Genomic DNA, 144,179 nt, shown 5'->3' on the forward strand with positions numbered 1-144,179 from the left:
TGCCCAAGTGGGCAGCCCTGCTGTGCAGCAGTACATAAGATGTGCCCTCCCATGTCTCTCCCCTCAGCAACAAAGACAGGTCTGGCCCTGACCACGTATATTGGTGTCCATGAGGGCCCAGGAGAGCATTTCCCAGCCTGTGAACTATGTCAGGTAATACAAGCTATGGAAGGAGGTATGTCCTGCAGGTGTTGACCAGAGGACTGGTGAGGCCAACTTGATAAAGCAAGCAGCACTTGTGGAATGGGAACAGGCACTGGGAAGCAGAAGGACTGATCGACCCATCTCCAGCCTCTCCTGTGACAGTTACACATGGATCAAACTGTCCTGATCCGTACCACATCACTCCTGCCTAGGGGTTTTAACCAAGCAGACAAGCATAGACTACCACAAAGCATTATCACTGTTGTCAGATGATGATGAATTTTCTGAACTGCTGTTACTGGAAGCAAATTCACCACCAGCAGGCTATTACATTTCTTCTCTTTATTTCTAATAGTGCCCTAAAACAGGAGCAGAGCACCATATGCTTGGTTCTAGGCTGATATTCAAAAATAAGTTAATGCTACACAGGTGTATAAATACACAGCATGTCTGATGCTAACCAGCGAAAGCAGAAAATGAACAGAACAAATGACATGTAACAGTTTAGGCTGAAGCACACCTCCTGTAGTGTACAACAGCAGTGCTAACACATTTGGTACATAACAGCAGCAGAATAGCATGTGATATTTCATATAAGATAATGTATTGCAGGTTGACTTTTTGAGTGACTGTTTCTTAAAACTTCTGTCAATTTGTATCAAGCATGTCTTTAGTGTTTATACAGTAGACTCACACGCATTGATTCCCTAAATATTTCAGTGCTGATCAGGAGCTGAGAACTTGAGTTATGACAAGAGTGGGCTCATGAGGAATACAAGACCAGCATCACAGTTGCAGGTGAGTACTTTAAACATCAGTAGTCACACGTGAAGCTCCATTTATGATCACACATACCCTATTCCACCATAGAACACAATCAGGTAGTTACACACTGCAATTCCAGACCAGAAAGGTTTTTTTGCATGGGTCTCCTCAACTGTACTAAGCAGTAGAAATAGAGCTAAGCAGAATTTGTGAGAAGAAGCCAAGTGAAAAACCACAACAGAAAACTGAAAGGCCACAAAAATTAACTCAACTGAAATTTCATACATGTTGGCCACCTTCAGAGAAATTTATGTTTCAGTCCCATTCCAAAGTACTACTAACTGTGGCACCACACAGTAGAGCTTCAAGCTCACACCCTGAACAAAGCAATGGAGGACACATCTCCCTCTCATAGCTGTGAAACAGGTGCTTGAGGATTGAAGGACAAAGGAAGCCAAAGTAAAATGGAATCCTCAGTACCATAGGTACGGACAATTGAAGGTCTACATAATATCAGCAAAAGCAAGAGAAAAGCATGGTGAAAGAGAATGAATGGAAACATTTTAACTCAATATGACACCATTTGCCTCAAGGATGAGCTGATGTGCAATGCCTACTACAAATCCAACTCTTTTCTCAGTTCTAATTTTAAACGCGTTACCTAGATTACCTATTGCTGTCATTGGGAGATATATGTATACTGAAAAGTGTAGTTTATTGAACTGGGATTACTGAGGAAGAAAGTACTGATAATGAAAAAAAAAGAAGCATCTGGATCATCAGTTGCTTGACACACTAAAATCTGACGCCTATGCAATCAGCTGACTACAAATGACTGTCTTTTCTGGGGAAGGAAAATATTCAAATACCTTCTCTCTCTTCAAACTGCTAAAATGAGTTATTTTGTCAAGCTATGTATAGTTGGAGAGATCTTTCTAAATCATTTAAAGATATTAAGAAGTGAAATATTATCTAAGACCGCATTTTCAATATTCAAAGTTCATTTTAAAAAGTTAAAATGTCTTACCAATTCAGTTAGTATAAAGGTAAATTAGTCAGATGAAAACAAACTGTGCCACGCTTTAAACTAACCAGTTGCAAATTCATTTACTATTCTTGTCACGTAAGACTTCAGAGTTAACATCCCAGCATTGTGGCATGATAAAAATTCACCCACTTTAATGTACAGAAATATCTATGATCCTCAAATTATTGTACTATAATGCTGTCAAATAAACAGACTACTGGAATTCAATATTCAGAAAGCCAAGGCAAAATCTACCGGCCTTAATCTGAAATACCAGTGTCATTTTCAAGCCCTGTATTTAATTAATACTATTTACTGTCAAGAGCTGAGCTGGGTAAATATTTCATTCTTCCCAATTCAGGGGTTAAACTCAGGCCCAGAGGAAAATTTGCCCGAATAAATGCATCTCATCTTCTTTGATGATGCAAGTGCTCAGTTGTCCTGTTCTTGACCCCTCTAGAATTCCCAGGCTCCAATACTGGTGGTAGAATGCCATCAATCCATATTTAAACTATATATTGATTTTCCACAGACAATAATGACAGCTATTTCTTCTGAAAATGCATATATACTATACCTTTGGCAACATAAAAAGGTTCCTATCAAGGTAAGAAATGAAAAAAAATCTTACCAAAGCCCATTACTAAGTTAAGACCAATATTTAAGAAGTGAATGAAATCAAGTTAACTATCTCATCTCCTAAATATCTTTTGATATATCTCACTGAACCTGAAGTGTTAGAAATAATCTCCTGGATATAGCTACAAAAGGCAAATTTCAATCAATTAAACAATAGTGTTTTCAACAGGACTTGATAAATGAGGTTTGATTCTATCAGTTCAGTAAGAATCTCATTGATGGAGCACTCCATTTAAATCCATTCAAGATAATGATAATTCATATATATAATTGTAATAAGTTAAACTGTAGTAAGTTTTATGTAGGAAAGTTTACCTCAGACTTAAAATGAAATCAAATGTTGTGGCCTCAAAATACTGAAGTACTTGAAATCTGCTTTCATTGTTAACAAATCCAGTTCTACTAGTAGTAAGGATGATGAGATTTCTACATACTCCCAATTTTCATTAATTTTAAAGGGAAAGCAATATATTGCATTTGCGTAAATCTTACCTCTTCCATACAATAAAAATGAAAGGTTTCCATAATCACTTATTCCCAACTTGCAAAAGAAAAAAGATTCCATAAATCTTAATAAATGCTGATTTCTCTATTTCTGTTGAGCATTGTGCCATCCACACAGACTGTTTGTTCTCAGATTAGAATCACAGAATTATCAAGGTTGGAAAAGACCTATAAGATCATCTAGTCCAACCATCACCAATACTTCCTGGCTAAATCATATTCATCAACACAACATCCAAACGTTTCTTGAACACTCCATAGTCAGTGACTCCACCACCTCCCTGGGCAGTGCATTCCAATGCCTGACTACCCTTTCTAAGAAGTAATACTTCCTAATGTCCAGAAGTAGGGAGTAGGAGTACCGTTTTGACCCTGATTGGATTAAACTCGCTATAATCAAGAATCTACTTTAATAGGCACCTTCATAGCCAATCCACATCAACTAATACCACTACAAAACACAAGTGACTGAAAACAGAAAAATCCAATCATATTTCTAGCACAACAGGACCACTCGGTATTGAGGTCTCAGAACGTGACCGCATTCTCTTTATTTAGCACAAACCAATTCAAACTAGGCTAAGAATCGTTCACAAATTCTGCTTCAAATGAGAAGATCTGAGTCAGTAAAGATTACCCATTCCCATGATCAATAACTATTTTATTTCAGGTATTTACCGCTCCTCTGGGAGTCAAGGTGCTGTAAACTTCACACCTGAGCTCCTGGTGGGTTGCACCCCAGCATGGCTTTGAATTTTGATAGAAGTGAGCTCTCTTCCTCCCTCCTTTATATTTTATACTTGGAACCTATTGTAATATTTTCCTCATCGCACCTTCAAACTAATAGAAAAGATTCACAAAACTTGTTTCAATGTAAGCTACTCCTATATTTTCAGTATCATGCTTCACATTCTGACAGTGCTCCTTTTACACATACAAGTACTTGGAGGACTCCATCTTAAGTGAGACATCTGTCAGGATTTTCTTTATCTACAACTGCTGTGAGCAACAATAAGGAGTGCTATAACTCATAACAAACAGACAAGTATTTTCTATGTATCACACTTGACACTAACTACAACACAAATACCAACGAAGCCACTACAAAGTTGGATTGAAACAGAGTGTCATTGAAAGTGACAGAAAACTGAGATTTCTGTAATCTACATTCTCTTCTTTTCCCTGAGAAACATTCCCTGCCAAAGAAACCATTTAATGCAAAAAGAAAATGAGAAAGAGAGAAGGTATTTTCTGACTGAAAACTTTAAGACTGGAAAAGTCAAGTTCACCATTTGATCTGATTGGTTGATTTGCAAGTCTCTCCTTCTTGCTATCTCTATCTGCGTATCTTCTCAGTAGCACACAGCATCTATCCTGCATTACCTTAGCCACCACACACAATGGAGTATGGTCACAAATTCTAGCATTCACATAACTTCTGTGTGTTTCTTTACATATGCTCTAAAGCCATTTAACATGTCCAACATTCAAACTTCTATACACTACGCCACATTCAAAATAGAGCCAATCAGTACTAAGCAGGAATTTCACCTGCTGAAAAGCCCACAGCAGTGGTAGAGGCTGTATGAACAAGTCCAGCCACACTCATGGTACAGTATCACAATGCCCAGTGAAACCCAGCATCTATTCCACAGGCAGCTCCCATTAAAAAGACAAGGCCAGGAACTAGGAGATTCCAGCTGATATATCCTTCCTAACTTCACATACTAGTATAATTGGTATACTAGTTAACAAATTCATTTCTAACTGATACTGTTCCATAGAGAACATCTGAGTAAGACAAACAACATGACTCCTGAATTCAATGATATCAATTCCAAGGGTTCAAAGGAACCAAAATCTGATACTCCATGTCTCACACAGCCCTCCTTCACTGAACTACTGTGAGAACACATGGAGAACTATTCCATTTAGAGCATAATTTAGAGCATCGGGATATTCTTTTGGGAAAATGGCCTCTCTGCTTCCAGGCAAAGGTAGATTCCTTGTCTTTCAAATCATTTCACAACTTCCATTTGTAAGACAGGTTTTTTCCCTGTTATCACTCTACACATTATATACCAATTTTTACCATCTAGCTGCTTGTATTAAAACTTGTGAACTTTCCAAGAACAGCAGCCATGTTTTAGTCAGTACCTATAGAGGTACCACTTTACTTTTTGGCTCTACAACAACTAAAATTTGGAAGTTTGGTGCAGAATTTAGCAGAACTAAGCAAAAGGATTTTTTTTTTCTTCCACTCAGATTAATTAGGAAAAGAAGGTAATTATATGCAAATCACTTTTTATTCGTATATTTACCTTTTTCAGTTTCTTTCTAACATATTCCTTGTTTAAAAGAAAATTACAATCAAGATGTCTGAAATGAAAACAAACATGCTATCAATTTGACAACAAAATTTCATGTTCTCTTTGGGGAATTTTGGCTACGGCGTTTTTCTTTCTTCATTAGTCACTCAACTCATTTTATTATGAGTCTTTTTATTCACTCGAAGAAAAAGCAGTTATTTCACTGGAAGGGACCTTGAGGATCATGAATCTCCAACCCCCCTCTGCCAGGCAGGGCCACCAACCTCCCCATTTACTAGAGATTAATATTTTGAGATTCATATTTTCTTCTTAAATAGTTAATTTAAATGATCGCAAATATAGCTTATTACTGAGAGAACCTGCATGCATACACTGTGATCACGATGCAGCTCAGAGAAGTACTTTAAACAAATAATAGAGTGTAAGCAATAAGTGTACATAAGCAAGCAATAAACAACATCTACGAGGCACAGCACTTTCAAGTTAATATATTGTACAAACAAACTATTCAACCAATATTACAAAGTTTATTGAATGCAATGAACTGCAAATTTTTTGCTATCAGAACAGTCACGGAAAAAGGCAGAAAAACAGAAGCTCAGAAAAGCTTCTTATACTTGTTTTCATTCACTGATGATAGAAAATTGAATAAATTTAAAGAAAAGTGCTGTTAGCTTGTAAAAAAAACAAAAACAAACATTCCTCAATGTAATTAACAAAGGAGGAAATTATACTTGATGTAGACATACATAATTTTACCCATAAATGGCCAGCATTGTACAAACAGCTATGCCCAAAACAACTAAAGCCCTTCTTAGCTGGCTCATCCCCCACCTCTATATTTAGCGTGCGAGCCTCAAAAAATACATATTTCCGACCTTAATAAGTCACTCTATGTGTTAGACAACATTTACTCATGAGTATCCTGAAAAGGTTCTCACATAAAATCTCAAATGCGTATTTGTCAAAGGTTTATACCAAGCAAGTGTATTGATATATTAAGCATGCCTAAAGTAAAAATACAGCAGTTATATTCTACTTTCTTTCACTATTATACGAAACTATTATTAGATTGCATTTAAACAATCCACAGGGGTCCCTTCTCCTAATTCTCAGCAGTATTATCCCTTCTTCTGAGCAGTGTTAAACAGGAACAGCACTGCCTGATGTAGCCATCAGACAGTAATTTTTGAGCAACAAGCAGTTTAAGCCATCAAGTGTCATTATACTTATTTCAGCCCTCAATTTAAGTAATTTATTAGTGCAGATAGTTGGATGGAAAATCCTGTATTACTTCATACTCAGCCTTCACCATAAGACAGACCATAATCAGCACATTTGAAAAACATCAGTTCCTTGGTTAAAGGATCAAGTATCAAACAAACTTTAAGGGAAGGAACATCACATTGACCTCCTTCAGCCCTTCTCAGCACAGAGTCCCATTTCCGGTCTTGGCACAAAAGTAAGGTCCCTGCTTCCATAACCAATTCAGGTGCTACCATTCAAAGTCTCTAAAGCATACATATTTCTACTGACTGCAACACCACACATTACTTAAAACCAGGTTTGTTCCACTGTATCCACAGAATCAGTTTGAGACACCTCACATCAAATTTCTTGGTGAAAACCTGGTAAAACTAAAGCAATCCAAGAAAACACAATAACAATCAACTCACCAAGACTCAGCAAGGCAGGCAAGGAGTTCTAGAGTCTTTGTGTATGGGGGGCCCCAGCACTCAGATACATCTCAAGTGTGCTGTGAATAAAATTGAGAAGAAAAAAAAAAAAGGATTAGCCTTTTTCTGGAGGTAAGCATAGAAGAAATGAAAATATAATAGTCAGTAGATCACAGTTTTAAGTGTAACATAACGACGGAAACACTATACACTTTGCAGAGTATTAACCGTTTTTCCAGACATAACAATAATCTCCTTCCAGTTGCATAATCACTGTAGGCAGGCACACAACTTCCTTTTTACCTGCTGCCTCCTGCAGATTAGCAAAGATAGCAACTATGATGTTTAAACTAATTTACACTGTATGTAGTCCTCATTTTCAGAAAAGAATCTGTGGTAACTCTCTGTGAAAATGGTTGGTTCCTTTTTTGGTTGACTGCTTGGTTGGTTGACTTTATTATCAAATCTCTAACAAAAAGGAGAAAATGGTGTTTTTATAAAATGTCATTAAAAAATGTATGTATAGAACCACATTCCTTCTCTGAATCTTCGCTTAGAGGGCAACTGACCTCAGCAATGAGTATCAATGGAGAAATTAATAATAATAAAGTAATAGTATTATAATGACTTTAAAACAAGCAAACACCTAATCTGTCCCTTAGTATGAAACTTGGGATTTCAGAATAGCAGAGGGCACGCATCAGTAAGCAGTGCATACCAACTTGGGGAAGAGGAGCAGGAGGGTAACGTTAACATGGCACTATCCACAAAAAATACTGTATTAGGACTTTTCTTTTTTGGTAGTACTTTATGTCAAACGTATCTGAGCAGGCTACCAATGAGTTTTCCATTTTGTCATTCTGACTAACAGAAGAGTAGGACATGAAGAGCCATAAGTTATCAACAACTTAAAGCACTAATTACACCTCAAGAAAAAATGGCATTTTAAAATGATGTTATTTCTGCCAATTCTTCCACCTCACATAAACCTTCTTCAAATAAACTCGGCTTGAATTCTTCCAGTTCGACACGATACCACTACAGCAACAGGCTGCCAGAGGGCCCACTAACAAAAAAGTATTCTTACATAAAATATATAAACAGTAGATCTGAAAACAAACACTATCCCTTCAGGAATGCCTAAGTATATGAGGCCCACAAATCACAAATATTGGGCTTTGGTGTTTGCCCATATTCATGTAAAACATGATCTTGTCTTAGAATCACATTTTCAGTAGAACACCAGATTATGTGGCAATTACAGAAGAATTATAATTTCTGTCAGACACCTGTAGCACAGAAAGAGGCAGAAAGGGGAAGCCACTGCCCAACTAGCAGAAGAGACAGCTGGGTGCCGATTGCCCTTCATGCTAAAGGCAGAGGATGAGGGCTGCAGCCCCAGCCATGGTGATAACAAGAGCTTGTGTACACAAAAGTGAAGTCCACTCATCTCCCAAGTCCTAGGGCCAAATCCTCATGCTCATGCCTGCCTTTCTGTCAGTCAGCAAAGGAGAACGGGCACTACTCTAAGCATCAGTTCATTTTTAACAACTAGCATGGCTGGTGTTTTGTTATTGCTAACATAATTTAAGTCCTTGCCTCCTGATCTATGTGGCCTTCTACTGCTCAAGAAGCCTGCACTGAGCTAATACGATTCTCAATGACTGCTCAATAGCACACAGGGCAGCAACAACAAAAACTCTCCAGACCTTGTCATTTCCATTTGCTCTATAAGTAAAACTTTTTTAAAGAATAGTAATAACCAGGCTGTCTGAAAGCCAAGACACTACACGACAGTATTTCTGTATGAAACTATCTTCAAAACACCATTAATGAGATTTTTCTTCCTAAGCCTCAAATTGTACTGCAACTAGTGACAAGCTCCATGTACCCAAACACATATCATTCAGTGTACTCCAGATTTATACTTTTCACTAAACTACACCACCACTGAAGAAACAGACAAATACTGGGCGTTGACATTACCTACTAGTCCTTGCTTTCCTTCTTAGGTCCTTTCCTGAAGCACAAAGGAAAAGCAACACTGTAGGAAACTGCACCGCTAGTACCTATTCCCATGCTAATCACTCCTACAAGAATCACAAGGTCCTTAGGGTGCCTCTGGAAACTCAACAGAAAGCACCCTTGCATAAAGCCAGCTTTCACAGTGATATAATACTGTTAACGGTGGTGTTCAAAGGCCTGTATGCAGGCCTCAAACAATGAGGAGATGGTCTCTTCATGGCTTTAGCTATGATACAAAAATGGAATATATCATAGTTACTATTCTTCACACTTGTCACTTTCCAGTACCACCGTTCAAGCAATTTTTCATCTTCCAAGGTGAGAAAAAAAACCCACAACTTCTTAAAGGCAAGGTTAAAGGCTGGGTGCAACTGATAAGGCCCAAAACAATGCAACATCCTCTGACTACAGGCCACTTCACATTTTCATTTTCTGTTCCTTCACAGTAATTTCTTTCTTTCACAATGCAAAGAGATATCTGTATTCCAGCTACCTATGTCAGTGCTGAAGCTGTGTTACCTCCTTGCCTCATAAAGACAAGTTGCAAACAAAATGAACAATGCTGGCCTGACAAACTACAATATACCTAAGAAGAGGAGAGTGAAGGACAACTTTCAGACATATGTAGGAAAGATATTTACTTAATGCATATAAGCTTTGTGGAGGTATTTTCTGACCATCTACACACAGTACAAGAGAGGGAATCTGAAAACTGTGAAGAAATGGTCCTCCAAATCACCTTATAACTATGCAGTTAAAATTAATCTCACACACTGCAGTAAGAAAACAACTGGAGGTCTCATTTGAAACAGTACCAAAGTAAGCCATGATTCACACACACAAAACAAAACCATCAGAAATATCTTTGTAACACAACTGCCAACACAAGCTGGTTTAAAAAAAAAAAAAAAAAAAAGTAAAAAAAAAAGTAGTAGTAGTTAAAAAGTAGTTAAAAAAAAAAAAAAGGAAAGCTTTAATGATGCAGTTTAAAGCTACACTTGAGTTATCAACAGGTTGGCTTAAAAGAAACCAAAACAATAAAAGATCAAGGCAACAAGTATCCTAGTTCACTAAAACAAAACAGCATACTTTCAGTTGTAAATATCAACTATAGGGGGGAAAAAAAAGACCAAAAAACCCTCAAAACGTGTAGACTTGGATTTGCAGAGTTCTTCTTGAAGCAGCAGTTGAAATCTGCTAAAATAAATAATGTATTGAACTGTATATCCTCAGTCTTCCTCCTCAAAGAAACTATTTTAGGAAATTGATAGGAATGGAGGATGACGCAGCTTGTATCTCTCAAGACCAAGGCACAAACCTGTGTAAGAGCACCGTGTGAAATTAGTCAAAATAATCACATCTATTTTTGATAATAACAAACATGGCTGGTCCACAAGCCCTGACATTACTTTAGCAACAGAAAAGCTGGCAAACTCAAAGTCTGGTGGAAGAAATCTGAAGGAAAGTCATCTCCACTGTAGATCAGGTAATACCTGAACTCTCACATGCATACGTATGAAAAGCATATGACCCTGATTTACTTAGCTAAATCTGATTCTGTCACGGAGGCACGTGATGTATTTGTGAGTCCATAAAAATAGCAGTAATAAGTGTCAGTATATACTACCAAATTTATTCAGGCAGAATTTCCTCATTCCTCACAAAGCTTCCTTTTGAAATACACTTTAGTGCTTCCTACATAATCTGCGAGGTACAAATAAGTGACACACTGCATTGTTTTTAATTCGAGCAATTTTCTTCAAAATCCCTGTGCCGGGTTCATTAGAGATCAATACTAGTGGCAATGAAAAACTGTATTTGTTCACATACAGATGAATTACTGCACAGACAGTGAAAGATTCCATAGTAATTCTGACCTAGCAAGTAAAATGTTACTTCTCTTTCCATGCCCATTCTTCAATCCCAGTCTTTTCCACTGAGGCAGCCAATAAAGCAGCCAATTGTGATATGCCCACTATAAATCCTACCAAAGAGCAACAATACGTCTTACGTAGCTCACTAAAAAAGCATCAAAACAGCAACACTCAGCCATCGCTACATCAGATATATGATCTCACTATACCCCAGGATTCCCTCACATCACCTCATGTGATCTGCATTCCCCAAGAATTAAAATCAACACGTTCAGTATGTATCTTTGTCACCTATGTGCCTTGCCATTTTATTAAAGCATGAACAGTTTCCCTAACATTTACTACTTCAGCAAAATACATTATCCTTTCCAAGTAGCAAGTAACTCCTTCAACAAACAATGAAATGAACACAAAAACCATGATTGGGATTTGCAGAGAACCCTGCATCTTACCTGCAAAAATCAAATATATTTTACAAAAAGGCTCCTGAAAATCTCAGAGCACAATCATGGAAAATGTGAGATTTGCTATCAGTTATAACTGCTAAAATGAGAGCAAAGAAAGAATAGTATCTGCCAGTAACTGTATTAATGGGAGATTGTTATGGAAGCCATTTAAGGAAATGCAAGGCTTGGAATGGTATAATGATGCAGCTGCAGAAGGGGAAAAAAAAGTGTGTAATGTTAATGTGTTGTTGTATAGCTTTAGACATTTAAATTAATGAACTAACTTCAAAAAGCCAGCCGGCCCACTGACCGTACACTTTCCATAGGAACTGAGCCTACATGACTTCCCTAAAACTAAGCAAAAGTTCTATTCCACTTAACTTGAATAACATCTTATTTCCATGGAACAAGATTGAAAAATCAGAAACATTAACAAAATGCGACGCAGTGAATCCACCACATTCAAGATCTATTTTTTCTTTAACTATTCATCAATTCGAAGTAATCTTATAAAGCAGCAGAAATATTCCAAAAGTTCAGGAAAGGAAACATTGTTCCAGGTAATAAGTAAATGCAGGACTGAGCAGAAGAAAACTAATTTCCTCCACTCAGCTTTTTTCCTATCAGGTAAATTCATGCTAATGCTATTTCTAAGTACTTACATCACACTACTGACAAAACAGTTTGGGCTTCTTGTTGGTTTGGTTTAAGTCCTGATTTAAAAATACATCATGATGATTTTGTCTTTTGTTTTTGTTTGAAAAGCTGCACCCCACATTGATTCAACCATACAAGCTGTCACTTCCCACGTCACATTCCTACCCAATATCTTGAGAAGGCTGAAGCTACTGAATCATTAAAACAGGGAGTGTTTGCATAATGCAAATACTGCTGACAAACTACTAACCTCAAAGTGGTAAGCTGCTTTAGTAGCACGTAACCACTGATGTCATCATAGAAATTACTCTTACTACTCCAAGTTACCATTTCAGCAACACGCACTGCTGTTTGAAATGTTATTCCAACACACAGCAGGAGTCCCTGCAACTGCATATTCTGCCTGAAACCTTAAAATATTATCAGAATACTATCTTTATCAAAATACCATCTATAATAAATAAGTGAAGTGTGCGTTATCTAAGCTCGATTAACCTGACGGGTAGAAGTCGAAGAACACTTCTGTGAGGCTTCAATTCCCCAGAGAAGAGAGGCTCAGATCCTGTCTGCCAGCACACAATGGAATCACAGCTGACGATGCACATCTTTTTCTGGATGTCTCCATATGCTCAGGAGGGTTCCCCCCCCCCCTCCCTCCCTCCATCCCTCCCTGTTTCCCTCTCCACCCCCCTTACTCCCAGCATTGCATTGAGAGATTTGTCATTATCTGCCACCAGGAGCATGAGAATGTTTTAACAACTAACACAAATAAAGTGGTGCACTGAACTTCACCTTATTTAAAAATAAAAACAGGGGCTCCTGCCAGAGTAGCCATCTGTAACTAAACGATCTGAGAGCAGCAAACGAGCGCTGACTAGATGCTGCCATATACCCTTCTACAAAGTAAATATCAGCATTCAAGTTCCTAGCTCAAAAAGCTAAGTCGCACAGAAGGGCACATACCCTGTTAACAGCACACCCAACCTTTGACCTCAGCAGCCAAACGCAGAAATAAATGTAAACTGAGCGTTTTGACGTGGCTAAGAATACTACAGAAAAGCATGGGATTTGTTAAATGCTTCATATGCACTCAGATATTAATTGCATTGTTTACAGAAGCCAACCATGGCAAGTGTGCAAAAATGAGGGTGGCAGAGACAGCCCTGGCTCAGCACTGCCTTCCTTCAGCACGCAGCCTATTAGTGCTGAGCAGACAAAGAGAGTTACATTTGTACTTGAATTTGGCACCAGCCTTTCGTTCAGCCTTTTCTCCTAAGCAGACAACATCCTCAAGGCTTACATCTCACAAGCCTCAGCAGTTTCCAGAATACTCAATCAGGGTGGTGCTACCAAAACTTAGCACTGAACCCCAGATTTTGCCCGTGAGACAGTGACATCAGCAACAAAGGAAAGGACCAGAAGACAGTGGGCATTGTCAGAGCAGCTGTCTTTCCAGAGGACTTTATTCTTCCTGCCGAAAGCCCTCGCACTGCAGATGGACTGGATAGGAGCTGCCTTCAGCCACAGAGCAGTACTGCACAGCATACGTCCATGCTGGGAGAGAACCCTGCACTGAACAAGCTGCACCTTCAGGATTACAAAAACAGAAATATCCTCAAATAACAGCTAGCCTTTATGGCTTCCATATAATACAATACATTACATTATATACAAACACACCCTTAGTGCATTCGTTACCCCCCCCCCCACACCCCCCACAGGGAAACATAGTTGCATTTAAGTTTTTAAAGCACAGCTGTCTTACTGCAACAGTATCATTCTTGATAGAAATAAAGTATTCCTCGCTCAGATGCATTGGGTTTCACAGAGCACTGACACCACCAGGACACACAAAGAAGAACAGGGCAGACGCTCACACCCTACTTTGCAGCACAGAGCACCTTCAGAAGCTGCAGTATGAAGTATATGTGCCTATGAAGTAACAGTGAAACGTGTGGGCCCTTTCGCCAGTAAAGGCCTTGAGCCTGAGAAAATATGAAGTTGAGAAAACTCCAGGTTTTTATGCAAAACAGAAGAACCTGCTGACTGGAAAACTGACACGGTGACAGCACCTTTGTCAGGCCCTTATTGCGCAATGCTCACCAAAAGGGGATACAACACACAAAACATAGCGTGGTCCTCCATATGTTTGCATGGCATTTAGGATCAACCTTTCCTTCTAAAGCTGTTCCGAGTATTTGTGAGGGCTGATGCCATGACAGCATTGCTCGGGGTGCTGGATCCCATGGCTGGCTTCTAACACCGAGCTCATCGTGGCACTTGCCTTGGACTTAGAGAGTAACCAGGGGTGTACAGTTACACATCGCTTTATCTCCGTGACACAGCGCAGCTGACTGCCGTGCTCAGTTCCAGCACAGCCCTCAAGTAGCTGTATTCCAAGTGACAAAACAAGGAACACAAGCACGAGTGTCCGTGCATGCCTGCAGACGTATACATGTGCACATATGCATGGGCCTTATGTACCCCATGCATGACGCCACTGATATAAGTCCTGAAACTCTATAAAAGTTTGGTATTGACATAGTTCCTATTCACAGGGGTCCTTAAGCTGTCGGTAGGCAAAGCAGAGCACTGCCCTGTGGATAATGGTTTGGGGTGAGCTCTCTCTGTGGTGCTGCAGTGCCTCAGCAGCTCCCTGGGACCCACAGCCCCCAGAAGCGGGGCCCAGTGCTACTGCAGGGCTGTGCAGAGCTGGGAAGTGAACTGGGGAGGAGTAGCTTCATAATTTGGTCCACTCAAACCCAAAAGGCTGAAAAAGTCGATGAGCTCTATCAGCCACTGTAGCAGCAAAGGAGAACAAGACGAATAAATCAGCAAATTCTGGAAGTAAGAAGATGAGCAGCATTAAACTGCTCACTTATCTTTAGTGGCAACAGAGCTGTGCTGGAACTGCCATAGCCAGACACGATGCGTTAAGCCCGCACCCCTTCTAAAACACCACAGAAATATTACCGGCTCAGTTACACAGCCCCATTCACCTGCTTCCTAAAAGCCAGGCACGCAGCAGCACTCACTGCCGGAGCAAAGCCGTCCTCCTCCCACCAGGGCACCGCTTCCTGGCTCAACCACCGCCGCGGGACAGCGAGCCCCGGCCCGCAGGACGCAGCACCGCCCCTCCCGCAGCTCCCTCTCCACGCCGTACAGTGCCGTGCCGTGCCGGCCTCCCACCCGCAGCGCCCAGGCCCGGCAGCGCCGCGCCCCGGAGCCTGGGACGCGGCCGGCGGCGGGGTCCCCGCGGCGCGCACACGGCGGGGCGGGGGGGAGGGGGGGAAGCGGCGGGCACCTCCCCTCCCCCGCCCCTCGCTCGCCTTCACCCCCTCCCCCCCTCCCGCTCCGCAGCGACACCGGAGCGAGCGGCACCCACCCAGGGACCCCGGCCCCGCGCCCACCGCCGGCTGCCACAACCCCTTCCTCCTCCTTTTCCTCCTCCCCCCGCCCCGCGCACACCCGCAGCCACACGGCACTGCGGCGGCCGGGCCCCCACCCCTCCTTTCCCCTCCCCTCCCCTCCTCGGGCGGATCGCGGGGAGGCGGCGGCGGGGCGCCCCGGGCTGCGCAGCGCCGTGCGGCCTCGGCCTGAACGCGGGGCCCCATCGCCCCACCGCCCGCCCCCGCGGTTCGGCCCGGCCCGGAGCGGCACACGCAGGCGCAGCCCCCGCGCACAAAGTTACAGAAGTTGCCCGCTGTGCCCCCGCCTTCCCCGCGGAACGGAGCGGGGCGGCCGCGGCGTCGCACCGGTGTCACACGGGGAAGGGGCGAGCACCGCCCTGCTCCCGGATCGCCCCTTTTGTCGGCGGACGCGGAGCCTCCCGCAAGTTTCCCAACCATCCCCTCCCCGCAGCTGTGCCCCGTCCTCCCCCGGCGGCCCCGACCGGTCCCCCCCCACCTCAACCCCGGCCGGGCGGCGGGGCCGTCCCGGGGAAGTCCACCCGCAGCCTGAGCGCGGTGCCCGGCGAGGGGCGGCCCCGCGGTGCCCGGCTTCGCTTCAACCCCCACCTCCACCCCCAGGAGCGGGGGAAGCCGCCCCGGCGCGGCCGCGCTGCCGCCCGCCAACGCCGCCGCTCTCCGCTCCCGGCGGGCAGGGGCCGGGGCCGGGCACACCCCCCGCCGTGGCGGGGCCGAGGGGGCGCGCGGGAGCCGTTACCGGGGTCAGTGTCGCCTCCCGCCGCGGCCGCCGCCGGCGCTGACCTTCGCTTTGTAAGATGAAGCTGAAGCTGGGGCTGCGGCCGCCATGTTCCCGTTTTAATAACTGCCTGCTTGTTTATTTCAATGGAGACCCTCCCACCGCTCGCCCTCCTCCTCCTCCTCCTCCTCCCCTTCTGCCCGGAGGAGGGCCGGGCGGGGGGAGGCACAAGGCACAAGGCACACGGCACACCCTCTGCCCCCGGGCACGGCGGTGGCGGCTGTGGCCGGGCTCAGCTCTAGGGGCCGGGCCGGTGCTCCCGCGGCGCTGCCCAGCTCGGCGCCCGCGGACAATGGCAGCCGCCCGCGCTCCGGAGGGTGAAGGAGGGGAGAGGAAAAAAAGTCCTTCGTCCTCAGCGGGAGAGACTTTAAGTGCGGCCCCTTCTCTGCCCCAGGGTGAGTGTCAGTGGCCCAGGTTCAGCCAAGCGCGAGGGCAGCCTTACCGCATCCCTCTGCCCCTGGAAAAGAGAAAAGAGAAAAGAAAACGCCGCGTGACACCGCTGCACAGATGCACGGCATCAGCTGTGCCTCGCACGACTGCGAGATGAAGATGCAGCCTATTCCGTGTGTAGGGCCTGAATAGGAGAGTTAAAGATTGTTAAGGGCTGAAGGGTGACTGTTGACCATTGCCCTTCAAGTCTGCGTGAATGCCGTGGTGCAGAAATCCCACCTTGGCAGAAGGGCTTTGTGTTTTTACAAGCTGCACTCACAGTGGTAACAATTGTTATTGCTGAGGGATGTGCAGCCCGAAGTGCTTGGTGGTCATCCAGGGGTTACACATTGTCACTGCTGGTGTGGTGAGCGCTGTTTGTCTGGTACTGCCTGACAATAACCTTTGCACTTCAGATGGTTACTTCTCTCCATGCTGTGGCTCTGGTTTCTCATACGCTTGTGTGACTCAAGACTGTTTTACTGTTTTCTTTTTCTTTCATTGAGCAGTAATAGCTCAGGTGTTCCTCAGAACAAATCGAACTTAAACCTTCTACACCACTCTTTCCTCACTACCACATTCAAGAAAGTCTTTCCAACCAAATCATTAAAAACTTCTTCTATTCTGGAGAAAGAACTTGGGGAGGGTGGCCATGGGCAGCAGCCAGGAGTCAGAAAGGCCACTCAGAAGTGCGGAGAAATCCTAATGTTACCTTGAAATAACATGGCAAAGGAGAGCAGCTTGTATGTGGAAAAAACCCCGGGGCAAAGGGACGGAGCTTTTCCTCTGGTCTCATTAGTTATATCTGTGCGAATTTCTGTAGCAAATAAACTAACAGCTATACAGGCAATAATCTTATTTACCTCGCGGTCATGATCCGTTCATTTTCCCATGCTAAATGAGACAGTGGTCTGCTGGAAAAAATAAGGCAACGTCTTTGATATTATAACCATAAGCAGACCAATTTAGAATTGCACAAGTAATTCTAGTTCCAGTCTTTCTTACACATGAATGCTTGATTTTTTTCCCAACCCCACACATCCTTTAATGTAACCGAAAGCATTCATTAAATGATTACCTGCACCCACCAGAGCAGCCCTTCACCTTGCTGGGTGCAAACACAAAGACAGCCCATGTGTCACAAAGTTCAGGGCTTGGCACTGGCAGAGCCCCCACCCCGATGCAGCAGCGTCCTTGTCACACTGTGTGAGAGAAGGGATCTAACTGCACACATATGTTCAAGTCCTCTGAAATTTGTTCCAAGCTGCTAATTCATCTGCAAATTCATGTTGTCATCAAAGGCCGATGAAGCCTGGTTGGAAGTATCGTTGTGTGCACAGGCCAGGAATTATGTCATTCCCGACTGCTACCCTTTAAAGCAAAAACATCATCTTCCAGAGGAAAACGGACCTGCTGAACACACTTCAGTGCTGGATTTTGTTCAAGGTTCCAGCTTTTCTCTGAGCCTCCTCTAATGTTTTGCCACCAGTGCAGTATTAAATTGAGTCGATATTGGTTTTGCATCCCAATAGAAGCTCTTCCAGTTATAACCAAGAGCACTATATACTTTCTACCATCTTCTAACATCCATCCTTCTCCATCTTCAAGGCCAGGTTGGCTGGGGTCCTTGGCACCCTGATCTCATGCCTGATCTAGTGGGTAGCAACTCTGCCTGCAGCAGGGATTTGGAGCTGGATGACCCTTGGCGTCCCTTCCAAGCTAAGCCGTTCTACGATTCCACTATTGGTGATCATCCTCCCATTTATACTTTTACCCTCTCTGCCTGTTTTGTTCACTGCATCACATTCTCTTGATTATTCACTGTGAACTGCAAACATTTCCTGGTGTGAAATTTAACACAGAGAAGCTTTTAATTCCCCAGAATTTTCAGTGAAGCTTGGTTAAATTTCTTCACCATAACCTTACTTTTCCCCAAGTCGACACAATGAAAAGGGGAATCTGAATGTAATAGTGTTACCTTGATCAGTTTAACTGTGTATTTTCAATGAGTTTTGTTGCTGTTATTTAAAATCATTTCTCTTGTCTACATGACATATGTCTACAAAATCTGGCACATGGGGTACTGTGAGCACACCTAACATACACAGCAGCATTCTTGCCTGATTTTCACGTAAGTCATAAAGCTGCTCTTCCATAAGTTGAAAGGTAATGAATAATTTGTTCAATGTTCTCGAACTCGGTATGCCCCTTAGGTACGGCTGCTGTCTCACGAAGCTTCATCTGCAGCTTTAGTGTGTGACAAAAAAAAGTTTATGTGCACCTGCTGACACCTGGACTATAAGTAAAACAGATGTTGGTATAGCGAATTACATCCCTACTTGCTCATTAACATTCCCAATTTGATTTAAATATAGCCTTTATGAAATGGGTTGAATTTCTGTTGATCCAGCACATACTAACTTAAATCCACAAAGAAAACAAAATGACTTTTAAAATCAAGTAAATCTACAGCATGATCTTCACCCTCTCCAGGGTTAGGAGACGTGTCAAAGCCTTCTGATTGAACCTCCAGCTCCAAGTAGGATCAATTGTGGAGTTACCCACAGACTTGCTGAGAGTGCCCTTCAACTCGTCACTGAGGTCACTGACAGAGGTGTTACTCAATACCATCAAGGGAATCCTGGCCACCAACTGGATCAGCTCATTCTGATCACAACCTTTGGGCCCAGTGGTCCAGCTGATTCTCCCCAACTTACCTTCTGCTTACCTAGTTCATACCCTAGCAATGTGCTTAATAGAGGCCTAGAGGTGATTGTCTCAAAAGCGTTGGAAAAGTCAAAGTAATTTATATGCAGTGCTCTCCTCATCACCCTTCCCACTGCATGAAGTTGTTGGGTTGGCAGGCAGAATTTACATTTTGTAAGCTGTTACTTCCTGTCCCCTGACACCTTCTTAATCCTCCCACAGACTAAGGTCGGACTGGCTGGCCCCTTCTTTTGCAAATCTAGCCCCTTGAAAACAGAGGCAACTTCTACCTTCTTCCAGTCACCATGACCTTCCAAAAGTATGCTGTGCTCCCCTGTTCTGCTATGTATGCCTTGTGGTTCCTACAGCTCCCCTTTGACCTCATATCCCATCTCCAAACACTGTGATTATCGTCCTTCCATTTACCCCTTCACCAACATCTCCTCTCTCCAAGTAACGCTAACTTAAGTGGCACTAAATGCTTTTAAAGAATCCAGGATCCAGCTCAACTTCTCCAATGGGACTTTGGCTTCACTTGCATTTCATGCATTGATAGATTGGCTTAATTAAGATGTTGCAGTGAAAAACATATCCTAGGCAAGTAGTGTGTATGAATTAGAACTAAAAGTAAGATTGATTGTTCTCTTAGAAAAATTGAAGACATCAACAATTTTTTTCACCTCAAATAATAAACTTGTAAATCCAGTAAGTGGGGAATCAAACGTTTGATTGCATTTTGATGTGTCGTTAACACAGTTGTTTTCTTCATGTTCTTCCTTTTTTTCTAATAGGGCAACCTTGAAAAACTTCCAACATTTTTAAGACAAGAAATGAGTCAAGAACAATCCCATATTACAAAATGCTTTGAATTTGCTAAACCAGCACCCCTTACAGAAAGGTACTATTAGGAATTCTGGGTTCACTTGACTACCTGTGTAGGAAATTTCTAAATGTGTAGGGAAAACATTAGAATTTTAATATTTATGCAAGTATTTTTAGTAGTAAATTACTCGCCTCATTCATGCTACTTTGTCAGTAGTTCAGGCTGAGACAAAATGATGTTCAGCTGAGGTAAATATACACGTATAACTCAAACACAACTGCTATACTGGTGAATGTTCATCCTTGCATCACACTTAAAGTCTCACACATTTTTTACTCAGCCCACTTGTTTGTGCTCCTTTCCTTCAGCTGTGTGTATCAACCGTGACCACAGTAAATGCTAGATCAAACAAAATCTGCCCCTAAATTTCTTCTTGTGCACTGCAACAGGACTGCTCAGCTGTCTTCTTCCATTGTTTTCCTGTGCTTGAATTGAATTTTCAACCTTCCCAATACCTTGACAATAAAATGCTTTGCTAAGCAAAGGAAGAGCTGACACTTCTTAAATGACACCCAATTATTAGCAAGTTGACATGTACACCTTAGCAACCCCTGTAGACACTCCCTTCTTTTGCTCCCCTGGATGTCCTCAGAAAAATTACTCTAATATTTAACAATTACTTCTCATCACTGACCAAACACATCAGAATGTTTTCCTTTGAAACCATAATGATTGTGCAACTTTCAGTCTAAGGGGCCCTTCATCTTTGAATGTTGAATGCACTTTCTAAATCCTCTAAGATCACACACGGAGGATGATCTATCCGTGTTCTCCATTTGCCATTTACCACATAAACCAGGATATATGTACATATGTATATATATTAGCTCATGTAATTAGAGTGCAAAAGACATTAAAAAAAAAACAACAATCAACAGAGAGGAGGTGAAGCATGTTTTTAACTGGCAAAAAACTCAGCATGTCTGTACAAGCAACATATTTCATACGGCAGACTTAAGATCTGCCTCTCTGTATTGCAGTTCTTAATGCTATTATGAAAGAGACGAAATGAAGATGGGGAGATGACAGTGATTTAGTCACAGAACCAGTTAAATGGCTTTCCAAACTTGAGGCCACAGGTAACATTTTGGTTTAGAGGCAACACAAGGTTGATCTTACAAACGTTTAACCAAAGTAAATAAAGTCCAGAAAGTGTAAAGAATGAAATATAAAGAGCCTGGTACAACACAGCTCCACATTTGATTTCCAGTCCTAAAACACAGAATAACCAATGTGGTTTTCTGTGTTGTTGTTGTGCTTTTGTTTTGTTTTGTTTTTGTTTTTGTTTTTTTTTTTAGGTTTGTTTTTTAATGGCTTTATTTTAATCTAATATATACTAGAAGAAAAAGTTGTCATCCCTGAGTTTGTCAGACTACATGGCAGGGCAGGAGTTTTCAGCTTCCTGAGACTACCTCCATTCCAGCCTAATGGCCTGCCCCCTGAAAGCTGGTTAGCATCAGCCCCATCTGACTCACCAGATGAAGGCATTAGGGATGGGGAACATTCATTCCTAAAGAGTGAGCCAGAGAGCACAGACCAACAGGTTGAAGATTTCCCTGGCAGGTGTTGGACGTTTATCCTCTCCATCCCTAGGCAGCTTTTGGGGCCCACTGATATCTGTGTGGACCAGGGCTCTGCAGTCTTTCCACTTATGGATTTTAGCTGCTACTACCACATGATTCCTCTAGGTGCAGGTTGGGAAGACACATTGCTCACCATATAGCAAACACTTCTAAAGGTTTTCTCCTTTCTTGTAACAGGGAGTAAAGCTAACAGAGTTCACTTTTAAATTATCAGAAATAACAACATCTCATCAAAATGAGTCTCAGGGCTATTGCTCCAGCCTTCCTAGGCATTCAAATAGACAGCTCTTGATCGGTATGAGATAGCTCACATTTCTGAAGTTGTTACAATACCGTAGTACATGCTCACGTCTCCTCCTTTTTATTTCTTTCTTTTTGTTAGAAATACTGATTTATTTTTATGACACGTGGTTGTTAAGTTAAATATCATCCATCAGGGAATGGTAAGGTTAGCAAAGGCAAAACTGAAGCAGGAAATCTTTTCACTTTTAAGTTCTCAAATGCATTTGTAGTAATTATCACAGTATTTGCAAAAACAAATACTGAATGTTAAACTCCCATAAAAACTGAAAACTGAATAGGAGAAAGGAACCAAGAAATGGATTAATTGTTTGTACTTGCAGTAAGATAAAATGTGCTTGATTAGGTTCTTGAAAGATGATGCAAATGCACTGAATGGAAAAGCACAACGTGTAACCATGCGCATACTTACACATACCTTAACCAACTCAATCTTACTATTGTCTGGCGACTCCAGTCTGACAGCTGAGGTAATGGGCTCTACCAATATTTCAGCCTGCTCTGTTTAAATCAACAACTGTGTTGCAAGAGCCTCTATAGTCTTTAACATTTAGAAGATGAGTGGCATAAAGCTCTCTCTTATCTCTTGCTGTCCTTTTCAGAAGACTAGTTACATCCTAAGGTTGCCATTTTGCATTTTGACTCTCATAATTAATAAAGGTCCTGAATTACAGAATTAAAGCACATTTGAAGAGGTGGTTATGTTTGCTGTATCTGCTGGGATGTGGGCTTCTAAAAACAATCACCCTCTGTATGCTCCTCTGCCCAAAGCCTCAGCCTTAAACTCACTGAAGGAAAAAGGTTCTGTGAGAGACACAGACTGAGCTGAACCAGTGCTGATCATTTTTTGCATTAAAGAGTGCCAAAGTGTGAGGAGGAATTTCATCCCTATACAGAAAACGATCACATTCCCTCTTAGTTTAAATGCAGCCAGGTGGGTTAAATATATACTCCCTTTCCAGAAAAAAAGAAACAACAAGATCATGAGGCTGAAAGAGGTCAGGAGGTCATCTGTGTCCTCCCCCTCCTTGAAAGCAGGACACTCAATGCCTATCTCACTGCTAAGACGTCGGTCTAACCTGTTCTTAATGACCTGTGATGAAGACATCACAGCCTCCCAGGTATTGCATTGCCCTTCTCTCCCCACCATTAGTTTTACTGAAGTTTCTTTTGCTGCACTTTAAGCTTGACCCTCAAATCTATCATAGGTATGGAGATCTGATTTTTTAGGGTCTCTTTATTTACTGTTTCTCACCCATATGCAGAAATACTGTCATGTTTGTAAGATATATATATATATAGTCTGAGCAACCTCAGTTCCTTTCAGCACTCCTTTTATATCTTGTTCTGCAGGTCCCTGGGCCTGTGGGCTTTCTCCACGTGGTGAAGGAGAAAGCGTTTTTGACATGGAACATCCTGCTTTGTCTGAGTCCTCATACTACTCCATTTGCCATGCATATAGTGCGCGTCTGTGCATCCCAGTATACCCATCCCCAACAAGATGACATTGCTCACTCTTGTTCAGATGTCAGATCTGCCACTCTAAGGTATAGAATCACAGAATCAGTAAGTTTGGAAAAGCTTCGAAGGTCATGTAGTCCAGCTGTCCATCTACCACCAGTATTGTAAACCATGTCACTGAGTACTCCAACTAAGTCCCCAAACACAAAAATGTCTCTCAGTACATATTTATATATATTATAGTACAGATAATATTGGCACATAGCACTTCAACTGAAGAGCTCACCCAGTTATTGCTTCATAAAATATTTAAATTAAAAAAAACTAAAAAATATTATTAAAAAATCTGATGGTCTTTTAAATACCAGTGTCTGTACATTTCATTAAACTCCAAGCATAAAATGAAAGCATAGTAAGCCACACTGGGTAAGTTTGTGTGTAGATCTGCCTGAATTTTCCAAAGATAAGAGCTCTTGCCTTAGTTTCTCCTTTGTCAGTATTTTGACAAGTCAATATAATGACATCACTCTTTCTCAACAGAAAAGTCTCAGTATTATCTCACTGGTAGCTTTATGCCAAACAATGTGATATGTAAGAAACAAGCAAACATCACAATAAAACAACCAAACAAACAAACAAAAAAAAAAAACCACCCAAAGCTGGAGAAAGATACTGTTTTTTTCTAAGATACTGAGATGGTTTTATATATACATCTATATATTTTTAAGCATGTCACACACAGCTAACTATAGGTTCAAACTGGGAACTGCATTTTCCTCCTTCAAGGATTAGGTTCAGCTGTTGAACAGGATCCCATTTTGCTCAGGACTACAAGTTTATTGTGAACAGTTTTTATCTGACCAAATGTAACAAGCTATAAACAAGACAGAGATTGGGTGGATAAAAGAAATAAAGAATAAAGATACAAATAAATAAAAAGAACAACCAAGGAACCCCATCCCCACTCGGCACCCAGAAACTCAAGCTAAAAAAGGACAATGAGAAATTGACCAACTATGGGGTTTAGTATGAGAGAGAGGTGTCCTACTCGACCAGCTGCTTAGCTGTTGTTGAGTCACTCTGGGCAGAAACTAGAGCAGGGTAAACAATGCAACAATTCAAAAAATTCAGGAGACACCCTAAGGTAAGTGATTTGGCAAATATATTGAGCTTTGCTGGGGATACTCATTGGGACTGCTTGCATGCCTAAGAGCCTTGCTAATCAGGAGTCTATTTAAGATATTTGGAGATAGAAATTGAAATGTGTCCGTGTAAAGCTGTTGAGCCTGGTTCTAGCTAGTTTTTGCAGGAGAGAGTCATGCATAAAACAACATGCCTTGCAAACATACCTTCACTTGAACTTATTTGCTACCTATATATTTTAAAAGACAAGTTTTTCATACTTACATCTGTAGATACTTATCGTCCTTTTCCCTGTTTAAATGAAAGCTATCAATGAAAGAAATGAATAAATTCAACACTTCAGTGCTTGTAAAATGCTTCTAGTTTTGAGGAAAATATGTTTGCAAATAGAAAAGGCTTTTTTGTTGTTGTTGTTAATTCAGAAATTACTTCTCCCTTAGTATTTTAATAAAATCTTTCATTATAAAACTTAGTTTTGTAGCATGAATCATGTGTACCATCCAGAGAAAACTCTGTATAATTGTGCACAGTACATATGATTTTGATTGTGTCAGTATTCATAAAGATAATACATTTAGTTATGTAGCATACTTGCTGATAGAGAACACACAGTTTGGTTTGCCATACTGTCTCATGTGCAAACCCTTTTATGACACAATGCATTTCAGTTCATAAGCCCCTTAGAAGAACTGAGTATAATACTCATATACTATCATTATATGAGAATAATAGAAACACTCTATTAAATGTTTTGTATCCCTTTTCTATTTCATTCCTTACTTTAAATTATGTTAAATTCCCTGGTGCCTGTTTCTTAGCTAACACTGATACCTTACTCATGAATGCTTGTCAGTTTTGGTAGAATGATTTTGGTTAGAAAAGTCCTGTATTTGTATTTCTATTAAAATCAGGTGGCAAATACAACCATTTAGAAACAAACTGCAGTTTAGCTGTCATACAAGAACAGACAAATGTAAACATTCCTTGATACAGCCAATAGTTGTTAATTCTTATGAGCCAAACTGAGCTTACTTCCAAAGCACTTCTCACTACTCTGTCAAAAGGTAGAAAAAGTAAATGACAACCAAAGATATCAAGGACAGAATGAGAAAGGAGCAGTACACTTGCCTACTTTGAGTAAGCATTCCTGATTCACATGACTCAAACAAGAAAATCAAGTAAGCCAGCAAACCCGAAACAGTGGAATGAAGAAGTAATGCAAGAATGATTCCTAATTAGTGCTGTTTATTTTTCAGAAGCAGAGTATTTAAACATTTGGAGTTTTACCTGACTCTATTAATCACTTGTGATATCCTGCAACGTATGTAGAGATGTGTCTATATGCACATTATAGGCATGAAATGTGATTTATAAAATCAACAGCTGTAATTACTTGTACTCATTGGATTTAAACGTGCTGAAGTCAAAGTGATAGCAACGATGGGAGGAAAAGTTAAAGCTGTGCATATTTCTGAGAAGATCAAATTCTAATAAACAAGAATAACTTCAAGAGATAATTTCTCCTCTTTACATACAAAATGCTTGTTCGGTGCATGGAGTAAGAAATTCTGGAAACCAAATGCAAATAGAGGTGAAACTGAAAACCAAGTTGTTTCTTAAACACAGAAATGCGCATACTAGATATCCTTTAATATATAACCAAATCATGATTAAATTGCTACTTCAGAGCAAGCAAAAAGGTATCTTGCTAAAAATAAATGAACTTCCTGAATAGTTAAGCTACATAAATATATCTTCACCTGAAGCAATGACATCCCATTCTTTCTGCATTCCCTCAAGACCTACCATAATGATATATCTCATTCACACAGCTCAAATAATACGAATATGGAAAACATTACAAAATACCGTGCAGATTGCAATAAGGATAGTATCTGCATTGGAATAGTGCATGCTTTTAATGGGGGGGGAAAAAAGAAAGAAAGATTCCACCAGGAAAATCATGAAGAGTCAACCCTGCACTGTGTTTTGTAGTTGCAAGTATTATTCTAAATGCAGGTAGAAAGAGACCTCACCCTATCTCAGATCACAATGTCTGCAGCTACCACCTAGGAAAAAAAAAAAAAAAAAAAGTCGAAGAAAAGGAAACTTTGTAGTTCTGGTGTAACTGGTTCACTCGCAGGTGCATCAAAACACTGCGTCAGCTCCTTTTTATACGGATGGCGGGTGCTATTCTTACCTTTCCTCATTAATTGGGACGGAACTGCAGCACTGACATCAATTACATGAAGCAAAACAATTCGTGAAGTGTTAAAACAAGACCATGAAAACCTCTCCCTGGCTGTACTCTATGCTTTTTTTTTTTCCCCAGCCAATATCATTCTTCTCTCTGCACTGCAAGATGTTCCTATTGATACTGCTGCTCATTGCCTGTTTTAAGTATAAATAATACACTAGGGAAAATGTTCTTCCAAGCAGAGTAATGGAAACCAAGCAGCTTGCAGTACAGGAGCTCCAAACTTAAGGCTTAAAATGTTGTAAATAGACTAAGATTTTAACTTTATTTAAAAGCCTGTTACATCTGTGATATTTGACAAGCAGCTGCATGATGTGCTTTCTACACCTAAATCTGCCCTCACATTTAAAGTGCCCATATTCTGAGGGGTTACAAATGTAGAGGGTTCCAAGTTGGGCATGTTCTTAGCCACTGAAAAGAAAAACATTGTGTAAAACAAACTTTCCCAGCTCTCATAAACTGACAATTCCAGTGTAATTGTAATGGTGAGTAAAAGCAATACAGACATTTGACTTTCAGAAAGCAAATTGATTGCTTTGGACTGCTCAACCAGAACAGTGAGATCTCATTTGCCTCTGGGGTGAAGGGTCAGCTCAGGCATAAACTGACACCGTTCAGGTTTGCAGCAGGAGATCTGCCTGGTTTCCAGCAGCTTGCACCTTCTGCCCACAGCCCTTTGCCCCAGCTGTTCCCCTGGCCCCCATCAGATCCTCTCTTGCTCTTTGCTTCCTCTTTCACAGAACATTAAAAAAAATAAAATAAAATCCAGCCTCCCTTTTTCATGGAGAAATCACTTTCTCTACCATCTTGGGCAAGAGTGGCTGGAGGGAGCATTAGCTTCCCAGTGCAGGTGGTGAGAATATGGGGCAGGGCCTGGCCTGTGCTGCACAGCCTTCCGCCATCCCCACCACCACAAGAAAAACATGATAATAGAAATCATTGTGTTACTGGCACCTGGAAGCAGCAGTTCAGTGCAGATAATCATAATAATAAAATACATACCTAGTAAGAACTCTCTGTTGCTCTTTCACTGCCATTCTCTTGAACCTTGGGCATCTGAGAGATGTGAGGGAAAAAGGAATAAAAAGCCCCACATGATGGCAACATATGAACAAAAAACCTGCTTCCAATGGGCAGTGCAGCTTATCAGGAGCCAAATGGCTTCAGATAGCAGGCAGCACGCCCAGGAGGAGTCAGCACTGACGGGCTCCATTTGGGCACTTTGTAGAAGACAACAGGCCCAAACCAAGAGCTGTGGGACTGCTGCTCCAGGGCCCAGACATGGAGCTGGACCTGCAGCCCAATTTGTACTTTCCTACTATCTTCGTAGAACAGCTTCCATAAGCAATTAACTCACTTACAAACTAATTAGAAGAGGTTCAGCACCTTTAAAAACTGGGCCCTCGTTGTTCTACAAAAATAAATAAATAAAGGGAAAATGAACAAAATACTAATTCTATTTCTAGGAATGAATTTTCCACAGAGTAATAGCTGTTTTCTCTGAACTAAAAATCCTTAATTAATTTGCTTGCATAGATTAAGACATTGAAGCTTCACAAAAAGCAGTTAGAGAAGTCTTTTCAGCTTTATTAAGGGATACAAAAAATCATGTTTATGTAGGTTTGTTTGGGAGCCCGACATTTACTAAGATAAATGGTGAGGTAATTGTATTCAATGCCACTGAAAGAAAATGACAGAGAACCTTACGTAATCATTCTATTTCTTCATATCCACTTCTTTTTTTTTTTCCTATGCTAGGCTGCAATCTGTATTTTACCCAGTCATATTCCAATTTCCTCCCTAAGACAAGCTGCAAATTGAGTTTATAGTTTATTTTATAGTTTATTTTAATATTTCCTGCCATCAAATTATATGGATAAGAAAACCTGTATACTCATGATATAGTCCCATTGCTGATGAAGAAAAGAGTATACAGGCCTGTAGTATAGCATTTCATGCCAGTGGAATTGTATCTCTCTATCTTAGCTTGCCCAGACTTTGAGATCTTTAAAAGTAAGTATTATCTTTTTCTTAGGCTAGCTGGGAAAGGAACATTCAGACTACACATGGAAAGCTGAGATATCTTTCAAGATGGACAAAATAACAGTGGAAAAATTAAAAGAAAAGAAGAGAAAAAAATAAACAAATACCAAAACAAACATGTAGCTTGGATTCGCTTACAGTTCCATTAAGAAATGAAGAACAGTTCTCCAAGCAATTCATCTGGAGACGCTGAGCAGACATTTGTTTTCTTCTGAGCACAGGTTTTCTGACGTGTATGTTTGATTTCATTAGAAACTGAACCAGAAGCCACATCTCCAAGGATGACATTGAAAGAAAGAATCGTGTCTATATTAAATACTTTGCATAGACATGACAAAAATAAATGCCACCACCAGCAGCAAGAGAAAAACAAATAAATAAATAATCACTGTGCAGAAAGCAGAGTGCAGTACAGGAGAGCGTGTTCTCTTCATGAGATCAGTGAAAGAATTTTGATTTCCTATGTAAAAGACTTGGTAGGAGTAAATGAATGTGAGTAGAAATGTAGCAGGATCATAACTCCAGTTTCACCACAGGAATACCAAGGTAACCATAAAAACAAAGTGAAAAACATTTGATTATGATAAACAGGCAAGAAAATCATTTGAGGGAGGAATTTAAAACTGGTGTCTACATATTTTCAATTAAGTAGAAATTGTTATGAAATCGGTAAACCACAAGAATTACACAGCAGCTGAAATTCCTTAAATTAAATGCTTTCTACTGCAAATGCATAACAAGAAAAAAATAAGCTTATTATTTTTATGCTAGATTATATGCAAAGTACACAGTATTATCTAGGGAAATGAATCTAGTAACGGCCAAGATTTAGCTGTTGGTAATTTCAGGGTAATTGAAATTTTAATGTGGTCTGTTCTCCTGTCCTCAGTGCTTTCTAAAATCAGGTCCCCTCCAATGTTTCCACAAAATCTGGGGCACATAGAGTAGCTGGCAATTTGTCCAAAATGTGGCCTGAAAGTACCTTCAGGAAATAGATAACCTCACAAAGCTTGGTGCATATTCTAGCTGACTTCAGTGCAAATTTTGAGCAAATACAGAATACTCTGAAATATCAAAAGATGAGTATTAGAGTGGGAGATAAAAGTCACCTCCCATCAAAATAAAAACAAAAAGTACAGCATCACATCTGATAAGGTTCTGAAGAAAAAATCCGAACCATATATGAAAAGGAGAAACAATCTCCCCAGCGCGTCCCTTGGCAGAATAATCACTAACAAATCAGTGTCAGATATATTAACTAACTGCTCTCAGAAAGTACCAAAATAATACCAGAAATGCCCGATGACTCTAAATTTAACCATCTAACTGTATCACTGTGCAACAATGAGGAAGTTCTCTCTTCTCACTTCACCACAATAACATGTTACTATCTGTACTAGCACCACAGTGCATTGAGGTGCTCTAAAACTAGAAAATGATAACAGTTATAGTTTTATTACTACCATTACAAAGCTTTTTATATTTTATCTAGATACGCGTATTAAAGTCTTTGAGAGGTATGACTGTACCTGAGTGTATTAGGTAGCCACTACAGAAAAAAGAAAAACAAACAAAAAACTAATTCATTTTGAGGTTATTTTCCAGAAAAACTTAAGAATGCTCAGAGATACTGAAATATAGAGTGGAGAAAGTTAAGATCAGACCTAAAAAACAAACCAAACACCACAACAAACCCATATATACAAGGCTCTATGATTAAGTCTACTTAAAAGCTTCCTTTTCCCTCATCCTTGTATCAAGCAGATTTTGTAGTCTTCTGTCAGGCCTTGTAGGCACATGGATGCCTATTTTCTAGAACTGAAAGTGCATTCTGGAGAATAATTACCCCTTACTTACCCTTGTGATACATGTTACGAATAACCTGACACAGGAAATGCCAAGGTGCTTTGACTTTTGTTGCAAAACATTAGGCCAGAAGAGAAAACAATTGCTCTGAGTAAGATACAGCATCAGGTCTAACGCACTTCAAAGAAATCCCAGTGACTTACATGAAATTGATGGTACAATCTCATTTAAAATGCTTAAAAAAAAATTGAAGGAACACCTGTAGTACGCAACCAGGTTGCCCTCCTGCAATAGCAGGGCCTGTTTCACAGGTTTTTGTGGGGGTTTGTAATGTGTCTTCTTCATCTTCCCTAAAGGGTGACTACAAGCTGTTTTTCAGGTCTTGAAAGCCATCTATAGCCATCTTTAAAGATCAGAAAGTTAGAACAGTGATTATTATTTAAGTTTATTTAACTGTGTTTAAGCTTAAGGAGGTCTGTGAAACTGGTTTCACCTCTTTCAGCATCTTCATTAACAAAACTGGGTGCTAATCACATCAGGTAATACTAAAATAAGAGGCGCTGGAAAAAAAAGGTAACAGAAAAAAAGAAGTCAAACCAAACGAAACCAAACCAAACAACAACATGAAAAGACAATCAGTGAGGATGAAAATGCTTAAATAAAATACAATCAGTCTTCTAAAAATTATTGCAGGGAGAACGTTTCAATCACCCTGATATTTACTGAAAAAGAAACACTGCCAGGCACACACAGTCCAGAATGTTTCTGCAGTGCGTGGGAGATTACTGATGTAGGTGTGAAAGGAGCCAATGAGGAGAGGTGTGCTGCTGGACCTTGTTCTTACAAACAAGGAAGGACTGGTTGGGAATGTGAAGGTTGGGGGCAGCCTTGGATGCAGTGACCATGAGATAGTGGAGTTCAGGATCTTACATGGAAGAAACAAGGCAATAAGTAGGACTGCAACCCTGAACTTCAGGAAAGCCAACTTTGACCTCTTCAAGGACCTACTTGGAGATATCCCTTGGGTAACTGCATTGAAAGTAAGGGGGCCCAAGAGAGCTGGCTGACATTTAAGCACCACTTTCAAGTTCAAGATAGATGCATCCCTATGAGTAAAAAAGTCAGGTAAAGTTGGCAGTAAGTCTACGGAATGTGGAAAATGGGTCTGGACACTTTGGGGGAGACATAGGAACATTGTCAGGCATACAGAGATGCAGTGAAGAAAGCTAAGGCCCACCTGGAATTAAATCTGGTGAGGGAAGTCAAGGACAACAAGAAAGGCTTCTTTAAGTATATCAATAGCAAAAGGAAGACTAGGGAAAATGTGGGCCCACTGCTGAATGAGGTGGGTGCCCTAATAATGAAGGACACCAAAGAGGCAGTTAGTGAATGCCTTCCTTTCTTCAGTCTTTCTACCAAGACTCACTCTCTGGAATCCCAGACCCTGGAAATAAAGGAGAGTCTGGGCAAAAGAAGACTACTTCTTGGTCAAGGAAGATCTGGTCAGAGATCATCTAGGCAAGCTTGACACTGAATTGAGATGCAACAGCTTATTTTGGATGTCATCTCCAAGCAAGGAAAGAGAAAGAAGATATCAGAAGTAGTCAACACAGGCACACCAAGAGGAAATAATACTTGACCAGTTTGGTAGACTTCTGTGATGCCATGGCTGGCTGGGTAGATGAGGGGAGAATAGTGGATGTTGTTTATCTTGATTTCAGCAATGCTTTTGGCATTGTCTCCTATAACATCCTCGTAGATAAGCCTAGGAAATGTGGGATAGATGAGTGATCAGTGAGGCAGATTGAGAACTGGTGGACTGTCAGAGGTCAGAGGATTGCGATCAGTGGTGCAGAGTCTAGTTTGAGGCTTGTAGCTAAGCTGTATTCCCCAGGGGTGGGTACTGAGTATGATTTTATTCAACATCTTCATCAATGGCCTGGATGAAGAGATAGAATGCACCTTCAGCAACTTTGCTGATGATACAAAGCTGGGAGGAGTGGCTGACACACCAGAAGACTGTGTTGTCATTCAGCAAGATCTGGACAGGCTGTAGAGGTGTGCAGAAAGGAACCTTAGAAGGCTCAACAAGATCGAGTATGGAGCTACATCTGAGTACAAATAGCCACACGAATCAGAACAGATTAAGGGCTGACCTGCTGGAAAGGAGCTCTGCTGGGAAGGACATGGGTGTTTTGGTGGAAAACAGGATGGCCGGGAGCCAGAAGTGTGGCCTCGTGTCCAAGAAGGCCAATGGTACCCGGTGGGGTATTAATGAGTGTGGTCAATAGGTTGAGTGAGGTTCTCCTTCCCCTCTACTCTGCCCTAGTGAGGCCACATTTGAAGTGCTGTGTTCAGTTCTGGGGTCCTCAGTTAAAGAAAGACAGGCAGCTTGTAGAAAGAGTCCAGCAGAGGGCCACAAAGATAGCATCTCCATTGTGAGGAAAGGCTGAGGTTGTGGAGTCTCCTTCTGTGGAGATATTCTCTCAATAATCCTCAATTTATTTCAGGAACCAAATTCATCACAGGGACAGAGTAGTTCATTATCTGCATATTTCATGAGAATTCTGACCAAAATTTAAAGAAATATGTCATTCTGAAAGCTGGCACTCAAATCAGGTTAAATTGTCTGAAGAGAGCCACAAACAGCCATTTAACAGAGCACAACTACCAGAGGACCTGGTAGTTCCTCATGCCACAAAAGCTTCCTTTAGATCGTGCTGTTCCTATCTCTATTTCAAGGTTTTCCAGCCCTTCTCTTAGAACCAGTGCTTAATGTAATGGATGTAACTGACAGCTTCCTTGATCACTGACAATTTCAGGCCTAGTGTGTGATAAATATTAGTGTAGTTGGTAAGGCTTCAGTAGGATTTGTATGCCACCTTTTCCCGTTAAAGTGATCACTGATGCTGTTATTCTCTGAAACTTTATAGTCACGATGTAAAATGAAACCATCTTCTTTATGAAGAAGGAGAATGTATATTTTAATTAGTAACTATCTGAAGAGCTAAAAACAGAACAACATGCACCTAATGCAACAAGAGCACCTCATTCTTAATTTTATGCACTCAGATTAGAAAACCATGAATCATAAGATTAATCAAAGGGCAGTGCAGCTCTGCCTTTTGATCCAAGACAGAAAGTCTTGCATGCCCTGTGAATCTTGGGCTCCAACTACATGAAAAAGAAAAACGCTGACTGGATCTAATCAACCCAGCCAGCATGCAAAGCAGAACTGGAGAAGATTCAGTATTATATATCCAGTATCCCTCACCCCTTATAGCTTCTTCCTTTTGGCCATTCCCCATGATAATCAAAATAAGCATATTTACTCAGCTTACTCCTGAAGTGCACCTTCAGCTGTGGGATCTCCAGGACTCCCACTCCTCTCAAAATACAACCATTTTGTGCAGTTATCAGCAGCAATAAAATCAGTGGCAAACTCTATTGCTTTGCGTACACTTACATCGTTTTGTTCTTTAAACTGTTATTACAACCAGGGCACATATTTAGGAGTGACAACTTTACCATGCACTCTTTAGTGACATAGAAAGTGGTCACATATCTCTGCAGCAGTATTGATCTGTGCAATAAAAAAGGCCTTCTTCTTTTTTTTTTTTTTTTTTTTCCCCCATCAGAACTCTGTACATGGGAAATTTCAGCACACCACAGGAAGCAACAGCATGTTGTCTCTGAAATTATATATTAATAACCAGGAAAAAGGAAAGGAAAGGAAAGGAAAGGAAAGGAAAGGAAAGGAAAGGAAAGGAAAGGAAAGGAATTGAAAGGATAAGGAAAGAAATTAAGGAATTGGGAAAGGAAAGGAAACGGAAAGGAAAGGAAAGAAAGAATTAGGAAAGGAAAGGAATTAGGTATATAAGGAAATAGATTAAGGAAAGTGAAAGAGAGATAGAGAAAGGAAAAGAAAGGAAAGGAAAGGAAAGAGGAAAAAGAGAAGAGAGATTAGATGAGAAGATTAAGATTTAGAGAAGAGTAAAAGAGAAGAAGAGAGTGAATAAGAAAAGAAAGAAAAGTGAAAGTATAAAAGAAATAGAAAGAAATGATAAAGAAAGAAAAGAAACAGAAAAGAAAGAAAGAAAGAAAAGAAAGGAAAAGAAAAGAAAAGAAAGCAGAAAATTAAATGAAATCTGATTTTAATTCACGATCTTGACTTCTCTTCTAAGCCTTCCTGACACTGGTTCAGCCTCCCCCACTCTGCATCTCGCTGCACTGAATGCTGCCTGATCACATGGCCACAATTCAAAACGAGACCAAATGACGCAGAAAACTAAAATTGAACTTTAACCCCACCTCCTCCCCTCAGCTATTTCCCCCCTGCACTGACAGCAAAAACATATATTTATATAATAATGAGGAGAAAAAATATCCCAAGCAAGTAATTCCCCGCAAGTACTGAAAACAAACAGCAACAAAAAACCTCATACATTTAATCTAACACAAAGACTTTTCTTCTTGCACAGTTCTGTCAGGCATATTATCTGCAACTGGAAATAGAGCATTTAGAATGAAGAGCAGAAATAGAAATGTAGGGGTGGGGACTGTGAGCTCAGAAGAGCCTTTTGTCTGGCGATACTGTGACTAAAGATAATCTTTGTTTATCTTGTATGTTTAACTTGCGCCTTGTATATCCAAAGTGTTGGAAAAAAATGTGGAATTGCAAGTGAGTAAGTGAGCAAACCCATAATGCAGGGTATAATTTCTAGGCATGGCAGAGGCAGGAAAAACAAACTCTGCAGTTATTACGCTGTATTTTTTCTTCACAATAATCTCTCCCAGACTTGAGACGCAAGAGCGTTGCAGTTACAGCGTACCTGAAGTGAGGATTTTATAGCAGAAAGAAACAAAACGATGGTCACATTTATTCATGTGCTAACGCAGAAAAACGTAGCTGCAGCGCACCCCAACTATGCAGGTACAGTTTAAAGATAAAACTTTACGGAGAAGAATGAGTAAGCTCAAGGCTGTGGAAAACTGAATAGGATTTAAGTATTTAGTGTCATCCAATCAGTGAAATATGATTAATGAATCTGGAGGAGTACACTGCTTTTTAGTCTGCAGAGTAAAACGAGCATGGGGGGAAACATATTTGAGCTCTTCAGTGATAAAAGAGGCAGCAAAATTCTGCACAGCTAAACTCCACGTTATATCACAGTTGCTTATTTCTCCTCTGTGTGATTAGAGCCTCCCTTTCCCCTCATTACAGGCTTGATATTATTGAAGCAAAGCCAACAGCAAGTTAGCAAGCCAGCAGGGGAGCAAATTGATTATACAGTTAGCTGTGGAAAAACTGAAATTCTTTATTAAGGGGAAATGAAATACAGTTAATTTATGCTCCAGCTCAACCCCTCCCACACTACACTTACTCTGCTGGTACTCTGAATTTTCTCTGAAGCTACGAGACAGCCAAGAAATTACAGAAGCTTTATTGATATAAAAATAAGTCAGGCCTTCAGGATTCTTTTAAAGGGCTTTTCTATTGCTAATTACCATAACTCACTCACTATATAGGACAACATGGCATTAAAACTAGAAAGAAAGGTGGAAGCGTTTGGTTTAATGTACACTAAAAGACTTTGCTATCTGTCTTCAAGCGGTCTTACAAAGGCGGTTCACAAATAAATGTAAACACCAACTCATCCATAGAAAAACAACTTAACTTCTGTGGTTATCTCAATTACAGATCTTCTTCCCCAAATGCAGGAAGTAATCCTTTGGGACCATAAGTCCTTTTCTGAAAGATACATTAGGCCATTTACTTTATGTCTGAGAAGAATGGCATGTTAAGCAGACCACAAGATAGAATTCACTTCTGAAATGAGATCTCGCAGGAGACATCACATGGTGTCACCCTTACCGTGGCAGTGATGGTATTGGAGAAGCTCAGTATTCCTTATAAAGCAGAAAAGGACCAAAACCTCCTGTGCAGATTGCACCTGAGGACACCTCCTCCTGTATTTGCAGCCCTTTGTTCTCCCACCCCAAATGCTTGCCCTTGGCAAAGCCCTGAGAAATGGGGCTCTCAATGGGACCCCACTGAGAAATGCCTCCTCCCAAGTCCCTGTCACATCCCACTGTTTTCATCTGGGCTCTGGCCACCGGCTTCCATTCCCAAAGGCAGCCACTGCTCTTTCTAATCTATTTTTCATCATCCCTTTCCATCCCCTGATGGGATGAGGGATACATCATCTTCAGAGGGCACCTTTCTTCCTGTCCCATGGGGCGTGATGGGTGGGGGAACTTCTCAAAGATGAGCAGTTTACTAAGAGACAGCCCACACGAGAAACCCACAGGGGGAAATGTTTAACCAGAACACTCCCAAGGAAGGAAAGAAAAACAAACCATCCAACATGCTTTTAATAAATAGTGTGAATCAGTCAGGATTCACATGCACCAACACAGCCTTCATCAGAGCGGTGAGAAGAGGCAGCACTAATTGCTGGCCTGCTGCAGGTACACCCCTCAGTACTTCAGCCTGTTTGCATCAGCTTTCCTTCTGCTTTCTGTGTTCTTCTTGCCACAGCACTTGTACATGCAGTGCACCAGATGCTGATTAAGGGCTTTGAGATTTTCCCCTCATTTTCAGACAAAACTTTAACCAACACTCTGCACCTGTCAACATCTTTTGGCTGAAAACATTCAATAAATGCATTAGTATAAAAGCAACAAAGCCTTGTTTGCACTACGTGCTACATGAATAATAATAGCACTGCAGGAGAAGTAAAAATACATGTTATGCTTTTATTTCCTGTTGCCTCTCCCTTCCCCCAAGTACTGCAGAAAACAAATGCCTCATTTCTTATTTGCTGTTATAATACCCAGTGACTAAACCAGGGAAGTGATAATAAATGCAAGTGAAAGTTTGCATACAACTTGAAGTGCAAAATGGCTTATTTCACTGAAAACTGGATGTTCACCAGGAAACAAGGAGGGATCCAACTGCCCCTGCAATTGCTTGAGATATATTATTTTTAAAGATGGTATTGAAGTAATATGCAGGAGGAAAGAAACTGTTTAAAGGATAGTGCCAAGACTGGCAAATCTAAAATTTCCTACACACAGTCACACTGCAGCTATTTTGGGAGCCACAATCACCTCTTGGAAAAATAAATACATTTCCACAGAACAGCAATTCTGCATGTTGCACTTGGCCAACCTGTCTGAAACCAATGGGGTAATGACTTTTACAAGCGGCAAAACCCAGTCCTTCCACAAAAGCAGCCCCTTATCTCAAGAAATACAGAGCTAAAAGAAAAGAAGGCGGCATTGGAATGTGATTTTACTTAAATGTACATCTTAACAGAATTACAGACATTTATTGTTTGTTAAAATTTCTCCAAATTGCAAATCTGCAGTACACAAACTAATATAAACAATCATTGACAGAAAAAGATGATGCTCTTGTTCTGAGAGGTGTTTTTAAAAAGAAAAAAAACCTAATGGCTTCACCAGTATACATACATATATATATATATGTATATAAATATCAATGAGACAGATTTCAGTTAAAATCTTTGTGCCCCTCTGAACCATCTTTCCTGATCTATGGCTGCTATGCATTTTAAGTAGTACTATTCACATACGATGCAAAAGAACTATAAGGAAACCAACAAACCAGAAAAAGCTAACCCAAAACCAAACAGTCTACCATAGCTCTTACTGGGATGCATCCAAAAAGCACCCAGAAAGAAGTGGGTTTATATATGTACGTATATATGGAAGTATATCTGTGTGTCTATATAAAAATAGATTAAATGTATGTTGTAAAAATATCTAAAAGAAGTCACAAAACACATGAAAACTAAAATAAGACACTGAAAAAATGTAGGAGGAAAGCCTATGCAAAATAGAATATTGAATGGGAGGGTGGCAAAAGACTGTGGGAGAGCTGTAGCTCTTCTCTTTTTGCAAGGTAATGGAGGCAAGGGCTGGAGATAAGTCCATTGTGAAAAGCAGCCCTAACATGGCCCAGTTATGGGGCCTAGCACTCCTTAGCGAAGCAGGGACATCTTAAGGAGAGGGTTTGGTGAAACCTACAGCATAGGCTCCAATTTGATTAGCCCCATCATCTGCAACACGCTTTCCAGACATAGTCAGTATTACATGATTTCATAGTGCATGACCAAAAAAGCTATGATACATGAAAAGCAGAAGGGACAGATGCTTTCTGTATTAGCAAGAAGTTGTTTTTCTAGGGAAGGGGCTGTATGTATTTAAGTGAATTAGATTACTAAACATATCTGTCCATGTGCAACAGATCTGGAGTCTGCAAACGGTGTGAACCTTCATCTTTGTCATGATGTATCCAACCCACTTCAGTCCACGTGGTTGGCCTTTTAACCATCCAGGGTCATAGATATCCCCAGATTGCTGTCAAGTATTTTGTTGCACAAGATCTCCTTTGGGTGACCCTGATACTGGTCTTCAATATGAAATAAAATACGATTTCTTATACCTTGAAGGAGTGGAAAAAAACTCACTTCTGTACAGTAGGCAACTAAAAGAAAGGTGGCTGAGAGCACAAACCAAGTGAATGGCACAGCTAGTGTCTCTATCCTAGCTTTGCATTTTGTACAATACAGTTTTCTAATGCTTTCACAGTTGTTTCTAGTGCTTTTCCATTAATAAGCTCCAAATGCTTTGCAAGGATTCAGGCATTTCGAAAAATCATTACTGATTTTGAGGGCATTTTTCTGTGAACCAAAGTTGAAGTCCTAAAAGAAAAGATGAAGAAGCTGACCTGATATTTAGTACAACAGACAGGCATCTCAGAGGCAGCTGGTATCAAGAAGTGACAGGACTGAAGGCACTCAGAAGTTCTCAGCAAGTTTCAGAAAACTGTCACTTGTGAGTGCCATTTCCTGCATCTTTAAGACACAATAAGTCACACTTCAGCATCAGAAAATACCTGACTGCAGCTAGAGCAACAAGCATTGCTGATATCAACTACAGCTTTGTCAGACGTAGGACCCTGTACTTAAATGATTGTTACCTGTAGGTGATTCCTCGAATCAGGTGCAGCGCAGAGGACAAGTGCTTTTCCATCACCTTACTGACAGCTGGATCCTGAAGAGGTGCAAAGTCCTCATCTACCTCACTACCAGAAGCGAAAACTAAGAGTGAAATTTCCTTACTGAGAAAACACTGGACCATTTTTTTCCTTCCCAGTTTTATACTGTTTGATAGGTCATATCAGTCTAATTTCACGAATATTCCTAACAATCCGGAAAGAAAGTTGATCAACACAAATTAAAAGAACCCTAAAATGAAAAAAGAGATGGAGAGTAACATTTTACTGCGGTAGAACTCTTCTATTAACATCATCTATTGAGTAAGGCTGATGCACAGCAACCTCGGCTGTTTTGCTGTAAGTGGAGAGTTACCCAAGCAGAATGTCTCTGCAGAAATGAAGGAATGCAGCAGAAAGGTGAAGATTTGAAAAGGAGGATCTGGTTCTCTGAAAGAGTAGAGCAATGTAAGAACAAGTATAAGAATTTGGAGAAATGTTTCTTATCATTCTTGAGATGCTAAGAATAATGTTGTAGATTTATAGTCTGTATAGAGTCAGCTCTGCATCGTTTAGACTACTGGAAGATTTTAGAAACCCCAGACAACTGGAAAGCTCCAGAAGAATATCTGGAGCAGTAGAGCTTGGCTGATTCCCTATGGAATACTAGGTAATAAATCCCATCAAATGTAAGGTTATATGGGGATTCAAACTGAGACTCAACAGGAAAGAAAATGAAAGTAAAAGGAAAGAGAGGGGCAAGAATGATGATTGATGTAGTTACAAAACAAAGGTTTTTCTTTGCTAAATTCCTGGATATAATCAGGGCAAGTTGCATTTTGAGATATTACAGGTTCCTTATGGCTGAAAGATTTTCAGTCTCCAAGCCAACAAGGATGTTATGAGGCTCAATAGCAACTGTTTGTTTCTTTTATGCAAGATTATATACTTGAGAACATGGAAGTCTGGAACAAGGATAAAAGGGGTAAAACTACCAAACATTCTTACAATTTCTGTAAACCTTTTCTTGTCTGGGAAGAAGGCAGCTCTGTCTGGTGTCAGGAGATCATTATCATAAGCACAGTGTTAAAGCAGATAAATAATGAAGCAGGCAAAACATCCAACTGATGCTGAAAAAGCAGCTCTGAAGTGAAGGTATCCAGAAGTGCCCAATGGTCAGGGGGAAATCCCTATTTTTAAGATCTACTTTTAATTCAGTGGTATTTAAAACACATTTTCAATAAAAGTGTTTTTAAAAGCAGTCAGAATTTATGGAATGAGGCCAAAAGGTGAACTCCTGGATGACTTTTGGTTGAAGGGGGAAAGAGAAGGGGAATTGCTGGCACACACGTCTCAGAAAGATGGCCTTGCCTGCATCCCTGGCCAGATACCAGTTTTGATAACCACTCTCAGCTTCCCCCAAGTCAACTTTTGGCTCTGCCTCCTGCTCAAAGCTATTGTGCAAGAGATCTCTGAGTTGTCAGACTGATACTGCTCTTTCAAGCAGAAGTAGCTGTGATTCAGCCAGTAGTAGAGTAACCCTTCTGAGGCTAAAGCTCCCCCAGCTCAGCTGGAATTAAAGGTGGTATTGTAAACACAAAGAATTTGTTTTTCTAAGCTTCTCCACAATCACTGGATTGTTACTATCTTTGTGCATATGATGTCTCATTGGTAATGACCAACCATGTGCTGCTGAACATCTTTCACTATAAACAGGAATAAGGTTGGGCGTTTCACAGCAGCATTTTAGTAGCATGAGCAATATTATGAAATGGGTTTTTCATTTGTTCATCATGTCATCTCAAAAGAACAAGAGAAAAGAGGATGTTCTGGCATTACAGAAGCACTTGCAGTGGTGGGGCTGGCAAAGCAATGACTTGAAAGCTGAGACGCTGCTCTAATCAGTGTTTCTTCAGCATCTCCAACAGCAAACCAGAATTTCCTTTAGGTTCTAACACAAGCTGTTTCCTACCTGTCACCCACTGTTCTTAGTTTGCTTTCCAGTATGCTCAGAAGGTTGCATCTGCAACGTTTGATTTTCCTAACCCAATTCAAACTTCTGGTCATTGGCAGCTGTACCTCAGCACTGATTTCCTCTTACTCTCCCTTTTCTGACTAGTTCACTAGAAAGACTCCTTGTTTCTGTAATGCTTTCTAAATTGTTTAAACACTTCTAAAACAGCATTCCACTTTTCCATATCCTCCAAATAACGCTGTTGTTAACTTACTTGTGGTACCTTTGCGAGTCAAGGTTAGTACTTTATGGAGAAAAACACAAACGTTAAGATTCAGCTTGCCTCCAACATTTTAGAAACCAGAATATTCATACATCAAACATCACTATAGTAGTCAATTAGGAGAGCTGCTCCTGTTAGCTTTTTCTCCAAACCACTGCCTTTGTCATGTGAATGAAAGACCCAGTATGATGCCTCTAACAGTGATGGAGGGAATCTGTGTTTTCAGAAAAAAAAAACCTCAGGGACAACTTACCACTGCAATTTAGTTTCTTACAAATGAATTGGAAAGGGAAGAACAGGAAAGGAACTAACCTCGGGTCTCTTAAGTGACCAAGCTTTCATGAGAAATGATGCAGAGAAAATAATCAGCAAAGCAGCTAGTTGTAGGTATAATAAAATAGTTTTTGTACAAAGATTATATATATATGTAACTCACGTTATTTTTCTCTACCATGTATGTATAAAGAAAAGCAGATCAAAACTGCACAGTTCTGATTTAAAGCATATTTTTTGGTTGTATTACAGAAAAACTTCTTTGGGCTACACCCATTGGTAAGTTCCAGCATTTTTGGTCATGTTGGCTGTCAAATATGCACATGGAGTTTTGTTCATGGGAAAGGTCCATTTCCATGTTTCCAGGCTCAGACTCTTATTATAGCTGAGATCAAACCTTGTAATAAAACCCTCTACAGCCGCCAATTCTATCATACGCAAATACTTACACTTCCACTGAATCCTCTAGCCTAATCTACCATCTACAGCTTTACTTACCCCAAGGATATTGCCAAAGGTGCATTTTTTCCTCATCGTTTCATATTCCAGACATGGCCAAAGTATAAAATTCAATCATTTCGTTCATCTTACAGCAGGAAAGCAACAGCCTTAACAGTACAAGCTCACAAACAACAACAAATTCAGATATGCTGTTACAGTTTAAAAGCCAGCTTTCAGACCCTCATGGCTTCTTTAGACAAAGAAAAGAATAAGAAAAAACAAAAGCCAAATTCACAACTTCCCCATAATGAAGAAATAATCCATCTCTTTCGTTCTGCCTTCTGTACTTCTGCCTGTGCAAACTCTGTGAATTCCTGGGAAGAGTGTGGAGTATTATCAGGCATATTTGCATGAAAACCCCAAAACCAAAAGCACACCTTTAAACTTCACTTAAATTTTCATCACTTGACAAGTCAAAGAAGTGCATGTGAAATGTTTAGGTGGTACTGGAATGGGTACGCAGGGACAACAAAGAGCATTCTGTTAAATTATATTCCAATCTGTGCCAGATCATCTAGATGAAGCACTGAGGTATGCGGGTCACATAACTCCATATCTGTCTTGTAGGTACATACAGCAGCCATTTGGTCATGCCTATGAGATGTGAGGATCCTGGGGCCAGCCTGATGATCTAAATCCAGCTGTACAACAGCAGTTACGAAGTAATAGTAAACAGAAGCAGTAGCAGGCATCTTCTTCCTACCCTTAACTATCCACTGATGATGATGTGCTGCTAAATCTCCATGCTGTTGCACCCCTCCTTTCCACAACACTCTTGCTTTTTCAAGCCTTATATCCCACCATTCTCCCAGAGCAACCAGCCTCTTCCCACCTGCTGCTCCCATTTTGTGCTGTTTTACGGCTGCTGTCATACAGCTGGTGCAGGTCCATTAGTCTGTGCGGCTAGTGGAGGTAATCAGTCCTCCCCCATCAGCCTTTTCAGCTCCTCTCCATGGGTGTTTTTATCCCAGCTCAGGGATCACTTAGTGAGGATGCCTATGTACAGGACTTCAACTTTTTAGTAGATTAACTAGAATATTTTAGAGGTAAAAAAAAATACAAAAACCCAACATGGAAAAAATGCACCAGCAGCTTGGAGCAGCAAAAAAGAATCATTTCCTTTCTGAACTCATTTGCTGCTGAGTAAATTATGAAATAAGATTATATTTCCAATTGCTGCCTTCAGGAGAGCAGAAGAGAATTGGAAAGAAAAGCACGGTGCTGAAGAATGGGGAGCTGTGAGCGCAGTTTCCAGCTCTGCTGCAGGAATCCCCTGACGGAGGCCGTACGTCAGCCAGGCTGCGGGTCGGGCACAGATTAACCAACGTACAACAGAGACTCTGGAGCTCTGTGCAGCTTTCAGGTGAAAGTCAACATAGTTGGAGGCTCCTCATCAGCAATGTTGCATTTTAAGGCTTTTAACTTAGCGCTCTCTTTTCCAGGCGCTTTGCCAAGAGATGTGGAAAAACGGAAACAGAACAGTGATAAGGACTGAAAATGAAGAGTTTTTACTTCGTAAATTAATGCTAATCCCTCCTGGTTGAAGCCACGTTCTCAGTGATGCTAAGCATCGCTCCCTCTCGTGGCTAGAACTAACCATTGCTAACTTGGGGGCACTTGGAAATCCTACTGTGGAAGTTCATCTGAAAAGGAATTCTTCACCTAAACTTCTTTCTCAGTGCATGGTCACATACCCGTTCACATGCACAAAGTATGAGTCAAACAGTACACCACGCTTACAGTTCATACTGGGTATACAATGTCATCAACCGTCTTGATGTTGAAAGACTACAAATATTTATCTCCCTCAAATTGCTGATAAAACTGGAAAATAAAACTTACCGGGGTCTGATATTTGTACACATTCAGCTCTGTACAAAAGAAGTGAGTTTGGCAGTGTTTGCTGCCTGAAGTGCTGTGTCCAATTGCCAAGAGTTAAACTGACAAACTCACTTGCAAATTAAAGATGTGAAACTGCTGGATTCCACTGCAAGATTAAATACACACCCTTCAGCCTCCCTACCGAGGCTGTGCAGAATTCTGTACTCTACTTTCTGTGGGCATTTCAAGACTTCAGTTGCTTCATAGACCTCAAAAGTTTATTATTAGTATTTTTTATCACTCTTCAATGGTTATTACAAATCCAGCATATAAAGCAAAGGCAGTCCTTACGAAGTGAAAGTTGAGTTGTGTTATTGGTGTTGTTTAACACTGCAATGGCAATGCACTCCAAGGGCCTAAAGCCCACTGCCCTGCCCTGGCTTCCAGCCTGCTAACAAGACAGAAGATGTATCTTATTCTGTCTCAGTTCACCATAGGCTTGCATGAGGAGACAAAACTAAACATAAAATAAGCTGCTCTATTTTCCAGTCAAGCTGCAATTCCATCAACAATACAATGAATTATTTGCTGTGCTTCCAGTGCTAACAAAATTTACAGAAAGCACCAAGTGTATTTAGAATTTTTTTTACATGAAATATCATTATACAGTAAATTCTCCCCAGAAAACATTGCAGTATGAAGATGGGAATAGAAGACTGCAGACTAACCAATATTTATGTTCTCTTTCAACTTAATAGGAATTTATCTGAACAACAACGCATTATTTCATGGCATAGAATGAGTAATACAGCCATTCAAAGGAGTAACAGCTAACTCAGATATTTCAAGCTGATATCAGGAAACATTCAAATTTATCTAAAATACACAGCCACCATTAGATTTGCTGCAAAGAATGGTCCGAGACCAAGAAAGAAACTACCTTGAACATAGGACATACGAAGTCATTTGATCTCCAACATAAAAGCCAATGTGCATTCTGGGATTTTTCCAACCCCACCTTCTGTAAAGTTGTATTCAAGTTGCAAACGTCCTTGAAACAAGGAGTATAAAGTTGATATTTTGGAAACAAGCTGTAAGAACCTATATCCGTAATTGCCAGGAACTTGCAGTTGTTTTTCCTCAGCAGTGGCTGTAGCTGACTTTGTTGGAGCCATTACATCCTCCTAAGGCAACTAGAACCATCTCTTCGGGAGCTCCCCTCACACTGTCTCCCTGCCCTCCCTTTCTATTAAGGAGCTGTAATTCAAGCTTAAATACTTTGGAAAGGAACTCATTTTGCTGCAGCAAAGGAAGACTGATGCACAAACATTAGAGGAATCTAATTTTAGATCCTTCAGACAATACGCTGGATCCTTCCACGCATTATTTAAGCCTATTTATAGGTCCCTCAGACAGCGCTGGAAGCACAGCCATCCATTGTAGGGCTGCTCAACTGCGCTGTGTCACAGGGGGGAGGTGATCAAGAGTCCCATTGTTCTGGGAAGGCAGGTATTCAGGTGTTAGATGAAATGTTCATTTTGCAGCCTGAACCCAGATCAAAAGGTTCAGCCGCTTGGCAACTCGGCCGCTGCCAAAAACTGCAGGGTTGCTGTAGAACTTGGAAGTCCCAAACCACACCAAATTACAGGCCCAGATACAAACATTACTCACAGCTGCAGGCACGGAAAAGTGACTGTGTGCCAGGGTAGGGGGGGGGGGGGGGGGGGGGGGGGGGAAGCTGAAAAAGTTTTCTTTCCTCTGGGGATGCTTTTTGGAGCGGTATAAATGGCTGCACTGTACCCCAGGGGCTGAGCGGAGCACTCAGCAGCTCCCTTGTAGGCATGTGACAGCTGGAACAAAATTCTCCTTTCTGGTATAGCCCCTTGAACACTCTGATCTAAAAGTTGGCACTTTCCAGTCTCCAGGACTTGGTTATCAGAAGGCGCCTCACACCCCAGCCCTTCTTCACTTCTTCTTTTTAGTTCTATATTGTTTTTTCTGCCCCCTGTTTAAATGAACATAAATATCATCACGTCTTCTGACTGCAGAAGGAATCTGACAGCGCATCTCAGGCAACACTTCCACCACACCCATGCAGGGGGAGGATGAGGTGGGGCCCTTATATACACTGAGCAGGCCCAGCTCTCTGTAGTGCCACAGAAGCCTTTGGAACATTGGCTCCAGTTGTGCTGTAAGATAAGTACAGTATTTTCTCTGCAGTCCTTCTCATCTCTAACTCATAGACCATCTTTTATCAGATTTTTACTTAGTTGCAAGTCCTCAGGTCTTCAGCTATACTGGAGCACATGTGCTGTTTGAAGTTATTTTTAGTTATCCAGGTCAAAGGACTTTGAGTTGGAAAAATGGAAAATCCAAGGCACTACGGCACAGCAGCTTGTTTTCAACATGCAGTGTGTCTTGAGTAGAAAAACAAACAAATCTGCTTCTGAAGTTATGGACAGTCTGAACAGAAATAGCCTTCCCATGAAGCTGACTCACCTGGCCATGCAGAACCCAAAGCATCACCATTCATCTTTAAATCAGCAGCTGCAAGGCACAGCACAGAAAACACAGGGTCACAGAACGGCTGGGGCTGGAAGGGACCTTAAGTCCCACCCATTTCCAGCCCCCTGCTGTGGAGAACACCCACCAGCTCAGGTTGCCCACAGCCCCATCCAGCCTGGCCTTGAATACCTCTCCAGGGAAGGGGCACACACAGATTCTCTGGGCAGCAGTGCCAGTGCCTCATTGCCCTCTCAGTGAGGAATTTAATATCTAATTATAATCCCTCCTCCCTTAGTTCAAAACAGTTCCCCCTTGTCCTTTTCACCATCATCAGACCAGGTAAAAAGTTAGTGTCCGTCCTGTTTATAAGCTCCCTGAGATCTATCTGTAGGTCACTGAGATCCTTGGATGGAAGGTGTGTATGGATGAGTCAGTCACTGTCCTAATATCTACACGAGCTAAAAATAATCCACCATTTAAAGGGGAGCAGGTAGGAAGTTTGAAACGACAGGTCTGAGGTTCACAAAGATGACAAACAGATTCAAAGACAGAACTGAACTCATCACTGTTTTCATCTTAACCTCTTAACCACCTTATGCAGCAATTCCATTTATTGTGAAATCAAAATCCATCCTTGGAGCCAAACTGCTGATAGCTCCAGAAGACAGTTCCACACTGGGAGAGAACAACTTGGCATTTTATGAAACATTATGAAATTATCAGGGACAAAGATAAAGCAAATATGTACATACATTTTAAAGGCAAAACAAAACAATGAAGTTGCTCTGTCTTGAAGGTTTTTGCTTCTGAATTTATGGCTTGAGATTAGTTATGACCCTGTAAGTGTGAGCTGACCTCCAGTGGAGATTGAAGCTTCTCTTGGTAACTGGGGCACACTGCCACACTCCTGCCAGTGGGGTTAATTTGTTATGCTGTCTTTTTTTCAGGTACTCGTGATCCCAGACCTTTGCCACTTCCAGTGTTTGCTATTGAAACACTGCAAAAAAGTAAGGCATTCCAACCAGCTTAGGACTTCTTCCTGAATATCATCATTCAAGGATCAGACCCTGTTTTTCAGGTATACACGCTGTATTCTGGACTCTGAATTTTTCTGAATCATTTGAATAATGTCATACTAGCACCAGCAATAACAGCACCAGAGACCAATCCCTGCCCAGGAGGCTACAAACAAACCCAACAGAGAGGAGGGGTAGGCAGCACAGCCAGGACAGACCTGCATGCAGGACTAAGCCTCTCTTCCATGCTGACAAGTTACTGCTTGAAGTGGTTGTGTATCATTGAGCAGCGTGCTAAAACAAATGCCTCACATCCAAATTGTTGGAGGAATGTAACTACTCAACTATCTAGCATGGAAATGTGCAATGAAAGCAGAAGAAGAGATGTGAAATATATACTGAAAGTTAGCTTAAGATCTGAAAAGAAAATGATGTATCTAGAAGGGAATGAACTGTTAGGAACTACTTCTCAATAAGGATGGATAAGGCCCTGGGCAACCTGATCTAGCTGTTGTGTCCCTGTTCATTGCAAAGAGTTGGACTGCATGGCCTTAAAAGGTCCCTTCCAAGTCTAAGGGTTCTGTGATTCTATACAGGAAAGAAGAGGAAAAAAAAAAGTATTTAAGTAGATGAGGAAAGATACATAAAAGTGGCAGAGAGAATCAGATGGGCAGAAGAAAACACAAAATAGATAGGGAATGCCTGGGCTTTAAACAGAGATACATAAAGTTGTGCGTAGCACGAAAGAGATGAAGAGGGAATGATTTTCACAGCTCAAGACACACACGGAAATCATCAGGTCTAAAAAAAACAAGCCAAAGGAAATACATGCTTTTTGAAAAAGTCGTCATTAAATTGTGTAACCAACTGATCGTTGTGGATGCCAAGTATTTCAATGGGTTCAATAGCGATCATACGAACGCGTGTAGAATACTTCCATTGGCAGCTACAAAAACAAGGAGTAATAGAAGTTTTGATGCAATTGGAAGAGTCAGAAGCCCCTCAGCCGTTGCTCACCAAACATGGGGTGAATGGAGCTGGCTGACAGCTCTCTGTCTTGCCTTCCTTCCCCACAGAGCTGTGAAGCCATAGCTCTACACAGGCATGTGTGCTCTGGGTTTTCCCAGGACAGCAGCTCTCTGCAGAGCAATGCAGCTTTAGGGCCCTGGAGACAAGAAGTCTGCTGGCCCCTGCAAGAGGAACCTGCTTAGTGGGTGAAGCAGCTTCCCACGGCCCCACGGCTTCCTGGGCAGAGCAAGACTGAAGGAGTGAGAAGGGGCAGGAGGGATGTGGCTGTGTCCACGTCGCATCTAGAAATGATACAGCATTTCCTTCTCCTTCTCAACCTTCTCCTCTAGAAAGCCAAGAGCTTTCTTGACAGCACAGTTTACAATGTCTGATCTTCTTTTAAGATCCCAGTGCCAAGAGTTAAGATGATTTACATCATTCTCTCCAGGGTGGGGCACACTGCATACTCCATTCAGTTAGAGGCTCCTAATAGCCCCCATGCTGCTGAGCTGCATTTACTGCTATAAATTAAAAGGCTTCCATTTCAAATCTCTTCAATTCTTGCAGGAGGGCAGATCTGGGGAGTGGGAAGTATGGTACAGCTTCCAGTCCTGAGGGGCTCAGCTGGTCCAGCTCGACCACAGCTCCTGGCTCTGCATCCTCCTGCAGGTCTGTATGCAGCCATGAAGGAAAGGAGAGCGCCCGACCTCCCACCTTCTCAGCACAAGCACCATGCGCCTCACAACCCATTCCAAACCCCCACATCCCAAATGCATTTACATTGACGCAGAGCCACACGGATGGACTTGCTGCACTTCTGCCCTGCTGGTCAGTGCAGCACTGCTGAGCTGGGAGCAGGCGGGGCGGATGCTGAACCCGCCCACGACCATTTAATGAATTCCAAATCAGAGCACGCTTACAGCTAATAATGTGACCCCGCTCGTCTGCCATCCCTCACCAGGACTACCCCAATCCAGATGTTCAGGACAAGTTGCCCAGACTCCACTAAAGTCCCAAGACATTCCTGAAGAAAAGCCTTTTTTAATTATTCTTCCAGGGCTAAATTATCCTGCTCCACAGTGCTTTCCAGCAGACGAGGGTAAAACAACCCAGAAGATACCAGAGAGAACATATTGCAGACAGCTTTCCACAATCACCCTGGAACTCCCTTCTACTACATGAAAGTGGGCACATGCTGAAGAAAACAGACCCCTCTGTATTACTGAAGGCAAAAAACTATAAGCTGACAAGTTCAATGTGTTTTTTTTTCCCACTGCAATTACTTTAACTGCAGAGTTCTTCTACAGCATCTAAAGGGGGGTGTCCACAGCCAACGCTCCTGCAAAGCAACGCTCTCCTATCGGCAAACAAAAGCACATTTATTTTCAGCACAGAAAACAGATTTACAGGATCATCATCTCAACATCTTGTTCTGAAATCACCAAAAATTGCTGGAGATGAAAAGAGCAGGTTTTTTTCCTTCCCCTCCCCCCCCTTCCACACACAAGCAAAGAAATCAGCATCTGCCACAGCACTGTGTACTTGCCTGCAAAACCACGCACAGCCAGCAGATCTAATTTGAGGCTTGCATTGCATTCTGTACTCTGTTTTTAATGCAAGATGTTGTAGCTTGGGAACAAAATAAAGCTCTAACAGTGAAGATCTACATCCTGCTCTCCCAAACATGAGTCAGGAAATAGTTTCCATCCCAACAAGATTGTCTTTTGAGATCTGCAGAATATCACTTCTCTTAAAAAAATAAATTAAAAACTAATAACAAATAGGTCAGCAGCAAGACCAAAACTACAAGGAGTTGTGACTAATTTAATTCAATGCTCGGCTTTCTGAGTTACAGCAGAAATGCTACTTAGGAGGAGATAAAAATACATACTCTTCTTTGCAGGAAGGGTAGCAGGACTGTGGCCTTCCAGACACCCAAGTTCAAACCCATCTGCCAGAAAGATTGTGGTGGCCCCTAGTGGCTGTTTTACCCCCCCACACCAAACTCATCACACGCTGGGCCCAGCAGGTTCCAGATGTTCCACCTCCCACCAGCATTTTCCAGGTCACCCACCTGAGAGGGGCAGCAGGCGAAGGTGAGGCAGGCGTTTGGTCTGGATGATTCTAAGGTCCCTTCCAGCCTTACCATTCTGTGACTTATCGGCCATCCTGTGTGCCAGTCATGCAACCTCCACCAGTCCTCAGCAGGTGACCTGACAGCTTCATCTGTCACTGAAGCAGCTCTGGTTCTTAGAATTAGACAATCAATGGAGAATATATAACGTGATTTCATCTCAAGCTATGAGTGTCTCAATGGTAACTGACCCAGCTGTAATGAACCTGAGAACAAGATGTGTCTTCATGGATGACTGGTCACGTAGGATTTTAAAATGATTAAATTGTTCTTCACAAGGACTCTGATTTATCCAGAGCTGAATACGGTGATTCTTCAGTCTGTTCTCAGCCCCTATTCCATACGGGGATCAAACTCATCTGAAGGCAACACTTATGCCACAGATTTTCTGCAGCTGGTCTTCACTTTCCCTTAATTCGGGTGAAAGCTTCCTACCGCCCGGCCTACGTCGCCAGTGGTTGTCCAGTTGACGGTAGGTGGAAAACTCAGCCTTGAACTGCCGACAAACGTTGTACAAGCTCCAGCTCCAGCCTCAGCTGCAGCGTATTTCTCTTCAGCCTAAGGTTGACTCCTGGTTGCATTCACCCGTTACAGAGAACAGTGAGCAACTCTCTGCTACTGGTGCAGCTTGACTGCAGGCAAAGCTCCATCATTTAACAGACTACCCAAGCACAATTTTAAGTAGATACTCTTTATTATGATATCCAGGAAAATGATAACAAGGTGATTGCTTATTACAGCTTCCACAGATTGGGGCTCGAGGCCGCATTGTCCTGGGTACACACGCACACACACACACACACACACAAGACAACTCTTGCCACAAAGAACTTACAATCTAAATAAACAAAACAAAGGTAATGATGAATCGAAGAAACAAAGAGGAGGAATCACCTGCATGAGAACACAAGGTAGTTTTGGTTTGGCTTCCAGCCTCAAGTTCAAGAGTTGAAATTCCTATCCCATTACAATGTTCCCATCACCACGGGCTGAATTTGTAATCCGTTAATTACAACGCGAGATACATTCCTCAACATTCATAATCAACATACGAAGTCACAGACAAAGATCAAAGTCCTTGACCACGGTTTGCCAATACCTTGGTTGTGTAACAGCAAAACTACTTTCTACAGACACAGAAATCCTATGTGCCCAGTTTCCTAAATGAGAAAAGCAGTAACAGTGAACGGTAATACAGAAAAATCGGGACTAACAGAAACATCCAGGAACACCATTTTTTCCTAAAGCAGTCAGGACTTCTGTTCCCCCCCCCCCCATTTCAGTATATCGTGTTGCATAACGTTCTTCTGTTTGGAATAAAGAAATGACAATTGCATTGTGCTGCATGACAGCACCCGACCTTAAGTGTTAACTGCAATAAGTGAGAAGAAAAACCGACCACTGAAAAGCTACCAAACTATAAAGCTACGCCTTCAATGCTCTGATTCTGCAAAAAGATTCTAACATAAAAAGAAGAAAAAGGAGTTGTCATTTCTGGCACTCACATCACAGATGTTCCATTCTCGAGCTGGATACAAATAAAAGTATTTGCAGGTACCCAAAATAAAAGTGACAGGACACGCTGCGCGAGATCAAGAGCGATCATCTTAGATCCAAAACTAGGGAGCACTTTATTTCTTTCAACTTGAAACGGGAGTTGTTAACTTTTTTTCTTGTCGACATCAAAAGAAACTTCCCTAAGAGGCAGGAAAAAAAAACCTACTGCAGCTGCAGCCCAGGACTCCTCACCCATCACTCACAGAAGGGGAACCGACAGTTGTAGATGCTAATAGTAGTTCTGTTTCACGGACAGAAAGGCACTTGCTATCTGAATGTGAGCTAAATTCAAACACCTCACCTGAAATACAAGTTGTATCAAAATGCTATAAAGAGTTTCAGTTCCCATTAAAGGGGTTCTGATGACACCCTGTATATTGCTTTAATGTGCTTCTTTCTTCTTACGTGTCTGCTCCAGAAACGCTCAGGCACTGCTTCTATTTTAGTTCTGAAAAGTATGCCAAACTCCTTAATGTGCACAGAACCAGGCTTATTAGATCCTAAATTGAGTAGCTTGGGGAGCAGTGAAAAGGGAGATAGCGATGAGAAGAGGGTGTGCCCACCACAGGGATCCACCACCACCACCCACAGCAGAAAAAGAAAACAAAGAAAGCTACTAACAAAGCCAAGAACGACCACGACAAAAGCCCAAACAAACAAGCAGTATGAGAAAGTCAAATACAGCAAACATGATAATGGATATCAGTTCGTTCAAGAGTCCTTTTCAAAGGATCATTCCAAAATTTCCACACTCCCAGACTAAACTCTGTAGGACATTGTCACACCCAGTGCAAGAAATAACTTAAGTACTTTTGTAACAGGATAACTATTATTGAACCTATAGGATTTAAACTACCAGCCACTAGAATGCAGTATGCTCTGTATGCTGACTCGCACCGTGCCTGTAAATCAGCATGACTGCCTACCTGGTGTTCTAACTCCTCCAGCACTGATGCTTTCCACAAAGAACCATCAGGCCAGCAATGACCAACACAAAGAGAGCAGTCAGGGAAGCTGCTTGTTTCTACCTTCTGAACACAGGTCAAGGGCTGAGTCACAAACAAAACAAATATGAGTATGACCAAGAAATGGGCTACCAGCTTCCTGAAAACAGAAAAACTAACTTCAAGACAAAATGAACAACCCTCCCTCCCCGATTCCTCAACAGAAGGACAATGTGGTTCTTGCAAAGCTCTTTGGAAGACCTGCTTCAACACAGAAAGGGTTCACAGTGAAAGGGAGCTGTAGTTTCCCAGCTGTTAAGGAAAGTAATCTTGGTCCTTGATCCAGAAGAAATTCTGTTTTTGGAATTCCTATTTCTACACTACCAGTTCCACTGCTTGGAAACCCATAAACTGAGATGGATAAAATGCTTTTCACTACAGAATACTGATTGTTTCTCCTTCACCAAAATACCTGGCATAAAACCATAAATACTTAATCAGTTTGGCATGTCAGAGCTACCAGAGAGCCCAGTTTCCTTCGTGTATTGAAGACTGGAAGCCCTTCAATAAGGTCTTCCAACTTACACACAGTGTAATCTGTCATCTGCAACCAAAAACGCAGCTGAGAAGGGTAGCTGCCTTACATGTTGATGCCTTACATCATGCATACTTTTCCAGCATCTCTTCTTCTTGCTTATCTATAAAGATTTGTGTACCTCCAAGGATTACTCTTGGGCAATTAATTCAGTAAAGAAATGACTAAGCAAACACGTCAGTTTACAGCTGCATGGACCATGCAACAAAAAAGCTTTGTGCTAGAAAAAGAGAAAGGGCACAATCTACAGTATTTTAAGTTTAGCACGGCCATGGAAGCGCTCCTTCCCTGCGACACCAAATTTGACTCCCAACAAAACTAATTCAGGTGCAGTTAATTTTGCTACGTTATTCGCCAAAAGGGCTGAAAATGCACATTAACTCTTTCTATAGCAGTCTGATTATGGAAGATGGATTACTTTTACCAGAGTACTAAACTACTTACTAGAATTCAAGGTTGTGTAATTCCATAAGCACAACTTATATTTCCAAAGAAAAAAGCACTTCAGAAAAAATACCAGCTGCTGATATTCTAAATACATTATCCCAACATACTTCATTTACTTTCAGTGTATTTTAAAACCACAGCCCATGCATTCTCTCTGCACGAATCCCTTCCCTTCTCTTGATCGCTTCTAAGTTCGGGCACGGGATGGCACGGAAAGCAGCTGGTGAAGCGTCACCCTTGCAAGTAATTTACACATGGGAAATCACTCTTTGTAAGAAGTCATGGGGAGAAAGTGCCTTGACATGAGCAAAAACTGAAAATGAATGTCAGCAGCGCTGCACTCCCTGTTTACGCTTCAAAGTTGCATGAAATTATTTAGTAACAGTAAAGGCCCGGCTTTGGTAAATTAATTCTGGCACATAAAGCAAACATACATTTAGGGCCAAAAAAATAAAGAAAAAGACTCATCATCATCATCAGCTGCAAGTCTAGAAAGAGTTCTTCCAGTGTTGGGGGAGAGAGGTATGACGATACCATTAACACCCTTAACCACAGTCTGTGTGGATCATTCACTTCACTTCTATTTACTTGGACAAAGCCTCCTCTTTGTGAGATCTAGTAATTGATCAGGATAAGCTGTCACAGCCTAAGCAAAAAGCATTTTATTAGGCATAGCAGTGTAATAACAAACTCTTCAGTTGTTCCCATTTCTCATTATTCTGATACCGTAACTTTGAAAGCATTATTAGACAACCGATCTTCTATCCTAATGAATCCCAGACTACACACAGAGCAATGAAATGCGATAAGGTTTGAAAATCAGAATGTAAGCAACAAAAAAGAAGTTATCCAAACAGGCAAGGATAATCTCATGCCAAAGCAAGTAACAAATTGGAAAGCGAAGTCTCAAAACGTTTTAAATTCACAGAGGTTTTCACCACAAGGTAGAAATTAAAACATTATTGCTTCTACAGGAAGTCAGGAATGACTCCTCCAAAACTATCAATATGCATTTTTAGCTACGACGTGAGAAGATGAAAGAAACTGGCATCCAATGCTCTGTTCAAACTCAAGAGAAATCATTCTATATTACTTGTCGGAAAACAACAGGTCCTATAAGGCAAAGATGAAGATTAAGCCATCATGGAATCAAAAATTCTTTTTGTAAAGTCCCAAGGCCAAGAACATCCAAAAGGCCAACAGGAAACAAAAAGCAAAGTCAATAATATTAACAGGCAAGAACACGCTCTCCTCAAGTGTCTGGAAGTGAATCTGAAGTTCACATTTCAAGACTCCCGTCACAAAGAATGAGCTTTACAAAAGCAGTTTGCCTTAGGGACACAGGAATCACAACCCTCAGACTCCAATGTATCAAAGAGCAGAAGAAGTACCTTAAAAGCTCCCTTTATGACTTCTTTCTCATCATTTATGACTCTGACAGCACCAACACAACCAGATATCAGACACCAACACAACCAGATATCAGACTCAAACTTGATTTACAGTCAAAGTACCAGACAAGAAGCTTTAAATGTTTGTCCCTTTTGGCTTAAGGTACAACTCGAGAGCAAGGCACACAGAATCTATGCATGTCTCTGTTAGAAATATCAGATGTGAAATGTGACTTTGTGCGGCACTTCGTTTATCAATTCCCTCCGCATTTCCGCATTCCAAATTTCCAGTTTTAAGGTCAGGTTGGACAGACCCACAGTTACGTCATTTGAGTTTTCTGTGTTCTTTTTTGTCGGATCAGTACATAAAAATAACACCACCTACTTCTACTGAAGTAGACTGGGTGCATTAAAGGGCGTGCTGCCCCACAGTTCTCAAGTTCACTAAGCTCAAGTCTGCCGAGTACACCTCAGGAGCTGTTGAAGCAAGTACTTAAAACTGTGACTTGAACTACCTGGAACATGTAACAAATTATACGGTAGTCACTCTAAGCAGCGCTGTATGACTGAAGAATGGATAGTTACATGTAGACAAGATTTTGTACTAAAATGTTTATTCTGTATAGTAAGCAACCAAACTGTGTAAGATACAGAATGCAGCTTTTTGTTGGGTAACAAACTCAACTATAGTAACAGTTTCCAGTTAACCTGTTTGTTTATCAGTTTGATTGCTTCTAATTACTCCTATTCAATCCACAAGCAGTCTAACACTGGGGTTAACCTGAAAGCCTGATTTAGTAACTTCTTGAGACTGAATAAAAATCTTTAACTCATTCCCAAGTCGAACGATTCCCACTGCAAAAGGATACACAAGAAAAACATTAACTGCATATTAAATTGGAAAATTAACTGGACAAGGCTTCACATTTAATACAATTATGAAAGACAGATAATGGAAAAAATCTTAAATCCAGATTCTTCAGGCTGTAGCAGAGGGCACACACAATATACCGATTTTAAGAAGTTGTAGCTTTTAAATATTCTTTCATAAAAATATATATATAGGAGAAATCAAACTATTTCCTAACAGAGGCGAAACAAGGCAAAGCGTTTAGAATAAAGGAATGTTTGTATAAACTTGATCCACTGATCTAACAAATTCCCTCTTTATGGAGCATTAGATGCCTCCCCACCTAAAGCAAACAACACCATAAGAATCTCCACCTTCTAAAATCAGAAAGACAGGCTTTGAAAGAAGGTCCAGCACACAGTAACTGCCCAAGACACGCACACTTCAAAAGCATAGACTGGAGTTAACAGTGCTACTCAAATCAACTCTATGACGTACGCCTTTCCCTTCTAATTTTCAAGTGCTAAAGCTTTATCTCAGAAAGGTTTCTCTGTTACTTCTAAGACACTTCTAACCAACAAGCAAAAAGACTCCGCAACATTTCCAATGAGTTCAGTTTTGTTTTAATGACAGGGGGCAATTCTTAGAGCAGACACTGTGTAGCTAACAACTACAAAATAGAAGAAGTTTACTGGTGCGGTCTTAGAATTCCAATTTAATCTTTGAATTTGAATCAAGGTAATTAACTTAAAAGTCAGAGTATCTGAAAATGCACACTACATTTTTACTTCCATTTTGTAATATATTCGAAGTTTTGAAGAACTAGGAAAAAGCGAAGTTGGAAAACAGTATATATCACCAAGATTACAAAAGACTGGAAAGAAAGAATACATTGCATCAGTGATCCTCATTACGTGAAGTGATTTCATCACAGTAAGTGTTTAAAAAAGTGTCAATGTTATTTAAAAAGTGTTTTGTCCCCCCCACCCCCCAAGCGCTTGTTTGAAGACAGATAAACCTTTTCTCTTAGTCAAAATGGCTTTTAAAAAAAGTTTCACAAAACAATAGCAATAATCAAAAAACCATGATTTGTATTTCCTTTAATCCATTACATCGCTAGTGCTGAAGGGCCATCCATGTAAAAAGCAGATTCTTTGGGGACACTTGTCAATTAACTTAATAAAACCCAGTTTTACGAGGATTTATCCTTCCTGCTACGAGGCGAGTCTGCTCCATTTGAGGTCACTGTCCCATTTATTCCATTTTCTACAAAAAAGAAATAAAAAAAAAATCAAGTAGAAGACACTTTATTATTTTACTACATTTGAGTACGTTCTAAACTGTCATTAATATCTCTGATGCATCTTTTTTTGTTAAATCTCATCATTACCATTTATAACATGAACCATACCATTCATTACCATCTATTCACTGGAACAGGTTGCCCAAGGAGGCTGTGGATGCCCCATCCCTGGAGGCATTCAAGGCCAGGTTGGATGTGGCTCTGGGCAGCCTGGCCTGGTGGCTGGCGACCCTGCATGTAGCAGGGGGGGGTTGAAATTGGGTGATCATTGCGGTCCTTTTCAACCCAGGCAATTCCATAACACAGCACTACAATGAAGCTTTTACCAACTTAAAAATATAAAGTTTACTAAGACAACTGAAGCATAGTTTCCTGACATGGCCAAATACCAAAACGTTTGTGTTATATATATATATGATAAACTGAAAATCAAGATTAGCCAGATAATCTCTGATAAAGAGAAATATTCTACCTGTAGTTAAGACATGCCTGTGAAATTCTGGAGTCAGCTGGTACACCCCTTGTGTTGGTTTTCATTCTTTTTCCTATTTCCTTTTTTAATGCCTAAGAAACTCGCACTCCTTTACTCACCTTTACAAGCTTTTTATACATGTAGAAAAAAATTAAGGTTAATTAAGCATACACTTAACAAAAAATATGCAGAGGTCATTTTCTGAAGAAAATATTTAAATAGATGGACAGAAGTAAAACATTAGTTATAAGAAAAGTATAGAAGGAGCTCAAGCGTAAGACTTAGACATCTAAGAACACAAGGCGAGAAGCTGATACTATCAGCAGCTCCCTACTTCTATTCCACTTCTGGGTCAGCTCAAGAGTTTTAATATAAAATAGTCAACAAGTGGTATCAATGCATAGCAAACATTTACTATGAACAATGACTTTAGTCTATGGGTCTATCGTGCCTTCATGAGAGTCAAAGAGAGCAATGTGATACCACTATGAATAAAAGTATACCCTCTATTTAATGACACCACAACCCATGGAAGCACAGCTGCTTCCTGACAGTAACCGAATTTATAGAACAGATCAGAAGAGCAGAAGTGTGTAGTCAGCTGTTCCGCTTGCATCTCTGCTCAACTAACTTGCACCACCACTCTGATTTCAAGTGACTGCTATACCGTCCTGCACAAACAACAGGTCAAGTTCATGTTTTCCATCTCCAGAAGTGTTGCAGATCACCAGAGGGAGTGGCCAATCCACAGGAATAACTGCAGATATTCCATCTCCCCTCCTTTCCTACACCCGAAGCTCCCATGCATGCTAATAAGCAACTGAGGTAAAAAACAAGAATAAAAAAACAAACCAATCAACCAAGCAGTAACATGAGTGAGAAAGAAACCGGTCACAGGCTTGAGCAGTCATACAGGAATAGTCAAAGTCTCTTTATTTGGCTGTAAATGACACCAACATCTCAGGCTTTTGTCAGGTGATCTTCAGGTTCCTCTCAAAAAAATGAGGTTATTCTGGATTTCTAAAGCTTAAAAGAATCAAGCTAGATCCGAACCAGCTGAGATCACATTATCTCAACAGTTAAGTCAAAACAAGTAAAAAGAATGAACAAATCAACAAGTCAGTGAGAAATCAACAAGTGCTTGGGCATCTCACACACATCACCAAAATACTTCTGCTATTATTGCTTGCTTCTGGCACAGCCTAAAAGAAAGGCATTTTGTGCCCTGGCTCTCCAGATGCAGCCTGCTACACTCACATACAGCTGCTCCAGAAAATAAACATCAAAAAAACCTGTTTGAAATACAACTTAATTGCATGTAGTAGTTCTCAGAAAAAAAAAAAAGCCACGTCTTGTGCAAGTGTTCTGAACAAACAAATTCAGCAGGACACCTACAGGTTCAATCGATAAAAACACCACTCAGTTTTTTTTCTAATATCACAGAGTGGCTTAGCTGGAAGGGACCCCAAGGGTCATCAAATTCCAACCCCTGCTACAGGCAGGGCCATCAACCTCTGGGTTTAATACTAGACCAGGCTGCCCAGATCACCATCCAACCTGACTTTGAACACCTCCATGGTTGGGGCATCCACAACCTCCCCGGGCAGCCTGTTCCAGCACCTCACCACTCCCTCTGTGAAGAACTTTCCCCTGATATCCACCCTAAATCTTCCCTCCTTCAACTTGAAATCATTTCCCCTTGTCATGCTATTATCTAACCTTGTAAAGAGTTGAATCCCCTCCTGTTTGTAGGCTCCCTTTAGGTACAGAAAGGCTACAATTAGGTCACCCTGCAGCCATCTCTTCTCCAGGCTGGACAAACCCAGCTCCCTCAGCCTCTCTTTGTAGGAGAGGTGCTCCAGCCCCCCAGTCATCTTAGTGGCCCTCCTCTAGACCCTCTCCAACAGCCCCCTGCCTCTCTTGTGTTGGAAGCCCCAGACCTGGATACAGTACTCCAGATGGGGCCTCATGAGGGTGGAGCAGAGAGAAAGATCATCATCTCTCATACTCCACCACATGTATATTTTAAAAACCTACACCCTGCCCCCAAAAACCCAAATCGACCTCAAAAACAATAAAATAAAAATCAGAATCAAAAGCAGAAGAGGTCGGCAACAAGCAGTTAGCAGCAAAGGATCACATGGAAATAAGCTTTTGAACTGACTGAGTTCCAAAGAAGTTTGGGAATTATTCAAGCTAACACTTAACTATACAGAAGCTCAACTGTATGACAGATTTATTTACATAAACTGAGTACATAATTTCATCGGAGGAAAAGGCAAACTGTTCACTTCTCATTTCCTATAAGAAGAGTCTGACACAAACCAGGAGTCATCCATTCATTTCCAAAAACTTTTACAGAAGGTTAAATTAGTAAGCAGTTGTTACCTATGCCTTTAAAGAAGCATTAAAATGCTATTTTTAGTAAAGACAGCCCAACGTGAGCTTATTTAGTGGATCTTCACTCGGTGGCACTGAAAAATATGCTTGAAATTCACTGCAAGAAAAAAAACAACCCTAAAAGTGATTTTGAGAACATCTAAAAATGTCTGTTCCCTTTTTATATCTGAACACAATATAAGCAGGACAGATTTCGTGCAAGTAATAAAATTAGACACAATAAAATGCAGTGCTGCATTAACTGTAACAGTGACTCCATCATTCCATCAACTACAAGAGGAAGCCAAGCTCACCATTTCTAGATCAATCCGAGGTGTTTTTTTTTAATCAATAAAATAAATTAACCAATACTGCTTCTGTAACTGAACCATCCCATCTGAGCGTGAAACACGGAATTTTTTGAGCAATTTTATCCTAAAAGGTTCTCTACTATCTGAAGGTGCTTTCAAGACACCAAAGAAACAGGAAACTTGAAAATACAAACCTCTTTCTTTTCTGGAGGTCTTTCCTTTAGCTGTGACAAACTTCTTTTTCACCAATTGAGGCTGAGAAGAAGAATGCTCTCTCCATCTCCGAAGTTGGAAATTAATGAATTTCCACATCATAAATGCCTGAGCCAAGCAGATGGAGGCCAGTACGCTGATTCTGAGGAAGAAATAAGTACAGGTTTAGCAGTAGGTTCACCTTGTTGTTCAAAGGCAAAAGGAAAGCAAAACAGCACATCATACAGTTTGTCTGTATATCAGAAATGGCCTTTTTACTTTGGCTCTTCCAATCTAACAGCTGCTCTTTCTGGATGACACATCCAGAAACTCGAGGTACCCTCATCTGAACATGGGTCTTCCAGTTCTGAATATTTGGACTGTAAGGTACTGTGGATACTGGCAATGTTTTAATAAATTCCTTTTCTGCTTTTAATTCATAAAAAGGCTGAGTGGTTGGCTGAATATTCTGCATCAGACAGCAGCAACAATAAAGCAGCATAATAAAGGCAGAGAAAGAGGTGAGAATCTTCAATGAGATCCAAAGATGCTCTGGATATGATGTCCTGTCACTGCAATTATTTATAGCTCAATTTAATAACTCTAAGATGTGAAAGGCATCTCTACAGTTGCATATTCCTTTTAATCTTGTTTTATTTCCCTAACTCATAATCAGTTATAGATTCCTCTGTGACAGACTGTAAATTCTTCCATTCATTTCAATGTGCCTCACAAGTGTTTTTATCTTCCTCTTTTTTTAACCAAAGCCATGCCCATGGATCCCAACAGGTGCATGAAAACACTTCACCATTCAGTACTACCAACATTAACACTATGCAAGTTTAACACAGATCACTCTTAGGAGACATTCCAAGTTTACTGTACCTAACAGCCAGGATATTGAAGTTTCCAGTGCTGAAATTCAGCTGCTGATTTTCTGCTCTTGCCAGACCAAAGCCAAAAGTGAGGACCGAAAGAATCAAGGTGAGAAGCCTTCCCAAAACAAAAAGGACTGCCCACAGTGAAAATCTGCAAAGAGAAAGACCACAAACATGACATGAATTCTCTGCACACAGCACAAGTACTAACAAGGCAAATATTTACTCTGAACTCTAAGAACTCATCTGAGAATTAAGAACTCGACTCGATCATTTTTCACTTATCCTAATCGTGTATTTTCAGTTATTACAGGAGATAAAAATTACGAAAAGCTTCAGTGAAGATTTCTTCTCCTACAAACCAGGACTTTTTTCTGGAAATTATCTTCAGCTCAACAGAAAGTGCCTGCCACGGCTATCAGAACATTAGCATCTTATTGGCTTATTTAGAGCTGACTGCATTAGCAGCCCAGGCTTTTGCCTTCTGTACAAGACACGCACCTGGAAAATGTTTTATTTTTAATAGAAGTAGCACAAGATGTAACTTTCTTCTATGTAGATACTAACATCTACTTGTATGGGTGAATAAGTAATAATAATAATAATAATAATAAGCAAAAATTCAACAGTTTTTTTTAGTCTGGAGGACAACGGCCTCTAAGGAAATACAAGACAACTTTCCCTCTAATTCTGGCTTCTGCTTAGTTAAAATTCAAGACAGAGGTTACGTGAATTTGAAAGACGCTGACTACTTACCCTTTTTGGTATCTTTCATCACTGAAGTAGAAAAGACGAGATATGTGGAAAAGAAATTCAACGAAGTAATGCAATACCAGGAGGACAAGTCCGAGATGGGTCAGGCTATTAAAACAAACAGAACATGCATTCAAACGTTTTGTTACACGTTTAAGACAGTGAATGAAGACAGTAAAACTTCAGAAATGACTTACTTCAAAAGATAGGCTCCAGCAATATGAAAGAGATAAAGTCCAATGTAGACAATTTGGCGAAAGATATCCTCCTATTAACAAGAAACAAATAATTACACATTACACACAGTGCTATACGATGTTACAGTACAGACTGCTTTCTAGTCCTAGAAATTGTTGTCTTCTCATCTACCCCATGTGGCCTGTTTCGGCACTGAGTTATTCAACCTACATCACGTAATTCTACACTACTTACTTACCAATAGTATACAATATTTTCGATGTACACCTTTGTGAGAAAATGCATTTGAAAATGCTTTTCAAAAGCTAATAAATCTCTTTGTTAAGACTTACTGAACTTGTAGCAGTTATTACAATACATAATTGGTATGAGCTATCGTGTCCCTTCTGTAGTTTGACACGTCTGCTGCTATTCTGATTCTATCAGATTGTTACAGGAATAAAGTAAAAGTCTATGAACCAGAAAGAAAAAAGGTCACAACTGTTGTTACGCATCTTAAAAAAATCAAGACCGTTCATGATTTTGTGCACCACTGGCAGTAAATAGAATAACATTACTACGCATTGGTATCAGGTTACTTGGTCACACTTCAAGCTTGGTTTGAGTCACATCCATTCAAACAAACGCTTCAGAAAAACTAAGTAGGGAAAGAAACGTGAAAGAGAATACATAGAAACACCACCCGTGAAAAGAATCATAGAATCATAGAATTACCCAGGTTGGAAAAGACCTTGACGATCATCAAGTCCAACCGCAGCCTAACCATAGTACCCTAACTCTAAAAACCCTCTGCTAAATCATATCCCTGAGCACTGGGAGACTCAGGGAAGAAGACTTACTGAAGTATACGGTATCACAGTATGAGTATTCATTCTGAAATGGTATGTAGAACATATTCTTTTGTGCTCAAGAACTCTTAAAGATTCCCTGTGCTTCAGATAAGAGGCTTTCAGTTTTATCATACACGTATTTAAATTCAACCAACCAAAGAAACACAAGAAAACCTCCTGAAAATGTAATCTTTTAAGATCTACACCACATCTCCAATGCTTTACCTCAAAGCTGACTGATGCACAAAATGAAACATGCGTTACAACACCTAATTACATAGAGAGAGGGAATATAGTTAAAAACCTATTCTAAGTGATCCTAAAGACAACAAAAACAGGTTATGTCAGAGAAAATACGAGTGCACTCACTATAAACACTCCAGTTCTCCAAGTACTATCAGAGCAAGTCTTTTGCACTTTATCTTCAGAACAAAGGTAACATTTAAATAGCCTGTACTGCCTGCTTACATAAACTGTCAGACTTAAGGCCTATTGCAATGACTCAGGCGGAGCTATCCACCACTATACAAAAAGCTGAGCTGAGAATCTCCACATTTTCCTTTTTTAAATGTCAGAAGTAGAAACAACTGGACCTGAGCAAAATAAGGCAATTCCTGCGTGAGAAGTAGGGCAGCAAATCAAGACCAGAGAGGTGAAACCATGATTAAGGGGGGGCGACAACTGGAAACTTGATAAAATAAAACAAACAACCTTAAAACGTAACCTAAGAGCTAAAGGCCCAAATGACCAAACAAAACACTACTATTAAGTACACAGCATTTCTGCCACTTACGGCAGCTTTCTTAGAGTCACATTAAAACAAACAGAAACCAGAACCAACCAATACTTGGATATTAATTTAAATTCTGGAGATATCACTGCCCAAGCATGGCAATACCGGAGCATCAGCTGAAGTATCTGCAAAACATCACTGCTGATACTGTGCTCAGCATGAAAACAATGCTTCTCATTACTACTTTCCCAAGCCTGCTCTAGGCCCTGGAGTAAAGACCTGTGGTTACCTAACATACATTTCATTTCCTCGAATAAAGCAGAACCCTGACAGCAGAGACTCAGTGTAGTCACAGAGCAACAAGAGTTTTTAAAAGGAAGTCGTGCATGCAAAATCAACCTCAGCAAAGAACATGTAAAGAGACTATTTAAGTTGGTCAAGAAAGGCAAAAACTGTGCTACAAAAATCTACAGTGAACTCAATGTTAACAGTTAAATTCTGAGAAACACAATGGACAGAACTCTCATGAGGCAAAGATGCCGTTCAAACACTCACTACAACACTAACTAGAAATCCTGCTGAGGACAGTGGCATTTGCAACAAACCCCAGTAGTTAATATTGCTTGGATTTAGCACGTTATTCACTGCTTCCATTCAATACCTGTATTGCGATTCCTGAAGCAATTCCATATTTCAATGAGATTATTTGACCTCATTGCAGCCTTTCAATACCTGAAGGGAATTTACACCCAGGAGGGGAGTAAACTCTTCGAAAGGGCTGACAATAGCAGGACACTGGGAAATGGTTTTAAGTTAAAAGAGGGAAGATTTAGGTTGGATGTTAGGGGGAAGTTCTTCACTAGGAGAGTGGATAGGCCCTGGAACAGGCTGCCCAGGGAGGTTGTGGATGCCCCGTCCTTGGAGGTGTTCAAGACCAGGTTGGACGGGGCCCTGGGCAACCTGATCTAGTAAATGTGTATGTTTGGTGGCCCTGCCAGGCAGGGGGGTTGGAACTACATGATCCTTGAGGTCCCTTCCAAACTGCGTCATTCTGCGATATTAAGACAAGTAATTATAGGAAACAAGAAAAGATTCTAAAACAAAAAAATCTCCCGTACATTTGTTCAAAGGAAAATTCAAGTTCTTTCAGTAGATGGGATATGCCAGTGATTGCTATTTACACAACAGATACACAGTGATTTTACTTCAGAAATACAGGGTTTAAATGAAATCAAAACCTTTGCTTTCTCACATGTACATCCGAGCACCCAAAATTCCAATAAGGAAAAGCTTAAATACACAGATAAGAAAGGAGCTGGAAATGGAGGGTAACACACTTTCCCAAAGAGATGAATCTCTGCTAATCGGGCTGCTTTGTTTGGTGTTCTTTACGTTAACGTTTTGAACTTACTTTTTTAGTTTTCTGGAAGTATAATTCAGGAAAAGCATGAAACCAGTATGCCAACTGTAAGATGTAGAAAAACTTCATTTGAAACCTGTACAATACAGCAAGAATTGAAGAATATTACTTTCTCTTAATAAACTTCAAACACTCCAGAAACTCTAGTGAATATATTTAATCACTCTCTCTAAACAAAAAACAGATCCTTGTTGCCAGTCAGCTTTGTTCTCAGAAAGATCAAATAATAAAATTCACCGCAGCTTCATTCTATAAATAAACATCCTACATTAAGATTACTGTGTACTGCTGGCTGACAGAAAGTAAAGCTCCTCTGTCAATACAAACAAGAAAATAAATCAGTGACAAATTTCATGTCAGCCTCGTTATTCTATGCAATCTGTATATGACTTCAAAATGCCAACAGCCCTCTCCTCCCCCAGCACCGTCCTTTAAGGAAGAGGCCTTACGGAATCAGAGTGTGTGGGTAGTCCCTCCACAGAGAGGTTGGATCTGATATGTAGTTCTCCTAGAAAACAAAAGCACAGCTTCTGAAGTCACACAGTGTTGCTGTTTCCTAGTTAGAAATTATGAATAGACACACACACGTGTATTTTTATACATCCACGGTGCGTACATATAAATACCGACACAACCACACACAAGTAAAAGCTGCAGATCGATACACTCACAAAACGGGAACAACTAAACACAAGTGTATTAGCTAAAAGGAAAAAAAAAGGCACAAAAACAATCCAAGCGCTCATAGAAGAAAACATTCCTTCTGAGATGGAGGTCACTTCATCACCACAGACAGAAGTCTTCCCTTGTAAACTGCTGACAAGCTTCAAGCTTAACTAAGACAAGGGAAGTTTTTTTAGCTTTTAACTTAAACAATAGGTTACTCCCCATAAGGAAAGAATAATTTAGGAGTTTACAATGAACCAGATACTTCTCTGTAAGCACCTGTGTAAATGGGAACAAGGGCTGGCTCATGACTTCTGAAACCAGAAACTGGGGTGAGTACGAACACAGCCCAGTGCTAGCACAGGGCATGGCATCTGACAGGGCACACTCACCTAAACCTACAGCAACTTGTCTGCTGCCCATTCCTTAGGCTGACAAAATGTGTGGCATAACTAATATGTTAAACATTTATTTCACAATAATGAACAATCACACAAAAAACTATGGAGGATGAAGCGTCCCAATAGAGTTTAGAAGTCACCGCTTATAACAGCAAATTCAGTTCACTCAGACGGAGTAACAATAACACCACAGGGCTTCATGCTTAGTTTTGATACAACTCATACAGAGTTCTGAAACCTGCCCCTGCTTTAATATTAAAATCAGCTAAAGCCAGAATAAGCTGGAATCTTATTGATCTTGTTAAGTTGTAGTCTTCATAAGAAACACAAGAAGCGTACTTACAGAGACAAGAATACTTGTGCCCCAGACACAGGAGAAAAGGTAGAACGCGCTGAGCTGGCCAGACTCATTGAACTTGCTATGCTTCGTTTTGGAAAAGTGCATTTTCCTGTTAATTTTCTGAAATGAAAGTCCACTGTTATTTATATGTTCTTGTACTAAACATCACCTGTTACCTGCATTAGAACATCTGAATGCTCCAATGAATGCCTTAGCATTTTAAAAGGTAAACTTTAGCATTAAATTATTTAAGTTAACGGTCAAAGTCTGACTATTATCATGATTAAAGGAATTAAGTCTTTTGTACTTACATCCAATACATACTCCTGAATAATAGCGTGTATGATTATTGCTACGAGCATATAGAAGAAAATCGTAGCCAAGTCTTTGATGCCATAGTGATAGAGAGAGATTGTTTCTGCAGATTGTTCTTCTAGAAGACAGAAACAGAATTAACTGTTAGTTAGGCACTGATACAGTTTTATGGCCAACAAGTTTGTTTCTTAACGTGAAACCTTTCAGACAAAAGTCATTTGTTGTCAGCTGAACAAATCTAAGTCCAATTAAACCACCACCCTGAGCTAGGTCACTAGACTCCATTTACAGTAATCTTCTCCATCACATCAGAAACTCAATCTGATTTTGGAAGGATGTAATATAAAAATGGAAACTCAAGTGCACTTAGGAAGCTTAGACAAATGCACTGAAAGGGAACTATAAAATTACATTCAACTATCAGCCCTCCCCCCAACTAAGTAGAACAGATCATCACTTGCATAACCAGAGTAAGAATATGAACTTATTAACCAGTGAAACTGAGCTTCAGGATTGAGAACAAACCCAGCAAAGCAGAAACATTTTCCCCAACGCAATTAAAACTCTTAAAACTCTTTCCTGCCTATTCAAACTCAACTCTTTCCTGTCTATTCAAACTCAGTACCTTATCCTCAGTTTAGGGCATACAACACGTTAGCGGTATCTGAGGATACAACCCCATGACTAACCAAGCACCTGCAAGGCACATACATACCTGTGGCAGGAATGGTAACGTTATACTGAAGAGTGACAAAAATGACAGCTGCTTTGGCTGTAATCTGAAAAAGAAAAATGCACAAGTGCTGTAGAATCTCACCAACATAAACTAAAAAATCTTTGTTCTGAAGTCTTTTTGGGGCAGGGAGATGATACCTTCACAAAACAAAACAAAAGCAGCAATTCTTGTTCATCAACAACAATTGCCAAGTGTAAGACATTTTGCTACCTGAAGATCCCCACCACATTATTACAATGATTCAAAGGAAACTGGATTTCTTCTTAAATCTTTACTTTTTTTTCCCCACTGAAACAGCACTCTGTCAACAAGCACCAGGTTTTCTTGGAACCGTCTCTGTGTAACTTCTGAGAACCCAACTAAGCTGCCAGAATTGGTTCAAATGCCCAGGGCTTGCTATCCGTGGAAGGAGCCTCCAAAGGACTCACAGCACCAGCCAGTTCTGATGTGCCATGCCAAGGCTTACTCAGCTAACACTGCTCAGCTGAGCAAGGTCAAGGCAGCATCAATACCGTACCGTACCAGCACTGACTGTGGCAGGTGAAATCCAAGGCCTGTACATAAGCATTTCTGAGACCCTGGCAATCTGCTAAGCCTCACCATATGTATAACAGAGGCACATGATCCATCTGTGCCAAGATATAAAGTAAATGTCCTGAAGTGAAAATCTGGAGACTAAGACTTTGGCACACCCAACCCACCCAACGCTACCAGCAATGTGGTAAATAAGCAATAAGCATACACACATGGGAAGGGTTTAGGTCTGTATCTTTAACCTCAGACTCCACAAAACCACACTGTAAGGTCTGGAGTGATTTCTAGGCGACTTTTGATAGTAAAACCACACAAAGCAGCATTCTCGGTGTGTCCCATCTTTGCTTTTGAGATGTTGGGAGGTTTTCAAGCCCCACCGTGCCCCTACACCTAAGCAGTACAAAGGCTGGGTAAAACTCTGCCGAAAGCCATCTATCTACATGGGTAAAACACCCACTGGCTGGGGCTCTGAAGAGCCACAACCGTGCCAAGCGGACGTGTCCTACTGCGATAGGGCACGCTGGGAACACCTCACGACGGCTCTCATAAGGGAACCCAGCACGGCACACTCGGCTCATCACACCCACACTGGGTTTCTGGGTTACTCGGAGCTCCGCAGGCCCTGTGGGCCGGGCCGGCCGCAGTGAGCCGGCGTTGGCCGGGTGATGCTCGCCCCTCGGCCCGCTTGGCGGCCGTAGGTACACGTCACCGCTGGCCGCCCTTCCCCCTGCGGGCTGCGCGGCGCCGCGCGGCCTCACGGGAGTGGTAGTGCCGGCGGGGCCGTCCGTGCAGCGCACACAAAGAGCGCGGTAAGGCAGGGCAGGGCAGGGCCGGGCCGCGCCTCCCCGCCGCCCCCCTCCGCCTCCCCCGGTCCGAACGCGGCCACACGCCGCGCACCCCTCCCTCCCTCCCCCGGCCGAGTGCCACGTAACCCCGCCGTGTGGCGGTGCACGGTCCCGCTCGAGAGGAGGCTGCGGCGGGCAGCGCGTCTCCGCGCCGAGGCGGCGAAGAGGGCGTTCCCGGAGGGGCCGGGCCCCGGGGAGCGGGGACGCGTTGCCCGCCCGGGCTCCCCCCCGTACGGCCGCGATCGCGGCACCGCGCTGCCGCCCGCCCCCGGGCCGCACGGGGCTCCCGGCGAAGGGGGAGGAGGGAGCGGGAGCCTCACCTCGAACATGAGCCCCAGCAGGAAGATCATGGCCATGCAGGACACGATGTCGGCGTGGTTCTGCACGATGAACTCGTGGCTCAGCACCGGCGGGTTCTTGTTGCTCTTCTTGCGGATCGCCATGGCGGGCCGGGAGCTGGGCGCCGCCGCCTCCCCGCTGCCAGCACAGCTCTCGCCGCGGCCAGGAAGAGGCGGGGGGGAGGAGGCGGCCGCGCAGCAGAGGAATGGCAGCAGCCGCCGCTTCACCCCGCCCCGCCCGCCGCGGCCCCGAGCGGCCCTTCCTCCGCTGCCCGGCCGCTGGGAGCAGCCCCCGTCGCTGCCCGCCAGCGCCCCTGCCGGCCGGAGGGGTCTTCGGCCCGCTCGCCCGCCCGCGGGGAGGCGGTGGCTCGCCGCCTCGCAGCCCCCGACGGCGACGTGAGGGGCGGCCGGGGCTCCTCGGACGGCGCTACGTGGCTGCGACCGCCTGCCGGCCTGCGTTGCACAAAGCCGCCTTCGGTTTTCTCTTCCGCCTCTCTGGCGAAGTTTAGTTTCCATGAGGCCGTCGCTAGCTGGTCGTCGGGTGAACGGAGGATGCCGTTAGGAAACGGCATTCGTTGGGTTTGTTTATGGTTACGGCCTCGGGGTAGGAACTAACAGCAGGTTCCTGCCAGCCCATAGCACGGAACAACACACATCCAAACAACCTGGAGTCCCAGGACGAGAAAAGTTACCCCATTAAAAGGGCAAAAAAGCCCCTAAATCAGAAATATGGAAGGGATCGAGCATTTTTAACAGCCCTAAATGAGTTCATGAATAAAAGCTGACAGTACAAAGCAGAGAATGCCCTCAATGATGCATTTTAGTATTACAGGAAATCATCAGACATCAGGAAGAACTTCTCGATCACTATCAGTGCTGATAAGATAACAAAAGGTGACAAGGAATTAAAAATGCATCCTGCCACTTACCATCTGCTTGCGTTAGAAAGACAATACTCCAACTGGCAAGAACTGAACAAGATAATAAAGAGGGATGAGGGAACGGACACGGGGAAATGGTTTTAAGTTGAAAGAGGGAAGATTTAGGTTGGATGTTAGGGGGAAGTTGTTCACTAGGAGAGTGGTTAGGCCCTGGAACAGGCTGCCCAGGGAGGTTGTGGATGCCCCGTCCTTGGAGGTGTTCAAGACCAGGTTGGACGGGGCCCTGGGCAACCTGATCTAGTAAAGGTGTATGTTTGGTGGCCCTGCCAGGCAGGGGGGTTGGAACTACATGATCCTTGAGGTCCCTTCCAACCCGGGTCATTGTGTGATTCTGTGATCTGTGAATTAAGCAATTGTGAGAAGGGCAGGAGAAGGACTGAGGATTCTCTGGGTTAAAGAAGTTCCCTGAAAACAACGGCAAGACAAGACATCTTAGGTTGATCACTTGCTGGAATCTGTAACATCAATTTTCTGAGAGCTGTTTAGATTGACAGTGTAGCTGCACTGTACTTCATTAGGAAAAAGGAAAGTGAAAACCATTCAGCAGCAAGAAATAAGGTTCTGAACTTGGCACACAGGTGCCACCTAAAATCTCACAGTCAGCAAGGAGTCTTAAGGCTTGAGCAATGTCACAGATGCAAGTGTACGTCTTAGTGCAAACTCTGCTTTAAACAATTCAGAGACACCACATATACCACGAAAGACAAGTCTGGTCAAACTGCTGTTTCCCTCATCCCTCAAGAATTCTGGGTGTTGGCTGCATCACAGTATAGAATATGTAGTTCTTTACATCGCATCTCTTTCTTCACTGTCTGCAGTTTAACTCAGTTCTGAAGGCATTTCCATAAACACAGTTAAACAGAAGAAAATGGTTCAGTGACACCTGGGATGCCAGTAGACTTCTTTAGCTTGGGAAGGTAATGAGACATCAACAAAGAATCACAGAATGACCCGGGTTGGAAGGGACCTCAAGGATCATGTAGTTCCAACCCCCCTGCCTGGCAGGGCCACCAAACATACACATGTACTAGATCAGGTTGCCCAGGGCCCCGTCCAACCTGGTCTTGAACACCTCCAAGGACGGGGCATCCACAACCTCCCTGGGCAGCCTGTTCCAGGGCCTAACCACTCTCCTAGTGAAGAACTTCCCCCTGACATCCAACCTAAATCTTCCCTCTTTTAACTTAAAACCATTTCCCCGTGTCCTGGCTTTCAACACTTCATAACAAACCCTATTGTTGTTTTAGGTTCTCAGCCATATCACTGTGACAAAACCATACCATTTCACTTAAATTTCTCTTCTCCTGAAGCAAAATACCATCATTATGAGCAAATGTTATCAACTTCATCAGATACTGATAGCTATTAAGCTATGCCTGCTAAAAACACCCAAACACACGTTCCACAAATGAAGATACAGGACTGAACTTGAAAGGTTCTCAAGGATTTTTAAGAACATATATTTGTCTTCAGTGCTTTAGAACATCTCGGGTGTGACTTCTTTAAGGTTGGACCAGTGTTAAAAAAGTGAATCAATCAAAAACATATGTTAAATGCACAATATAATACAAATATTTATATATTACTCTGGAAGCTACACAGAAAACTAAAGTTTGGATTCATTTTCAAATGTATTTTAGTACACTATACAGTATCTTACAATCAAATACGACCTTTAGTTAAAATATTTCTTCTTTAAATGGTGTTAGTAATACAATTCGAAGCTTGTTACAAAGTGATAGAAAAACAACCTCATATGGTTTACAATATACATCTCAATTTAAGTAGCTTTTTAACCACATTCTTGCAGAAACAGAAGATATAGAATTAAAGTCTGCCCTAAACATGCCCCAAAACACGCTGTGCATGTTTTGACATTAATTAGGTGAAATTAACGATCCTTGAAATATCAGAGCAATGGTGTTTCCATAAGAAAGCAGATATATCTGGAAGGACTCTCGGCATTTGTTCAAACAAATTGCAGTGAGCCGCCAGCAAAAACACGCAGTTACATTATGGAAAAGAACATGAAAAACAGCATTTCCACTTGTTAGCAAAAATTGGTTGTTGTTAGAATTTACAGTCGTTATCAGAAAGCCACTTCTTGAAAAGCACAATGAAAGCAGCTTAAGTATCAGATCTTCTTTTTACTATCTCCAATTCATTAAGTTTAATAAACATCACTTTTAAATTGTTAGAACCTCAAAAACAAATGACTTTTACTTCACGTATCTGAGCTCATCCATCTCTTCTTTCATGCAGCAAATGTGCAGAATGAAAATGCTCTCGAGCGAACTTGTGTAAGTTACAGATTGTTTCTCCATCTGAAGCTGGCAGAAGCATCACGTACTGTTAAGAGACAAAGAGACCAAATTAGTCACAAACAAACACTCAGATGCTACGTCTCTTTTCAGTAATGTGTAGGGACAGGACTAGGGGTAATGGGATGAAACTTCAGCATTGGAAGTTCTGCACGAAGATGCGGAAGAACTTCTTTACGGTGAGGGTGACGTAGCACTGGAACAGGCTGCCCAGGGAGGTGGTGGAGTCTCCTTCTGTGGAGATATTCAAGACCCGCCTGGACGCCTTCCTGTGTGACATGGTGTAGGGAGCCTGCTTTGGCAGGGGGGTTGGACTCAGTGATTTCTCGAGGTCCCTTCCAACCCCTACAATTCTGTGATACGTATAAACAATAGACTATTTAAATCTGCAGACATGTACATGTCAGTATATGTCATTTTCGATGGAAGATCAATCAGGTTGGCTATAAAAATGCTTTCTTGCAGGCCAGCACTGAATTTTAGTGGAAACTGATAAACAGTGACTGTATCACAATGTAAGTTCTAGCGATATTAATTAAAACAATGGGTTTAATTAATCTTGCAGTTAATGTTTATGTATTACAATTGCTAGACAGTCATAAACTTGAGACAGAGGAACACTTGTTGCATTTTGTGACACTTATGAACTTGAGAAGGGTGCTGCTAAATTTATAGCAATTAATTGTTTTTAATCTCCTCATCTGTATTTTAAGAATTTAAAACAATGACAACATTCCAAATACGAGGGAGTTTACATGTATGTATTATACCGTGGTCCTGTATGCAAGGCTTTATTTTTCTGTCTAAAGTGAGAAAAACAAATGAGTAAAAGCCATTATCACTCTTAATTGAAGCTATAAAAATTATGTACCCATGTAAACTGCACTCCCTAGAATGAAGTGGTAAATTAACGACTGCAGCAGGCAGCATATGGTCATAATCTGCATGGAGTAGCTCTCCAGTAACAGTGGAATATGCCTGTCACATTCATTACCAACACTGACAACACGTTTCTTTGAGATAATACTTTGTGAAAATTAAGGAAACAGCACTACAGCTACAACTCCTCGCTTCCATCGTGACAACAACATCTGAAATGCTGTAAATCAGACCACATGGTAAGGACAGCAGAGCAAACAAACATGGAAAGTGGCTACGCAAGCATTTGTACGCTACATGCTGAGGCCCAATAGAATCAATTTTCCTTAACAGATGTGCTTAATTTGAACTGAAAAACCAATAATGGTCACATGATGTTTAGGGTTCGAATCCCCCCTGTGGCGCAAGTGGTAGAAGTGCCGCTCTGCTACACAGGGCTTGAATCCCAGGGGTTGGACTCGATGATCTCTAAGGTCCCTTCCAACCCACATGAGACTGTGAGACTGTGTGTATCACAGTCCAGGTCTAAGCTCATACTGAAAAAGCCAGCAACTATTTTCTAGGCTCTAGAGGTCAGCACACGGATGTCTCAAGTTTTCTGATGAGATGGCTTTCCTCCTTGTCTGTGAGCATGAAACGAAGATCAAAAACCAAACCAAATCTAAAACCTTCAAAAGGCACTTCTTGTGCTCCTCAGAAAGCAAGAGAAGGCAGCAAAATTGTGTAAAAGAACCAAAGTTACTCTGATCAATTATCTTCTGGCTACTACGACTCTCTAATGGCTTCAAGCAGATGCTACTTTGTGAATTGACTGGAGCTCCTTATCTGCTGTCTCTTCAACACTCAGAGGTAAGCACTTTTCTTAGGAAAAAGGTGTCCACTAAATATGGAATGTTGTTCTGAACAGAACTGGCTTAAAAGATGAAAGTAAACAACTTACTCTGAGAAATCAATTCCTGGACGTTTAAGATACACACACACAGTCTACTGTATAAAAGGCTGCAATTCTACCGCTGAAGAGACAGTTATTTTATCCACCACTTCATTTAAACCTAAGATGCTGTTGCCTGAGCTACTCCAGCAGTGAAAGTGAAAAGTTTAGTCGACAGCATCTGATACCTAGGATACCATCCCAGGATGCCATACTACTCTGCATAGCCAGGTTGGAGAAACATGTAGGTTTGTGCTCAATAAGGTGTGTGAACAACCAAGAACTGAAATCAGATTTAGATATTGGTGCACTGTCATGGTATACTGAATGAAGCATACATAGACACTGCATTTGAACTATAATAAAAACAACGGTGTTTACATGATTCTAGTCCATTTTCTTTTCATTTATGAGGATGATCAGGGGGCTGGAGCACCTCCCCTATGAGGACAGGCTGAGGGAGTTGGGCTTGTTCAGCCTGGAGAAGAGAAGGTTGCAGGGTGACCTCATTGCAGCCTTTCAATACCTGAAGGGAACTTACACCCAGGAGGGGAGTAAACTCTTCGAAAGGGCTGACAATAGCAGGACACGGGGAAATGGTTGTAAGTTAAAAGAGGGAAGATTTAGGTTGGATGTTAGGGGGAAGTTCTTCACTAGGAGAGTGGTTAGGCCCTGGAACAGGCTGCCCAGGGAGGTTGTGGATGCCCCGTCCTTGGAGGTGTTCAAGACCAGGTTGGACGGGGCCCTGGGCAACCTGATCTAGTAAATGTGTATGTTTGGTGGCCCTGCCAGGCAGGGGGGTTGGAACTACATGATCCTTGAGGTCCCTTCCAACCCGGGTCATTCTGTGATTCTTGGAATGAGTATGATGTTATAATAACAACAAAAAATCATTCTCGATTTTTTCAGTCAGAACTGAGCCTACCAGACGATTCATTATTAAAATAAACAGGATGTCTGCAATGGAAAAAATTTCACATTGCTTACATAGGCAAATGATGACAATTTTGAACAGAGAAAATTGTACTTATGTAATGTACAGAAATAAATATTTTCCTCAGCTTGTAATTGAAAGCGTTTCCAATTGCTCCTGCCATTACAGAAAGAAACTACTTCCTTTTGCTCACTAAAGGCAACAATGGAAAAATAATAAATGAAATACAGTTGCTCTGCTTAAATACCACATTAATCACAAAGTGAAAAAATTAACTATTTTCACATCCCACCATCCCCAACTTACACACTTTTCCTTCTTTTTCCAACTTCTTCAAGTGGACTATGAGGTTGTGTTCTGCTGCTCGAAGTAAATTTTCAGGAATCTCCTAATGGGAACACAAATGTATGTTTTGTATTTGTTAAGTGTCTGCCACGTGTATACATATATTTAATACATTGATACAATTGTTTATTAACATAGTTTTTCCTATTCTAATAACTGTGTTGCACATTCAGTTAGCTATATGCAGTGACTAAAACCTGAAATGACTAAATCGATTTCTAACCATCTAAACTGTAGACTGATAACACATCCCTGTTTACTGTGCCCATTTTTTTGCATCATACACTGTCTTTATAGAAGCTTTGGCCAACTCTAAGACTGTGTTCTTCTGTGTTTGATCTACACTAGGTTGTTAGTATAGCTAAACATTTTCCCACAGGTTTCAATGACAAAGTCAAAGATACTTTTCTCCACAGATACCGATTACTTCCATTTCATGACAATATTTGCATAGATTTTAATATTCTTTAACAACTAGCATCCATAAATGTGTAAGCAATTGAAAAACACAGCTTCAGGAGGACAAAGTGCATCTTAAAATTATACAGTGCTTGGTAAGTAATAGACTTCAATCAATAATTACCTTGTACACCATCTTTACAAGCTCTGAAGATGTATATGATTTTCCAGCATTCTTCTGGAAAACATTCAGAATTTGTTCTTCTCGTGCATTTCGGTGAGAAATGTATCCTTGAATTCTAGTATTTGCATCACGGATGACTGGGCCATGACCTGAATTGAAACACACACACACACACACCAGAGTGCTGTTAGTTCCATTTGGATTTAAGGATGCTATAGAATAATTGACTCATTTTTATATAAACTTTGGTAGGCTTTAAGACTGTGTGAGAGGAACAGCATCTGTATGTATCACCCCAAGTATCCCTGGTGCAAAACTACAAGATGCTCTTTGCACTTTGCATAGTTTGTTCATATAAAAAGATTGAAATTAAGTTTAAGTTTCTTCATCACAGTCTGCACTTCAATAGGATTTAGATGGAAAGGGAGAATTAGGAGATCTCAAAAGTCTGAATGTGCAAAGGGAATGCTTTTGCTAAGATAAGAAAAAAACACCTACTTTATACTGCTTGATACAAATATAGAAAAAAAGAGTTTACTACTGAATAGATTTGAAAGATGAGAGATTATTATATTGCACCTGATTGTCTCAACCTCCACAAAGGATACTGGTATTGATGATTTAAATTGAAACTGGTCTCTCTACTGTAATGACTGAGGCAGAGACTCACACACTGTACTACCATTTCTGTTACGGGTGGTAACAAACACCAGCAAACACAGAGGTGAAGGAAGTAACGTTGCAAGAGATACGTTTTCTATGAGGTACCTTCAGAACTCACTCATACACAGTGTTGAGTGAATATTTGTAACGTGCTTTTTATAGCAAGGTTTCTTACCTCTTTATTTGCATACATCACTTAAAAGCAGCAGCAACAGCTTCTGGTTCTACCAGTCTAAACTCCAAGTCGTTTTTGAAAATAAAATATAACTTTTCTTTAAAAGTAAAATTAACTTTCCTTTAGAAGTTACTGATTACCATCCCAATCAGTTTCCTTTGATGCTCTTGGACTGTTTCTGAAAAATCATCATATTGTCCACTCATAGTTTTGGGTTGGCTGACCAAATAGGTTTTCAGCTTTCAGCTAGTTTAAATTATGGTTTATTTCACTTGAAGGCAGGCACCCTATAGAAAAGGAGCAAGTAATGTTCATAATCTCAATCTATGCTTTAGCATGGGCCAAAAGTTTCTTAACCTGCTCACTCACTTCAGCAGACTTCAAGTAAAAAATCATCAACAAAAGATATGTTAAGGCCAATATAAAACTGTGCTGCCACATGCACTTATTTTTCATTATGTTGATTATATTTAATAGGAACTTATTTCTCCTTATAAAAAGAGCGATAAATATAACAGTGGCTTTTGTAAATACACCATTGTTCATAAAAAAAAAGTTTCAGTGTAGAAAACCATTAAAATATACAGATCAAGGGCTATAATGCTGACTGTCCATTCTCTTACATTCTCTAAAGACAGAAGGCACAATAAAGTACTTGAGCACTTTAAGTACTCGAGCACTTAATGTCATAAAACTTGGAATTGAATTTAGGTGTGGATGTTTCACTCCTGCAATTTTTCAGTGATAGCAACATAATTAACTTCACTAAAAAAATATATATCTACATAAAGTACTTCTCAGTATTTGAAGAAGATACCTTAAAATATATCTTTTAAAAAATAACTTAGACATTAAGTCAGACAGCTTCACATTTGAGGCCTCTGTATATCCCAGGTGATCACATTTATTCTTATAGCATCCTGCAAAGCAATACAGCTTCTCTTGTTTCACCCATGAGAAACGGAAGCATGAAGTATAAATCTGAAGAAAAGAACTGGCTCCTGAATTCTTGCACAGGTTTCTAACTACTGTACCATTTCTCCTATGCCATCGAGTAGCAGTGTTTATTATTACAGAATAGGGCGCCCTCTGCTGGCCCAGGGGCCCTTTTCTTCTCCCAAGGATTCTCGCCAACCAAGAGCTGTAAAATATTGTAACAAGCGCTGTGCTCAAAGTCATTTCCACATTCAATTTAAGTCAAACAAACAAATGCATCCAACACGAAAAGGGAAGGTTTGGCAAAATTCAGCTTCTAAAAACCAGCCAGTAGTCACCTTGTTATAAAAATTCATGTTCACCTGTATCTACTTGAGGCTGTAATGTGAATGCCATGCACTGAGAAAAGACAAACTACAGAGTAATTATGAAGATGTAAAACCACAATGTATTGAGGCTATCTCGATCTATTGAGGCTATACAGAATGTGTCAAGAGTAAAACAAACTGTACATACCAGTAACACAAACAATTGTTTTGACCTGGCAATAACTATCTTTTGCACAGTTGCACTTGCATTTATGATGTGTGGATAAGGAAACAAAGTTGGTTATAAATCACATCAATGCCTAGCTACTCATCGGTGAAAATGAGTAATATCCTACTCTCTTCCTAATTGCAAGCAGAGCATGAACATATTTACAGCAGTATTGCAAATGGTTACACATAAATGGGACAAACATTCAACCTTGGTGAATGTGTAATCTAGACAAATAATGAGGAAAGAGAGCGTGAGACACAACAGATAGAAGTGATAAAACAGATAGAAGTGATAAAACAATTTTGCATATATGGGGTTTTTGGAAGACAGAAATTCAATTAAAGGAACAGGTCGTGCTATGCAGGTTTAAAGAAAAAAAAAGTAGAGCCTCTGGTTGACCAATAGATTGAGATTCAGGAAGCTCAAATACTCTGTTTTACTGCTAGTTTCATCAATTACTGTAAGTACTATTTATGTTTGTGTCAGCTTCCATGTCCATAGAATACACAGAATGATATTTCTCCTAAATTGCATTTTTATGATCTTAGATCTTCAATACCTACTGTGCTTGTATTAAAAAAGAACACAAAAGAGATTTGGTTATGTAGGCTAAACATAGTTAATGGGCATAGACAGAAATGGGAACGTAGAAAGTCACTCTGACTAGGTGACAAAGCTGAATCAGAAAAGGTCAGAGAAATTCCTGTGATGTAACTGAGAAAGAAAGTGAGGAAGTTAAACCTTCATTACATCACACATCCTTAAAAATCCGTTCTTCTCAAATAGAAACGGACTCGTGGCTTATACAGAAATTAAACACACCTCCCCCAAACTTGGGGAATATAAGGAAAAAAAAAGCGGAGTTTTAGTCTGAATTAATCAGCTATTTATTTTCAGAACATGATGTTTGACTTGTTGGCTCTTGGCCCAATTAAGCTAAGTCATTAACTAACATAACTATTTGACAGTCCTGCAGCCTTCTAAGATGAATTTGTGATTCATCTGGTTGCAAAGGACAAATTTCTCTCTCAAAAAGCACTGCATAGCGGCTGAGTACATGGGCAGCAGAGGACCAAAAGAACAACTATTTTCTTCTAGGGTAACACCAGTTATAGATCTGTTAATGAAAGAAAAGCCAACTTCTTATTGTTACACTAATAATAGTGTTTGACTGTAAGAGTTGATACAGTAACATACAGCAGTTGAAAACAGAATCACTAACCTGGATATATTAAATCTGGTTTCATTTGTAGTAACATTTTCAAACTTTTCATGTAATCATGCAGGTCTTCAATTACTGTTGTTCCTTCCCCTAAAATACAGTCACCAGAAAATATAGCGTTTTCCTCTTCTAGATGTAAAGACATATGATCATCAGTGTGCCCAGGTGTATATAAAACTCTGTTTAAAGAAGAACAAGAAAAAAAGTTGAAGATTTTTATTCAGCAGCCATACAGATCTTCTACCTTCATTTTCAGATGCTAAAAACAACAGTGGTAAAATCATACCCTTACAAAGGAGCTGACAGGAAGAAGCACAAAAGGTATCATACTGAGAATTTCTGAAATGGCAGCGTAGACACAATGACACTTTGTTTAATCTCAATCTTATACAATATAGAGAACAGATGACCACCTATAACGTGCTTTGTCATAGTTAACACATCACAGAGACAGTATGTTAGAGCAGCTGGCTAGTCATGTAAAACTTCTGTTAAAGAAAGCTTTATTCTGATAGTTTAAAAAGAATGACAATTTGTTTTCAGATGGAAAAGTTCCTGACATACACACAGCACTTGGCAACAAAGGGTAAGGGTGACGTTGCTGACTCTCTGAGAAATTCCTTGTATATTAACAGACATAACACAAATAACATCCTGTCTCCCCATATTTATTTTACCATGAAGGCCTCATGACACAGTGGAGCAGAACTGTAAAATACAAGGACTGGTGGTCTTTTAGCTCTTTTACGTGCAGGTCATGAAATGTCTGAAAGGTATGGATTTAAGATACCACAGCTTGGTGAAGTACTGTTTTAAAGGACAGTTGACACCTATACAGTAACCAGAGCTGCTAAGGAGCTACACTACAGTTTTTGAAAGGCAGAAATCCTCTGACTCAAGCTCAGACCAGCATCGCTGCTTTAATTCAGCATAATTTACTTGTCAATGGGATGCACAGAGCTGGTGCCAAGCATGGTGTATAACCTAACGCTAAACAGCCCCAGACACATCAGCACAGAGCTGGGAGGCTAGAAGCAGAGCACTGATGCAACAGCTCTCAATTCTGGAATACCAAGTGCTGTGGAAAGCAGGTGAGTCATCGTCCTGCTGAGGCAACAGAAAATCAGCTGCATAGCTTTCCTAATGTAACTTCACCAGGAAGTTTCAATCCTAACATGCGCAAAGCAAAACATGAATGAAACTAACACAGGCTGGCATCCTCCTAGAGAAACTGAAAGTTGCTAACTAGATGTGGCCACTTAGGACAGTGAAATGTCTTCGATATAGCCATGCCCTCTCTACGTATCTTTTTAAAACTTAAAACTTTCCATCAGATATATTCTTTATCTTCATTGCTTTTCTACCTGTCAACCAGCAAGCACATTCTTCAAGTGGGATACAATTCACACCTATATTAAAGAAAACAAGCAAAGTTCGTCCTGCGGTGTGCAATGCATTATGGATGAAAGAATTCTTAAGATATAATTCTTCTGTTTTTTGGGGGTTTTTGTTTCAGACTGACCCAGGTAAACAAGAGAGGCAATGCACTCTCAGGGAAGAATTCTTTCTTAATTGGTACACCCCACAAGAACCTTGGCAGGAAAAATGATTAGAACGCAGCATTTTAATGCTAAACACTTTATGTTGTAATGTTTCCTTGAGAAACATTTTATGACACTTACAGAGATCATCAGAAACATCACCAAAGTATCAATTTCACGTTAGAACTATGTATCTAAGAGTAAAGAGAAGTTACATAAAATCCTGTGTGGTTTTTCCCTAAGGAAATATTTCTCAAGGAAAGTGTTTCTCTGGTGAGGCCAAAGGCTGATTCCTGATAGTACTCATAGGAACATGCATAAGCACACCCTGCTGAGTCACAGAAGGAAGTCTACATGGGTAAATGTTGGCAGGGTCAGATGTATGGATTACATAAACGCACCAGATCTCTGAAGAAACGGCTTATAAAACAAAGCTGCAGAAATCGAATTGCTGTTTACCTGAGTGTGGCTCCCTCCGTCTGTATCACGTCTCCATCTTTAAGATATAAATATTTATGTCCTCCATCTCCTATTATTTCTTCACAGTGAGGGACACGAGGAAGCTTACAGATGCGATACTCAGAGTCTATTTAAAGAAAGCAAAGCAAATAATGATTCGTATTTTGTCACTAACAAAGCTAATACCAAATGGTTTGGCACAAAACCTCTCTCAGCATCTTTCATTTCTAAATTGCACATACTTTGATTGCCTTGGCTACAGACAGCACACAACCTCGAAATCAGGCACTTATGCCTCTTGCAAGTCAAGACGAGCTGTATTATCTACATTGCTTACTCTGTTCTCTTAATATCTTCTCAGCCATCACTACAGAATATGCACTTGACATTAGAACTTATCATAAATAACATCCCTACCTTCTTCTCATGATTTGAGGCCTAAAAGTTTGCCAGCAATTACTAATGGTCTATTGTATTAAGTCTCAATGTTATGCATAGTTTTTTTAAAGAGATTATTTACTGCTTTTTACACAAGTGAAAATAATAGTCAGTTTGTCACTACTGTCAGCACAGAAAGGAAAAAGCACTCTGTTCTTCTCATATCTTTTAATATTATACAAACTGCTTGTAATTCACATGTAAGAAAAACACCCTTTGAAGTTAAACACAGGTACTGAAGAAAAATATGGTACTGTAATTATGATGTTCAGACTATTCACTGTCTCATTCTACACGGTATAGTGGTACAGTGAAGTCACACGTGGATTATGTGGAGATTGCAAACGATTCTTCCAATTGCTGTGCAAAGAATCAATGGTTTTAAGTTGCTTCTTGCCACATATCTAACATACTTGCAACAAGATCCAAAACCTGTAGCCTACCATTAGGGATGTTTGTGCAGATGTCAGGTATCCCACCAGTGTGATCACGATGCCAGTGTGTCACTAAGATCTCTTGAATTGAGATGTTGAACTCGGACAGGGCCTGCTTCAAACAGCCTATATACTCAGGAATAGCTGGCTCACCTGTGTCAATAAGGATTCTTCTACATATGGGCCAATAAATAAATAAGGAAAGAAGAAAACAAACAACCACAATATTTAGAGCGCTCGTGTGAGTTAAACAGTGTTTAAAAATAAAGGGAAAAAAAAGCAACCACATCACTGCACGTTACTGCGGCAACAGTAGATATCCCCAGATAGACTCTACTACTGCTTCAGCTTTTTAGCCATTAGAAGCAACGCGGCTTTAAACTGTGTCCTTACAGACGATCACAGTTTACTTCCACCACCGACAGAGCACGGCCTTGGCTCCAGCACCCTTCCCATCGGCTGCACCAACACTCAGGCAGGCTGACCCGGGCTATTACACACATACACCGCCCAGCCCCGCGGCCGCCCGCCCCGCTCTGCGCCCAGCCCAGCCCGCCGGGCCGCTACCTGAGCCCGGTGCCCACCAGGTAGGTGTTGGTGCCCTGCAGAGTCATAGGCCCCGGGTTACAGCCCAGCACCCGCACCACACGCGACGAGAGCCGCTCGATTCGCGGCAGCAACGACGCCATCTCAGCCGCTCGGCCTTCCCAACACCCCGGGCCGCCGAGGGACAGCCCAAGGGAAGGCGGAAGCTGCGCTCCGCCTCGCACCGCCCCCCGGCCGCGCTCCTCCTTCTGAGGGCCGGCACCGCCGGGCTCTGTGGGGATGTGTGCTGTTGAGGCGGGTTTGTGCTACTTCTGGGCACTATAGGGGCCATACGGTACTCAGTGTTTCAAAGCATATTGTGGAGCTGTCTGCTTGCTGGTGTCAGTACACAACTCAGCTTTTCCAGCTGGCCTCCAAGGTTAGAGAACAGTGTTTTCAGCTGCCAGGTTAGACAGCAGCGCTGTATCTTCACTGTTCAGGTGCCAACAGCACGCTTGCCTCTATGCTGCTTTGTCGTTGCTAATTTAGCTGCATGTTAGTACCCTTAGACTGCTCATCAGCCCTTCAGCTACTCAAACTGTATGAATTATTTGCAGTCCCTCGTTCAGCAAAACAATCTGTTTTGTGATGCACGAGAGGCTTTTTGGCAGCATGTTGTGCAGGTCTATATGTGCAGCAATTAAAAACATCTACTCCTGGGCATAGACTTTAATTGCAGCTGTTAATTGCCAGGCATCAGAAAAGCCACAGACAGCAATTGGACCACAGAGCAGATACTGGACAACCCTGTGTTTAGGCCTTTAAGCCAATCTCCATTATTCATCTGAATTATTCCTATCAAAACATTAAGGTTACTTTTTATTTTCAAACTCCTCAGAGCATAACACGCTGACATCGTACAAAGATGTTTTATGTGGGAGGAAAGAAGCTTTTGTGTGTGCACGTGTGCTACTGGGATAAGGAAGATACACTATATAAAATATTTCAATATTTCAATGTCTTCCCATGTGATTTCCCAGTCTTGCTTTATAAAGATGTGTGACTAAACCCAAACTTACTCACGAGGTACTCAATTATGTTGACTTTGTAACTCATGTATATACTCATTTGTTGGTACATTCAACCCATTTTCATTCCCTAGGTGAAGTTCAGTTGCTCTGCCATTAAGCAAAGGTACTATCTAATCAAATGCAAGTATTTCAGTATGGCGTAGTAAAATCTTTTGTTCCATTATTAGGTGGGAGCTCGGATTCTGTTTTGTCTGTAGGTGGCAGCAGTGGGTGCCTTTGGAGAATTAATTCCAGGTTCTTTCTTTCACTGCGGTCTTCATTTCCTGCACAAGCCCGTGAGCTTAAAGTTTAATGTTTCTCATATAAAATGGGGATAATAGGAACGCATTGAAAGTCTTGCTATTATACTCTTTAATTTGGTACAATCACACGTGGGTGCAGAGCCTCAAGATGTTCTTTGGTTCACTAAATTGCTGTTTTACATGGCCAATACAAATGTTTGAGGGGAAAAGTAAGTGCTAGTCCTAATGAGGACCTTAGTTTCTGATGTCTGAAATAAAGTTGACTATCCCAAAGGTAAAATATCCATTGTCTTCTTAACACTAATCAAAGCAGAGAGAAAATGTCCTTCCTGCTCCTTTTGGAAGCAAATAACAAGATGTGTACTGAATACCATAGGATTTTGGTCGTAATGTGCTTTCCTCAATGGCAAGTCTAGCTAGAAAACAAAGAAGTCATCCAACCAGTAATTTAGCTCATGAGTTACTTGACTAATAAGTCCAAGGATCAGATAGGCAAACCTATCTCTCAGTCTCTATTTCTCTGTACTACAGAGTTTGCGTAATTTGTTTAATAATAACAAAGGTCACAGCAATGCCTCTGTGCCTTGGCTAATTTAAGATGCCTTCCCTTAAAGCCACAGGAGCTTGGTTACCATTTGGATAAACAAGTTGCAAAGCTTCGTTAGAAATATTAAGACCTGAGCTTGAGTTCTAAGTATTTAAACATGCAGCAAACACATCACGTAGTGTATTTATTGCTCTGCTGCCGAATTATGAATATTATTATCATTCTGGTAGAACACATACCTGAAACGATCAAAAGTTCTTTTATACTTAATAGGGTTGTGTTAGTAATTGACTAAGGTTAGTGAAGTTTTTCAAGCTGTACTGGAGGGTACCTGCTTTTCACATCTGGCCCAGCCTCATGGAGGGGGGTAGTCTTGGTAAAAATTGCTCACTATAGGTAGTCTAGTCCACAGCCAGGTTGTCACAGCCTTGTCTTGCTTGTGCAGTTGCATCCATCGAGCTCCTGGTCAAGTGAAAGATATATTCGCAAATACTACATTCTAACCAAGTGCTTGTATTAATTTGATCATTTATAGGACTGAGTAGGTATCATTACAGTTGTTGAGCTGCTTCTTTCCTGAAGTCACCTGGATTTTACTGCAGAGCTGTATAAAACTGTATTTTAAATAAACTTGTTAGTGATGCTCAGAACCACAATGAAGAGTTTGTTTGGCACGTATGCAGCAGCTCTATTATCTTTGAAGCATCGCTGAGATCTCATATAGGCAGAAAGACCTTTGTTTCATCTTCCAGAGGGCAGATATGGATAATGCATTCACCCACCAATGTCTGAAGACGTTTTCCTAATGTGTTATCTCATAGATAGAATGAACCACATACAATTGAACCAGGAGTTCTGCGGACTGCTTGGGATTCAGACACTGTTATTTAACTATGAAAAAATCTCAGATAAATTGATGCCTTTATTTAAATGGTGCCATGAAAATAATAACTATCAGGCACTGAAAGAACTTCTTAGTATTCTGATCTATAGATAGAAGGGAGCACAAGAAAGGGAAAGCAGTCATCTTATATTCCCTATGAAGATATTGATTTGGTTGCGTCTCCTGCCCTAAGATCTAGAGCTATAAACTACTCTTGCTGAGGGCTTGTATCACCCTGTGCGGCACAGAGAGGCTGAATACCAACACCTGCTCATTGTATCCTGCAGCTCTTTTAAATGTGCTCTGGATTTTCTCAGCAGCATGAAGGCTGTGTTGAGTGCTGATAATACAGCTGGAGCAGACTCTTGCAAACACCTGCAGTTTTACCAGAGGGCAGTTTTAATCACTCGTCACTGGACACATTCAGTGTCTTCACATATTATTACAAAGAAAAGCTTTTCATGAATACTTTAAAGTGCATTTTATTATATCTTTCTACTGTAGCCAAAATGATTTTTTTTTTCATAAATCTTTGAGCTACAGAAATGTGCATACAAGTTAATAAAGATTTAAAATCTTTGAGCTACAGAAATGTGCATACAAGTTAATAATGATTTAAAATCTTTGAGCTACAGAAATGTGCATACAAGTTAATAAAGATTTATAAACTTCTGTATAGACAAATCTATACAGCACACATATATTCATATATTTCCATATATATCTATTGCCTTTTGCTCAATAGGTCATTGATTGTTTTTGTTTTGACACTCAAGAAGTAAAGTGTCAAATTCATTTACTGAAGAGAAGTTTATAATATATTAACCACAGACAAGGATTTATAAATAGACCCTTTCGAATGGAATTTTTATTATGCATTCATAAGAATAACAGTTCTTGACAGGTTGAAAATCATTAACTATGTCACATGCTTTGCATATGGTTTTAGTTTCAGTTTGTGTTATGTCAGTAAGCCCTGAAACTTTTCTTGTATTGTGAGTCTTCAGGAAGTCTGGATGGGAAACCTGCAAATATGCAAATCTGTAGGTTTGTTAACATGAAAAATCTGTTGCATGTTTATTGAGGCCAGTGTTATGGTAAGTCTGCATTTTGTAATGGCACTTAAAAAGAATAATGAAAATGGAAACTCTAGTTAATAACATTTTGTTGGTCCTGCTTTATTATAAACTGATTCTATTGAATTATTTTAGCTTTCAAGGCAGGCTTACATTTCTGTTGGGTGATATACTCTATATTCTGCTTGCTTCTGTCATGCTAGCTCTTATGTGTTGAAGACAAGATAACTTTGTTGATGACAAGATAACTGTGAGTGATATAAGGCATTCTCTCTGCTAGTATTTAATTGTTTCCCTGCTGGTACACATCACTGTTCTGCTCTTTGGAGTGCTCTTGTGGATAAAATATAGGGGATGTTAAGAGCTGAGTTCTTCAACATAGATTTCACCTGTGAGCAGACATTCATGCCTGGTCATAGAATCATGGAATCATAGAATCACAAGGTTGGAAAGGACCTATAAGATCATCTAGTCGAACCGTACTCCCACTCTAGTCAAACTGAACTTACTCCATAAAATTTTCTTTCTAATTAGTGTTAATAAGACAATAAGACAACTCTTACTTGTGAAGTACTCACAGAAGTATGGAAAGGTTGTAAAGATGGAGAAGTCCAATTACCCTTGTTATTCATTACGGGTATAAAATTAGAGCCTACTCTTCACCACTCAAATTTCTAACACACTATTATTTATTAAATATAAAACCTATTATACTGCCTTCTTTGGCCATTAATTGCCTGCCCAAGGGAATTTCAGTTTGCAGCCAATCACTGACTTACCTTTTACTGTTGTGTCTTCTACACAAGTAGTGAACCCTGTTCTTTTTTAATTGGTTCAAAAAATCATGCATGATATTCTTGTCATAAAAAAAGGCTGTATATCCAGTTGCAGACTGACATGATGTTCTTCTATAAAGTAAATACAGGGCTTTTGTGTTCAATTTTACTGAATGAGCCCAGCTTATAAACTTTTAAGTTGATTCATACATAAGTATGAAGGGACGACCCGGGTAACTACAGGCCGGTGAGTCTCACCTCTGTGCCTGGGAAGATTATGGAACAGATCCTCCTGGACAACATGCTTGATCACATAAAGAACAAGCATGTGATCCGAGACAGCCAGCACGGCTTCACCAGGGGAAGGTCATGCTTAACTAATCTTGTGGCCTTCTATGATGGAGTTGACGGCGTTCGGTGGATGAAGGAAGGCGACCGCCGAATCGTCAATGTTACCTGGACCTGAAGCAGGCCTATTGACAATGGTCCCCCTACACATCCTCATCTCCAAAATTGGGAGGGAGGTGATTTGATGGGTGGACAACTAAGATTGGATAAAGCAATTGGCTTGAAAGGCCGCAACAGAGGGTGTGTCAATGGCTCTATGTCCAGGTTGAGAGAGGCCGGTAACGAGCGGCGTCCCTCAAGGGTCTGTCTTGGGACCGGTGGCTCTTTAACAATCTTATTAATGACATCGATGAGGGAATGGAGTGCACCCTCAAGCAAGTTTTGCTGATGACCACCCAAGCTGAGTGGTGCAGTTGATACGGTGAGGGAACAGATTGCCATTCAGAGGGAACGCTTGACAGGCTGGAAAAGCTGGGCTCGGGTTGAACCTAATGAGTTTCAACACGGCAAAAGTGCAAGGTTTTGCACTTGGGGCGACGAAACCCAGGCAACCTGTACAGGCTGGGAGGAGTTGTCCTTGAGAGCAGCCTCAGCTGAAAAAGACTAGGGGTCCTGATTATAGATGAGAAACTTAAAGATGAGCCAGCAGTGCGCTTCTGGTCAGCCCAGAAAGCAAATGGATCCTGGGCTCATCAGAGAAGGGGTGGGTCACAGGGATAGGACGGTGATCGTCCTCTCGTTACTCTGCTTCTTGTGAGGCCATCTGGATACTGTGTCCAAGGTGTGGAGCCTTCAGTACAAAACAGATATGGAAATTTTGGAAAGGGTCCAGAGAGGGCCAACAAAGATGATCAGGGGCTGGAGAGCACCTCCCTAATGAGGACAGGCCTGAGGGAGTTGGTTTTGTTCAGCCCTGGAGAAGAGAAGGTTGCGGGGTGACCTCATTGCAGCCTTTCAGTACCTAAAAGGAACTTACATCCAGGAGGGGAGTAATCTTTCGAAAGGGCTGATAATACGGGACTAGGGGAAATGGTTTTAAGTTGAAGGAGGGAAGATTTAGGTTGGATGTTAGGGTAAGTTCTTTACTAGAAGGGTGGTTAGGTCCTGGAAACGGCTGCCCCAGTGAGGTTGTGGATGCCCCCGTCCTTGGAGGTGTTCAAGACCAGGTTGGACGGGCCCTGGGCAACCTGATCTAGTACATGTGTATGTTTGGTGGCCCTGCTAGGCAGGGGGGTTGGAACTACATGATCCTTGAGGTCCCTTCCAACCCGGGTAATTCTGTGATTCTGTGATTCTGTGATTCTGTGATAAGTATTCAGCTTATGAAACATTCATAAAGCTCAGTTTATGTTTGTACTAAAGTCCACTTCCCTGAATCTGCCTGTTAGTTGGATGTAGTTTCACTAGTGATTTGAAAGAGACTGGTGATGTTTTGGAGAGGATAGGAAAGGATAGTGAAAGAATACCAGCTGTCCTAACTATGAGATCACCTTATTGACCTTTACTGGGCTAGGATGTGCAACCTCAGTAGGAGATATAAAAGAGGCTAGGGATAGCTAAGGCCTAGATTAAATAATAGTAACAATAACAATAATGCTTAGAGACCCAGACCCAGCACCTATTTAGGCTGTTATGTCACCCTTTTCCTCTATGGGAAATTAGGAGCTTAGGTTCTCTTTTTAGTTTTGTACCTGGGTCAGGATGTAGATGAACTTGGTCAACACAGCTTAGAGCAGTCATTATCTTTCTGCAGGTTCGTGTGCTGTAAACTGATTGTGTCACCTTGTTCCTCAGGATGGTGTTCCTAAACTCACAAAAATCTGCTGGATGTTGGCCCTGCATGGATTGCCATGATGCAGTTGCCCTCATGGCACGGCCTGCTGCCCTTGGGTAGAGAAAGGACTGAACCTGCTGCTCTGGCACCTCCTGCTTCTCCTTCCTTGGGATTGCTGCCAGCAGCTTTCATTTTTCCTCATAAATGCAAAGAAAACTGTAAAATAATGTTTACAGCTTAGCAGAGGTGGAACTGAATGAGACAAAGGATGTATGTACTTCCTTATAGCCTTTATGATTCACCTGTCTCTGATCACTGATCTGTGGAAGGACTAATCAAATAGATCATAAGAATCCTTGCTATATTAGGCAGTCCACAGAGTTTGGACTGTGAACAAATTCCATTCGTGGCAGATAGTGTGGTTCAGTCATCTGCACATAGCTGCTACAGATGCAGGCTGTGAGACGTCTGTCAGTGAGGTGTAGGAGCAGGCCTTGCTCCTTTCATGTCTCCTTCACAGGGGAAGCTCGGGCCTGTTTGGCACTTTGTTGCTGCGCTGGGGCAAATGAGCACAAAAGGTGAAACCATGAGATGCATGCACACAAAGTCAGCCACTCAGGTGGAAATGGCATAGTGACGTGTACTCTGATACACCACTGTGTACTCAGGACACGAGTTCTCTCAGCCTTGTGCTCAGTGAGTCACTTGCAAGTTCAAGTTCTGGGATGGAGTCACTCTTTTTTTCCCCATAAGCTGGTTTTTAAAGTGATTAGAGGTAAGCTTGTTTCTTACTATTTTGCTACAATTAAAAGTTGTCTCAGAAACTGCTTGATAAGGTGAAGAAAAATAGTGGTCAGGAGGGTGAGTGACTGTGGGGTGTTCAGAAGCTTCTTTCACACCGATTGTGCACAGATATCTCAGTAAATTCTGTGTTTTGTATGTGAAGTGTGATAATTAAAAAATATGTATATAATTGCTGTGATTCAATTAAAAAAAAACATTATTGTTGCTGATGACCTCCCTTTTTCTTCTGTTTAGGAACCAGTAAAGAAGAATGACTGCACCAAGTGCAAAGACAGTCTGGACTCATGTTTTATGGAATATGCATGCACCAATGAAGTTAGCTTAATATTTCAATTGAGAACATGGGAAAATGTGTTATTTATTCTGACTTTCCTTCACATAATATGAGGACAGAATGACAACAGTGACAATCTAGTGCATGATGAAATTTACCAAATGGAATTTTATTTTTTTAGTTGGTGGCATAATAGTTTATATAGCTGATATTGGAGTGGATTTCTGGGTTGCTAGTAAATATTTCTATCAGGGACAATATTGTTGGGCGATATTGATACTCTGTTTTAGAGGCCTTTCGTCACTAATAACTCAGATATTCAGTTATAATTGGTTTAAAAATGACTGGAATGGTACTGATCCTGGGAAGCTGGATTGGATTTTTCTAGTTCATTTCTTTCAATGTGGGATTTTTATAAGGTAAGCCTTATCTTTTTTTGTTTGGTTGGTTGGTTTGCTCTGTTTTTTTAATTTAAAATGAGAAATCATACTGCTTCTAGCCTTTTTTTATTATTATTTTATTTATTTTAATTTTTTAAATTATTTTTTAAAAGAAATTCCAGTGCCAGGCTGTCATGTTAATATAACTTCAGGGGCACTTGTGGTGTCAACAGTCACTGGTCCACATAAGGAAATGGAGGCTGCTGCTTATGCTTATGTCAGCTTTTGCAGCAAATGCAGATTTTTATGTAACTTTACTTATCAGTGATAATCCATTTGATTCATCAACCTTTTGATGAGGTATATTTATAAACAGTTCTTGCTTTACAGAGAAATACTGTTTTAACTGATAAAGAAATGTATTTAAAGTGATACTAGGAAGAGAATTCATTTGGTTAGACTAAGTAGGTGAGATAGCTGAAGTAAGAGGTAATTTATAAATCCAGATGTCCATCAATACTTGGAAAACCACAAGATTTGGGAGAGAAAGGGACTGTTGAATATGAAAGAAGGATACTTTCTTTAGGGACTGCCAAGTTTAATCTTTTTGGTGTCAGGCATTAGAAAAGCTTTAAAACACTATATTTTGGCAGACAAAAAATCCCTCTTCAATTTCTTTGAATGGTTTAATGTTCAAGTCCATGGGCACAGTTTGGTTCATGTGAGATGTACAAAGATCCAGCCACTGGGACTCTACTATGTTCTGCCTTTTAGGGAGATGTCTCAGGGCCCACTGCAGTACCCTCCTTTTTGTCCATTTCCAAGCCTTTTAATCTTCCTTTCTCAGTTAATCTGAGTTTGTTTCTTCCAAAGGAAATTAAAACTTTGACCTCAGTTTCTTATAACTGATGATAAGTGTTAAACCAGTAACTGCAGTGGCATATGGTAAGCCTCCCTTCTTCCCCTTTCTCTACAGTGACATCATTCTCTGTAATCTGTACATGATTCTGGTTTCACCTTTGGCTTGGTTTTACACACCCAGGTTGCCCCTAAAATCTCCCTCTGATTTGTGCCTATCTTTAAAAACTCTCCTCTTCAGCATTCAGGTTTAAGTTCTGATCATCTACAGTTCTTGGTGATGTAATCTTGATTTAACTCTTACATCAGTTCATCCATTCAAAACCTTGGTGCTACAGACACATTTTCAATGGATTACTTTATTTCCTACTCCTTCAGTTGGTTACATCCTACAACAAATTTTCTGTTTCCTTCATACAATTAGTGACATCTTCTCTTAGCAGTTTGTTATACAGTAAATGTAATTTTGTCTTCTGTAGTTAGTGCAATGAGGCCATCTTGGTCCCCTTGTTCTCTATCGGACAAACTGTGTTTTCTCTTATGCTGCTACTTCTGCTTGGAGAAAGTTCCCAGGCTGATACATATAACTGAGCCGCTCCTCAAAATTCAATAGTGTGATCATGCACACTGTAAGGTGTAAGATGGTAACAGCAAGCTGACACCTGTGCTTGTACCTTGTCATCAGCTATTACATACTTCCTATTACATTTGTTTTCTTAAGTGTGTACATGTACACTCCCCTCCTGTCCCCTCCTCAGTCATCTGATATACCCAGTAAATATAGACAGTGAGTCTCCCAGGTTTATCTCTATAGTCAATACAGTCAAAATAGATATTGTCAAGAGTCAGGTCCTAACTATTAAGGTGAGCTTACCCAGAGGGCAGGAAACTATCTTCTCCACCCATCAAAGAGGGAAATGGGGCCTAGTCAGTAAATAATGAATCAGCCAGTGAACTGAGGATGCCTGAATTGGAAGATGTTAATGCACTTCACCAAACTTCATGTCTTTCTTCATTTGTTCCTTCTCTTATGTCTTTTATACCTTCTGCTTTGTCTTTGAAACAAGGAATTTTGCTGTTATGTTTGTATAGTACTGAGACTAACAGGAATTCATCTGGTTTTGTTATCACATCGTCAGTACTAAATAATAATTATAGAATTCACATGTATATGATTGTATTATTATATGTTTGAAAAGAAAAGAAATTAATACTATTCAATATCTAATAAGGCTTTAGTTTATTTTAATGGGAAGATAACTGACATACAATTTATTTTTATACAAAATGTTATTCTCTGAATGGAGTTTTTAAAAACAAAATGATGTATATTTTAACCATACTGACTAAAATTATTTTCAGCCTGACCTATTTAAATACGTCCCACAGATGTTAATAGAGTTGAGAAAAGACTCCAGTGAAACAGATGACATTAGGAAGATAATACCATCAGTGAATTTGAAAAAAGGAAACACTTCCCTGTAGCAGCATATGAATCCACTGACTTGTAGCAGTTTGCAGCATCAGTCAAGGACACTTGAGGAAGACAAACTTTCAGCAGGGAATAACATTTCTGTCAGAACAGCAGGCCATAGCAGCAGCTGCTGTTGTGATACTGGCAGCTGCTGTTGTACCTCCTGGTGCTTTCATCTTTAAACAGATGACAAGCATTTTTTGCTTATTTGTAGATAAAAATTCTAAGTACATGAAGCAATAGAGCAATCTCTTAAACCTGTTATTATTTCACAACATTTTTTCTTAAAAGTGCAGAGAAAAAAAACAAAACAAAAAACAAACAGAATCAATATAGATGATCTGCAGTGGTACTGGTACAAGTTTGGCACCTGGTAAAACATTCCCAGACCATGAGTGGATCAAAAAGGAGTGACACTCATAATGTACCTCTAGAAGTTTATGTGTGCAACAAGAACTGCAGAATGAAGTTGTTAGGAAGGTGTTTAAGGTACAAAGTCAATGAGGTACAGATAGTTAATTGAAAGTGGGAAGTTTTTAATGCTACCGTGAGTTAGAAGTCACATGATAACATGTACTTGCTCATGCTTTCTTAACGCAAATGTACTGCCCCAAGGTATTGACACAGTCAGTTCAGTTTCATGGATTTAATCCAAGCCTTTCGATACTTGGAAGATTAAATTTAATGTGCAGCAAAGAAGAAATTTCCTTTGATTAAAGATTTATTTTAAAAGCTGCAAATTGTGATTGCCTGACCAGCATTTAGAAGGGACGACTGTTGCTACCAGATCTTTCTCACATCCTTCCTCCATGGAACTATATGTTCTAGCTGGCAGCCAAATCTTCATTGGCATTGTTCAGTGAGATGGGATGTATGCTGTAGTACTGGGACTGATTACTCTCTTGGGGAATAACCTTTTCCTAATCCCCACCTGACCCTCTCCTGACACAGCTCCATGCTCATCCCTCAGGTCCTGTCACTGTCACCAGAGAGTAAAGCTCAGCTCTGCCCCTCTGCTCCCTCATGTGGAAACTGTATTCCTACACTAATACAGCTATTAGCATAGGAGCACCATGTTTCAATCCTTTTAAACTGTTTTTGTTACTCTGTGGCTTCACACATCACAAACATGCTGTACTGCCTTCCATGTCACCTACCTCCTCTTCATGTTTCCACTGCAGTCCCAGTACTACAGTATACATCCTATCTCATCAGACTGTGCTGATGAAGATTTGGGTGCCAGTTAGAGACGTTCCGCTCTATGGAATGTTGCTGGGAGGGATATGATTTTCACGTTGACGGTTGCTTTTTTTTCTCTTTAGGATCCACTTTGGGTCTTTGTGTGTGTGTGTTTGCCAATGGGCACTTTACTTTCTCTTCATTTACCTGAAGCTTTATATGGATCCAATTTTAGTATCTGTGGTGCCTTTTACTTATGTTAGATGCTATTATTTCCTTCCTTTTGTTTTATTTATTTATTTATTTTTAAACCTTTAAATCTTTTAATCTAGCTCCAGGTCTACAGTTCAATAATTGACTATTAGTGATTAGGTTATAGCTGTGTTGCCTCCCATGCCTAGGTATCCCTTATCATCCTATACACTATTTTTAACCCTGTGTCTCCTCATCTCATGATCTCTGCTATCATACCAAAACTATGTTTCTCTATACTATGCTGTGATGTCAGTCATATATATCTCATTCAGTTTAGAATATCAGGATATTAGTGTTACCTATGTAAAACTGTGACTGCGCCACACAGAAACAAACAAAAGCACCAACTGATAGGTCAGGAAAAAATACTTTTTATTTCTGCAGAAAATCCAAGCTTCACCAATTTTGGCTACACAAACGAAAACAAGGTTGCAGGCAGGTCAAGAAAACTTCACAAAGACTAAGCCTGACAAGCAGAACTTTCAAGACCTTGCAAAGCCAGTACAAAGCTTATAGTCTACTGCTAGCAATGACAGTGCTTATTGCTGTGTTTCAGTTCTAACCTACAGCCTGCACAGCCACTTGAAATCAGGTGACTGGCAGGAGAAAGCAAGCATTGCTTTGCTTTGTGATGAGAAAGGGCTGCCTAGCAGGAGGTTATTGGCAGTGAGAACCTATTCCTTTGGAGCTGATGCATTTCATCTCTCACAGGTAGAACACTACCTAGCCTCCCCTGGCTTGCAAAATACTAGTGCTCTAAGCCAGATCATTCACAAGGGTCAAGTGTGAGTGACTCCATCAAGTACAGCAGAAATACCATAATTTGCAGCATCAGGATTTCTGGTCCTACATCAGGTTGTAGCCACCATCCTGTTTTCTTAAACACAGATGTGAAGGTTACGCCATACAAGATCTGGTTCCTTCCTTAACTATCAAAACATTTTTATAATTACAATTTAATTGTTCTCTTCCTTCTGACATGCTCTATCTCCTTTCAGGCCTGAAGCAAAAACCTTGGAAACAGAAATAAAATCTAGGCTTTATTTATCTTCAAGCATGGCATTAGAGATATCCCGAACAGAATAAGTTCTTTACTAAGCCAGTCAACTGGTTAATTAATTCGATGTATCCTTGAATTTTCAGTTCTTTTGGAAAAAAAATTCATTTAGCCTTAATTGAAAATAAACTGTAACTGTTCTAAAAGTCATTCAGGTGCAATCATTTGCTGAAGCAAATGATGTGTTTATGTAAAACTACTCAGACAATAGAATCTGCAGTCCCAGGAGATCCATCTGTCTTGAAAGTAATTTTCTGAAATTAAAGTCTTTGTGGCTGTTTAGAAAAGAACACTTGAGTGGTTTTGTTTGTTTGTTTGTTTTTGCTGAAATCATGTTGTATGTTTGTAGTTCATCAGATCATATCCTTGGGGTTTATATACCTATACGCGCTGGATGTTCACAGCTGGGTATTCACTAATACCTTTAGAAGGATACAAAGAAAGTAAATGAGTATCTTTGAGAGAGTGAGAAGAGCTGCTGAGGGAATATTCAGAATTGTGGTATTTTTCAACAAATAAAAACCCAACAAAGTAATACTTGTGATGTTTATTCAAGCAAGTCTCATTCTCTTCTAGTTTTTTGTTGCATCAGTATCAGTGGGCATAAAAGAATATATGATAATCACTGACACCAGTCATATACCGGTCTAGATTTTATCTTAGCAGAAGGTACATTCAAAGATAAAATGTGAATGGAGAATGAAATGGAAAAAGACTTTGTTAGACAATGTAAATTTATAGAACTATACTTTTAAAAAACACGGTCTAACCAAGTCTCTCTTTTCTTTTAATTTTTAAATAGATATTGGTTTGCCTTGAAGTATGGAAGCCAAGCTGCATTTGGACAAGACATCAGTGGAGATGTATCAGAAACAGACCCTCCCAACATCATTCAGAAACAAGCTATTGATGTACTGACTGATATTAACATGCTCAGGGTATTCAAGACTTTTCTTGAGACCACACCACAGCTCTTTGTTCAGATTTATGTACTCATGGAACACAACAACCATAACTTCTATCAATGTGAGTATTTCTTGCACTGTGATTTGAAAGTTGAAGATCTTACCTAAAAGCTTAACTCATGTTATTGGATCACATTTTAAACATATTTTGGTCAATGTATACTTCACTGTATAACTGCTTTGCATTTCATTGTAATTTCTGTCTGGAGAGATCTGCACTCTTAGGTAGGGTTCTCTGATAGTCCATGAGTTGACAGGTACTGAGATAAAATGGTTAGATGAATCTCACCTTAAACATGAAGGGTAAAGTCTCAATTATAGATGCTGACATAACAAACATCCCTGTCTCAATATCAGTTGCCCAGACTCAGCTATTTATGGGCTATCTGCAACACCATAAGAGCTTCTAAGTCATCTGTGATGACAATCACAATGCACAACATTTATGAGATAAGCAACAGCAAGAGATCCCAAATAATAGTAGATGTCTAGACTTAGGCAGTTAAACTGAGCCTTAAAATGAACGTGTTTTGTTCAGGAGCACAGAGGAAATATAAAGTTGGTATGAAGATATTGCAAAGAAAGCACAAACTTGTCCAAACCTTCAGAAATTCTAATGTAAAAGAAATTCCTTTTCTTAAGTCTAACATTTGTTTTTGTGTTTTGTTTAGATGCTGCCATTATTATTTCATTTTGTGGTATTTCCTTTTCAATGGTTGATTATCAAATATCACTACGAAAATCTCTGCCTGATAAAGAGGAATTGCAAGTGCTCTCCAAGTTTGTGTATCTCTTCTATAAACTGCTTACCATCACTTCCTGGGTACTCAGTATTTCACTGATGACTCTACTAAGTGTTAGAAGTTCTGTAATTCTGCTGATACTTCTTTGGAGCTGCAGCTTTGCCTGGACTTTGAAACAGCACACAGCATTTTGCACATCCAAGCGGATGGAATATCTGTACAGAACTGTTGTTGGAATCATTCTACTTTTTACCTTTTTTAACATAAAGGGGAGAAAAACAAAAGCTTGTGTTTCTATTTATTATGCTACTCACACCCTTGTAACTTTAGGTATTTTGCTTCTATGTTTGTTTTGGAAACCTTCTGTTATCAAAGAAGGGCATCTCACAATTGTGAGCATCTTAACTATTCTCAGTCTGGTGTTAGGTATTATTTTTCTTGCTGTTTATTACAAGTATTTTCACCCCACTATTTATTGCAAACAACAGACATTTTTCGATGAAGTTGATAGAAGGGCAGGAGACAGTATGGAAGTTGGTAGATTTCAGAATTTCATAAAGCAATGAGCAGTGTGGGTTTTGGTGTAGACTGCAAAGCAAACACTTGCTGCAGAGTGTGCCTCTCTGTCTTTGTTTCTTACGTATTTTTACTAAGTAGCACATAATATACTGAAGTTATTGGCTCTGAATAACTTTTCCATGATGTAATATAAAGCACCTTTATAATGTATTTTTTATGCACTAGTCAGTGTTACTTTTAAAAAGGAATCCATGTATCCAACCGACCCAATTCACTGTTTTAGCTTTTATCAGTGCAAATAAAACATAGGAAAAGCTAAAAGCAAGTCAAAAGAAAGTTAGCATTACTAATGTATTCTGTTTATTTATGCTAATTCTGTTAAAAGCAAGGCTTGCTGGAAGGAAAGAGAAGTGTACTTGAAATATTGAGGGGTGGTGTTTCGTGAGCTGGCTGTTTCTTCCCATTACTGTAAGAGCTGCAGTTTTGATATAGATGAGCATATATACAAGCCTTACTGCCTTCTCCTTAAACATCCCATGAAGAATAGCTTTGATTTATGACCCAAACACTGTCATGCCACAAGAAAACATGAGGAGATATTTGAAAGCATTTTATCTTCTAGGTGTTTTAATGACTCCTTTATTGCTTTTGTTCTGCTAATCTTTCACACACCCTTTATTTAGGAGTGATGCCAGTTTGTTTTTCTGGAATACAGTAGCAGCTTAAGTGATTTATTGACAGCAACACGTCTCAGAAATGAACTATCTTCCTCGAGGCTTTCCTATCGTCTGAGCTCCAGGATACTATACTTAAATGCTGATTTCCACAGAAGGAGGAAGCTATGCAAGGCATGCAGCGGTACGGCTTCTTTTGTCTTTGTCACCAGATGCAGCTTCTTCAGAAATAAAACCTAAGGTGAGGTCTCTCAGAGCTGCTGTGTTTTACATCTGAGTTATGAAAAATGGCTTTCTTCTCTCATCCAGTAATTCACATTTGCAATTAGCATAGCCACAGGCAAAGGGAGGAAACAGCGCTTGAGAAAAGACTAGAGATAAGCACAGCTGATAAACTTTGCCAGGAACAAAATCTGTTTGAATCATTGATTGACAGCAAACATCTCTGAAACTCTGGGGGAAGGGCTGATGCTTCAGTTGATACTTACGGTGCTGAAGAGTTGTTTTCTCTTTGCCTTTTGTCCAGAATGCTGACTGCCCTGTAACTATTACTCTTCCAGCCTAAACAGAGCTTAGTGAAGTTTCTAAACGTTCCCTTCCTGTTGTGTTGACAAATAATTGCTTTCAGAGTTGTCCTCACAACACCAACCATTTACATCTCCGTAATCCTGTTTGAGGGAATTAGTTTCTTAGTCCTCAGCATGGACTGCATCTTTCTAAGTATGCACCTGAAAAAGCAGTATAGTAAGAAGAAATTACTTCTGAAAATACCTCATCTCCAACTTAACAAAATAGAATCCATGAGGCTTAAGCAATAATTTTCCTTAAATAAATATATAAACGAACACTTCTTTTCACTCTGGAGAGTGAAATGCACTGGAGAATGAAAGAAAATGCTGCAAAAGGAAAAGAAAGAGCATAAGACTCCATCCTTCTTGGTATACCATGTTCATCTCAAGTTCTGGTTCCTTCCTCTATAGTGCATTTATTACCAGTGCTGGTGCTTTGGCAGCAAAAACACATGGTTTTAGGATGAATATGCTATTTTTTTTTCTTAAGTAAAAATTAAAAACAACAACAAAACGATCCTAAATGATGAAGACTAAAATCCCTTTATTTCTGTCTACACTTTTATTGTTTGCTCATCTATAATCATGTGAAGGGACTACAGGAAGGTAGGGTAGGAAACTGAGAACGCCATCTTGCAAAAAAACAAAAACATTTTTTTTTTTTCTAACTACTACTTGGAAGAAGACCTCAAATCTTGCACATTATCTGGGAAGCAGATCTCTGGGGAAACATGAGCTTCTGAGAAACTGAGCGTCAGACTTTCAGCCCTGGGGCCTCCAGGTTGTCTGCCTGCCTGCCAGATGCTAGAAATGTGGAGCCTGAGTCGTGCTGCAGGAAGGTTATTTTATGCTGAAACAAAACAAATTTGTCCCGGCGACTTTTTCTCCCTCCCTTTCAGCAAACTGACAAATTCCAACAGAAAGTATTTCATTGTCATATCACTGTCTGACTCTTAACACCCATTTTCTTTTCATGAAAGAAAAACTGCATTGTGTGCTGGCTTCTATTGCTCCTCTCTCACACTCTCCTTGTGTCTCATCTCCTTATGTCTCATGAGCTACAGAAGAGGACTGCTATTTCGACATTAATTTGGCAAGAAAGGGATCTGTGTCATAATTTATATCACACCAATACACATACCTTACACTCAGCTTTCATTCCCCATTTTATACTTGTGCTTTCTTGGGGATCTAAGTTCACTCTTAGTCTAAATTTTGGAACAGATGCTTTGGGAAGCCATGCAAGTTCTTTTCATAAAGCTTAAACAGATTTTTGGTACCCTACCACAGGTACTGGAAAATCTCCATTTTACCACTGTCAGTCAGAGGGTCTTAAAGAAAAGTGATTCCTGTCAGCATGTCCCGTGTAGACTTCCTTTTTTTCCACAGTTTGAATACCCTACCTTAATCAATGAATTCAACGACTTTGAATACATTTGGTCATCCTAATTCATTGTAGCAGGGAGAGGGAAAGGCAAGAAAACACATGGATTGGTTACAGACACATATCATACCATCAGAGGCCACTTCAGTCAAAACAAATAAACCCCCACTTCACCAAGGTGTAAAGTTCAAACAATAGATATTATACACGTCCTTTCTGTTCCCTGACTACTCTTAAAATTCAGCTGCCACTCAGTTTATGCATTGTGCCTGACCTTGTCATTTTAATCTAACTGCAAATTGAAAACAAATGTTTTTTCTTTCTTTCTTTCTTTCTTTTTTAAATATTTAGGTCCATTACATCTTGCAAGAAGTATTTTAATAAGTTAAATAAAAATAATAAACAATTTCTTCCTGTTTTGACTACTGTCAGGTCTGAGTAAGAGGGACAACATTCAACAGAATTGTTTTAATTATTCTACTAATACTCAATGTGCCGTTTGATGGCATTGGTGAGCTCACCTGATGTACCGCAGATAGCACTGATTTATGAAGCCATAATTGGGGTTCCAATAAACATTTGTCAAAATAATGTATTCATTCAAACCAAAGTCTTCTTTATTTATTCATATAAAAGAGCACTTAACTTTCAACAAAGAATTGCCAGCCATCAAAAACACTCCATAAACAGAGGAAATTTATGAAGACACAGTACCAGAGGGTGATCAGTGAAAGACTAAAGTTCACTTTAACCCTTCAGGGTGCTCCATTCTACCTCTTCCTTATTATTTGGACTGTACATATTTCTTCCAAAGAACCCCAAGCCCAGAGATTAACCTTTACATATTTACACATTCAAAGTACTAGACCTCTTTTCTACCATAGTCTTACATCTCAAAGACCCTTGCAAACCTACGATCTTTCATTTTCATCGTATGGTGTAAAAGTACATATGCAACACAAAGGTAGTCAGTTTTAGACTTACCAACATTTTGGCCTGAACCTGAAGCAATGTATATACTTGTATTTCATTCCAGCTGAATAATTATCATATTCTGCCTCTCTGGACTCTTCCATACTTCCTATCAGTTTAGCTTAATTTCATAGATTAATTTATTTATTTATTTATTTTTATCGAGGGATAGCAAACTAGTGGGGCTGTTCGACTGATAATTGAATGAAGTACAGATATCCCCTCAGGATCCATCTTCTTCTAGATGTCTAGCATATAACAAATAGGAGTCAGTGAAGGTTCCTTCTGTGAGGGTCTTGCATTTGTCGGCTTATCAAAAATACACTGTTAGGTTAAGGACTTGTGCTTTAAACCTTCCTTAACCTGATAACTGTTGAAACTATAAACTGCACCAGCCTTTTGATATTACATGTTGGAGATAGGTCATGCATGCATTTCTATATTCAGTAACATTTTTATTTTTGAGGGTACACACAGTTGTAAATAGTAGAGCAGACTAAGGAAGCGTAGTAAGGGTTTCAGGTGAACACTCATGTCTTACTTAAATGATAGTTTCCTATTTCACCAATCTCAATATACAGTCTTCATCATTATTGTCAGTGTTACTGGCACTTTGTCTAGAAGTCCAGGAATACATTATGTGGAAGAACTGTGTACTGGAATGAGAATGCAATGCAAAGTTGGTAGTAAATTCTGCTGGTGAACCACCTGCTCAGTGCATATAAGTGATCTTAAGCCCCTTTGATTAAACACAAGTATTTTCTTTTCTTAATGTGGACATACAGACACATTGGAAAAGAGATATTTACCCATTTGGATCTGTGGAAATTAAATAAACTACTGAGAATCAAGGTCTGAATATCCCTAGACAATTCTTGGCTGCTGTGATAAAAAAAATAAGTTACAAATCTACAGGCCTGGAGGTCACTTCTAAGTATGAAGCTGGATGGGAAGACATTCCAAACAGACAATGTGAACTAGTAGTTCTCAGTATTTTTTCATGGGGCACACTCCACACATAAGGTCAAACCTAATGTCTGTTGTACTACAGAGTAGGAAGGAACATCATCTATCATTCTGTGGTTTGCTTGTCCCAGAGCAGAACCACTGTGCCATTCTTGGCAGAAGCCAAGACTTGTTTGGAAAAATGTAACATCCCAGATAATCTCTTCTAGATCTTGGTCAGAAACCTACTACATCCAGACTCTTTACTTTAGTCTTAGCCTTCTGTTTTTCTCCCTGCCGCCCAGAGCAGATGATTTTTCTTCCTCTAAGAAGCAGTATTTTACATATTTAAAGATTATTATCACACTCTCAGACTTGTGAGTGCCAAAAACACAAAACCATACACATACACAAATTGTGTATGTCCTTTCTTCAAGGCTGTTGGTCCTTCCTGCTCTCTCCTTCATTTAATCCATACTCTTCTCCAAGGGCAGCATTACCAACTCCACAGTACTCCTAGCACTGCTAGTTGAGTGTATCTGATGCATTACTTATGCCCATGTGTTACACTTCTACTTTAAATAACAATTATATTTTCCCCCTCTCACAACATAATTATCAGTGACTCAGTACTGGTGTATCTTGTCAACCCAGAATTCAGCCAGGCCTTCACTTATAATTTTGAGAGCCCAAGGAGAATAGTTATATTTTTGGATTTTGGTTGTGCCCCTATCTGGGCCTTTACATAAGTTACTTCCAGCATGGAGATTTGCATTCACTGAACAGCATTCAGCTGAAAATGTATTCTGCCTGGCTGATGTTATGTTGTTGGAAGGATAGGGGATATCAGATATAGCTGCTTTAAACCAGTTTCAGATCACCCAAGAAAGGCAGAGGTCACAATCCAGTAATAAAGAAGGAATTGCTTACCCCTTCCTAAGGATCAGGGCTCACCAAACACTCCAGAGGATATGTCCTCTGTATACAGATCCTTCTCTTGTGGCTGTCAGCCCTCAAGTGAGATTAGGGAAGAACCCCCTTCTGGTTGCACAGGTGAACTGCTTCCACCTGTGCTACCAGGGCCCACTAAATCCCCTCGCCAGGTGCTCTACCAATGACTGAGGCCATGATGGTCTCATACAGGTTTTTACAACTGTGTTATATCACTGCCAAGAGCACATTCTGTCAACAGTTCTGTTTATTATCAGGTCTTCAGACCCATTAATATCACCTCTGTGTCAAGGAAGATCATGGAATAGATTCTCATGTAAGCCATGCTAAAGCAAGTGGAAGGCAGGGAGGAGATACAGGAGCTTCACCAAGTGCAAATCCTGATTGACCAACCTGTTGGCCTTTTATGGGGGTGTCACTGCATCAATGGACAAGGGAAGAACCATTGATGTCACCTATCTTGACTTCTGTAAGGTCTTCAACAAGGTACCCTACAACATCATTCTCTACAAATTTGAAAGGTATGGAGTTGGTGGGTGGAATGTTCAATGGACAAAGAACTCTCTGCAGGACCAAGTCCAGAGGCTGGTAATCAATGGCTCAATGTCTGGATGGAGATTGGTGATGAGGGGTGTCTCCCAGGATCGATACTGGAGCCAATGCTCTTTAATACCTTCTTCACTGATATCAGCAGTGATGTCAGTATATCCTCAGTTTGCAGATGATACAAAAGCTGTGGGGTGCAGTTGACACATGAGAGGGACAGAATACCATCCAGAAGGACCTGGACAGGCTGAGACAAGTGGGCCCAGGTGAACCCTGTGAGATTCAACAAATCCAAGTGCAAGGTCTTGCACTGGGTCAAGGCAACCTCCATTACCAGTACAAACTGTTGGGTAGAAGGGCTGAGTATAGCCCTGCTGAAAAAGACCTGGAAGTACTGGTGATGGCAGGCTGGACATGAGCTAACAGTGTGCCCTTGCAGCACAGAAAGCCAACTGTTTCCTGAGCTGAATTGAAAGATGAGTGACCAGCAGTTTGAGGGAGATGACCCGGCCCCTCTACTCTGCTGGTGAGGCCTTATCTGGAATACTGCATCCAGATGTGGAATCTTCAGTACAAGAGAGACATGTGCCTGTTGGAGCGCATCCAGAGAAGGGCCACAGAAATGATCCATGAAAGTCCTAGACCTCTTCTATGAGGACAGACTGAGAGTGCTGGAACTGTTAAGCTTGGAAAAGAGAAAGCTGTGAGATGTGTGCATTCTCCACCATGGCGCTGACTACACAACCTTATCTGAGTGTGACATTACAGCCTTCAAAGCTAAAGGCAAGTAATGAGCATGAGGGAGGGCAGGATAGGCCACAACATGGAGGAAGTTCTTTAGAAATGACTTAAGTGACTCAACAAAAATTTGCATAGGCTAACGAGACTGGGCTTTGGGAACCAGTTATTTTAATCAACAGCTTTTTAGTTTTGTTTTAAATAAAAACAGCAACATAAGACAAGGTGGGTTTTTTTGTTTTTGTTTTTGTTTCCCCCAAGTTTTCTGTCCACTTCCACTGTTCTTTTCACAGCTTGGTGAATTTTATGAAAGGAAATAAACAGGGCAGTTCCAAACTGTGGCCAAAAAAAAAAAAAAAAAAAAAGCGGCCATATTTTGGTGATGAGATATTGTGTATGGGATAACAGAAGGGAATAACTCACAAGCTTTTTCATAGGCAGTATCTTCTCACCCAAGCAGGGCTGGGCCTGCTGGGTTCAACAGTTAAAGCGCTCTATGTGCAAGATGAATGGCCCCTTGTTTGCTATTTCATGGCTTCTTATGTTTGGCTATTTTGAGAAAGGATGGAGAAAGTTTTCAGCTTAAATGCTTGATAGAAAACTAACATAACCCCATGAAATACGCTAAGCCTCCCACTTCCAGCTCCAATTTTTCAACAAGATGAGCAGAACCAGTGGCTGTCAAAGTAATTATTTGCTGCTAAAAACACCCCAAGCCCAATAACAGTGTGTCAGTTGTATCTTACGTATGTGTCAGACAGCCACATTCAGAGCCAAAAATTTAACTTTGAGATTAAATTTAAAGACTCCCAGCTGTTTTTTTTTTTTTTTTAAATTTTTAAAATTATTTATTAAATAAAAGGTTTTCCTAGCAGCCAATTGAAGTGACCTGATACAGCGTACCGTAGCTCACCTCACAAAAATGATGACCCCCAGGGCCTTCTGACAGCTGCTTTCCAGTTGGGGGCTCCAGCATGTTCTGGTGCATGCAATTGTTCCTTCCCAGGTGCAAGACTTCACACAAGAAGTTGCTGAACTTCCTGGTTAAACTTCATGTGGTCCATCTCAGTTGATATGGGGCATAAGTGAGATAAGGTAAAATGTACTAAGTTGGTAAATGTTAGTTATTCCTGCTTATCATTCTTAGATCTGTGATAAGCTACAAAATTAGTTGGATTAGACTATCTGTCTGTAATTAAAGGTCTTCATCTGCCCTTCCACCTTCGTTCATATCCGTCCAACGTTTCACCAGCTAGAAGAGATTGTCCTCTGTCATCTGAATATCAGGGATGAGTCAACCTTTTGACCTTCATAAACTAATACACTACATCTAGACAGACAGAATTAACCTTAAGTCAACTGCAGGTCAACAAACAAGACAAAAATAGAAACTTCTGGAAAAAAATCTCATTTTGACAGTGATGATCTTGTAAGTGTACTGCTAACAAGTGAAAAGAAAGTTCCTGGTAGACGACAGGTTGGCCATGAACCAGCAGTGTGCCCTCATGTCCAAAAAGGCCAATGGCACTCTGGGATGCATTAAAAAGAACGTGATCCTCCCCCTCTACTCTGCTCTGGTAAGGCCTCAAAGGAGTCCTGTGTCCAGTTCTGGGCTTCCCAGTACAAAAAAGACAGGGATCTCTTGGAAAGAGTCCAGCAGAGGGCCACTAAGATGGTGAAGGGCCTGGAGCATCTGCCCCGTGAAGAAAGGCTAAGTGAGCTGGGTCTGTTTAGCCTTGAGAAAAGAAGACTGAGTGGGGACTTGATCCAGGTCTATAAATAGCTGAGGTGTGGGGGGCAGAGTGGTGAGGCCAGACTTTTTTCAGCAGTGTGTGGAGACAGGACAAGGGGAAACGGCCAGAAACTGAAGCAAGTTCTGCACAAATGTGCACAAGAACTTCTTTACAGTGAGGGTGACGGAGCACTGGAACAGGCTGCCCAGGGGGGTTGTGGAGTCTCCTTCTCTGGAGATATTCAAGACTCGCCTGGACACCTACCTGTGTGACCTGGTGTAGGGAACCTGTTTTGGCAGGGGGGTTGAACTTGATGATCTCTGGAGGTCCCTTCCAACCCCTACAATTCTGTGATTCTGTGAAAGCATTTTCAGGAAATGGTTATTGTATGTTACAACTACAACATCTTGATATTTGGGTTATTTATTTACCAAGAGAAAAGCAACACTTGAAAACCTTTGGGAAAACAACAACAGCAACAACAGAAAAACCAACAGTCTTATGTGTATCTCAATTAACCAGTAAAATTTAAGAAATTATGTTCCTATGTACAGTTCATGAATATTGTATGATAAATATCATCACAATTTGGCACTTTGAGCAGGGAGAGTCTGAAAAAGCTAGTACGAGATAAAGAAAAACCCCACAGGTTTTGAAATATCATTGTGACCCAAGAGCAGGCTACACTACTCAGCATTTCAGAGTGAAATTTTAAAACCTAACATGGAACCAGCTAGCAGAAAGAGATACAGGTTTTGAAAGGCTTTCAACACCAAAATAGTAATAGAAAGTGTGATGTAGCCTTACTCATTTATATGGGCTGTTAAAAATCATGGTCTAGATCTTGTTCTAACACCACAGAACCCTTCTGATGTTTGCTATTCCCATCGTGTACTGTGAAGTAAGGATAAATGTCCACATCTTCATTGTTTCCACAAATGAACACACCTCCACACAGGTGGACTGATGGCACTGCAAAGGCAGGGGGATGAACTCTAAATCTCATGTAAAGCGATGCATTAAGAGCACTGCAGAGAGCTGCACAGTGAGCTCTTGAGAGGGAGTTAGCTTAGGTGCTGTGTAAAAGCAAGTAAGGGCTACTGGGCTTCAGCTAATCCATCCCCAGAGTGCTTCACTTAGGCGTGCAGACTGTTTTGGGTCAGCAACTCCAGAATCATCAGCCTCTTTATAACTTTTCTTTCCTGGAGCCTGGCTTACAAACACCTGCTACGATCTGTGCCAGATTTGGCTTCAGCATTTTACCCCCTTCATTACTCCAGGCAATATAGCTAAATACAGAACAATCATCTCTGCCAGTCGAGTCTTCTGGTGTACAAACAGAACAAACAATACTAACCAAAATAGCAGAAAGCACCACAAGATATTTATATATTTTATGAAAACAGATGCCTGCTCCTGTACTGAGAGGAGCAGTATTGTTTACTATATAAGCAACCATGAATGTGGGGGCTGCTTCCCACTTTCCTAATCATTTTTTCCCCTCATCTCTGCTCTGTTGCCTAACAACTAATCTACTTCATGCATAAACTGATAGTCAGCAGTTCTAGCACTCATTATGTAGTTGATTGTTTTTATGTAGATGTTATTTTCATTTGGAAAACAGTTTCCTTTTGGAACACATTCCTAGAAGAATTACTAAGAAAACACCAGAATCTTTCAAACAGGCATGAGGGCACAGTGCAATCATTTCCTTGCATGGTAATCATGTCAGAAGCTAAGTTAGTGAAAAACATTCTCCATTTTGAAGACTTATCTGACTAAGTGATTATTAGAGTAAGGAATATGATAAAGGGATGGAAATAATTCCTAAGCAACGTTTTGGATCACAGTCCTGTTCCCTACTCCCCCAATATCAGAGAATCTTTTGACCTGGCATACAAAGATGGGAGGCTGACAACGCCAGGGGTAGAGTTTCTCTTTTTATCCACCAAAATTTACAACACAAGAAAAGGCAAAGTTTCAACCCATCCTGCCCCACTGAGTCAGACTCACCATTTGAGTGTCAGCCTCTCTTTAAGCCAGAAGACAGAGTGCACTTGAACTTCAAACTGATATAAGATTTTATTTCTCAACCTTTTTCTGGGTGGATTGTTTATTGCAAGAACACAATGCAATTCTACAACTGCATCATGCTGACCTCAGGTCCTGCCATTCCTACTTATAAAAAATACAGTATGATTACAAAAGATGCTCACAGGGAGACAAGCACAATCAAAGCAATATTACAGCTTTCACACAAAAGAGCATATGATATCAAAACTTCAGGCTAGAGTGAACTGAAAGATAGCATACAATAGGTGTCTAAAATTGCTACTGATGTGGAAAAGCAAATAACCACTCCCAATTTGCCCATCTCTTGTGATAGGAGAACAAAGAGACATCAAAGAAAAGGAATGTGCCATTTCCAGAACAAAAAAGAGAGACTTACATGTTATGGAAACTCTTGCCACAGGATGTGTTGGATGGTAAGACATCGTGTGAGTTTACTCAGCTATTGGAGAAAAATTACAGAAGAGAAATTCTTGGAGGTCTTACTGAATACATTCCAGTTTTCTGTCTATTGAATACAGATGCAGTTCGTCAGGAACTTGTCCCATTTTCACACCACCAGTATAAAACACCCTTCCCCACAGAACTGTACAAGTGTATGACATGTAAGACCTGAAGACTGAGCATTGTCACGTCACTGGTTATTTTTCATATAAGGCAACTATTGGAATTTGTAGTCTAGACTCTTTGATATGTCATTAACTTTGCAATGAAGCAGAAAATCACACTTATGGAGATCCACGTCTTAAGCATGCAGTTCTAATTTGTTAAATGATTACTTGAGAACGTTAATAGGAATGGATTGCCAGAAGCACATTAGCAGCTTTAAGGACAGTTAATAAGGGTAACCTCCTACTATGCTGTCAGAGTAAAAAATAAAAAAGGCAAAATGAAAAAAACAACAAATTGAAAACATTATATTTTCTTCTTTTGCTTAAAAAACCCACAGTGGTTTGAATATGTCAGTTCCTATCACTGAACTGACACTACTGAATCCAACTTTCTCACAGCTATACTAGGGAAATAGAAAATAAACAGCTCAACAGAAGAATGGCAATATCTACTCCAACCCTGCCCTGAAAACAGGCCACTGCAGTCATTTGCTCTGGTGTACATTAAGAAAACAAGGAAAGCCCTGGGGACTGTGGGCTGACAATGAAGAAGTACTAGTCCACTTTCAGTGGAACACTACCTAAAAAGATCCCTTAGAAGAAAAGACTTAAATATGTGAGTGCATTCAGCGCACTGCAGTGTGTGGAGGAAGGAGAGAGACAGATATAGACTACTGCATACACAGGAACAGAATGGAAGCCCCTAAATTCAGGTGTACCCCGTGAAGCAGTGGGGCTAACATCTCTCACTGAGACAAGCAATTTGAAAGGTAATGAAACCAGAAAATAAACATGAGTCTACTGACCTGGAATTGCAGTTTGTAGCCTGCAGGAATAATGAAGCACTCTGCATCCAATTACCAGGTCTTTTCTATCCACTCGCATCCCTCGATGCACATTAGTTTCTAAACTTCTTTAAATGATAGAACATAATGCTCTGATGAGAAACTCGTTTGCATACTGCAACTGTTTTCTGTGAAGTTTATTTCACTTAAACCTCTGTTCTTTCCTTGGGATAATAACTTTGTTTAAAATGAGCCAAGCAGCATAAGTACTATTGCTCTACTTGGGAAAGCAGCCAACAATGTCACTTAGTGTGTAACATGAATTTATTGTTATCAAAGTCTCCCAGATAACAGTTGCTATACATGGAATTAACTGTCACTACTCTAGCAAAAGTGTATTAGAAGCCAGCAGCTTCTATTTTCTTTCTGAAATAATGGAAGAAACCACTGACTCCACCAATAACATAGTATTTATAAAACTTTAACAAAGCAGAAAGATCACAAGTAGACCTGAACCATGCTTTTCTCTACTGCATTATTCCTGCTGAAAGATAAATTTCTTACCAGAAAGAGCTTCCACTGTCAGTAGCATCAGCCTCAACTGGGTGCTTCATTTTGGGGAGGAACCCTACAGATAGCAGCAGAAACAGAGGTGCACCACAAGCAGGGACAAGCTAGGAGAACAGGACACCCACAGCAATCTTCCATTCAGTGTACAACCACGCTGTTACTGGGCAGGATCATGATGGCACAATTATTACAAACTATCCAGTGACAGTCTCCAAAAGAGCTAAGGTTTTAGGTTCCAAGTCCATCTGGGACAGTGGTCAGAAACAGCAAGGTAAGGATCAGTAGCAAGGCTCCTACACAGGTCTGATACATATCTAGAAGCTGAAATTAGATTAGGAAAAAAGTCAGCTCCACCAAGGAAACACTGCTAACAAACCAGGAAAACAACAAGAAGAACTCAGGGCTGAAATTATATTGGAGATCCTAGGCCCAGCAGCAGAAGGTGTAGTGGAGGGCCCAGGTGAGGCTGGTGAGGGCAATTCAAGCTGAGACCATAGTGATGCTAGGGAATCACATCCAGCAGGAAAGAGAGAAACCACATTTTCTGATTTGGCAGTCTAGTTTGCAAAGGAAATCAGAGGGAGATTTCTCAGTTTCACTGAAATCCCTGGCTATCTTCATAGAATCATAAAACGGTTGGGTTGGAAAGGGCCTCAGATATCAGCTAGCCCCAATCTCTGCCTCCGACCAGCTCAGGCGACCCGGGGTCTGTGCAATCTGGCCTTGAACACCTCCAGGTATGGAATACCTGTGCCAATGCCTCACCACCCTATCAGTAATATCTAACCTAAATGTCCCTCTTTTAGCTTAAAACCTTGTCCTATCACTATCAGAATGTGCAAAAAGTTGATTTCCCTCCTGCTTAAATGCTCCCTTTAGTACTGCAGGGCTGCCATGATGTCTCTCCTGAACCTTCTCCAGTCTGAACAATGTCATGCAGTATTTAAGTGCTCTAAACAGGCAGGTACTCTCTTAAACTTAGTGAAAAGTCACGTTTTATCTCAGTGAGGTCAGTAATAAAATTCCCATCAATTTCAACTGGGTCAAGGTTTTACCTTCCTATTTCTTTTCCTGAGCTGCTGTTTTGAAGTCAATCACGGTAATAAAAATAATTAGAGGAAGTGACACAGACTCTCTTTTTCCTTTTCTGGAAATCCCATGGATCACTCTTATACCAGTGTGTTTTATACTCCCTACTTTGACCCTTGTGTCAGGCTAACGGCTTGCTGATTAAGAGTCAGATAAACCTACTCCAGAGCACATTAATATCATTCCCTTTCAGCCAGAGGTCTGGGTCAGCAACCTCAGCATGAAATATGCCTTTTCTCCTGACCTGCTGATGGGGCAAATGTTGCTCTACTATAGGGCTTGCTGGTCCAAGCTGAAGGCATCCCAGCACATGAACCTGGTGTTTGGGGCCTTCCTATGGTAATTCTGTATTCCAGTATTGACTGTCTTTACTGTAAACTTTCATAGACAATGCTTTTACTGTATCTATTTTATTATTATTATTATTATTATTATTATTATTTACTGTATCTGTTTTTTATACTTTTTTAAGTAAACAGGCTGTGATATTGGAACCAGTAACATGCCAGGAGTTTATGCATGCAAAATCCTATGACCAGTATGTCACAGAATCATAGAATTGCTCAGGTTGGAAAAGAACTTAAAGATCACCAAGTCCAACCACAACCAAACTATACTACCCTAACAGCCCACAGTTCCTATGGCTAGGAACTATGGAACTGGCAAAGCATATGGGGTTTAGGTATCTACTTAAATTTAGGAGTGAATGAATACGTGTGTTAGTTGTTTGTTTCATACCATTAGAGCTTCCTAGGATGCTCTTCAGCCCAGGGTGTTCATCTCTGAGACTCTTGTGATGTTTATTGTGTGGAGTGAAAAAAAATACAACAGATTCCTCTCCTGCTTTTCAATGAAACTCCTCCCTGTTCACAAGAAGGAGAAGAAATGTATTAACAGTGTCCCCCTCAGACTAGTCAATAGCTCTGTTAATGAATAGCAAGATAGATTTATATTCCTATACCTCTGTTAGTCTGAAGATCTGCACAGCTTTGCAATCCTGAAGAACAGACCACAGCTTTTAGTTTCTATCTTTATTTCATTTTTCCTTTCCAAAGAAGAAAGCTGACTTGCAGACAGCAAGACTCCATTGTACATCTATCTATATCTGTGAATTAAATATATATTTTTAAAAAGATATATGCTCCTGCACTTTATTGCTTGGAAAAATGACATATGATATTAATGTCAAAGATCTCACAGCAATGCATGTACACAGGGGACAGAGGATAAACTTCAGTGTGGAAATTTAATTTGATCTTTTCCTGACTTGTTCTTGGCTGATAGTAACCCATTCGCTTTCTCATAATGTTAGTGTTTATAGAGAGGATGTATAATGCAAGACTATATTTCATTATAAAAAATAACAATCTATTTCATATTCTAGTACATCCATTTCTACTTAAATCCTTCCAGATTTATAATAAATAAATAAATAAATACATTATTTTTCTTTGCCATTAAAAATCTAATCTTTGCTCATACCCTTCCAACTGTCTAACCTTATGCAAATAGAAGTATAAATGATGGTACAGAGTCTGCTTGTTTGCATTAATGTGGAAAGAGCAGCAGTGGAACCATTTGCAGACACGAGCATCTTTGGTGATTTTAGCAAGACAGTCTTTTGTTAACAGTCTTTTATAATTTTACAGCCTATTTCTGCCTATTTGTTAGAGAGCCAGTCAGAACCCCTCCTACAGTTTTAATGCTAGTGAAATGCATGCTTTCCACTTTGCTCCAGGAGGGAATTTCCAGTAGAAATAAAGGGTTAGACTTCATTTTCTACTGTTTTTCTTTGGTTTGTCTGGGTTTCTTCTCAGAGAGCCCCAATTCTGATTGAACATTCAAACAACTTTCAGCTAGAGAATATTGGACCCTCCTATAGCCAAATGGGTAAACTGTCCCTAATTGTTTTCTTGTGCAGTATATGAGAACAGCTGAAGTAAAAGGAGATACACACCTAGCAATGAAACAACGCCTGTATTACACTTGAACAACATCCAGAACAACCCCTTGACTTTGTGGGAGTTTTGGTCTTGCATGTTTTGGTCAAGAAGGAGGAACAACGTGTAAGGAAATGTCTACCCATTATACATTTGCATGCATGAGCTCCTTCCTAGCAGTCAACCCACCCTACCTTCTAATTGCATATTCTTTCCTTACTGCATGTATGAGCACAACTTTTGCTCAGTTGAGATGAACTTCAATACTTGGTGGCACAGCAGCCTTGCAGAGGAGTTTACCTTCTACATACATGAAAAAAATATTGCCTGTTTGCTTTGTTTGAAAGCAGAAATGATTAACTGAAGGAACACAGTGCTGCACCGTAAGCTCTCTATATGCAAGTGCTTTAATGAGTCCCAACTTTTAAAAATTTGTCAGACATAAAAGCAGTACTAATCCGATTAGTAACTGTGATTGAGTAAATCTACTGTAAAAATGGACCGTGCCCTGTTTTGAACATGATACCGCGCTGGTCATTTGAGAACTGCCACTGTGAGACATAAAAGTCTCTTTGATGGAATATTTATTTCACAAGTTTAAAAAAAGGGGTAATATAGTATTGTTTGTTTTCAAAATCACTTGCAAAGTTTTATTAGCCAAGGAACCAATATTCAAAACAGCCAGGAAGAGCAGGGAACTGTGTGAAAAGAGAGATGAAAGATCATGGAGGGGAAATGAAGTGGTTAAGCCCAAGAGTTGCTAGTTCTACTTATTTAGGCTGCAGTGTCCCACAGGAATAAAGGAAGAGAAGTATTTTGAAAAACCATATTTGTTAAGTTGAAAAAGTCAGCACTTTGTTGTGTGGCCTTGGAAACTTTCGTCGAGCTTTCTATCTGCCCTCCAAAATATTTCTGCATGTCACTTTGGCAGTCACAGCTACTAATTTTAAAGCAGAGAAGAGACTTCATTCCTTGGGGCTCACATGTGCTGCAATTAGTCTTATTATAAAATGCCAAAAAATCTCTGGCAGCTAAAATAAAGTCCAGGGAAATGTCCGCACCACTGATGAATGAGTTCCTTGAAAAGGAGTAGGGGTGGGCACGAGCCACGACATTTGGATTGAGATCCAGGTCTGGAAAACCTGAGGACTGTGTTTTGGCTGGGTCCATCGTATATATATATATGTATATATATAGAAGGAGATCAGCAGAGGCATTTGTATCCAGATTTATGCTCCAGATTTCATTAACTATTTATTATAAGTCCATACACATGTATGCACACGTGCGGTTTACAATTGCTATCCAAACTTCAAATAGCACAATAAATATTATTGCGTATAAAAGCTCTCATTTTTCTTTCACCCACATGGAGCTGTATTTCCTTTCTGGTCAAAGTGCCTATGAGATTGTACCGAGCCATGAACGTTTGACCAGCCCTTCTTGCTCTAATGCTAATGCTCTATTTACCTAATTAAGCATTAGCTCAATTTGTTTGCACAGTGCAACATGCCAGACAATGAGAGGAAAGAAAAAAACCCAAACAAGCCAGCAACTGCATTTTTTTTCAGTCAGGAGGTGCAATTTATCAACCCAGCTGAAAAGTTTTCCACTTTTTTAAAGAAAAATGAACTCAGCTTGTGATGGAGGTACTTCCAATTTGTTTGCCAAAGAGAAAAAATATATATATCAGTTTTAGGTTATATGGAAAGCTTCCTGTGTGGTGCAGAAACCTCTGTCTTGATGTTCAGTTTGCACTGCTGCACAGAAGGAACCATTTCAGTCATCTGTCAGGACACCCTTCCTGCTCTCCTTCTGAATCAGTATGTTCACAGGTCGGGGAACATGGCTTGAGCTCTCACTGTCTTGGATCTCCACCTTTCAGTTTCTCAGGCAGTTTCCAAACACCCGTGATGAGGGAAAGCAGCTCCCATTGGGAGAGTGTGCCTGGCTTCTTGCTGGAGCCAAGAGCTTAGGGGGAACCCCTGGGCTGTCAGGGGAAAGGTACAAAGGTACATCCTGAGGGTCTTTCAAAGAGTGTGCCTTCTAATGCAGGCAGGTCTCTGAAAGTTAAATAGGAGGCTGAAGGATGCTTTATTCAGGCTAGAATAAAACTTCCAAAGGCTACACACCCCTTCTTTGTTTCCAGCCCTACCAACCTGCATCTGCAGCACACATTTTTTTCTAGTTTGAATCAGAACTGAGTTTTTGCCAACAGTTCAACAGGTGCAAACTGTAAAGACAGAAATTACTGTGTTCACCAGTTATTTTCGTAATTTTCCTAATCAGATCCAGCTGTAAAAGAGGCACCATAGAGCTGCTCAGCTTATGGATATGGAGTGAGACAAAAAATTGTTTCTCAGAGATAGAAGAGACATAGGATCATAGAATGATTAAGGATGGAAAAGACCTCTAAGATCATCTAGTCCAGCCACCAACCCTACCATGCCTGCTAACTCATGTCCCTCAGTGCCACATCCACACATTTCTTGAACACCTCCAGAGACTGTGACTCTACCAACTCCCTGGGCAGCCTGTTCCAATGCATCACCACACCTTCTAAGAAGAAATTTTTCCTAATATCCAACCTGAACCTCTCCTGGCAAACCTCTCATCTTACCTCTGTCACCTGGGAGAAGAGGCTGATCCTCACCTCCTCACCTTTCAGGTGGTAGTAGAGAGCAGTAAGGTCTCCCCCAAGCCTCCTCTTCTCCAGACTAAACAGTCCTAGAATAAGTATGAAAAAAAGCAAGTTAGGGTCTGGGAGGGCTCGCACACTGTGATAAATGTGCAATGTGTCAGTGCCTGGTCACTGCAGCAGAGACCAGTCTGGAATTCTGAGAGAAACTGCAAAATAACTCCTGGAAATCTCCAATATCCACAAAACCTCCTGTCTTAAAAAGCTGAGCCACAAATCAGCCCTGCTAAAGCACAGCATGGATTTTCTCACCAACATTTCTTCCTGACACAAACTGGATGAGATGCACTTTTCTTTTACACTTCCCACCTGTTCTGTCCTGGTATGTTTCAAAATCAGACTCCTTGCCAGAAAACCCTGTTTGTATTGAAGCACAGGATTGTGTATTTCCGCCCATCTGAACAAGGAAAGCCCCACAGTGCAGTGTCCCTGGCTGCTTGTTAGAGATGATGGTGTGTGCAGAGCGAGCCATGAACAACTCTTTGTTTCATTTCCAAACACTTTTATAAATAGAGTTCACTTGCAGTCTCATAAACTTCATTCTGTCCTGAGGCCTTTCTGCATAGCTTCATTTACACGCACACCAATTGAGCATTTAAGAGGTTTACTTTAGCCTGATAATGATCTATTAGGCCTGATTATAAAATAAAAAAATCCGGTATCTAGTACAAATATTCTTTCACATAAACAGCACATCACCTCATTTCACTGTGGTCTTGTTTCTAGATGGGGTATCGAGTTCATAACATTACTGCAGGGCAATGTGACTTGCTTGTGTAGCATATTGCTTTGGAGGTTGTGTACTTTTAACATAAGCAGAGCACCAGATTCTGAGCTTTTTGGGGAAGGCTCTTCCCAAAAGACACAAGTAGTGAATCAGATGGGATTCCACACTTAGATATCTATGTCTGCATGTGTCTGTGTATGTGTGCAGGGGAGCAGATGTGGAAGAAGGGTATTAGCAATACTGACTTGCACCATCCCAGTCATCCAAAAATTACATGCTGCATGTCACTGGTTATTATTTAGGCTTCTTTGTTTTCAAGCTGTAATACACCCATGGTAGCAATTCCTGACCCTTGCCTGCATTTGTTACTTACAAATTCATTCTTAGTCTCCCATCCTACAAAACATTATACATCTTTCTAACTTTACATATGAAGCATGTGACATGACCTGGGCTTTATGGTTGTGACTTAGTGGGCTCCCCGTGCTCGGCAGTGACTGAGCCACAAGCGCCACAAGCTGGGCTGGGGAAAGAAAGTGAGAATTATGCTGGGAATGAGGGGACTGGGGACAATCCTGACTGCAGCCTTCCACCAGCAGTCAGTGAGGGGGAGGTTAAAGAACACACCAAGTGGGAGCAAGTACATCCCAAGCACTTCATCTGCTGTCACTGCTGGTGCTGTAACCTAGCAAAGGGCTTCAGTCTGCAGTGGTGGTGGTGGCTTAGAGTGGCTGGAAGGGGTCTGAGGGTACTGGGAAAACTCCTGGTGAAGAGCTCCTTCACTGAGCTGTGAAGGAAAAAGGAGGAGGAGCTTCTAGAAAACTCTCCTGCCAAATACACTGAATATCAGCTTATTGCTCTGTTACTCCACCTCTATTCTGCTAAGTGTCTTTGTGATCAGTGTCCCAATAGTATTCATTAGCAGAAGAACAATAGGAAAGTCTGGAGTCACTTTCCAAGGTGGTGGAAGTGGCAGGCAGAAGAAGTGAAAGGAAAGAGTAAAAATAATTGCGAAATTCTGTTCTAGATTTGATTATTATTTATTTATTGGAACAGACTGCCCAGGGAAGTGGTGGTGTCACCATCTCTAGAGATGCTCAAGAAATGTGTGGATGTAGCACTGAGGGATGTGGGCTAGTGGGCATGGTGGTGTGGGCTGACAGCTGGACTAGATGATCTTAGTTATCTCTTCCAACCTTAATGACTCAGTGAGTGTATTTTTTTCTTCTAAAGAGCTTTCCCTCCAGACAGGTATTTCCACAGAAGGCTGCAGTGGTTTACAGCTAAAAATCATTCAGTTCTTTGTTACCTATTTGCACTTGATGAGATTCACAACATGATTGCATGTAGCATCAGAGAATGAGTCAGAAATTGCACTCAGTTCGTTCCCACAATTAAAATGAAGAAAGTTACGTTTCCATCCTGCTGAATGACCCAACTTACAGCAACCATAAGACTCAACTGCAGATAAACATGTGGTCAAGACCCATCACTGTTTAATTAATCAATGCAGATCATCAGCTCTAAATATCACTAGCTTACATCTGCCCCGAGTATTTCTTGAATTCTTATACAGAATCACAGACTGATTAGGGTTGGATAAGACCACTAAGAGCATCTAGTCCAACTGTCATCTCATCCCCACCATGCCCAGGGTCCAGTCTCTGCCCCGGAGGCCGCGGCGGATGCTGCCGGCAGGTGGCGCTGCCCCTACACGGAACACCGCCCGCTGGCCCCATGTGGGGCCCCGCCGAACAGAGCGAGTCGGGGTTGTAATAGCCGCAGGGCTCAGGGTAGCGCTCCTGCGGGGGTCTGGGGTGCAGCCGGTGCATCCTCCTTAAGGCAGGGTTTTATTATTATTATTCACGTCCGATTTTAAAATCACGGGGTTTCTGCTTTAGCACTTCGTGTAACAGACTGGGTCTGAATAAGTCGATGCATCGAGGATTCTGTCTTCTGTGGCAGCTCTTTAAAAAAGCTCACTACGCAGAAGTGAGAAACTAACAGCAGACCATGTGCCTGCTTGGTACAGAAATAACAGTGTGGCAGCTATTTCATGTTTCTGGGAATAATCACTTTACACTTTTGTCATTTATCTTTCTCTTTAAAGACCAATATTTCTAAGACATTCCAATTCAAGTGTTCATCTTGTTCCAAAAATGAGGTAGATGGAGTCTGTAACAGCACTCTCAGCTACTGTTTGCTGCTGCAAAACTAAGCTTGAAACTACTGAGCTTCTCACTGCCGCTGCACTTGCTGATAGAAGTATGGTAGCTCATGCTGCCATCTGAAATATTTTGGCCTTCGGAGCAGACACAATTATGCTGTCTCATGAGCTCATAGCCAAGTCAGAGGTATTTGTTCAAATCTTTCTTTTTTTTGCTGGACAAACCTCAAAAGATCTGCATTTGGGTTCGATCAGAACAACCAACCAATGGGAACGCGGTAAGAAGCCACGTTCAGTCTTGGTTTCAGTTCCAAGCGTATTCAGAGCTCAAGGAAGAATCAGAACAGAAAGGTGATTTGGGTGTGTTTTTTATTCACCCCTTTGTACCTGAGGGGCCCACAGAGAATTTTGGATCTGAATCCAAGCGTATCTGAAATGCAGGAGCTTTGGTTTGGTTTGGATCTACCTCCCACCGCTTTGAACTGTTTGGGTGTTTACTTGAAACCATGCCAACCTGTCCACGTTTTTTGAATTTGGAAAACTGGGCTGGAAGTGTGACAAACTGCTTTGCTTTCTTTTTTATTTTTTCTTTTTTTCTTTTTTTCTTTTTTTCTTTTTTCTTTTTTTTTTTTCTTTCTTTCTTTCTTTCTTTCTTTCTTTCTTTCTTTCTTTCTTTCTTTCTTTCTTTCTTTCTTTCTTTCTTTCTTTCTTTCTTTCTCTCTNTTTTTTTTTTTTTTTTTTTTTTTTTATGTTATTTAACAATTTCAGTTCTGAACAGAAACCAGAAATGAAGTCTACACACTGCAGAGCTTCCGGCGCTTCAGCTGACAATGAATGTTTGGTGGTAATGAGTGTGAAGAGGCACAGATGCAAGTGTGCCTGCACAGTTCTCAGCATCTCCTCCCTTCTTACACTCAGAATACCAATAGAATGAAATGCAATTCTATTAGCAATGATTTTAGAAGGTGCAGTGTTGAGACACCACATTTCCATAGATGCTTCAGTGAAAGACAGATTTACTCTTTGATTTGCAAATCCCAAGGCTGGATGTGGCTCTGGGCATCCTGGTCTGGTGGTTGGCAACACTGCACACAGCACAGGGATTGAAACTCGATGATCACTGTGCTCCTTTTCAACTCAGGCCATTCTATGATTCTATGAAGAATATTTGATAAGCCTCATTGACAGCAAACTACTTTCATCATGCATGTCTTCAGTTTGGTGTAGTTCTGGGCACCTACAATAAAAATACCTGCTGACTTTAGAGGGGTTTTTCATCTTCTTATACATAATACTGCTTGACTCTTTAATGCATCATGTATCCCTCTTTCACTTCTTCAAAAATGTAATTATGGTGTAAATATAATCAAGGCATCTGCACCAATCCTTGGCTTCAGGATCCTTCCATAACCACACATGATTTTTGTTTGAATTCTTTCTTATGTTAGTGCTCCTGATCAATAAAACATTGTTTTAAAAGTAACCAGTAATCTGATAGTATTGGAAAATTCAAACTGAACTTTTTTTGATTGTGTTTTTGTCTTTTTCTTGTCATTTCTCCTTTTACTTCAAGTTATCCTAATCTACTACAAGGCTATTCATGTCTATAGCTCTATTTAGGTCTGCTTTCTAGCAAAGAGAATCTGCTGACTTCCCTTAAAATCTCACTGATGCAAATATTTACACAACTGAAAACAGAATCACAGAATCACAGAATTATCAAGGTTGGAAAAGACCTAGAAGATCATCTAGTCCAACCATTACCAATACTTCCCAGCTAAACCATATTCATCAACACAACAATCATATTCATCAACACAACATATTCATCAACAAAACTGGAGCATATGCAGGTTTTGCTCAGGTAATTTATGAAACAAATGGGGGCCAAAAAGTGAAAAATCATCATCTATATTGTGCAATCAGAAGTGCATCTCTCAGGTGAGTGTGCAAAGCTGTCTTTGTGCATGCAGATGGCAGTGATATCTAGAGGTGCTACTTGCAGTCATCGTACTCAGTCCTTTTTCAGGTACATATGTTCAACAGCAGCATGCAAAATATGAGAGAACTAAATTTAAAAGAAGTCACTCTGGCTTAAATCTGTATAGCAAATCTCTGCAGATAGCGATCTGTAAATTCTGATTCTTTTGGACTGGCTGAGTAAGTACTGAACAGCTTTCTGGGAGCTTTACCATGACAAGAAGCACTGCACACATCTCACAAAGTGCTTGAAGGATGACTGCAGTAAGTCAGAGATACTTGCTAGAAATGTAAGTAACAAGGTCACAGCTTATTTCTCTTCTAAAACAAAATAAATTGCTTGACGCTTCAAGGTGAAGAGCTTTAAATTTGCAGAGTGGATTTGCTTGAGCTGACAGTCTTTGAAGAGCTTGACCTGTAACTTGTATGCTCCTGTTCTACTGCCAGCCCAGCCCCATAACTCACTGAGATGGAGAGTGACAGCCTCACCTATAAAGTCATGTCTTCTCCTCACCGGAGTTCGCAGGATTAGCCTCCCTGGAAATGCTAACAAAAGTCTGAACGTATCGTATCACTGTTTGAGACAGAAGCGGGGATGTTTGTGGAACCATTCACTGTCTCAGGGCTAATCTCCAGGATAATTTAGATTGACCTTACAGATCTCTGGAAACCCCATTCCCTGTGATGGACTATCTCTATTCTATCCATTCTCAACCTTAAAGGTTTAACCCAAACTGACACCACAAAGTTATATCAAAAGCTTTAAACTGATATATATCTCTAAATCTGTATTACCCTCAAACCCTCTTTGGTTAGACTTTACCTTGTGCTTTAAGGTCTTTGCACCCCCTCGCAAAAACACTGTATCTACTGTGAATAATGCTAACCAGAGAGAGCAGGACATCTTGACATCTTCTTGTGTTTACATTTTTGCAAGATGGATCACTGTGGCAAATAGATGTAAAGTATCAAAGAGCTGCCCCTATCGTGTTTGGGAAGGTTTTGAAATTGATCGGTGAGGGCTGGGAAGGGAGCAGGGTTCTTCACCTTAGCAAAGGTACCCCCGGGGCAGGCTCTGTCTCCTGGCATGGAAGGCCAAATCATTCTCTGTTCGTGAAAGTATTTATAGCCATAATTACAACTTTGTCTGCAGAGTACATGGCCAAAGGCCACTGGAAGCATGAAGCATGGGGAAATATGCACTAAAAGCATAATTCCAGTATCCAGTATAATTCCTACCAATAGCCTCAGGACAAAGCTGGCTGAGCTCAGCCATCCAGCTGCTACTGCTGCCTATATAAAAAATGCCCAATTAAGCATGATTATTGGAGGGGGAGGAAGATGTAATTGACTTTTCAGCCCAGTAAAAGAGCTGCCCTTCACCCCCCATTTTTCACATGCGTATTGCACTGAACAACACTATAGAAAAGGCATAATCCCTCTGATAACAGGGGATTACCCAACTCCTTGGCTCTGTCAAGCTGTTCCTGCCATCCCTGGGTCACAGCAGATAAATTTCACTTTTTGGCAGTTTTGAACAGGTTGAAGAAAAGTTACAGAATACAGAAAAAAAATACGTACCTGAAAAAAGGAGGTCAACCATCATTTTGCTCTGGTGACTGTGAAAGTTTTTCTTCCAGACTGTGTTTCAAGTACTAGTGTCAATGATGGAGTAATAAAAGCAGATGAAAAATAATGATGCAAAGAGGCCATGTGTCTTATGGTTTATGTACAAGACAGAAGCTGACATAACATTGAAGGTTATAACTGTCTGGGAGGCACCAGCCTTTGGAGATCATTTCTTTTTTTTCAGTTTCCATGTTGGTGATGCTCTGGGGAGCACTTATGTGATTGTTTCTCTGGTCTCTATGATTTCACAATTATGCAATCTACCTCCAGGGATGCGATCTCTTGACTCAAGAATAAAACAAAGATCTTAATAAAAATGAATACAAAGGTACAATAGAAAAATAGATTTAAGGACAAAGCATGGAAAATTTGAAGCATTCCTACAAAGGCGGTTAAACAACTCACTACTTCCACTTGCACAAAGAGCAAAGTTTGGAGCAGGCAGTGAAGTCTCCTATTCTGGTGGTATAAAGCAGATTTCAGCAAAATATTGGAGAATTTCTGTTGGAAAGTCCTTCAATGTAAAAAAGAGTTGATCCATATATTGGAGGATTTTTCCAATGGAAGATTCTCCAGTGTACGGATTATCAACTCGTTTGGCCTGTTTCACAAGAGTAGATTATCAATCTGATGGAGCACTTAGCTATGGTATATTGGTTTTGTGAGTCCTCTAAGAACTTCTACATAAGTATGCCTGCTGTGCCTGGCAGCATAACATTTTGACTGCAGTAATTGTCATAGGACCTAGGAAGAAAGCCTATGGGCTAACCCACTAAGTCCATCCACTGATAGGATCAGAGAGGAGTAGGTGCACATCCATGTAAAAAGTAGTTTGAATGGTGAGCAGGAAGTCAGGTCAGCTAAGGCATGTATGGCCTAGAACTGCAAGAATCAGGTGAAATCCCAGGACCTGTGTAAAATGAATGATCTGAATGGATAACGAGAATGTTTTCTACTCTAATTTAAAAGCAACTTTATTTAAGAAATTCCATTCACTTTTGTTTCCTAGATTTTCATATCCAGATCCCAAAAATACAAGTACTAAAATTCAGCTAGCCACTGAAAAAAACCCCTATTTAGACTAGATATTGTAGTTAATAAACAATACATTCAGCAGTAAGTATAAGTGACTTTGTTTTTAACTGCACATACAAATGTCCTTCCCATTGCTTGTCCCAAGGATCCTCTCTCTGCTACAAGTGATTTCACAATTATTTCCTTCCGTCTGTGGTGGATTTGGCCTAAATTTCAACTACATTTGTGCATTTTTTGTTCTGGAATCACTAATAATGAGTCAAATAATCAATTCAAATGCGGTGATTTATGTGAGAGTTAAGTGCCACTGAAAGGCAGGGTAACTTGTTCTCAAGACTGATTGCTGCTGCAATATTTGGTGTTTTTCTTAAAAGTCCCAGGGAGAGTTTCATGAGAATCCAGTTACTTTAAAATAAAAACCAACAAGTTCCAGAAGACTCAAAAATTGTTATGGGAATGTTAGAAGGGAGACTTCTTAAAGGCCTAGGAGACAAATGCATGAATATTTCAGCCAAAGAACTGAACATTCATCATTTGAATGAAGATGTTAAATCAGGTGCTTATATAACAACTTCTGAATGATTGCTTTGGTGATGCTGAACAGAGTCCTCAGCTCTCAAACACTATATCCTTTGTGCTTGTTTTGACCTTCAGGAAGCACAGTTTTAGTCAAGAGTTTAGAGGTGGAAGAAGATCCTTTTATTACTAGTAGGGAGAAATCTGTTTGAAGTGTTTAGCTAGCATACAAAGAAACATGCTCTAGTTGTGTTTGTCAACCCTGGTCTAGAATGTTCAGCAATGCTGGGCAGTGCTGGGGCTCACAGCATCAAGCTTGTCCCAACTGCTGTTAGACAAGGTTTGGGGTACTCCAGGCCTCCTGGGCCTCCATACTCCAAGGAATGGGATCAATAGAGCTGCCTACATTAAGTCAGTATGGCTATACTAGTGTTGTCACAAACTTCTATGAAAGTCCTATGGCCCACCTGGGCATCCTGGGGCAAACAGTGAACATTGCAGCTAGCAGGTATGTGTTTGGATTGCCTGTGTTCCTGAGGGCAGACTGTGAACTGATTTAGAAATCACAAAATCATAGAATCATAGAATTGTTTATGTTGGAAGGGACCCTTAATGGTCATCCCAACTCCACTGCAACAAACAGGGACAACTATAGCTACATCAGGTTGCTCAGAGCCCCATCTAGCCTGACCTTGAATGTCTCCGGGGACAGGGCAGCTCACCACCCTTTTTATAAAAAACTTCTTTATATCCAATCTAAATCTCCCTTCTCTTAATTTGAAACCATTTCCCCTAGTCTTATCACAGCAGACCCTGCTTTCTTATAGTCTCCCTTTAGATATTGAAAGGCCACTATCAGGTCTCCCTGGAGCTTTCTCTTCTGTAGGCTGAATAGCCTAAGCCCTCTCAGCCTGTCCTTGTAGGGGAGGCGTTCCATCCCCTGGATTATTTTTGTGGCCCTCTACTGGACAAGCTCCAGAAGGTCCATGTCTCTCCTGTACTGAGGACTCCACATCTGGACACTGTACTCCCAGTACAGAGCAGAAGGGCAGGATCACCTCCCTTGACCTGCTGGCCACGCTTCTTTTGATGCAGCCCAGGATATGGTTGGCTTTCTGTGCTGCAAGGACACATTGCAGACTCATGACCAGCTTGCCATCCACCAGTATTCCGAGGTCCTTTTTGGCTGAGTTGTGTTTTATCCTTATAGCCACTGACTTGTATTGGTAGGGGGGATTGCCATGACCCAGGTGCAAGACACTTGCCCTTGTTGAACTTTATGAGGTTCTCTTGGGCACTGTTTGAGCCTGAGATGAACTAGAAGATTCATTGACAGCAAACCACTCTGGGGAACAGGCCCTCAAAGTACTGCAAAGCTGTATGTCTGACTTAAGGGCAGTAAGAACCAAAGCCCACTAGTCTGGGGAAGGAACAGTCAACTCTAAGTCAGATACTGTATAATGCAAAGACTCTGGGACTCCCAAAGAGCTATTTTTTACCTGGTGTGGCCAAAAGTAATTGTTTGGTATGAGTTAATTTCAAAAAACAGACCCCAGGAGGGAGATTCCTGCATGGAATCACCTGATGTGTGGTGTGCAAGTACTTCTGGGGCTCATCAGGGGGAAATATATGGAACGGCAGCAGATGCTGCCTGGGGCAGGAGTGACGTCCTGTCAACACTCATACATCAGCGGTTAAAGGTGCACTGTTCTGTAACAGGGATTTCATGTTTCTTGAACTTAATTTGCCTATGCAGCCTCTCTGCACTGGCCAGGAAACAAAAAGAAGAAAAAGTTCAACAGCATTTGAGGCCGTGCATTTACTGTCTGTGATTAACAGATCAGAGTGAGTGTAAATTTGGTTTTGTAAGAAACATGCTGTATGTTTTGACCTGAGTCACATCACAAGGACATGGCTGAGGAGTATGAAATAGTCTAAGCTGAAGTGGTGAATCTATCTAGCTGTTATTTGCAGGTCATGTCACCCATGTGTTTTGAGAGCTCAGAGGCTCTAACTCTCCAAACTAAAACATTTCACCATAATTGATTAATCTTTTGGCACAGAACTTCTTAAGTGTTTTATTCTCTGGGTACTATTTTTCACATTTTGTCTCCTTATTAAAAACTGTACTCGCCCAATCAGCTCTCAGAAACAATGACCTATGACTCATGTAACCATTGACAGACTGTTTTGGAACAACTCACAGAAAGCTGAAATGCATTAAACGATTCAGCTAATACATAAATAGAATACAGGGTCAGTTTGCAAGCCATTTGTTAATAGACTAAAGGGCTTGCTTCCCACAAAAATAATTTAAAACACAGTTTATCCAGATTCTTCCAGAACAATTCATTCTTTCCAGAGTCTTCCCAATGTGAGTTACAGATGTAAAGACTGGCCTGAGTATAGTTGTCAAGGACATATAATTTTTGCAGATTTTGGGCAATTTTTTTCCATGTATGCTGGCAAAACACTAGCTATGCTATGGTAGTCTTACCTGTTGGGTAAATTTCAAGAGTCTTCTTTATTCTTTCTACAGATTCAACAGCGAAAACCCTTTAATGTTGAAGTGTTTCTCTCTGTATAGGAGTTTCTGAAGTAGTGATCCTGGTTGAGAAAGTTGAGAAAGCAGAGAGGAGGATCCTTGCCTGAGTAGGAAAGGGCCAAATGCTGAGCCTGTAAACTAAAGTTGCCTGGAGGACTGGATATGACTGGAGGAGGGCTGGAAATTACTTTCTCCACATTTGGTTATTTTGGAAAATCTTCTGTTGTTCTCTGTAGTTGCCATGTTTCATTACAGTAAGGTGGAAATGCCAACTGACCACTCAACTTCCTAGTTTTCCTTGCAATGCAATTACAAACATACAGATACCAAGCCGTACTACAGGTTAGAGGCTATCCAGCACAGTACTTTGTTTTCAGTAGTATCCAATGGCAGATGCACACCAAAAGAATAGAGCAAAAAGACTGAAAACATCAGTAAACTCGTCTAGATAGAGTCTGCTGTTCACAATCTTCCTCACTTAGACATAGTGTCTGATTTTCTGAAAGCCTTCAACAGACTTTTTTTTCTGAGTTTACTCAATTGCTCTTTAAAGCCCCGTAAACCCTTCAGCACAGTTTTACTAGGGTTAGGGTTAAGATTCTTCTATTCACTTTGAACATAATTCCATATTATTTTAGTTCCACTTTCTTCTCACTACATGTAGCTCCAAATAGTCATGTACCTTGTACCAGCTCTCTGCTGTACTTTCCTCCACCCCACTTTGAATTTCCAGCCAAACTGGGAGCCAAACATAACACAACACCTGCCTGATTATAGTATGCAACTCCTTATAACATTACTGACCCCTCTAGTGACTTTCCTGGGCACTCACTTGGCTGTCAGGGGGTGCAGGCTTTGACAACAGTCACCAACCATTCGGTGCTGAGAACTGCCCTTTTCAGCAGCAAACTATGTTTTGGTCAGCTGTGCTGCCTTGTGGCTCCCCTGGGATCATTTCTACACTGTTGAGAGCCCACGGGCTGCTGGCAGACACAGACTGGGGGGGCACTGGGTAATCTAAAGTGCAGATGTGCTTAGGTGCACTTTTTGTTGAGGACTGACTTTTCCAGATGCGTGAATATACGTATCACTATATGTCACTGAGTGCAGCTGGGATGGTCTTACTGCATGGTCATAAGTTTGCATACAACTATATGAAGTCTTTCTGGTCTTACAAGGCTCTTCTTTCAAAGGTCAATCATGTTGTTCAGATGTATTTTTCTAATGCTTTAATATTTAATTGTGATATTGCAAAGAACTATGAAAGGTCTACTACTAGAATTTCCTATTAACGTACCTCCTAAATGATCCATATTGTATAAAGTAATATATTTTGAAATGAAATATAAAACTAACAAAAGCAAACAGCTTTATAAATGAATACATCAATTTTGTTTTAAAAGGTAAAGGAAGGTATAAAGATTCATTATTTTTCACACATGGTTGTGCTTTAAAAGGCATCAGATGGGCAGAGGTAAGTTTCACAGCCAGTTTCAATGGCACTGTCTATAAGTCAGGCTTTCATTTCTTTTCCTCTTCATGAGATCTGAAACAGATGCTCTAAAGGGTTACCTCCAGAATTTAATTTTTTCCAACTGGAACAGATAGCACTATGTAGAAACAGGGAGAATTGGTGAAATTTTGTGCCTTTGAAAATGTGTCAAACAAAACCAGGAGTCGGTGCTTTTCTTGTGAAATGAAAATTACAAGTTTCCTGGGACCACAGGGAGACTGATATTAGAAAGGCATTGGAGACTAATCATGATTGCCTCTAAAAAAGTTTAATTGATTAGACGTGTACATATATATGCTAATGTGTTTTTTATGTTGTTGTGGTTTAATAAAAATTCTTTACTGTGAGGGTGGTGAGGCACTGCAACAGGTTGCCCAGAGAGGTTATGAATAAGCCGTTTGTGGAAGCACTCAAGGCCAGGCTGGATGGGGCTGTAAGCAACCTGGTCTAGAGGGAGGTGTCCCTGCCTATGGCAGAGGGTTGGAACAAGATGATCTTAAAGGACCCTTCCAACCCAAACCATTCTATGATTCTATATCCAGCCTTAATTTGTAATTTTGTATGAGGAAAAATGATACTCTGCTGGATATTTTTCCCTCAAGTCCAGTTGCCCCTCCCACAACTGGTAAACAGAGATGGCAATAGATAGGTTATGTACATCTGTAGTAATTCCTATCACTCTTTCCTATGGCAATGAGAAAGTGAAGCACTTGCACAATGGCTGTTGTTCACCTTCAGTGTAATTTGCATTAATGTTGGTTTTAGCATTCCTTAGCATGCAGAACAAACAGATTTCTTATCTGGGCGCATCTATCCAAATCAACTGAAGTACCTTACGTAATTATCGACAGAATCAGCTTATGTGCCATATGAGGATGCAGTGACTAGTCAAATGAGCACAGGCAGAGCAACCTGCAGTGAGGCCTTGCTTGGATTTAACTAGTTTTAATAATGAACCGGTACAGACTATTTCTCTGTATTTTCTGATTACTTTTGATGACACAGCCAACATACAGAAATTCTTTAGGCATTTTCTGTAAATTTAGTTTTCTGAAAGGATTCCCTGTCATAAAATACAAGATGTTTAATGGAACCTTTTGCTTTGGAGCTGTTTAGAAGAGAGTGCCTGGGTATACCTACCCTGGTAAAATCAGTGAGCTACAGCACAGTATGTTAAACAGTGGTGAAAACTTAAATTAATTTCTTTTGCCTGCATTCTTAGGAAGTGCTGGAAGAAATATGTAATGAATAGATGAAACCCTCATCTGAGCAGTTATGGAAGTACATAATGATAGATCAACCTTGCACACGGTAAGAGATCTAACTTCCCTATTGGACTTGAGATAATATTATTCTCTAGAAATGCTCAAAAATCAGTAAAAAAACTAGCCAAATGAATAGTGATCAAAATATATCTCACAGCCAGACAAAGTATTTGCTATCACAAGGTAAAGAAGGATCAAAAATGAAGAGGCTAGTGAAACATATACAACATTGTCTATACGTTTGTATGAACAAGCCTCACTCTGAAGCGATACAATTTTCACCCAGAACCTTGCTGAGAACAAAAACAGACTGTGTAGATATCACTAATATTTCACTGTTGTAAAAGTAACCTGAAATATAAAATTCACAGTGTGCATACATCTGTGATAGAGTAGCAAAGAAAACTGACACAATCAAGCTAGTGTAACTAGTTAGAACCAGGGTCAGAAGTACCCGCTGAGGCAGCCTGTGTCATTGGGTTCCTTGTCAGGTTTAATGGGGGTCGTAATCAAGCATAGGTATTTGTGTTAAGATTTCCTACAGGAAAAGAGAGAGGAGGTGGCTAATTTGTTACTGATAGCACTCGACACAAAGCTATGATACGGCCTAAAAACTACTGCTATTATCTGTAAGGAAATCCACAGCATGGTTTGCAGGAGGTAACAGGAGGTAAGTTGACACAGTGGGAACATGCTTAACGCTGAGCTGTTACCAGGGTTCCATCAAGTGAAGCAGCAGCCACTCCTTTATCTGCAAAAGCGATTAGATAGCAAACTCGCACGTGAATTGGTTGCTGAGTGGTGCCTGCAGGAACTTGCTGCTTTCTCTTCACACCTGCCCTGTGTGGCACATGACAAACAGTAGTGAGCTATTAGCAGTTATTGACATTTGTCAGCTCTCTGGTTTTCTAGCAGGAAAACGGAAATGGCAGCAATCACGCCCAATTTAGTTTCTCATGATGTCAGGACTTCGTGGACTCACACACACATCAAGAAGCACCCAAAAAAGGTTTACAGATGTGCGGAAGGCAGTCAGCTATGACAGTGATGTTGCCAATGTTGCACATGGATCAACTAACGATTAAGATATCAAAAGTGATCACTGTAGCTTACTGACAGCGAGCTCAATTGTTTGCACCTGTTTCCCCTGCATTACACACGAGTCTGGAATGGATTACCCTAACTTGTGCTGGACACATTTCACCTTTCCACACCATGATGTACTCCAGCAACATCTCTGCTCAAGATCACGCAACTCACTTTTCCATAAGGACCAGGAAAGAGAAGGAGACAATTTGCTGCCTGTTTTCTCCTTGGTGAAAGGCTTCAATTGCTATGGTAAAACCTTTACTTAATGCTTCTCCTCTGCAGAATCTGAGTACTGACTGAGAGCTATGCAGTTATGCATCAGTCTGACTGCTAAAATCCAGAAACAGACCTGCGCTTGATCTCCCATGCATTAAAATGACCTCCTACCATACAGAATTTGTACAGGAACTGTGAATGATCTAAGGTCAGATGTACAGTTGACAGAATTAGCTCTGGTACCTGTATAATCACAAAGCAGCCCAGATCTTCTCCTTGGGAGGAGACCAGAGTCCCTGCAATATCACAGCAGTATGATTTTCCTAGACTTTCCAGAGTTAGCTGAACTGGTTAAGCCTAAGCTGCCACAGGTACATCTATACTAGGCCGCTGTCTGCCTCCTGCTGTACTTCAGGGGCAACTCTTGTATCAGACTGCAGGCACACTGCTGGGATCAGACAGCTGGAAATGTGCACAGAATGTTTCAGTAATTATTGTACAAAGGCTGCTTATTCCAGAAGCTATTATCAAAATATATTGTTAGTAAAGGGCTGGTGAGAAGACTGGGCTGAGCAGTCGTTAGAACCATTCAGAACACAGGAGGATAACTTCAGAGAAAATCAGTGTTTATTCAGAAATGGATTTCTATGAAAACAGGCTAAATTTATTTCAGAACATTCAGAACAAATAGTCCTTCTCATTGTGTGTGTCACGTACCAAATGTGGGAGCTGAGATGTGCCAGTTAGTTAGTAATAACTTTTGCATGAGGTCAGAAATAAGAAGACTTATGCCAAGCTCAGAGCAAATCACAATATATCACATCACAGATATCTTGTTGTGTACTGTATGATGTTGCCACCTACCATAGATCAGGTGTGATTTACCTGAATGTAATAAAATTCCATTCTCAGGGTAAATAAGGTTTTGCTTCATTACTATAAATCATTTAGCTTACTGTGGTTAAGACAACTTTCTGATCCATTACTTTACTTTGCAATGTTTTGTCCTCTTTTTCCATGTAAACTAATGGAGATTCTAGGTAATAAATTATAGAACAGCATAGATATTTTACCAAAATGAGCACCATCAGTATTTGTTCAATCATATGGGTATGTTTTACGTATTATTATAGATTATCACACTGTTGCTAAAGATTAAAACTGTAAACATAAAAGTTATAGACAATATGCAAGTGATCAGGAATAACCTTAGCTATATGGGTAGAATATTTCAGCCTTATGGGCTAGTTTCATTATGGTAAATAATAATTTCATTATGGTAAATTTGCAGAAATTTAGAGAACTTAATGAATTTAATTAATTAATTTAATTAATTAATTAATTAATTAATTAATTAATTTAATTTAATTAATTGAATTTAAAAAACAAATATTTCAGCAGCTGCTCCTTTAACCCAATGTTGGATATGACTTTTTCTGAAGAAACTTTTGCAATCAGAACTTGATCAAATTAGATAGAAAATTATCTGCAGATCCTAATGGAATAAATGCAGGGCATTAAAATGAAAGCCAAACTATTCTTCACTTGTGCTCTTGTGGCTTTCTAGTGCTTAAATATCAACACAGGCATTCTTCGAACATGTTGAGAATACAATATCAGCTTTGAAAATACAGCAGCTCTTTGTAGTCTAAGCTTCCTTTCTTGTCAGACTATTTTTTAAAAAGTCATCATACATGTTGTAATTATTATGGTTAACAAACAACACTATTCTTCATTGCTCAGGCTTGTGTTCACAAGGTACTGCCCTGGGACTCATGGAGCTGAATGCTATGCTGCAGATCAGCTGGTACTTTATCGCTACAGACCACTGTTTCTAACCTATAAATTGGACATAAAATTATTAGTCTACTAGATAAGAGAAGAAGAACTAATGAAAAACGTTACAGAAATAAAGTAAATACAGAAGGTTGGTGCTTACTTCGGTCAGTGTTTACAGAACCACAGCATGGCTGAGTGTGGCAGGGACCCCTGTGTCCATCTGCTCCAACTATCCCCCAGCAGGGACACGCAGAGCAGGGTGCCCAGACTCACATCTAGGAGGATTTTTGAAGTCTTCAGGGAAGAGACTCCTCAGTGCAAAAGCCTCCACATGCCATTTTGGTAAATCCACTACTATGTCTGAGTGAGACAGAACTACTCTGTGAGATTCTTGGGAATTGAAGGAAAAGTATGAGACAGGACAACTTAGCTCTTTTATTTCCATTTGGGTATCTTTTAAATAATAACAATAATAAGTATTAAATATTCAGCATTCCAACAGCTTTGTTATTGCTCTTATTTCTGTTTCACCTCCAGGGTTCTGGCCAAAGCCAGACTTGTCTGAAAGACAGGCAACAGCTGGACTGCAACAGAGATTGCCAAGAAAGCCAGCCATGTGCTCAGCAATCTCACTTGTTCATTCCAGGCACACATTATTCAGAGAAACTATGGCTGCCACACTAAGAACTGAAAAATATTCTCTTTGGTAAAGACATCAGAATTGCCATATTTAGAAAACAGTGGCTTTTTTGCTTTTCTGTATCTTACAGTAAATTATTATTATTATTATTGGCGGGATTTTCTGATCTATGTATTTTTGTGTGTATTAAAACAAAGCCCACATGTTAAATAACGTTACAAAAGATGCCCTTGAACAAAATCTCTCAAATCCCAAACAAATTCCTTTGGCATATATGATATCACAACATCAAGCCCTTCGACCTCAGGAAAAAGAAAAAAAAAAGCCCAATAGGAAACTTTTAAAGGTTTTAATTATATATTTTTTTAAAGTCATTTATATGCAACTGCTGCTGATTGTTACCTGAAGTCATTATTTCACAAACATAAGCAAAGTAAGTGGGTCACAGAAATGGGACAGACATTAACTGAGGTATGTGGTCAGATTACACAGATAAAGTGATATGTAAGAAGGCCCCAGACTACTGGGCCATAGTTCTAGGAAATATTTTTTTACAATTTAGAAAGATGACTCCACTATTACTGCATAAAGAATTCACTTTATACCGTACAACAGGTAAACAGAATGAAAAGTGCGCTATCACAGCTGAAGTGCATTTATTTATACTTTAGTGTTAGACTGGGCCACTGGCTTTCATAAAGGCAAAATTCCTGATTAAGTCAATGACATGTAAAAGGTTTAAGGGAATAAAAGCTTGCATAGTTTAACTAGCTGTCAAGAATTTAAATCGTGTGTGTACATATACCCAAATACTTGCACACAATTATATATATATATAATGTATATAATGTATAATGTATATACATATATACATATATAATGTATATACATGTATGTGTGTGTATGTATATGTATGTATGTATATATGTATATATCATATACACACACAAATATATATGTTAGATTTGCTCCAAAAGTAATGAGTCCTATTTTGTTATGTTGGTCCGTTCCATCAGAGAGCAGATGGTGGTGGTATGGCAGTAGGACTGAATCATCCTGTCAGTATTCCATTCCACGTCGTTGCTGTGTGACAGATGGCAGCAGAGGGGCAGTTTGACAAGATGGAGTCTGACACGGAAGTGTGTATGAAGCAAAAGTGTGTCACTGAATTCCTCCATATGAAATAAAAACACACCCACTGTCATTCAAAGATTCTTGTTCTTTGATGATTTTTGATAAATTAGCTGAATCAAGATCATCCACCTTAATTTAATTTTTGAGGTACCAAATCCATGCCAGCAAACCTGTGAGGCTTAGCACTGCAGATAAGAGCTGAAGCACATCTGGCATGATTTCAGACCATGCAGAAAAGGAAAACTAAGAAACTCTTAGGAATACTTAAGTCTCTCCACATACAGAGACTCCCTACACAGAGATCTCAGCGGCGCGGGCGTGCTCCGGAGTGCGGGCACAAGGACTTTGCTAAAATCATAGGTAAGCTCTCAACTTTGCATTTGGTGGGATGAAACTACGAAGTTTAGCAATTTGGTGTGTGAGCACATATATATAACTTTTGTCTGCTTTAAACCTGCCACCTACTGCTTATGTTTGATGCTTCTTAGGGACAGACAATGAGCAGTTGATCTGTATCTGTCGTGCTGCTCTTAATTATCCAGGCCTCTCTCACAGCCTCCCTCAGATGTCTTTTCCAGGCTGACAAAGCCCTTGCCTACTTAGCTGTTTCCTGCCTGAACGCTTCTCTGTCCCTTTGATCATCCATGTCACTTTTCTCCAAATCTTTTTCCATTCCCCCTCATGTGTTTATGAGAAGAGGGATCTGACCTGCATGAGATTCAAGACGTGGGCAGACTCTCTGTGCAGCTGCAGGATGACCAGTAGACACTGAGTACACCAGATGACATCTAACTTGATACAAGAGCCCCGAGACACTCCCTGGTGAGCCCTTCTTCAGTTGTGAAAGTTAAATTTGCAGCCCTAGTTTCTGTTTCTATTACCACTATTGCTTTATGCAAATGCTTGGTCACTCCTTTGAAAGTACTGCAATAGTTTTCTCTGAGCTATGATTTCCCTTTATGAAAGATTGTCAGATGTTGATTGAGCACAGAAGCAGGAGGTGACACCTCCCAGGAACGTTCCTGCTGGCATGCTGAACAGATGCACAATATCTGCACCTCAGACAGGCAAAGCTAGAAACAGCATTTAGCTGTCCATAGAAGGTGAGACCTGGAAGAAACATACAAACTTTCCATAACCAGATAGTGACAAATTTAATATATAAAGACACTTAGTCTATGGAGCTTGCTCTTTAGATTTGTAGTGGTTGTAACATTCACATACAATTGTTTATATATACACACCATGTGAATAATACATGAACAAAATGTCAGTGAGGTCTACAAAGCTCGTGTGCTCCAAGTCATTGTGAAAGTTTAGCTGAAACCACAGACCTGCACCTTCCTTTTGAACCATACAACCTTGATGTTTATATTTGTTCTCATTTATTTTGTTGTTGTTGTTTTTTCTTTCTTTCTTCTTATCTTTTATGCCCTCTTTCTTTCTTTCTTCTCTCCTTTTTTCTTTCTTCTTTCTTTCTTTCTTTTTTCTTTCTTTCTCTTTCTTTCTTCTTTCTTTCTTTCTTTCTTTCTTTCTTTCTTTTTGTTAAGATCAAGAATATATGAATGAAGTTTTCTTTGCTGTGTCTCTTGGTATCTGTTTCAGACATTGGGAACTGAGGCAGAAAAAGAGCACATGAACTGCTGAAGGTCACGCAGGTATGGTGGCATGTGGGGAAGAGAGTGACGTTTCCAGGCTCAGGTAAATGTTAAGCACAGGACTGTGCCACTTTTCCTAAGCTGGGACTAATTTCACTGTCAGTATCAATGGGGAAAAAGAGATTTCAAAAGGGTGATTATTTCCCTCTAGTCCCATTCAAACTAGCTGTGTGAGTATAGTCTCCTGATTGTGAGCATTTGCAGTGCTTTGCTGCTTCTATAGTAAAAATGTTATTTGCCTCAGGGCTATTTGAGCAGAAAAAGAAATATCTTGCTCCATTAGGAATATCTATCTATCTTAGGCAAATGAATTACTCCTACATGACTATAAGCAGTATAGATGCATTGTAATCACTGCTTAATAATTAATTTCAGATCAAAAAATGTTCAAGAGATTACCACATCTGTAAGATGCTCTAAACAAAAGGATAGGATGTTTTGAACAGACTGATGCAGAGAAGCAAACTGTTACAGGGGCAGCAACTTTGTTTTATATTACTGATACACAGTGAAGCAGAACCTACATTTTAAGCACAACAGGAGTATAAACAATCTCTGAGCTCTTGTGATTATAATATTATTTAGCCAAGCCTTCCTTCAACAGTGTTATTGATTCAGAAAGCACCTGTAAGGCTGTTTGTGCCTTCTGTGGAATCTCCCTGTCCTCCTGGATGATGATTGTTATTCTGCATGTTATGAGCATTGGTTAAATTATTTTCCCTGATTCTCAGAAGCCTCTCATCATTGTTTAGAATCAAATTAAGCATGCTGCATGCACATTTCCTTTTAGAATGGAAGCCATATTCTTTGAGTCTGGGGACTACCCAGCAACAAAATGCCCACAAAATAACCATAAGATGAGCAGGTTTCAGTCTTGTGACCATTAGGTTTGGTCTAGTTTCATTTGACTTGGCTTGGTTTTCTCCTGCTCCCTTTCCTGCTCTTATCAACAGGTGGTACGTATTGAAGCAGCCTGCACTGGGCAGCTGGCTGATAGGTCCCTCCAGCTGGACATCTTCTCTACATTTAGTTCATCCACACCTGCTTCCGATAGCAAACAAGAAGTGTTTTTATCTTCTGTATCTGAAAGAACTGGGGAGGCAGCTCTACGTGAGATGAGGTTGGGGCAGAAGTAAAGGGAAAATCTTGGACCAATCACATCTCTTTCAGCTGTAATACTTCATGATGTTTTCAGATCCCATCTGGTCTTGTATCAGAAAAAAAGAATGAAGTTCAAGGGCTTTTTTCTTTCTTTACTGTTACACTACTCCCTTTAACACAGTTATTTCATTATCTCTTGCTATCATTTGATCAAATTTATCTTCCATTAGAACTTCCTTTCCCTTGAAGTAGACAGTGACATGAGAATGCATGCCTTTCCAAGCTTTTATTGTTCTGAATTAAGAAATGGTAGAATGGTCTCATGAAAGATTAATGACTTCCCGTAAGCATCTTTGTACCTGCGGACAAGCAATTACAAAAATATGTTCTAAAGAAAACAAGAAAGGATATGAGCATGTATTGGCCAGGTATTTCTTGGCAGGCAGCAAGCTTAGTTTGTTACACTGCCAGCATATTTAGAGCTAAGGCAACTTCTGTCCTGACCTCATGTATCATATTTTGTTTTGTACATTAGTAGCAATATTGTCCTTGTAAGAAGAACTGTCACTTTACAGGTATTTTGTTGATGCTTTGTTGTACTTAAGCTCACGTTTATGTGCTCATACCTGCTTCTGAGAGGTAGCTCTGTGTTCAAAATTAGCAGTTAAGGACTGAGTATGCTGTACAGCATTTATACAACTTCAGCAGCTATTTCAAGCTGATGAATTCTTGTTTTCTTTTCTAGCTTTTGTTTTTCTTGTGCAGAGATTTTCTGTAGGGTTTCTGCTGGGCTCACAAAAACAGTAAATTGAAGAATCTTGATGATTACCTAAGTCTTAAATATTCTCTGCATGGGAAGTCTAAATATTGAATATCCTTCATTTGACAGTCTGTCACATACTCTGAGAGAGGATGGAAACCTCCAGAACCTCCAGTTTCTCCAAAGAGAGTACTGACACTGCAGTGTGGACTGATTGCAACTTCTCTGTTTACTCCACTGTTATGCTCAAATTAAATGGATTGGGCTGGTTGTAGCATTTGTTTTCCCTGTCTACATCCTCAGCCCTATGGTAATTTTAGCACAGATGTTTAATCAATGTAAAATTACTGAATTTCAACCATTTTCTCAGTAAAGCCTGATTCTGAGAGCTCAGCTGTGGACCTATATAGGGAAATTTCTTGGGGGACCACATTTCATTAAGTCTGAGGTTCTTCAGTGAACTGTACTACAAAATCTCTCCTTTGAAGAAGAAGGTATTCCATGCCTGTAGATATCTGACACAACCCATTTTTTTTGTAAACATTTAAGAGTATACTGTTCACATAGGACCAGTATAGTAGAGTCTATTTTGATGTGAAAGTAGTTTCAATAGTGAGCGGACCAGGTAATCGCCCACAAGTATTAGCTGTGAAATACAGTGAGTGCTCACATAGAATAAGCTGCTCCAAGAGGAGTGCTGCTAAAGGTCAGGATGTGATTTAGAGGATAACTGTTAGAGTTAGGGTAGTGCAGTTTGGTTGCAGTTGGACTTAATGACATTTAAGGTCTTTTCCAACCTGATCATCTCTATGATTCCATGATTCTCTGATTTCAACTGTTCTAACATCACATCATGGCTTTGTAAAATAGGAAAGGACCGAGTTTCCACTCATCCTACTTTCTGAAGCAAAAAAGCAAATATTGCTAAATACCATGGCAGGTGGGGATCACAGGCTTTGGGACTCCAGGAAAACTCAACCTATAATCTGTTCACTTTCAGTTTTATTTCTGTTTCATTCTCAACTCCAGATTAGTTTTCTCGTAGTGTTTTATTTGGCAGTATCAAATCTCGTTTGTTTTCTGTTACCTTTTCCCCATTAGAGTTACCGTAATTTTCAGAACTGTTTAGTTATTCTTTTAAATAGGTTCTCTTTTCTCTTGATCCCAAATCTCATTACCTGAAGGGTATGGGGTAGGACAGTTTTCCATACAGCTTTGAATGCATCCAAAATGTCTGTGAAAGAGGATGCAGAAGTGAACCGTAATATACACAGAAACACAAAGAACTACTCTCCTTTATACAAGATCATTCCAAGAAAGCTGAGGCAAGCAGTTCTTGTCCTGTTCATTCTGATGTCAGGTGAAAGGAGGATTAGCCTGAACATAAATACATTAAGAATGTGAATGTTTAAAGTTATTGTTTACAGAGAAAACAGGAAAGTGTCTTCAGTTTCTAATTTCTACATGCATCGTTTCTTCAGTGGAAGTGCCGCATGCTCCAGTCAATGGCCCTGAGTGACTGAAATGCTCATACTGAGCTTTGGCTGGCTGCATGGAGGTCTTTCAGCAATGGGATTTAACATTCTGACCTAACATTTAATGTATTAATCCCAATTTTATGCTTATACTAAGACTCTCTGCTGTATTAAATCAACCTAGGTTAATTCCAAATTAGGTCTCTCCCACCCAGGATCAATAGGGCCAGTGTTTTGTTCCCCAGAACTGACCACCCACTTTTATGAGAATCTGCAGTGAATTAGAAAATCTGTCATTGCTGGAGGAGCTGGACAGCTAGGATATGGCCTGTCATTCCTTCCATACAATATACACCCTTTGTCTGTGGTATCTTTATTCTCTCCGAAGGAATGCTTCGTTTGCCAGCATTATTAAGAAATTTCTGGACAATGTTTAGTGGCTGTGCAATCATCCAAGGTTCTATTAAAAAGCCATCTGGGTAATTAATAGCACATTTGTTCTCAGCCTCCTCCCAATTTGTCCATTAGTGGAATAAAAGCACAGGACAAAGGCTAATGTGGTTCGCTTATATTTTACAAGAATTCTTCAGGAAGTTGAAAACACATGATAGTTTTCCAAAGATGCATATGTTTATGGCCACTCTATGAGAGTGGCAAAGTTGCACAAGGCAGGGGCTCCTAATCAGACTTCTTCCCTGCCAATGGCGGGTTGAGCATTGCTGGTGTGCTGCCTCACAGTGACACTGCCTGGTCTGACATGAGGAGGGTCAGCAAATTGTCTCCTTCATCTCCATTCAATTACAGCTGATAAAACCGATTCCAAGAGCCATGTCAGGGAACCACATCAAAAACAGCACAAATGACTTTTATACTCGTTCAGTTGATATTTGAAGGCTTTTCTGAGGTTTCTTTTTAATGTCTCCCCTTGAAAGCAGGATTACGGCCTCAGGCTGCAATCTCTGAGGTTGTTTTGTTCTTTCCTTTTCATTTACCCTTTCTTTCTCCTCCCTCTTGAAAGCACCTGAAGAAACTCTTTGAGATTTTAGAAGTTCGTTGTTAGAACTAAATCATTCTCTACTCGAGCTTGAATTTTTAATCCTTTTATTCTTTTTTTTTTTTTTTCTTTTTCTTTTTCTTTTTTTCCTGCAAGGAAGATAGTTATTATTACTTTGTGTCTGTTGTCATAGAGGGAAGCCAAGTCTGCATCTTTCATACTTGAAATGAACAGTTGCTAAATAGCTATGCTGCAGCAGCAGGGATCTCTCTTGTACCACAGACAATTAAAATTAATATTTGTGTGTACTCGGTTATAATTGAGTGTAGGGTTAGAGCTGGTGTAATCTAAGGGGTGAACTCAACAGGACCATGATGATTTACACCATGGGTGGATCTGGCCTCACAAGAAAATAAGTCTGAAATTCATAAACTGCTTTGATGAAAAGTTGGATTGTGCACAAAATGTGATTTTTTTTTTTTTTTTCATTAAAAAACCATCTTCTTTCTGTGGAAGTTTTGGTTTCTTGGGGTTGAAACACTGAATTTCTGAAAACCAAGACTTACACATTTGCCTACATTGCCCCAGAGTCTGACAGGGATTACATTTCTGTTTTGTTTGTCTTCATGGGCTGTGCTCGGGAGGGAAAAATGCAAATCCCCAGTGAATCACAAGATGACATTGTCTTGGTACACAATCTCATTGAGATTGCCATGCAGATTCAGAGAGCAGTTTGCATTTGTACTCCATGCATGCAGTCCAGCACACAGGGCACCACACAGTGTTTCTGAACCACTTGCCTCAGCTTCTAGTTAACTTCTGGGTTTTAGTTTTACAGAGGTGAGGATGCCAGTTTGTTTATTTCAGGTTTGTTTTAGCAGATTCCGCAATAGGTACAGCCTACCTGGTGACATTTGAGCTTTCTTGGATTGTGCTTCCCTTTCGTACCAGCTTTCTGTTTTCCATGATAGCAATACACAAACCTTTGGAGGCTCCTTCACCTTCTGGTTTAGCAGATAACTGAGGATCAGTAACAAGCAGTCTGTAAAACTAACACTGTCACCATCTCTGCTGAATTTTCACAGCTAATGGGATTTCTACCTGGGTGATAAGAAGTCATTCCTTATCTTTTTTTCTTTTCTTCAAAAAGTGAGCAGAGCTTTTTATAAACATGATTTCATTTTCAAAACAGTTTTCCACTGAAAAAAAATGGAAAAAAAACTTTCATGTTTTATATTCAGCTGTACTCCAAGAGATAAAAGTCTAAGTCCCAGAGATAGCTTTTTCCCACCTAAATGGAGCGTGTTGGGATTTCAGCCTGGATTTCGGCCAAAACAAAGAGTGTGCAGAGCACAGAAACAACACAGCACACACAGCAGGTTTTTAATTTACTTTTCACTCCAAAGCGTCCCCCACACTTGTGTGAAGAAGCTCTTTCCACAGCAGTATAAATATTTGTTGACACTTCACAACCTCAAGTGCCTGTAAGAATATGTGCTTATAAAGGAAGTGCTCTGTAAATACTCAAAAGGCTCAAGCTGGTATGTCTAACTGTGCAGAACCCATACTTGATTTTGTTTGCATGGTGTAGGCCTATTGACATAAGTGATGCTCCTAATAATGGTTATTTAAGCCCTTAAAGCTTAACTTCCATTCTCAGCTAATCGCATTAAAATTAGCAATGCATTTGTAGTACCACTGATTCTGATTGACTCGTAGC

The 144,179-nt window shown here is 40.6% G+C and overlaps 3 protein-coding genes and 1 long non-coding RNA gene across 4 annotated transcripts; 2 read left to right on the forward strand and 2 right to left on the reverse strand.

Annotated features, from left to right (window-relative positions):
- The first annotated feature begins 16,489 nt into the window (after positions 1 to 16,489).
- On the forward strand, positions 16,490 to 20,130 carry LOC107310241. Its single transcript, XR_004306250.1, has 2 exons — positions 16,490 to 18,465; positions 19,213 to 20,130. It is a non-coding gene; the product is annotated as an uncharacterized LOC107310241 (long non-coding RNA).
- Positions 20,131 to 55,611: 35,481 nt separating this feature from the next.
- TRAM1 (translocation associated membrane protein 1) lies at positions 55,612 to 71,118 on the reverse strand. The gene is made up of 11 exons (XM_015855718.2): positions 70,832 to 71,118; positions 69,112 to 69,175; positions 68,393 to 68,514; positions 68,085 to 68,201; positions 67,124 to 67,182; positions 66,666 to 66,750; positions 63,691 to 63,761; positions 63,497 to 63,601; positions 62,748 to 62,891; positions 61,865 to 62,025; positions 55,612 to 58,471 (listed from the first exon to the last, which is right to left on the reverse strand). Exons 1-11 carry the CDS (start codon positions 70,952 to 70,954, stop codon positions 58,398 to 58,400), a joined length of 1,125 nt encoding a protein of 374 aa, XP_015711204.1. The 5' UTR covers positions 70,955 to 71,118; the 3' UTR covers positions 55,612 to 58,397.
- A 2,103-nt stretch (positions 71,119 to 73,221) lies between these two features.
- Positions 73,222 to 84,954, reverse strand: LACTB2 (lactamase beta 2). Its single transcript, XM_015855734.2, has 7 exons — positions 84,759 to 84,954; positions 84,201 to 84,364; positions 83,320 to 83,446; positions 81,320 to 81,498; positions 77,784 to 77,932; positions 77,162 to 77,243; positions 73,222 to 74,139 (listed from the first exon to the last, which is right to left on the reverse strand). Exons 1-7 carry the CDS (start codon positions 84,878 to 84,880, stop codon positions 74,096 to 74,098), a joined length of 867 nt encoding a protein of 288 aa, XP_015711220.1. The 5' UTR covers positions 84,881 to 84,954; the 3' UTR covers positions 73,222 to 74,095.
- Positions 84,955 to 88,277: 3,323 nt separating this feature from the next.
- On the forward strand, positions 88,278 to 100,275 carry XKR9 (XK related 9). The gene is made up of 5 exons (XM_015855731.2): positions 88,278 to 88,576; positions 91,474 to 92,228; positions 92,492 to 92,950; positions 98,537 to 98,760; positions 99,371 to 100,275. The coding sequence occupies exons 3-5, from the start codon at positions 92,676 to 92,678 to the stop codon at positions 100,006 to 100,008; spliced, it is 1,137 nt and encodes a 378-aa protein (XP_015711217.1). The 5' UTR covers positions 88,278 to 88,576; positions 91,474 to 92,228; positions 92,492 to 92,675; the 3' UTR covers positions 100,009 to 100,275.
- The last annotated feature ends 43,904 nt before the right edge of the window (positions 100,276 to 144,179 follow it).

Source organism: Coturnix japonica, chromosome 2, assembly GCF_001577835.2.
Source record: "Coturnix japonica isolate 7356 chromosome 2, Coturnix japonica 2.1, whole genome shotgun sequence".
NCBI classification, from domain to species: Eukaryota; Metazoa; Chordata; class Aves; order Galliformes; family Phasianidae; genus Coturnix; species Coturnix japonica.

Coding starts and splice junctions, on each gene's coding strand:
- TRAM1 (XM_015855718.2), bottom strand. CDS start 70,954: ATGGCGATCCGCAAGAAGAGCAACAAGAACCCGCCGGTGCTGAGCCAC. Junction 68,202..68,392: donor TTCAGGAGTATGTATTGGAT/GTAAGTACAAAA, acceptor CTTTCATTTCAG/AAAATTAACAGGAAAATGCA. Junction 63,602..63,690: donor GCTGGAGCCTATCTTTTGAA/GTAAGTCATTTC, acceptor TTGTTTTAATAG/CCTGACCCATCTCGGACTTG.
- LACTB2 (XM_015855734.2), bottom strand. CDS start 84,880: ATGGCGTCGTTGCTGCCGCGAATCGAGCGGCTCTCGTCGCGTGTGGTG. Junction 83,447..84,200: donor CTGCACAAACATCCCTAATG/GTAGGCTACAGG, acceptor TTCTTTAAATAG/ACTCTGAGTATCGCATCTGT. Junction 81,499..83,319: donor ACGGAGGGAGCCACACTCAG/GTAAACAGCAAT, acceptor TTCTTTAAACAG/AGTTTTATATACACCTGGGC.
- XKR9 (XM_015855731.2), top strand. CDS start 92,676: ATGATGAAATTTACCAAATGGAATTTTATTTTTTTAGTTGGTGGCATA. Junction 92,951..98,536: donor CAATGTGGGATTTTTATAAG/GTAAGCCTTATC, acceptor ATTTTTAAATAG/ATATTGGTTTGCCTTGAAGT. Junction 98,761..99,370: donor CAACCATAACTTCTATCAAT/GTGAGTATTTCT, acceptor TGTTTTGTTTAG/ATGCTGCCATTATTATTTCA.